At 44.7% G+C, this 140,150-nt stretch overlaps 7 protein-coding genes across 19 annotated transcripts; 2 read left to right on the forward strand and 5 right to left on the reverse strand.

Moving 5' to 3' along the window:
• Positions 1-3,921: 3,921 nt before the first annotated feature.
• MANEAL (mannosidase endo-alpha like) lies at positions 3,922-10,785 on the forward strand. Of its 2 annotated transcripts, none has more exons than XM_033115484.1 (4): positions 3,922-4,555; positions 5,736-5,845; positions 6,738-6,814; positions 7,890-8,099. In XM_033115484.1, the coding sequence occupies exons 1-4, from the start codon at positions 4,009-4,011 to the stop codon at positions 7,957-7,959; spliced, it is 804 nt and encodes a 267-aa protein (XP_032971375.1). In that variant the 5' UTR covers positions 3,922-4,008; the 3' UTR covers positions 7,960-8,099. The 2 variants fall into 2 exon arrangements, with proteins under 2 accessions (XP_032971375.1, XP_032971374.1); XM_033115483.1 differs by having other exon boundaries at positions 3,925-4,555; positions 7,927-10,785.
• On the reverse strand, positions 10,221-14,325 carry YRDC (yrdC N6-threonylcarbamoyltransferase domain containing). 4 transcript variants are annotated; one of them, XM_033115486.1, is made up of 5 exons: positions 13,914-14,325; positions 13,227-13,341; positions 12,983-13,102; positions 11,430-11,572; positions 10,221-11,135 (listed from the first exon to the last, which is right to left on the reverse strand). In XM_033115486.1, the coding sequence occupies exons 1-5, from the start codon at positions 14,303-14,305 to the stop codon at positions 11,063-11,065; spliced, it is 843 nt and encodes a 280-aa protein (XP_032971377.1). In that variant the 5' UTR covers positions 14,306-14,325; the 3' UTR covers positions 10,221-11,062. The 4 variants fall into 4 exon arrangements, with proteins under 4 accessions (XP_032971377.1, XP_032971376.1, XP_032971379.1 ...); XM_033115485.1 differs by having other exon boundaries at positions 13,227-13,365; XM_033115488.1 differs by lacking the exon at positions 12,983-13,102.
• C9H1orf122 (chromosome 9 C1orf122 homolog) lies at positions 13,912-15,604 on the forward strand. Of its 3 annotated transcripts, none has more exons than XM_033115490.1 (3): positions 13,912-14,565; positions 14,664-14,865; positions 15,125-15,604. In XM_033115490.1, exons 1-3 carry the CDS (start codon positions 14,531-14,533, stop codon positions 15,218-15,220), a joined length of 333 nt encoding a protein of 110 aa, XP_032971381.1. In that variant the 5' UTR covers positions 13,912-14,530; the 3' UTR covers positions 15,221-15,604. The 3 variants fall into 3 exon arrangements, with proteins under 3 accessions (XP_032971381.1, XP_032971382.1, XP_032971380.1); XM_033115491.1 differs by having other exon boundaries at positions 13,928-14,431; XM_033115489.1 differs by having other exon boundaries at positions 14,440-14,565; positions 14,664-14,896.
• Positions 15,605-15,712: 108 nt separating this feature from the next.
• MTF1 (metal regulatory transcription factor 1) lies at positions 15,713-55,351 on the reverse strand. 2 transcript variants are annotated; one of them, XM_033115482.1, is made up of 11 exons: positions 55,270-55,351; positions 53,162-53,623; positions 39,518-39,756; positions 38,021-38,152; positions 35,707-35,780; positions 35,116-35,252; positions 31,961-32,038; positions 26,628-26,730; positions 25,315-25,910; positions 22,633-22,693; positions 15,713-21,432 (listed from the first exon to the last, which is right to left on the reverse strand). In XM_033115482.1, the coding sequence occupies exons 2-11, from the start codon at positions 53,567-53,569 to the stop codon at positions 21,002-21,004; spliced, it is 2,259 nt and encodes a 752-aa protein (XP_032971373.1). In that variant the 5' UTR covers positions 53,570-53,623; positions 55,270-55,351; the 3' UTR covers positions 15,713-21,001. The 2 variants fall into 2 exon arrangements, with proteins under 2 accessions (XP_032971373.1, XP_032971372.1); XM_033115481.1 differs by having other exon boundaries at positions 20,674-21,432; positions 22,633-22,696.
• Positions 55,352-56,494: 1,143 nt separating this feature from the next.
• INPP5B (inositol polyphosphate-5-phosphatase B) lies at positions 56,495-102,708 on the reverse strand. 5 transcript variants are annotated; one of them, XM_033114610.1, is made up of 24 exons: positions 102,651-102,708; positions 101,899-101,980; positions 101,415-101,509; positions 100,350-100,447; positions 100,171-100,200; positions 98,789-98,899; positions 94,893-95,009; positions 74,951-75,047; positions 73,473-73,640; positions 72,543-72,644; positions 71,640-71,754; positions 71,166-71,282; positions 70,353-70,540; positions 68,721-68,832; positions 66,686-66,795; positions 65,734-65,869; positions 64,110-64,220; positions 63,017-63,179; positions 61,937-62,172; positions 60,830-60,943; positions 59,431-59,524; positions 58,720-58,847; positions 57,565-57,676; positions 56,495-57,346 (listed from the first exon to the last, which is right to left on the reverse strand). In XM_033114610.1, the coding sequence occupies exons 2-24, from the start codon at positions 101,953-101,955 to the stop codon at positions 57,231-57,233; spliced, it is 2,727 nt and encodes a 908-aa protein (XP_032970501.1). In that variant the 5' UTR covers positions 101,956-101,980; positions 102,651-102,708; the 3' UTR covers positions 56,495-57,230. The 5 variants fall into 5 exon arrangements, with proteins under 5 accessions (XP_032970501.1, XP_032970502.1, XP_032970503.1 ...); XM_033114611.1 differs by lacking the exon at positions 101,899-101,980 and having other exon boundaries at positions 101,415-101,512; positions 102,651-102,694; XM_033114612.1 differs by lacking the exons at positions 94,893-95,009; positions 98,789-98,899; positions 100,171-100,200; ... (2 more) ...; positions 101,899-101,980; positions 102,651-102,708 and adding exons at positions 93,423-93,668; positions 94,633-94,704.
• A 1,209-nt stretch (positions 102,709-103,917) lies between these two features.
• LOC117027557 (uncharacterized) lies at positions 103,918-108,252 on the reverse strand. Its single transcript, XM_033115453.1, has 8 exons — positions 108,176-108,252; positions 106,822-106,930; positions 106,544-106,611; positions 106,361-106,459; positions 105,961-106,141; positions 105,314-105,378; positions 105,039-105,134; positions 103,918-104,659 (listed from the first exon to the last, which is right to left on the reverse strand). The coding sequence occupies exons 2-8, from the start codon at positions 106,862-106,864 to the stop codon at positions 104,414-104,416; spliced, it is 798 nt and encodes a 265-aa protein (XP_032971344.1). The 5' UTR covers positions 106,865-106,930; positions 108,176-108,252; the 3' UTR covers positions 103,918-104,413.
• A 2,802-nt stretch (positions 108,253-111,054) lies between these two features.
• Positions 111,055-132,130, reverse strand: SF3A3 (splicing factor 3a subunit 3). 2 transcript variants are annotated; one of them, XM_033115891.1, is made up of 17 exons: positions 131,938-132,130; positions 131,603-131,650; positions 130,263-130,315; positions 130,052-130,157; positions 127,553-127,625; positions 127,087-127,178; positions 126,063-126,145; positions 125,226-125,364; positions 124,621-124,689; positions 124,118-124,185; positions 123,847-123,954; positions 122,983-123,052; positions 120,835-120,999; positions 120,631-120,741; positions 119,392-119,482; positions 112,546-112,601; positions 111,055-111,345 (listed from the first exon to the last, which is right to left on the reverse strand). In XM_033115891.1, the coding sequence occupies exons 1-17, from the start codon at positions 132,031-132,033 to the stop codon at positions 111,268-111,270; spliced, it is 1,506 nt and encodes a 501-aa protein (XP_032971782.1). In that variant the 5' UTR covers positions 132,034-132,130; the 3' UTR covers positions 111,055-111,267. The 2 variants fall into 2 exon arrangements, with proteins under 2 accessions (XP_032971782.1, XP_032971783.1); XM_033115892.1 differs by having other exon boundaries at positions 111,246-111,345; positions 112,546-112,595; positions 119,444-119,482; positions 131,938-132,125.
• Positions 132,131-140,150: the final 8,020 nt, after the last annotated feature.

The raw sequence follows: 140,150 nt of genomic DNA on the forward strand, positions 1-140,150 counted from the left end.
TCTCTGAATGACCTCGGCAAAGGATTGGCTTAAGCTTGAGCACATAACAGAATTCTGGCCAATGAGAAGTGATGAGAAGTCAACAGAGCTCTGGAAGAGTTTATCTTATTTTTTAAATAAGCCATTTCCTCTTCTGCATCTGGATATTGTCATGTGGGAATATGCTGCTTGGAACTGCTTCTATCCTTTGAGGGGAAGGCCAAAGAAACCATAGACAACATGATCTGATGCCCCAGGGTCTTTGAACTACTGGATTAACCATCCCTAAAACCAGCCTACCTGAAGACTCCTCAAAATCTGGAGTAATAAGCCCCGCATACTTGAAGTCCTAAAATGTGGTCTGACACCACCAGAATCAGCACCACCTGCGATCTTACTTGAAATGCAGAATCTCAGGCCTCACCCCTGACCTACAAGCAGAATCTGCATTTTAACAAAATCTCCATGCGATTGATATGCTCATTACAGTTTGAGAAGCACTGCTTTAAGCCATATTTAGCTATTTCCCTTATACGCAGCTGGACCCATTCTAACTGATAGAGTGGGTGTAGCAGACACTTTTGAAGCCACGTGTCACACCCCCTTGGCCCACTTTGATTTCAACAACAGCTTCTGTGGTAAGCAGAATTCTAAAGATGTCCCTATTCCCAAGATTCATCCTCTTACTCATTCAAACACTAATCTAGTCGCTGCTGTGAAGGGACTTTGCAGACGGAATTAAGGTTATAAATCAAATGATTTTAAAATAGGGAAATTCTCCTCAAGTATCTAAGTAGGCCTAATATATCACAGGAGCTCTTAAAAGTAGTAGAGGAAGGTAGGAGAGATGAGGGAGAAGAGGAAGTCAGAGAGATTCAAAATGTGAGAAAGACTGGACCTGATATTGCTGGCTTTGAAGATGGAAGAAAGGGGCCATAAGCCAAGAAATGCAAGCAGCCTCTAGTAGGTGAGAAAGACCCCCAACTGAAAGCTAGCAAAGGAATGGGACCTCAGTCCTCTACTGGCAAAGAACTGAATTCTGCCAATGATCTGGGACATGAATTCATTCCTAAAGTCTCCACAAAGGAGCACAGTCCTGCCAACACTTTGATTTTGGTCTGGTGAGAGACTCTAGGCAGAGAACCAGCTCAGCCACACTGTGCCTGGACTTTTGACTTAGAGAAACTGTGAGATAACACATTTTTGTGCTGTTTCAAGCTGCCAAGTTTGTAGTAACTTGTTATGACAGCATAGTTAAGGTGGACAGTTAGTTCTGTGCAAGCCTAGACTTACCTCTCACTGACAGCATCCCACTTCAAACATACCACATGTCAGTCTTTATGCCGGCCTCCAGACCGTCCTGGTATCATGGGAGCCTAACTGGCACAAAGGAAACCAGAAGTGAGAGGAAGTTAACAGCCCTATGGAAACCGCTCAACCAGTGGAGGAGAGGAGCCAGTAGATAACTGCTTTAGCCTCACACATCTTAATTCTGGAAGGCATTTGTACACTTCTCAAGACATCCTAGTGGAAACAAAGCCCTATTATCTATAGCAGCAACCTCCATAATGCACCATTAGTTTGGCTTTCCTTCCTTTCTTGTCTCATTCTCCTTAATTCCTCACTCTTGCTTCCTAGGATTACTTCCTAAATGACCTCCCTGCTCCCAAGTTCCTTTCTCAATCTCTGCTTGAGACTGACAGGCAACCAATAAAGTCTGCTTCATGAGCTCATCTTGCTTAAAATAAAAGGGTAACTTACTAGAAGATCATTTCAGTGTTTCACACTTAAACCAGGCCTCACAAGGAAAATTGAAATCAGGGACTCTAGTACCACTAAGTTCTTCTCTGTCCCTTGTTCTTTTTCCTCTAATGGTGTTACATTTATAGAAAAAGACTGAATCTATCAGCATCAGAGAGGAAAATCCCACAGAAGGACTTTAATTGACAATGCTTGGGTCACTGTCCATGATTGGTACAATGGGAAACCAGGCACTATCATTGGTTTCTCTTGGGTCAGAGTTTAGCCCTGGATTGAGCCATTATGGCTGGGTGGTAGTGTCAAGGACTCCGGGTATGGCCAGTGGGGACCATCATTATGTTGCATGGCATTTCCAGAAATAGTGAAATGACTGAGAGCTGGGGACCCCTTCCCACTGGTTACCTAAAACCATCACCCCCCACTCCCAATTCTCTTACTTCCTCTTTAATGATCCTGTCTCAGTTTGCTCCACATACTCTCCTTCCTCTGCCCAACCCATTATTGCTGGGGTTCCTGAGAGTTCCATCCTTACCCTTTTCCTCTTCTCATTGGGATTAATAGGCCTAAACTAGATTAGATCAATGAGAGTCAAAGAGATGCTTGCATAGGATTTTCGGGAAGGAGGAATCAGTCTCCCTGTTGCCTGTTAGATGGGGAAAAGAAGCATGCAGCCTCAACTGCCCGGGGCAGTCATTTTGTGATGTAAGGGGAGGGAGTTTTGGTATAAAGTCCATCAGGGGACAGCAGAGAGATGGAAGCATCTCAACTTCCTAATGCCGTTGTTGAACCAGGGAATCTATTCATTCTGTCCTACCATTGGACTTCCTGCATTATGAGATGATATTATACATTTCCATATTGCATAAGCCAGTTTGAATCAGGTGTCTGCTAGTTGGAGCTGAAAGCATTCTACTTAATTCACACTTATTACCATGAATTTTCGCATACTCACTTTCCTGGGCTCCAGACCTACCCACATTTCCCAATGGCTCCTCCTCTTCTTGGGTTGCCTACAATTCATTTACTTAAGAAATCAGAATCTAGTGCCTACTATTATGCCAAGCTCTGTTTTAGACACTGCAGGCAGAGCAGCTGATGAAACAAAGTTGCTGTCATCAGGGACCAGTGAAGGAGGCAGACAATGAACAGTATTATTTTCTGAATGAATGAAATAATGAATAATGCAGAGTAGGAACCAATCCATGTCGAGCAAAAACCTTATCCTCGTCTATAGAATATCACATCTGAGTCTGGTTTAACAAACAGCCCTGGGAACTGAGAGGTAGACCCTGTTCTCGCAGCCCTCAGAATCTAAAAAGGTAAATATGACCCGGTGCCTGACCTCTGGAGCTCAGAGTCCAGAAGGAACAGCAAATGTGTATTGAGTGCTTATTTTGTCAGGCCCTGTAAAAAGTGCTTTAAGGGAACCCTCTCCTTTAGTCCCCACCGACTCTAGGAGCTTGTCCCAGGACAGACTTAGGGCTCAGGACGACAGGCCTGAGACCAGGCAGTCTGGTGAGGTAGTCCTGCCCCTGGGGTTAGCCCAGATCCACGTAACCTTGCGCCCGGTCTCTCTCGTCCTTCGGTGTTCTAGCCAGTGTGTAGGGTCTGACACCTGGGTTTTCCCCCATGCCCCTTTCCCCAGGCTTCAGAGGCTGCCTGGGGTGCGTGAGAGGGGGTCGGAGAGATGGGGGATCTGGGGCAATCAAGGGAGGTCATTGAGCTCAGTAGGGAGGGGGTCGATGAAGTCCGTAAAGAGGGATCAGTGGGGAAGAAGGTCGTTGGACAGAGGGACAACCATAGATACTCGCTTTCTCCCCCACACTGCCGTCTGCTCCCACGCCCTCCAGCGCCGCCGCCAGGATGGACCTTCTCCTGGGCTCCAGGAGGGCATTCCTTTCCCATACCCGGCGCCTCCACTACGCTGCCCCAGCCTGAAAGGCAACAAATCCTCCGCGGACCAAGCGGCTTGACTCAGGCTCTGGTCTCCGACTCGGGAACTCGCGTTTCGGCCCCTCTCAGCATCTCCTCTGCGTCCACTCCCCCTCGGCTCGCGACCACTTGGTCTGCGCCGCCTGCATCCTCTGTGTGCCGGGCCCGCCCGCACTGCGGGGGAGGCGGGGAGCCGCCCACGCCGCGCCCGGCGCTCCGCGTCGCCGTCTCCCTGGGACGCGCGCGGGCTACGCGGCGTGCTGGAGCGGAGCCGGCGGCCATGGCGCGGCGCTCCGGGAGGTAGCCGGGCGGGACGCGGGGAGCGCAGGGGCCGCCATGGCCCGGCGGCGGCGCCGCGCTTGCATCGCGCTGTTCCTGGTGCTGCTCTTCGCCTTCGGCACTCTCATGGGCCTGCGCACGCTCAAAGCTCCCGACGGACTCCCCGCTCTGGGTCCAGGCCTGGAGCTGGCGCCCTTTGAGCGACGCCCGGAGGGGGCCCCCGCGCCCGCCGCCGGGGCCCCGGCAGTCCCCGCCGCGCCGCCGCCGCCGCCTCGGCCCCGCACCGCGGGCCCGGGCAGCCCCCCGGGGCCGGCCCCGGCGGAGGCCGAGCCCGTCCCCGGGCAGAGTTTGCGTGTCTACTCGGACCTGCACGCCTTCTACTACTCATGGTATGGGAGCCCGCAGCGCGAGGGTCACTACATTCACTGGGACCACGTCATGGTGCCACACTGGGACCCCAAGATCTCGGCCAGCTACCCCCGCGGCCGCCATAACCCCCCCGACGACGTAGGCTCCAGTTTCTACCCGAAGCTGGGGCCCTACAGCTCCCGGGACCCTGACGTGCTGCGGGAGCACATGACCCAGCTCAAGGAAGCCGCCATCGGTGAGTTCCCTCGACCCCTGAGCAGCCCTATCCCCCAGCCTAACCCTTCTGCGTTCCCACACCCTAAGTCATGCTGGTTCAGTCCGTCACTGGGCCTTTTGGCCCCCCTCACCTTTCAGCCTGGCTTTTTACGCCTTCCCTTCTACTCTCATTCTGCGCTCACCACGAGGCACCCCCCACCACCACCTTCTAGTATTCAGACTCACCCACCTTTGCCTTCTGGTGCTCCACAATTCCGGGGCCCTTTCAAAGGGCGGAGCAGCTAGGTCAGTGGAAGGAGTCTGCGCCAGAACTGACCCAGGTAGGGACAGTGAGGAGAGGGAGGCAGAGTCTTCATGTCTGTTGGGCTTCTAGGTTTGGGTAAGTGGAGCATGTATATCCTGGCCCCGCAGGAGTCTGGGATTCAGAGTAGTTAGTGCCTGGGATGGCCTCTGCTTTCACACCAGGTACAGGGTAGAGCAGCAGCCCTTCCTGCTTTGGCTGGCTGCAGGAAGGAAAGTTTGCCCACATTGCATGATGGACCCTGCTCTGTTTGCAGTAGGGGGTCCAGGAGCTTTCCATCAAGTACTTTGCTTGAAAAGAGGGCCCTGGGAGCCTCCTTTGTAGGCATGGTAGGGTAGCAGGCTCACTTGTTTCAGCTTTTGTCACTGAATTCTGCTGCATTTTACGGTACATTTCAATTTATCTGGAAACGATTAGCAAGTGAGAGAAAAAAACTGAATGCCAGAAACGATGATAGGAAGTATTCACAGATAAATAACACAGGATTTTACAGCCTAGAGGGACAGTCTAGACAAATGTATTGCCCATGGGAAGATGACTTCTGTTCAGGGCTTTTCTCCTTGCAGGACCTCAGAGGTACTCTTCTCCTCCAGAGAGAGGGCTGTGGTTTCCGGGTGGGGGTGGCACTGTCCACCCATTTCCCTTTGTTCTACTACTTGTTAATGTCAGTGAAAGCCCAGCTCATACCCGGGCTTTGCTTTTCGGGCCTGGTGCGTTGTTCCCCGAGCTGCTGTGCTTCAGCACCGCGGGCGTGGACAGCTCCGGTGCACCAGGCTTTGGAATATGATCTGCAGGAAGTGAACCTGGCAGGAGCAGTTGGAGATGGTTTGTGGAGGAAACAAATCTCTGTTGTGGGGATACTGTGAGACTCTGAAGTAGCTTCTGTGTTGTGTCTCAGGCGTCCTGGTCCTGTCCTGGTATCCACCTGGCATGGCTGATGATAATGGGGAACCCTCAGATGACCTGGTGCCTGCCATTCTGGACACCGCCCATCAGTACAACATCCAGGTGAGTCTTCAAAAAGAGATCAAGTGTTCTTTGGCCCATTCTGGAGCTTTCCCCTCCTCTGCCCACAGGGATAGTGCCTCTACCGAAGTTCTTGGCATTAGCCTAGGCATGGCAAATAGGTGGCAAGTGTGGCGTCGGAGGGGTTCTAATAAATAATGCCTATGTCACTCATATTTTCTTCAATTCTGGAAAAAAAAAGTTGGGAAAACTAAATATAGGGGAACTGGGAGACTAAATATCACAATAATAGAGGTTAGGTTCAAGACCCTGACCCCAGATAGAGGGCAAGCAAGGGCCAAATGGGCCCCAAAACTGAGTGAACTCCAGCCTCAGCTCCCTAGTGGGAGGCAGTGCTGGGCCTTAAGGAGCAGGGCACGTGTTTCAACAGACAGGCTCACTTTCAAGAGTGATGGGGTATGAGCTAAGCATGTCTAGTTATTTCCCCACATGTACCAAGCAAGTGCTGTGGCAAAACAAAAGAAGAAACACGACAGAGCGGAGCCTCACTCCCGTCCCTGAGCCCATCACCAACACATTTAACAGGTCATAGCATATTTTCCCATTGACACAGCCTCACTATGCTTTTTCCCATAGATTCAGGCAGCTAGTGCCAATCACTTGGAGCTGGCACATAAGTTGAAACCTATTATCCATCCTGCAACAGCCTGTAAGAATGATTCCCAGATGCCCAGCTGTGGGAAGTGGGCAAACTTCTTGCCCCTCCATTTTTTGCCCTGAGGGCAGTGGCTGCTTTTATCTCTATTGTGCCCACCACTGCTAGGCTCTTTCCTGAACTCAGCCTTTCCCCCGGCCATGGTTGGAGCATGAGCCTTATGGGTTGCGACCCTTGGACAGATCCTCACCTAACTAGTATCTCCTCTGTTTGTGGCAGGTGGCCTTCCACATCCAACCCTACAAGGGACGGGATGACATCACTCTGCACGACAACATCAAGTACATCATTGATATGTAAGGCTGCTCTGGGGCCTGGATATTGGTGGGGATCAAAATAGGAGTAGGGACAGGTTTGAAGGGGCAGGTCAGGAGACACGAGGGCAGAATACCTATGTCCCCAGCAGTTATTGTACAGTAAGAGTACTGGGCTTGGAGTCAGCAGCCTTGGTTTGAATTCTGGTTCTGCAGCCTCCAATCTGTGATCAGAGGCAGGGCTTTTGATCTTTGAGTCTTACTCGTATGAGTTACATGAGTTAACATATGTGAAAATGGCTTGTACAGTGCTTGCACGTGTCATTCATTCATTAAAACAGTATTTATTGAATGCCTTTAGGTGTCTAGGCACTGTCCTACGCCCCAGTTGTACAGTAATGAGGACTAGCAAAGTTTATATTCTAATGTGTGTTGGGGGAGGGGAGGGTGGCAGTGGAGCAGACAGTAGTTACACATGAAAATTCAAATAGTGATCCATACTATAAAAAATAGTAAAGCAGGGTGTTGAGTTAGTGTCTGAAAAAGTACTTTAGAATGTGGTCAAGTGACTTCTCTGAGATGACATGTGAGCAAACACCTAACTGAAGAGTTGGCTCTGCAAAGATCTGGGGCAGGCAGAAAATTCCAGGCAGAGGGCTGTCAGATGCAAAGGCCATATGATGGGACAAGCCTGCCAGCAGGTTAGGAAGGCCAGTGTAGCTGGAGTGTAGAGATAGCTAATAGCAGGAATGGAGGTGGGCAGGTCCAGATCAAGTAAATGAGGCCGTGCAGGTCCTGGCAAGATGCAGTCAGATCTGACTTACACTTTACAAAGAGAGTGGCTTATTGGGAGGTGGAAAGTGGGAGCCTGGAGACCAATAGGTAGCTGTTGCTGAAATCCAGATAAAAGATGGTGGTGACTTGGCCTAGGGCAGGGAAGTGAGTCTTGAATAAAGGAGTGGCAAGTCTAGGGAGAGGAGGGCGGGAACTAGGTTCTTGCTTGGAGGCACGATGAGTCCAATTGTGGAGACTGGCTGGATCCAAAATTGTGCTCAGGCATCAGGAAAGCTCTCATCCATGGCTGGTCCCACAGCTGTGCTGGCTTCTCCCATCCTAGGTTGCCAGCTCAGGTTCTTCTTCCTCCTGCTCCTCAGGTATGGCTCCCATGGCGCATTTTACCGCTATAAGAACAGCATGGGTAAGAGCCTCCCACTCTTTTATATCTACGACTCATACCTGACATCCCCTGAGGCCTGGGCCCACCTCCTGACACCAAACGGGCCCCACTCAATCCGCAACACCCCCTATGATGGGGTCTTCATAGCGCTGCTGGTGGAGGAGGGCCACACCCATGACATCCTGGCTGCTGGATTTGATGGCATGTACACCTACTTTGCCTCCAATGGTTTCTCCTTCGGCTCCTCCCATCAGAACTGGAAAGCTGTGAAAAACTTTTGCGATGCCAACAACCTCATGTTCATTCCCAGTGTAGGGCCTGGCTACATTGACACCAGCATTCGGCCCTGGAACAACCACAATACACGGAACAGGGTCAATGGCAAGTACTATGAGACAGCCCTGCAGGCAGCCCTGACAGTGAGGCCTGAGATTGTCTCCATCACCTCTTTCAATGAATGGCACGAGGGCACCCAGATTGAGAAGGCGATTCCCAAGAAGACGCCAACTCGTCTGTACTTGGACTACCTGCCTCATCAGCCCAGCCTGTACCTGGAGCTGACTCGCCGCTGGGCGGAGCACTTCATCAAAGAGAAGGAGCAGTGGCTGATGTGAGGGGCCTGCAAACGGGCATGAGGTGCTGATGTCCGAGCCTCACTGGACAATGTCACCACGACGTAGGGCTCAGCTGAGATTGTAGGCATTCGCTCGTCTCCAAGTCCGTAGCTGGGTGCTTCTGGGTGGGCCCAGGCCTGGGCCTGTGTAGGAACAGCCTGTTCCACAGGCGGGTGGTGCAGGGCTGTTCTGCAGTGACAGGACAGGGAACTGTAGAGGCTGCCAGGTGTCTGGAATTAGCCCAGGGCAGCTCCATATCCTGTCAGAACACTTGGAAAAGAATCCCTTCTAGCTTTGAAATCAGCAGGTTGGTGTGGTGTAGTGGAGTCACCAAATCACTGCTCTTAGAAGGGTGTCAGGGTTCTCGGCTATAGCATGCACCCTGCTCCCTTCGGCCGGCCTGTATCCACTCTTCAGGCCTCCTTCCCTACATAGTCTGTCTTCTCCAAGTTAGGGAATCATATTTGAGACTTTCTAAAAGGGAAATTTTATGTTTAAGCTCTTTCCAGTATATTCCTGAACCCAATTTTCAGGAAGTAATCCTGAGCATTCACACATTTATTCAATGCAGACTAACAGAGCACCTTACCATGTGCGGGGTGCAAATGACCAGGAATGGTTCCTGTCTTCCTGCCATTACCCATTACAGGACCCAGCTTCCCTTATTTGGTGTAGCCTTGTGGCTAGTGCCTGAGCACAGCTCTAGGTTTTGCCTTCCTCCATTTTTACCCAGTACTGGGAGTTCAGTTGTTTCCTCTGAGAAAATACCTCTGTGGTCCAGGGCCTCCATTTTTCCAGATGAACATTAAGCTCCGGGGAGACGACTAGGACATCCCTCCCCCTGTAGCTGCCTAACCTGAATGAGGCCCATTCACGAGAGCCATTTTCAATGCTGCTGTGATTTGTATTAAATATGACATGGTATTCTCAAGTAAGCATTCCTTTTGCTCTTCAAAACCACAAATTCTGTCCCTGACCCCTCAGACTCTGACAAATTGACATGTGGGATGGCTACAGTGTTAGCACAATGAAGAGTGAGTTTGCTTAAGAAACTAGTCGTTTAAACAAGATTTCGAGGGAATGATTTAACAAACCACTGCTTCTTTACAAAAAAAAAACTAATATGCTAATCGCAGAGCCCTTCAAAGCAGGCCCGGGGACAACTTCTTGCAAGATTCTTAGGATCTACTTGACAATGTGTGTTGGAAACCACTGAGTTTATGGTCTCAAGACTAAATCCTAATTCTGGGAACTGGAGTGCAAGGATGGAGGGGAAGTAGTGGGCCCTATCGGTACCACAAGGACTCTCCGCTGCAGTCAGGTAATTGATACTAAACCCCACTGATGGACGGGGTAGGCCTGGTCACCTTGCCTGTGACTTAGTGGGGAAACCAAGGCAGGCAGGGACAGGTGAAAAGGGCTAGATGGTAACCTGTAATAATTTGCAGAAGGGAGTAACACTGAGGCCTCATTTCACACATAAACAATTTGAAAAATACTAAAAGTACAGCAATGCCCTAGAGGACAAGGGCAGCAATTCTCACACATGGCTGATGTCAGTTCTTTAAAGGCTAATCTGTATCAAGAGTGATAAAAATGTTCACACACTTTGATCTAGTAATCCTACCCTAAGGAAATAATTCAAAGAAGAAAAATAAACCATTTAACAAAGATGTTTAATAGCAGCATTATTTTCTATTAAAGAAAAACAAAGTTCAAATGCCCAACAATAATTTTTAACACTTAGTATACATATGAATACAGATCAAGGCTGCTGAGTAGACACTGGATTTAAACAAAGGTATTTTTTACTTTACGAAAGTATAATTTACTTTATGAATAAGAAAAAAGTCACTGGTTGAAAGGGATAGTAGAGATTTATTTTCCAATATTCTTTAATTTGGACCCTCCCACCTCTACCCCTTGCCAAGTGAGTTGACTTCCTACCCTTAGATCAAACAACGATTCTCTGCCAGGCAATTACACCACGTCACACCCCCAGCCCCTCGTTCAGAGGAAATAGTGTTTGGCCTGTGGCTCTGCAATCTTTTATCCTAACCTGGTTCACAAAGTCATGCCTTTGGTCACTTGAGACTTTTAAACAGCACCAGTGGCTACTCTAGCTCATTTGGACTTTAAATGTCACCACCCACCAGAGAGGAGGCTCTCACTGGATTCTAAATCTATTTAAATTATTTTTAAAATGTTAAAAAAAAAAAAAAGAGAGAGAGAAGGAACTTAGCAGAATAAGAACATCCTAGGAATGTTCTTAGTCTCTGTTCAGCTTTTGGCTGATACATGACATTACAGACTACCACCTCGCCCCCAGGGATGAGGCCAACCCAGCAGCTCCTGGGGCCTGGTCTAGTGGGCAGACACTGCCTTCAAGGGTCAGACTAGTGAGGAGCCGCAGTGGCCTCTGCAAATGAGGCCTTGCCAGCCACCAGTCGACAGACACACAGCATCCAACACCAGTCCCTGGGCCCTCCCTCCTGAGTGTCACAAGCAGGATCCGTGTGAGGGGAGCAGCCCATACTTCTGTTGGAGGACAGCTGTAGAACTTTCCAGGGCACTGAGGAGGAAATGGAGGGTAATTAAGAGCCTGACTTCTCAAAGCCCTGAGCCCTGCAGAGTCTAGTGATCAGGGACCTCTAAACTCTCTACTCTCTGTTCATTGAACCCTTGATGAATCCTTTTGAATCCTGAAAAAGCCAGCAAACTTAGTCCCACTCCATCCACCACTTCTCTAAACCTGCTCATCCCCATCAGGGCAAGAGAATGTGACAACCTTTATTTTGTCAAGGCCTTTTTTGCATCTCCCATCCTCCCTCAAATTCTATCCCAATGCCAAAGGAAAGAGACTCACCAGCCTGGACGAATGATGTCAAACTTTCCAGGCACAGACAAGTCAATCACAGTTGAACCTAGGCGACACTCAGGGCTCTGGCCATTCCCAATTGGTCCCCCATCAATGACCAGGGACAACTCAGGCCAGAGGTCCTGGAACTCCTAAGAGGAGGAAGAGGAAGAGCATGGACACTACCCCTCACACATGCAATGATGTCATGCTACAGGCAGGGTTCATAAGTAAAACAAAGGCTGCACAGTTTGAAAACAGTAGGTATCTCCGCCTAAACAGAGGAAGGAAGCTCATTTAGTTAAGGTTAGCTGTGCAGGGGACACTGCATTAGGACCTAGGGCACTACATCCTTTGAGGTTTGGAGGCCCCCACCCCCCACACACCTATCTAGAGCTTAAAGACTATCTTGCTGTGCAAAGAGGAATTTCCACACATCGTTTCTGTCGGGGAGGTGTAAGTACAATAGTGGAGGCCTAGGTAGGAGTCCAAAGATGGCTCTACCCTGGACTTGCCACCAAATCTGTGTGACCACATTCAAGTTACTTTATCTAGAGCTGTAAAATAAGGGAGCTGGAATAGATGGTCTCTAAGGGTCCTTCTAACTCTGATCCTGGATTTCAGTGGAACTCTGGATCAGGGTAGGGAGAAGAAAACAGGGTGGACTCTGCAAGTGCCACTAACACTCAATCCTTGGCCTACAGGAAGGGTTCTCCATTCTGAGCTAGGGCATTGCCCACTCTCCCACCCGACCCCTTATGAAGACACTGCAGTGGCAGTTAGGCCTGAAAATTAGGGATGGGGAAATCATGAATACCAGTTACTGTGTTGGATAGGTCAACTGCTTGCCGAAAGGTAAGAATACCTCCTCCCGCCCCCTTCCCACTGCTTCGAGTATCGCCACCAGGAGTATCGCCACCAGGACCGAGTAAAAGCCTGCAGTCTGAGAATAGGGCATGCTGAGCTCTCACTTTCCAAGACTCCTGAACTCACTTTCTAGGTGTGGGCACGGAAAACCTCATCACTTCATTATGTTCTATTCTACATTTAAGTTCGGTAAGAAAAAACAGTGTGATTAAGTTAAAATTTCTTTGTGTCCTCATTTGTTCTAAGCTACGAAGCTAAACCAGGATTAGCATGATCCTTTCTTTGACCTGGCTTATAGCAGAGGTAATAAAATAGGATCCGGAGTCTCTAGGACAAGTGATTTAAGTTTTTGGAGCTTTAACTTTTTTTATAGCACTGTTGTAGACTTACTGCCTACCTGTATTCTCCAACAACTGTTACCCCCACAAAAAGGAAGAAAACATTGTATTTATCATAATGTTTCTTTATTATTAAAAAGATAGAAAGAGAACACCAATTCTCCCCTCGCCCTCAAACTCTGTAATAAAACCCAAGATTTCTTTAACTTGGATTCCCCCACCCCACCCCTTGCCAACTGGGCAGACTTCCTACACTTAGATTCTCCTGCCAGGCAATTCCAGCGAACCATCAATCCTAGTGGTTCAGAGGAAACTGGCCTGCTGACGTTTCTGGGAGAAGGACTGGGTAACTCCTACCTCAACATTCAAAGAACTGGCCTGGGAGCTGAGATTGGCGCTGGTGAGAGCAAGTGGTCCCCCAAACATCTGGGCCAAGTCCTGCATGAAGGTGTGGTCAGGTATGCGGATGCCTACAAGCTAGGAGGAAAGGGAAAGGGGGATCATCAGAAAGATTAGAGGGGTGGGGGGACTGGGTCAGGACTGGATCCTACTGAAAGCCAAATGGCAGGAGTCTGGAGACACAAGAGAAAATCTGACTCACAGGGGTGAAGGGGTTCAGGTCCTTATTGAGCTCCTCTGAGCGTTCCATCACCAGGGTCACTGGTCCTGGTAACAGGTCTTTCAGGAGTCCCTCAGGTACTCTCACGTGGCAGTACCTGGGGAAAAAAGGGAGCACAAATCTATCCAAGAATGAAGGACCACTGTTGGTCCTAGTCCAGACTCCAGGCAGATCAATACAAGGGGGGAGGGGGAGGACCTAGGAACTATAATGGGATCCCTCTGTCTTCCCTCTTCATCTTCCTAAGAACTCGGGCAGAGGCTTGGGCTCCGGAGAAGCACCCCAGGTTTGGAGCCCACGTGCCTCTGGTCTCCAGAGGCTACAACAGCTGCACTGCTATCACACTCCGTGTTTCATTTTCTTCAAAGCAGTCCCTACTCAATTAAGCTACCGTGTTTTTCTCCTTTTTATTTTTTAAACCGTGGGAGTCCCTCCATTATCACAGAAGCGCCAGAATAGGGGCCCTGCCTGTCTCGTTCACCGCTGCGTCCCAGCATCTCGTTCAGGGCCTGGCAGACGGTAAGTGCTCCATACACATTTCCAGTTCCGGATTCCTGGGTGAGCTTGGACAAGCCCCTCCCGCTCTCAGCGCCTCAGTCTCCCAAGCCTGTCACCGGAAGCCCCTCCCGCGGTGCCGCCCCCAGCGGGGCCGGGTCGGGGCGGCCTTACCTGTAGACGTCGGCCACGCGGCCCAGGCACACAGCCAGCGGCTTGGCCTCGCTGCGGCCCTTGAGGCGGTACACAGCGTCCAGTGCCGCCGAGCAACTCGCCGAGCAGGCCAGGCCGTACAGCGTATCGGTGGGGACGGCCACCACGGCGCCGGCGCGCAGCTCGGCCACCGCAGCCCGCAGCGCCTCGGTCCAACCGACGCGCTCCGGGCTCGCGGCCCGCACAGCTCCGCTCCCCGGGAGCCGCAACAGCCGCGCCCCCGGCGCCGCCGGAGCGGGGCTCGGAGGGCGGAGGAGGCGGCCGCTTCGGGCGGAGCCCGTAGGCCCCTCGCTCAACCCCACGCTGGCAGCCACCGCGGCCCTCAGCCCCTTGCACGGACGCGCAGGAGACATCCGCTCAGGCCCGCTTCCGGGAGGAAGTGACGCGCCGAGTCAGCTTCCGGTCCGGGAGGCTCGGCCCCACCTCCGCGCCCGGCAACTTAAAGGGACCACGACCCCCAGGAGGATTGAAGGAGACCGGTGGGGACCGGGCGGGGCGCAGCTTTGCGGAGCCTTAGCGCAGCGCTGGGGAGGGGGGGCGGCCGAAAGGGGGGCGGTGGTCGGGGCGCGCAGGCAGAGATGGAATGGGGCCCGGGCTCAGACTGGTCACGGGGGTGAGAGGGGGCCCGTCGGGGCGGGGGGAATGGGCTCAGAACCCGCGCCAGCGCCAGCGCTAGCGCTGACCGTCTGTCTCTCGCTCTCTCCGGGGCAGGGAGGCTGCCGGCGTGGACCGTGGGAAGGCGGGGCTGGGGCTCGGCGGGAGGCCACCCCCGCAGCCGCCCCGGGATGAGCGCGCCCAGCAGCTGCTGGACGCGGTGGAGCAGCGGCAGCGGCAACTATTGGACACCATCGCCGCCTGCGAGGAGATGCTGCGGCAGCTGGGCCGTCGGCGCCCGGAGCCGGCTGGTGGCGGGGTCAGTGCCCACCCCGGGCTGGGCCTGGGAGGTGGGAACTGCTCACTGGCTAGATTTGCTAAACCCTAGCTTCCCCTGGAGGGTGAAAGAGTGCCCCCACCGCTTTACCCGCCCCCCCCCACACCCCGCCTCCTTTCATCTGGGCAAGAGGCTCTGAAAAAGTTCAGTGCTATCCAAATGCCAAGTGGCCATATCCTTGCAGGGCCTAATCCAAGGCCTTTCCTCCCAGCCTCACTTTTTTCCTTTCTGTTTCAACCAGAACATCTCAGCAAAACCTGGGGCGCCCCCACAGCCAGCTATCTCCGCCAGAGGAGGCTTTCCAAAGGACGCTGGTGATGGAGCTGCGGAGCCTTGACCATCCCGAGCCGGTTGCCCTGAGTTCTCTCCCTCCCTGGGGCTGGTGGCTGGACTCTTTGAACAACTCCCTTCAGTAAAGGGGCCAGTCTTCACTGGCAGCGGCTGGATCTTGGCTCTCAGCCTGGGGTGGCAGCTCTGCTAGCAGCTGGGTTCACTCCCACTTCATCCTGGCTGAAGGCAGTGCTGAGCTTTGAAATGTAGCCAAGGAATACCCAGTCTGATTACCCGGATTTGGGCAGACCAGACTCAAGTGCTTGCCAGAGGGGTCTGGCCTGCTCTGGGGGATCCAGGTGGTATTACATGTCCATTTCATGCTTTGGGGGCTCCTGGTCCCACAAAACACTTAGCAGAGCCTTGATTAAAAGGAAACCTGCAGACTCTCCTGGTGACCGACCTTTCCTTTCTGTCCCCTAAGACTGATGGCTCGGGAGGGGGAAGTGGTTGAAAGCTGTCAGCCTTGGGCAGGGTTGGGAAGAAATGCCACAGATACTACCAGATTTAAATAAGCATTTAATTAGGATTTCATTAGTATTTAATATTGCTTTTTCAATTCCAAAAAGTTAAATTTTCACTTCTTAGCAGATATTTTAAAGTACAATATTAAGTTTATACAAAATGAGCAATTAAGCAAACACCATTATTTCACATTCTTCAAAAATACAAATTCATATTTACTCTTTTTTGGGTTTGGAGGTTTCTTCCTTTGGAAGTACTGAACCTGTAACGTTTTCATATCGCTCAGTGGAAGTTCATTGTTCCCATGTTTCACACTTAAATGAATTTGATAGGCTTTTACATAATCCAAATAAAACTATTTGGGATTTAAAGAACTGTTACCAAGACCTCCGGCCAATGACTAGTATATATCAAAAAAGAAGGCTCTCGTGGGTCTTGCCTTTCTTTCCTGGCCGGGAGATCTGAGCCAGATATTCAGCAAAACCCTGTTTCCAGCCACCTTCTCCAGAGACTGGGAGTTCACAGGGAAAAGAAACAGCCACCTTGAACTCTGACCCCCACCTCCACATTCTCAAAAAAAACCAAGAAAGGATGTAGACTGTTGAGTCAAACAGTGCCCTAGGCGAGGCCTGAGGACACAGGGGAGAAGGGCAAGAGAAGCCTCTGACTTGGCACCACTACGAAGATAACAAGGATATTGCAAAAAACACCCCTGGGTTTTGGTGAAAAAAGGTTTTCATGAAAAAGTTTCCCATAAGAAAAAGTAGAAACTGCATTGAGCTGAGAAAGTGACACGACATTATCACCCAATTTTTGGCCCAGCAGGCACACCACCAAAAGGGCAGTGTGTAGTTTTAAACTTTGCATCCAGTAAAAAATCCTTGTACTATGTACACATTGACATAAAGATCCAGTTTAATTTGCATTTTTCAGTGCAGACTGAGAAGCCCTCTCTTAAACAGGAGTAACAGAAATGCCCAGTGATCATCAGCTTCCCCAAAGAACATGAGAAAAAAAAAAGGGACACTTTCCCTTACCTCCAAAGATATCCAAGAGGAAACAGGCTAAACTGATTACCAATCAGAAATATGCATAATTCAGTTTTGTTGCCTCCTCCCTCCCGAATATTAAGAAATGGACAATTCCGATGTCACAGAACCATTTGCATATTGGATCTATGGAACTCTTTCTGCTTTGGCTGAAGTATATTTTAAAACTGTATAGCAGCCTGAGAATGAAGACAAAATGGGGTGGGAGGGGGAACAAGAGGGGAGTGAAGGGGAAGGAAAATTTTGATAAAGCAAATTATTAACAGCTTTGTTCACTGAATTTAATGAAGGCTGGAGGCCTTCCCAATGGGCAGTATGGGAGCAATATGGAAATGGCTCACGTTGTACCCCCTCCCCAAACATATTTCTGATTGGTGATGTAGGCAAATTGTAAACTTTAGCAATACTGTTGCAGTTCCACAAATCAATGGTTTCAGTGACTGGAGAAGTCTTTAAGATTAAGGACAATGGACGTGATTACAAATATAGAAGTCTAGAAGGTGCCAGGTTTCTACCTAGGAACCACCTGTTCCTCTCAGGCATCACTTTGTAATGGTGAAGGGGGGAAAAATGGCAAGGGTGCAAGAAATGATGAAAAAAGGGCCTCAACAGTCAGCAGAAAACAGGACCCGCAGCAGTTCTTCAGAGCGCCTGAGGGGGCGCCCCCGGGCACACAGGGAAGGCTTGCATAGATTGAGCAGTTGCTGAGAATGCATATAATAGTGTTTCCCTCAAGACAGCCTCCTGGTACAGGGCTGATGGAGCAGAAAAAGGTGGCCAGGCCAGGGCCACATGGGACAACGACCGTCAAGCTACACATATTGCACTAAGGTAAGTGCTTTTTTTTTTCACACCTCAATTTAACTTTTTATTCTGAGCAAAAATAAAACTTTGTGGAAAGTATATATATATGTGTGTGTGTGTGTATGTGTGTACATGTACACACACACACATACACAAAAGAAATTGCAGCAATTGGGTTAAAGATAAAATAACCTAAAGTGCTTTTTTATTTTATTATTTCTTTAATATACCAATATGAGGTTCTGCAAACTCGTCCTTCTGGACACATTCAGCATTATACAAAGTCTCTCAGGAAAACCCACCCACCCTCCATTCTCCCCATCAGTCCACTGCCTTGACCCTGAAGGTAAAGCTCTCCAGTTTACTGACTCTCCCAGAGGTGGTGAAGAGAAGTCCCTTGCTTCTACCCAGAGGGGTCTTCACACCTTAAGGCCCCTCCTAGGCTTTGTACCATGATCTCCTTCTAAAAGGGTGGCGAGGGATGGAATTTAATAAATGACACCAACTACTGTCACCAAACTAGTGATGCCCCATGAGTTTGGCCAGACCCTGCCAGGAAAGGCAGGGCCACTTTTTCCCTCAATCCCCACCCATGTGCCCGGGAAGGGCCATCTTCACTAAGGCAGTTTGGCGGTGCCAGCCAGAGTCCTACCACCGCCAAAGCCTATGAATTCCAATTCCTGATGCTAGCTAGCACACTGTAAAGGGGCAGTATAACTAGAGATGCTAGTGGGAGCTGGACGTATAAATCTATCGGGTGAAAATGGTTATGGTTACCATGCAAAGAACAAAAGGCTTGACTTCACCTGCTAAGAAGTCTGCAGACCTTCCCTAACCTTACCCTAGGTTCATTCCCAGGTTTGGGAAACCTCACTCTCCATGAAGGCTCTTTTTGGCTCCACTTTAGTCAGCAGCCCTCTCTTCTCCAAGGTCCCTGCACTAGATGCCAGGCTTAAGGAAAGGGGTGGGGCGGGAGAGTGCTGGAAGAGGAAGGAAAGAATGCCTACCCTGTGGAACAAACCTGCTCTTCACAACCACTCATAGCATTTGAAGCACACTCTTGGTTTTTAAAAAGCTGATTGGATTTGATGGTCCCCCTTATAAGAAGTCACCCTCGAAAGGCAGATACTTCAACTAGAAAAATCTGTCAGCCTAAACACTGTTTTAAAATGCTTCTTCATCACACCCAGTCTTTGGAGAGTGGAAAAGCCAACGACCTAGGAAGGCCCAACACAAGCACAGCTAACCAGAAAGAAGCAATATTTAAACCATGGATGCTGCTAGTGGCCGTCCCTGGGCTCCTGTGTCCAGCTCAGGCCCCAGGGAACCGAATCCCAGGTGGGCCTAGGTATGTGGGAGGTCATTCTGCCCTTCGATGTGAACTACCTTTAAGATCCCATTGCGCTGCTCTCAGAAGTTGCAGAGAAAACAGCCAAGGGTCCCACCTCAAAGCTTCCTACGGGTGCAAGGTCCAGAGATAGCTAAGGCCAACTCATGGGGAGCAGCTGGTGTTCCAGAAAGACTAACCTAAGCCACTGTGATAACAGAAGATTCCTCCTGCTTTATCAGCTTCTGCTGAGGTCAATGGCCACCAGACCCACCAGCCTTCTGGGGAGGGGAGTGCAGGTCAGAAAGAGACCGATTCTCCTGCGTAGGCTCCTGGAATGAGAAGTCGCCAGCTGCTTGTGGCTGAGCCCGTTTTGCCTCATGGCCGTGACCACATTTCCCACCACTGCCCTCTTGTCCAAGTCTGTCGCTGAACATCCTGTTTCAGGTAGGGCCTCTGGTTCCCGAAATGCTCTGCTCTGGATACTGTCTTGGCTGGCTCTGAGTAACGGCTCAGAACAGGAGACGACAAATACAGATCTCTTTACATTAGCGAGTGGAAAAGGAAGGCAAAATTATGGCCGCTTCCTGCCCGACACCATCGACTTAGAAGAGCAGCCCTGTTTGTGGAAGGCGGCTCCTCACTCAAGGCAAGGAAGGGGCTCGTGGGAGGCAGAGGCCTAGTCCAGACCCTGGACCATGCCCCGTTTCGGAGCTCAGTGAGCACTCATGACTACATTAATAAAGCCAGTTGAGAGGAACTTTTCATTTTAGTGCGGACTGTATTTTATGCTTAGAGGCAATGACTTGGAGCCAAAGGCAGACAGATAGATAGAATTCTATACACAAATCAAAAAACAATTCTTTTTTTCCTATAACACAACTTAATGAAGCATTCCAAATGAGATAACTTATTGCAACATTTCAGGCTTTTTGGTGGAAGGGGAATTTGTTTTGTTTTGTTTTACCCTGAGTAGAAGATCATCGTTTCGTGATTTTTGTTTTTGTTTAGAAATCATATAACTAAGCTGAACAAGTCACATCCTTCTTTGCACTGTACTAGGCTGTATGCAAGATCCGGAGGGGTAAGAGGTGGCGATGGGAGGAGGCAACCAAAAACCTGGCTAGAACCTGGAACCTGGACACCTGGCCTGCCAATTAGAGGCCACCTTTAAAAACCTCCCTTAAAGCCACACCACCTCCTGATAAGCAAAATGCAGCTCTTCTGTTCTGAGGAAGAAAATACCATTAAAGGAAGGCAGAGCACCAACCAGCAACTGGCCATAAGTCACGTGTCCACTCTAGGACAAAACAGGGATGTTCCCCAAGAAAAATTCACTGCGATCTGCCATCCCTGGCAACCAACTGAGAGACAGAAAGAACCAGGAAAGCAAAAACTGTGATCACGTTGCTAGAGCCTGCTCTGCACATGCGTCACTGATAGGCAGCAGGCAACAGCTCACCTCGGCCCCTGCAGGACCAGACCCTCCCCACAGCCTCGGGCCAGGCTGTCAGCTGCCCGTTTGTACTGCAGCTGGCTGCATGAGGACATCTGCCAGTCACTCCGAGCTCCACCAACACCAAGCGCAAGCAACTAAACCATCGCATCTAATTCCTGTGCAGTTCACAGCTATCTGACCTGTCTTCGCCACTTCCCTCCCTGATGGAGTGAGGGTCTGGCCTTCCAAGCAAGTTTCAGCCTCAGACTCAAGACACACGGGGAAGGAGCAACACTCGACCACTGAACTCCACTGCCCAAACCACAAAGGCCCCAGTGCAAGTGATGGGCAGCATCAGATTGATGGAAACCACACCCTTTCATTCAGAATTTTTATGCATACGAGTAACCTTAATTTCCAAGTTCACATGACAATAAGCAAAAGTGACATACAGTGCAGCCAAACAGTTCATTTATAACTTAGCTTTTTTTTGTTTTGTTTTTTTGTTGTTTTTTTTTTTTTTTCCAAAGATCAGTTCCTTAAAATGGATGCTCCTGGGATATGAATAAAGAAAATACATCTCAAAGGTGAGGATTTCAAACAGTAGATTTCTTCATCCTTCAAACTGTTGACTCCATGATGAGAGGCATCACACCTTATGCTTCCTGCTCGCCCTCTTCCCGGAGGTGAGCACCTCTGGGCCTTTCACTTGGAGAAGCAGCTGGTCAGGCCCAGCTCCTCCTCCCCCTGCAGTAGTGCTTCAATAGGAATCAGATTGGATGGCGTGTCCAGGCTCTGGAGGGACAGAAACTCTGACATATCCATGGCACTTAACGTTTCTGTCTGAGGGTCTGAAGGAGTCTCTGCTTGCCTGCTTTGCTCACAGGAAGAGGGTACGGCGGAAGAGGATGACAGGGGGACAGTGGGTGAGGGGAAAGTCTGTGGCGGTAGCTTCAGGCTGGGCCCATCAGGTGGCTGGGGGCTCGGCTCTGCAGGGAGTGGGGAAGAACAGCCCTTTCTCTTGCCAGCAGCCCGCTCCTTGGCAGAGTCCCGGCATGCGCACTGACACTGACATGCCTCCTCTTGCTTGATGATGATCACGGGGACACTGAGGCCAATCTGCTGTACAGAGCTCCCTGCGAGAGAGGCGAGAGACACTGCTCTTCAAGTGGCTGCAGGGCACAGAGGTAGCTAGACTAGGCGAGAGCTGAGTGCCATGGAGGCAGGAATGACGGAGAGGGTGGATGCCATACTCCAACACAAAGCATCTCTTCCTTAGAAAGACACACACACACACCATCTAGATGCACCCTCTATTTCCAGCCTCGTTTCCAGCCATCCTTCCCCCTGCACCCTCCATGCCAGGCACAGCGGATACCTCCCTTTTCCTGACACGTTCTTCTTACCGCTGAGCGTATGGTCGCTTTCTTCTGCCTAAACTCCCCAGACTCAGCTGTTCTTCTGCAGAACTTACTCTTCTCATCTCTGTAGTTCCAGCTCACTCCCCTCCTCTCCTGACGCCTCCAGGCAGTGTTTCCAGCAGGCTTAGAGCTAGGGCTGGCTCGAGGGCAGCGGCCTGGTACTGTACCCACAGCTACTGTGTTCCTCCCGCCCCTTCTCCACACTGTACAGGATTTGTTCAGTTCTGCCTGCCCGAAAGGCTCTGAGCTCCGTTAGGACATCTCACTTTTTGTAGCTGGCCTCTGACACACAGTAGGTGTCGGTAAATCTCCTGTGACACAACCAGCATTGTGCGCACACACACTCTCTGAATTCAGACAGGCTTTGTGTGTCTCAAGAGAGGTTGAGACCAGGCGGCAATAGAACAGAGTGGGAGTTAGGAGACCTGAGAGCCAGCGCTTTCGCTCTGCCACAAACTCACTTGTGACGTTGGGGGAGTCACTTAATCTTTCAGGACCCCGGTTTCTTAATCAATAAAGAGTTTTGTTTTTTTAAAAAAGGAACTTTTAGTTCTATATAGCTTCTGACCCAGATGCTATTTCTTCATTACTGTAATTACAAAAGAGTCCAGTGAATTAACAACTGCCCTCTTTAGCATTAACTGTGATTCAAACTTTTTTTCTGGCTACATTTAAAAGCTGTATCTGAAAGGGAAAGAACTTTTACTAGTTCAAGAATGTTAAACGTGGTGTGGTGTTTATCCCGTAAGTGCACTAACTTCCAATAGCTGTGAGAACATGAAATACTCTCATAAACAATACAATGTGACAAATTTGATTTCCAAGTTTTAAAAGCTGGGGCAAAGCAACAATGAACTGTGCCTCAAAGGGCCCAGAGAGTTGACTTTCTTTCAAAGCCGACACAGAATTACATACCTGTGCTACTGGCTACTGGTACTGCAGTGGTAAAAAACACCTTCTCAACTTTAGATGCTTGCTGCTGAAAAAAAAAACACCACATTTATAGCCACTCCAATATGGCACATTTCCAAGGACCTGAAGCCTCCCCAGTTGTAATGGTCTTCCAAAAGGACAGAAAACTCTCAGTGTTGAGGGATTCTTGTACTGAGTGATGTTTTGTGCTCTGACATGAGGTCACCCCACTGTTTGACATTCAGTGTAGACAATGTAGCCTGCTTTGTCCCCACTACTTGGCTGTCTCCCAGCTGCCTAATCCACGGCTCTGTGTGTCCAAAGGCTCCTCCAAGGTTGCTTTTTTCAAGCAACCCTCTAAGCTTTCCAATCTCCACCATCCCCCAATACTTCTGTGGGGCCGGGAAGTGCTTTTTCCCCTCAAGAATTAAGCTGCCAGCTAAGGACAGGCTAAAACTTCCTTTCACAGGCAGGACAGCCCCAGGGAAGGCCCTGGATTCAAATCCAACCTCTGCCAATTATTAGCTGTTGCAGTCAGTCAGGTGATTTAACCTCTTAGAGCTTCGGTTTCCTCATCTGTAAAAATGGGGATGATTACCAAAGAACGTCCCAAAGGACTCCTGAGAAGCCGACATGAGACTATGCACGCAGAGCCCATGGCACATGGCGAGCATTCAGTGAGCATTAGCTACTTACATTATTGCTAAGTAGGACTATAAAGCCGTGCCCAGAAATCACCCTAATCACTTTAGTACACTTCCTATGACATTGGCTACAGGGTTTCTACTTTCTTCAAGTCTTCTCTTACAAGTGCTTTGTCTTTTATCCCTTTAAGGAAAAAAAGAAAAGTGCCTCTACGATGAGTCTAGGAGGAATGTGAAAGCTTCTGGCTAAGTTACAGGAGATGACACTATAAAATAATGATGGAAAAATGAGACCCATATTTAAATACATGAAAATGAATTGTATGGAAAAGGAATGACACTTGTTCCATGCAGCTCCCCAGGGCAGATCCAGAAACACATAATAAAAAAGACATGAAGGCGGACAGGGTCATGACATTGAAAACACATTCCCAGTGACTCTGGCCATCTGAAAATGGAACGAGGTTGCCTCCAGAGTTGGCTGGAACCCCATTTCTAGAATCCGAGTGCCCTCGCTAGTTAGCCCTTCTCTAGTTTGTCTGAGAACATCATATAGCCACCCAGGCACTCTCCGACGTGGTACATCCTTTTCTCCATCTAATTCCTACTTGTACCTGAAGGCTCACCTGACTGTACGGTGACCCAACAAGCCCTTAGTCTCTGAATCCCTCATCAAGCAGCACGACACAGTAGTCAAGAACACAGGCTCTGGGATCGGTCTATCCTCAGATTCCAGCTTTGCCACTTGTGTGTGATTTTGGGTTAGTCACTGAACTTCTCTGGGCTTCAGCTCTCCATCGGTAAAAATCATACCTACCTCCCAGGATTGTTGTAATTAAGTGAGTAATGCATCAACAAATGCTTGGTTAGCACAGTGAGTGACATTTAGAGATACAGAAATATAGAGACAGTAAAAAGATCAGTGGTTGCTAAGGAAAGGGAGAAGGAATGAGCAAGTGAAACATGGGATTTTTAGGGGAATGAAACTATTCTGGATACTGTAATGGTAGGTACATGACATTATGCATTTGTCAAAACTCAGAACCGTACCACAAAGAGTGAGCCCTAATGTTAAGTATGGACTTCAGTTAACAATAATGTATCAGCGTAGATTACAATCATAACAAACGTTATCACTCGAATGCCGGAGGTTAATAATAGGGAACTGGAGGGGCGGGGACAGGGTGGATGGCAATTCTCTGTACTATCTGTTCAATAAAATTGAAAAAATGTAATTTAAAAAATAATATACATAAGGTAATGATTTACATGTTAGAGCCTCATTTTTAAAAAGTGCTTGGTTAGCACACTAAGCTCTTACACAAAGTAAGGGCTCAATAAATCATAGCTGTTATTTTTTACTATTACCATTTTTACTATCATTTGGCATTTTACCTACTGATAATGTTAACTTTCTTTTAAGCATTTTAGCCTCTTTAACCAGAATGTGAGCTTTTATGAAAAAGAGATCATGGTTTTCACTTTTCGGGATCCCCCAGATTATCCTGAGTGGCATCTGGTAAATACCAGGCTCTCAAAATACATTTAATTGAATGACGAAGTCATTTCCTTAGTCATCAAGACCAAACACTCTTGTAGAAAATGGCTCTACACGGACTCTGGGAACGTGGACTACTTCTCTGATTTGGCCACTGCCGTCTGCTTCCATCTGAGGGGGTCCTGTCAGTCCCTCACATCAGCGTGGCTCTGTCCCAGAGACAGAACCCGCTTTCCTGAAATGTTCTTCGGTCTCTGGAATTTGAGGGCTGCTCTCCTGTCCTAGATGATGGGATTGGATTGCAGATGGAATATTTGTTCAAGTGCCCACTGCTAGCGAAACCTGAAGGTTGTTTCTCTGCCTCCCTATTTAAGTATCAACATGGATTTATACCACTTGATTCTGGGGGAAATACCTAAGAGGTAGAGTTACATGTTTCAGGGCAGGTATGATAGCCATTTTCCTTTCTGAAGTAAAAGCCTCCGAATACGTCACCTATGTAAATACACTTCACCCCATGGGATCTGTTCACACGATACTTACAATTTGTTCTTGGTTTTGCGATGAACTGGTGGCACCGTTCAATATCCACTGTAAGTTCTGTTCTCCCATGACTAGGCTGGACTGCAGGATAGCCGTGTTGGGAGTCGGGGTGATGGTGATAGTGGGATTATTAGTCAGGACAGAGTTGGCACCCAGGGGCAGAGTCTGGACCATGGCTGGCAGGGGCTCAGTAGTACTTTGTGGTTGGGGTGGTGCTGCCACGGCTGATGCCACAGCCGCTGCTGATGCAGAAGCCCCAGCAACAACAGAAAGTCCTGGTACGATGGGCTGCGGTGCCTGGGGGTGCGGAAGAAACTCTTGATGATTAGCAGCAAACTGTGTGCTGTGGGGAACAGGCACTTCTGGAGGTTGTAAGAGAGCGGGGGGGTTGCCAAATGCAGCTTGCTGGGAACCAGTTCCTAGGGAGGGAGCAGGCGGAGGAGCAGACGGTGCTGAGGCTGGTAGTAGAGGCTGGGGTGGCTCGGAGATGCCAGGCTGCAGTACAAGCGGAAGAGATAAAGATGCTGAATTTCCTGTGGATGGCGGAACATCACTGACTGACTCTGCATCACCATTAAAACTTTCAATCAAGGCAGCTGGCAAGAAAAAGAAATAGAAATATATATACATATCCCAAGCCTTATATGAACCACAAAAACAGTCACTACAGGCTAAACCAAAGACAGCCGAAGTCTGTCAGAGCCAATTCCTCCATTGCTAGTGGGCTGACTTTCAGCTTCTCATTTAATGACACCTCTGGTCGAAGTACCAGGCTTTACAATCAACCTCACTTTATAAATGTAAACACCTAGTATAGGTCTTTGCATAAAAAAATGTGTCCTAAGGCTTTTCTAGAAAATGGGCTTGACATCCTTTTTAGGCATGACCAGTGAACACACTTTCTGACTACTCTGAAGCTTCAGAGACAGATTTTCACTCAGATACAGTTTGATCCATGCATCCGATGCTAAGTCTGGGGATCCTATCCACTCATGAACAGGGTGTCACGTCAGAAGCAGAAAGAGCTCGTAGCTCCTCTCATTTTTTAAGGCCCACAAGAGCTTTTGGAAAAGGAGACCCCCTCCCTTGAGGGTCTAGGAAAAACAGACCCTCAAGTAGACCCTTGCTGAGGAAAACAGGGGAAAAGATGGACTTGAACTGAAAGGCCCATATTTTTCCAATCCCTCAATGAAAGTCACTTCATTCAAAGGAACTGAAATAATATTTCACAGTGACTGTCATTCAGTGTGTCAACAGTGTGAACTCTCTTTCCCAGTGCTGAGATCTAGGCAGGAAGAGTCTGTCTAACAAACCTGTCTGTTGAGGGTCTTCCTGAATCGCCGAATCATCTGCATTCTGGAACATTGATTTAAAGATGCTTGCTGGTGAAAGAGTGCTGAGATCCTGGCCCTGTGTCTGACGGACAAGACAAAGATGTGAGACCGCAAACGGATGGAATTCCTCACCATGACAGAACATACTCGTAGAGCAGCAGAACTGCAATGATCTTTTGATATGCTTATTTCTAACTTCCCTTTTCAGATGACATATGTGTCCGTAAACTTCAGACACTCCAGATTTGGATCCTCAAATACTCTAAAACAGAATTCGACAAGCTGACTTGCAGGCTGAATGCCTGTTTTTGTAAATAAAGTTTTATTGGAACACAGGCACACTCGTTCACTTATTCTCCATGCTGCTTTCAGCTACAATAGTGGAGGTGAGGAGTTGTGACAGAGAATATATGGTCTACGAAGTCAAAAATATTCACTATCTGGCCCTTTACAAAAAAGCGTGCTGCCCCTGCTTCAAAAGACTGAATCCTACATGAAAATGGGATTGAATAATATCCATTACCTGCAACTTGTTTTTCTCATGTAATAATAATATATTGTTAATATCTTTCAAGGTATTATAGAACATCTAAAATATTCCAATATGTACATATGGTAATGAATCAAACAATATAAAGAAACACAATGGTAGACAGTAGTGATAACCTTATGGTCCGTATTGTCATTACATTGATTCTTTGTAACTTACAATTAAGAAAAGGTCAGAGGCATTTATAAAGATAAAATGTGAAAAACAAACAAACAAACACATAATGTCTTGAGGACCCGACTTCTGACAGGCACCAAATAAAATGACCACCTCCAAGCTTCCCTTTAGTCAAGGAGAGGGGAAAAACAGCAATTCTTTTACCTGCAATGCACCTCCAGGCTACCTGCCCGTGCATTTTGCAGGGCAAGAGTGACAAAGGCAATCTCCAAGAGTCTGGACAAGTAACAAAAGTGACGCCAGGAGTGGGGAGGACAGCGGCTGGGAGGCCATGGCAAACTCGACAGCATGCGCCCAGACATCTGAGGGGCGTCAGTGGAATGCTGCCATGTGGCTATGCAGGCTGGAGATTGCCAGAGCTCAAGAACGGTCCCAAATTTGGACTTTTTGGTGAAATCTACTGATTTGTAATTAAAAGCAAGTAATCCGAGAACAATTTAAAAGCAATGTACAAGCCAAATAAAACCTTTCTTCAGGCCAGATTTGGCCCTAGTGCCAACTTGTGCTTTAAGGTCATTTTGCAACAACTCCGCTTCTGGGAGGGAGACAGATCACTCTGGGACTGGGCAGAGTGTGGTGAGCAGAACTCTCCACCCCTACAGGGTTCCTCCGAGAGGAAAATGCCCCTCTGAGCCAAGAGGGGCCAATTAGTCTAGCATGATTCCATCGTCAGGGAGAACAAGAGGGGGCACTGAATGAATCTGATTGCCAGTATGATAGAAGCTGACAGCAGAAATCTACGGGAGGCTTCCAGTTTCCAGTCCCCAGTGAGTTAAGAACCACAGGCAAGACAGTGGCCTTCAAGCTTTTCACCATGACACAAAGTAAGAAATACATTTTACATTATACAGTATGTACGTACATATATACTTTATTATATACATATCCATATGTATATATGGATATACGTCTACGAGACAGAGCTTATCCTTACTTTGTGCAGTGTCTTCTGACACTTTCAATTCTGCTGATGTCCTTAAAACACTGATGATAAACTACTATTTTATAAACCAATAAAGAGGTACGACTCAGTTTGAAAAAAAGTGGGCTAACAACTGCCACTAAGTGTAAACTTTGCAACTTTCTCATAGTTGTTATTTTTGTTCTACCTGTTTACAAATCATCAGCAATAACATTGTTAAAAAGGAGTGAGCCTGTGTGACTCTGAAAGATTATGTGCAAGAATGTTCACAGCCGCACTATTCATATTTGCCCCAAACTAGAAACTATCCAAATACCCAAGGGAAGTAGAAAGAACAAACTGTGGTATATTCATTTAGTGTAGTACTGTTCAACAAAGAGAAAATTCTCTATTACTATATGCAACAATATGGATGAATTTCTTAAACATAATGTTACAAGAAAGAAGCCAGCACAAATGAGTCTATACCACATGATTAATATACTGCATGACTACAATTATACAAAGCACAAAAACAGGCAAAATTCATCATAGGTTGTTAGAAGTCAGGATAGTGTTATCCTTAGGGAGAGGTAAGAGCTGTTAGGGGGCTTGAAGGGGGCTTCTGGGGCGCTGGGAACGTTCTGTTTCTTGATTTGGGTGCTGGTTACGTGGATGTGATCAACTGATTCATTAAGCTGCACATTTACAACAGGTTTACTTTTCTATATGTATGTTAATATGAATAAAGTTTTTTAATGTAAAAAAAAAAGGAAAAAGGACAGGGCTGAGTGAGGGGACTGTGACTCAGCCACTGCCAGGCTTCAGGATAAAAACCCTGGGAGCAGCTCCCAAAAGTACAACAGACAAGAACAGGGTGAGCCTCTGGGGCCTGGACCAAACGGATGAAAGAACACTGGGAGCTGTCGGGGACCAGGATGGACCCTGAAGCTCAACAGCTGAGAGGCCCAGGGGGCCATTCTCTACCTGCTTCAACCCTCCTTTAACAATAGATCTGAGCAAACCAGAGTTCACTTCTAGGACACATATACACATGTGGCTCCCCAGAAACCCACAAAATGATGATCACATAAAAATTTATCATTGGATGGGGCAGCCCGGTGGGCTCAGTTGATTGGAGCGCGAGCTCTGAACAAGGTTCCCAGTTCAATTCCCGCATGAGATGGTGGGCTGCGCCCCCTGCAACTGAAGATTGAAAACGACGACTGGACTTGGAGCTGAGGGGCCCTGGAGAAACACACTGGTCCCTAATATTCCCCAATTAAAAAAAAAAAATTATCATTGGATTTTAACAATTTATAATTTTTTTTAAAGCAAAGCAAAACAAAGCAAAATTAATCTTATGACTTCAAGGAATTGTGGCCTTAGTTTGAAAGGCTAAAAATGAGACTATTTCCAATTCTGGGATAAATGCTGGATGACAAGGGCACAGTATGTAATTTGACTCCAAGGGATGGAGCAGCTCCTCTCTTGCTGACATAAGTTGTGGTAGAAAAGGATTCCCTTTTTGTTAACGAGTATTAACGTTCCCGCACACCAGGATTCCTCACCTAGTGACCCTAGGGCGCCAGAAAGCTCCTCAGTCAGTACACTCTTAAACCATTTAATAAAATCTCTGAGACGAAAGAGATATTATACCCAGAAATCTCAAGCTACATAGCTCAGAGGACATGTAGGTCACACAGTATAGACATTTCTTTTAGAAAATTAGCTCTGAAATGTGAATATGCATAAAAATCATCTGAAGTGTTTATTTAATGTTTTTCTTTGCTCAGATTGGTTAATTTCTATTGACCTATCTTCAGTTTAACTGATTCATTCTTCTGTCATTTCCAATTTGCAGTTAAGCTTATCTAGTGAATTTTTTATTTCAGATAAATTTTTCAGTTTCAGAATTTCCATTTGGTACATTTATTATAGTTCCCATTTCTCTGCTGAGATTTCCTATATATTAAATCATTACAAGCATATTTCTTTATGTCCTTGAGCATCTAAGAGCCACTTAAAAATCCTTGTCCGCTAAGTCTAAAATCGGGCTCATCTTCAGGCCGGTCTCCATAGATTACCTTTGCTGTTGAGTAGGGGTAATGTTTTCCTGTTTCTTCTCATGTTTACTAATTTTGGGTTACCCCGTACATTGCAAATGGTATGTTGTAGAGATCTGGATTCTGTTACACTTCTTGGAAGAGTGTTTGCTTTAACATTCCATTGACTAGCCTGTGTGCCAGTTCCAAACTCTGTCCTCCCCGCAGAGGACAGCAGCTGCAATCTTTGTCCACTTCTTCAGCCTTTGCTGGGCTGCTTAGGGTCTGCCCCCCACATCCACAATTCAGGGGTCCACTAGAGATTTAGACAGAGTTTATACATGGAACTTGGGGTTCCCCCTTTGTGGCTCTTTCCTTTCCAGGCTATGCTCCCTCACTTTCCAGGTGCTTTGGTAGCCCTGACCACTGTCCTCTGGTTTATTAAGCCAGTAAGACTGAGTGTTTATTACTGTATTCTGGACATCTTGTTTGGTGTTAACCAGGGCTTGCCCTGAGTGGCTAAGCAAAACCCGAAAACCCATCCAAGTGCCTTTGCTATCTTCCAAGTGGCCCCTTCTTCCAAGCGTTACCTCTGCCTGTTTGGGTTGCTCTCTGGTGCCGTCAAGGCATCGTTTATTTGTATTTTGCCCAGCATATACGGTTGTTTTCTATGGGAGGGTTGGTCTGATGTGAGCAACTCTGCCATTAGCCGAACCCCGGCCTCGGGGTGCCTATATAAAAATGTAATGTCAAATGACACTCCCAGAGGACACTGACTCAGTGGCCCAAGGACTTACGTTGTCAGAAGAGCTGCAGATAACTCTACTTTGAGAAACACTTTTTCACAGCATTCTTGAGTCATTTAGTCTCTGTTCAAATACTTCCTTTCGCACTGATTCCTTCTTATTTATTATGCATACATTCAGAAAAATCTAACCTAAGCTATATTTATTTAGCAGAGAAAAAGAACAAAAAATGCACCCTTAACAACCACTAAAGCACATAGCTCCTCACGAAGCAGCATGAGCTCAGGCTTAATGCATGGTCTCCAAGGCACATCATGGAGCCACGGCAATGGCAGGGAAACTCCAAACAGAGTGAACTGAAGCAATCAGACTTAGAGATAGCAGGGTTGTTCTTCAGCAGAGGGCCTATATAGGAGGTTTGCTTCAAAACCCTAATGTGCTGAGCTCAAAGCAAGGCAAAGACTGATTTAGGTCAGACTGGCAGGGCTTGAGAAAGTCTGGAAACTGGTATTCTGGCTCCTCCTTACAGGGGACTAATTTTAAGCTTCTCGAGGACAGACCACACCTACATTTTTACCACTACAAGCTCAGCACCAATGCACTGACTAATGGAGTAGGCACTCAATAAATATTTGCTAAGTGAATAAAGAAAAATTTTCTGCAGCCAGAAAGTTGTCAAGTGAGTGACCTGGTCAAAAAGCATTAGGCATCAAAGAGAACAACCTCTCCTGTGAGAGCTCTTATCAGGAAAAGAACAGACACAAAAACAAAAAACCCTAAACAGTCAGTAACTGAACACAAGTAAATCTGGAAGACTTCAAAAACTGGTGTCCCTCCCTTTTCCCACCAAAGGGTGTGCTCCATTCTTGAACCCACATCACAGGTATACTTACTGTATTGGAATTTTCTCGCAAGTCAGAATCTGTGGACAGAAGGCTCAAGTTACTCAGACAAAGTGAGTGATTTGCATCCTGTAAAAGAGAAACAATTCTAATTAACAACAACAAAAAAATTAGGATTTATAGTAGCATATCATGTAATAAAACACTTGATTACAACATCCCAAATGTCTAGATGTGTTACCTGGAGAGCTATAAAACCATCCAAAGCAAGGGCTATGCTAATTATTTCAATTTTTAAATCCTGGTATTAGAATAATCTCTTACAGTTCTTAAAGATGGTTAATAAAGAGTTTTAAGAATTATCTCACAACTCAGGCTCTAGAATAACAAAAGCTATGATAATATGAACGAATAATATTTGTATAATTGGTCTTATTATTTACAAAGCGGTTTTACATGACCTCACTTGCTATTCATATAAAACTCTGAAGTACTATTTTACATTCCCATTTTAAATATGAGAAAATTAATGCAAAGACTGGCCGTGAACTGTCCAAACTTACATAGCTAATGAGCAGAACACAAACCCAGTGTTTCTAACTGCAAGTCCATCTTCCTTCCATTTACCACTGTGTCTCCAATATGGGCATTGCAGGGACCATTACGCAGCGCGGTACTAAGGGTTTACTATTCACATACAGTTGCCTAGGCGAACTCTGAACTCTGGATTACTAGAATGCTGGTTGCAATTCACATATTTTATGTGGTAACCCTGTTTACCTCACGGATCAAATGTTCCCATTCATGCATGCATTCAACAAATATTCACTAAGCATCTACTATGTATCAGGCACTGCTCTAGGACCAGGAATACTAATGAACAAAATAAACTCGGGGGAAGGGGCAATAAGACAAATAAATACACAGGGGAATAGGGAATGTTGGGGTAGGAGCTGCCCTTTTATTAGATTAGAGAAGACCTCTTAGATAAGGCGGTATTTGAGCAGATACTGAAGGAAAGATGGCATGGACCATGCATATATCCAGGGAAAAGTGTTTCAAGCAGTAGGTACAGCAAGAACAAAGGCTCGAAGACAGGAGTGGGTTTCCCTTGTTCAAGGAACTACAAGGGCTGAAGTAAGAGGAAGGGAAGTAAATTAGGTCAGAGAAGTGACCAAGCCAGAGAGTAGGGCCTGTAGATCACTATAAAGATGCTGACTTTAAGTGATACAAGGAGCTGCTGGAGGATTATGAGCAGAGGACAGACATTATCTGCCTTATGATTCAGAAAGATCCCTCTGGATGATATATGCAGAGCAGTCTGTGTCAGGGTGGAGTGGGAGTGGGGAGAAGGGGGAAAAGGTGCCAAGAAGACCACTCAGCAGGTTACAGCAATGATCCGGATACAGATGTCAGCGACTTGAATGAAGTCATCCAAAGAAGTAATCAGTCTAGATATATTCTAGGGTAGATAGAGCCCATAGACTTTGCTGGTAGATGTGGGGTATGAGGGAAAAAAAGAGGTATTTAGAAAACCTCCAAGACTTTTGGCCTATGCCACTAGAAAAACAGGTGCCAATTACTAAGATGGGAAAAATTGCAGGAGGAACGGGTTCAGACATGTCAAGTTGGAAAGAGCAGATGATGATATCTGGGTGGAGATGTCAAGTGGGAGGTTGAATACACAAGGCTAGAGTTCAAGAAGAGATCTAGCTGGATAAAAAGTTAGGACTCAAGGGCAATGTAGATGGCATTTAGAGCCTAGAGGAGATTCCCTCCACTGGAGGGTGACTTGTGATCCAGAGAAGATGAGGTCTGAACACTGTGCACTGGGGCCCCCCAATGCTTAGAGGTGGTCGGCACTTAAACGGTCCTTAGATTGTTATAAAAATGAGAAAACTGACCATGACTTAATAAATGCAGCTTAGTAGACAAAGACTCTCAAATCTTAGTATTTTTAATCTGGTTTTACAGATGAAGAAACTGAGACACAAAGAAGCCATCTGCCTAAGGTCACCCGATTAGTGGCTGAGCTTAGATGTGAAGTCAGGCAGCCGAGCTCCAGAGGCTGCAATCTTCACAACGAGTGTCATTTTGCCTCTTATCACACAGGGGTCACGAACCAGGCTCTGGAGTCAGATTGCCTGCCTCTATTAGACTCATTACAAGCTCTGGATACTTAGACAAGTTATTTAATTTTTCTTGCCTCAAGTTTTCTTTTTTTTATGTAATATGGGGATAATAGCAGTACTGACTTCAGAGAGCTCTTGTGAGATAATCCATATAAAAGCACTTAACACAATACTTGGCACACAGTAAACATTCAGTAAATGGTAGTTAATGTTACTAACAAAACAGAGGGGGAGAGTCCTTTTAAAGGGATCTTTTGCTGTTTAAAAATTGCAACCCACAGAATTAAAGTATGCTGTCTCTCCCCAAATCGAAATCATATTAAATACTTTTAAGAACTTCATTATTAAAAATGGGGTCAGTGTGTTTCAGTTTCTTTAGCTATGAAGTACCAAGATAATAACACTACTCATTCCTAGGTTTAAACGACATATGCTAAGTACCCAATACCACATAAGAAGTAGTAACAGTAAATTTCTCCCAGATCTCTCTGGAGTGAGCTGTAGGGGAGGGAAATATGGTGGAGGAGCGAGGCCAAGAACAGACAAAGCTGCTTCAATCGCCTAAAACTTTGCAGAGGCCTGTTCTGTGGCTCAGTGCCTTAACCCAGTGGCTCTCAAATCTGGTCTACAGACAATTCAAAAGGGCAAGGGACCACCCCGACTCTGCCTGGTTCTCCAGTGAGAGATTAACAGATGTGTGAAACAAAGCACTAATTCGTGTTGCAAACTCAAGTACAGATATGTCATTTTATAGGCACGAATGGGAAAGTAATACCCATTTAGAGCACCTGGCTGGCCCTTTGGAAACCATTCTGAGACTTCTGGTTTCAAGACACTCTTCCACATGCCTGACAGAAGGAAGTGGAGCTGAATCAGAGGCTGAAGCACAGGGAGCCTAGTGATGTCTCTGGCTTCTACCACCCCTTCACAAAGACACAGATCTTGGCCCTGATTTCTTCCCTCTCACTGACAGATACATAGTGAAGATGTTTTGACCTTTTACTTTGATATAGAAACAACTGCTGCTGTTCTGTAGCATCCAGATCAAAACCAGAGACAAAACACTGCACACACCTCTGATCCATTGTGATTTGGAAGTGCATTGTATAAGTGTCCTTTGTTATCATGACCTTTCATGTGACTTTTGAGACTGTATTGAGTGCTGAATGTTTTCTCACAGCCGTTACTGGGGCAGAAAAAGGGTCGTTCACCTGCGAGAATGACAAGCAGTATTAAATTTACCATAAAGTCATTTCACCGGATTAAAACATCTACTATTTCCGAAAAGAGGACAGTATAACAAATATTCTTATGAGAGTTCAGGTAACAGTTGTTATATAAATTAACTACATGTTAATTATCTCAGTCCTAAAACTTAACGTAGAGGAAAGCACTGAGAATTGCCTGCTCCTGGGAAGTTTAAAGAGACTGGTTTTTACCCCAGGTTTTTTTTTTTTTGTCTTTGTATTGGTTTCATTTCTTAAGGTTGGATTCCTGAGTCCAACATTTAGATCCTTCTACCTCTGAAAGTCAAACATTACAGGTAAAGGCTAAGCTAATTAGGCTCAGTCCCTCTACAAAGCTCTCTATAGGTCTCAACGGAAACAGATTATTTATTGGCTTGATGAAGGTTAAAATAAAAAATAAAAATTAACCTAAACTCACCAGTATGTGTACGGACGTGAGTTTTAAGGTGGTGGCTTGCTGCAAATGCTTTTCCACAGCCATCATGATCACACCTAATTAAGTGGTTTAAGCAAAAGGAAACAGCAGTCATTAGTTAATAGACTTTCATCTTCATCATCTCTTATAAATACAAACTCAAACCAAAACAAATGTTTAGAACACCAAGATCATATCCATGAAATTGGTTTCGGAGATGGGAATGATGACAGGTCCAGTCCCTGGAAAAGTTAGGTGACAAATGTGAGATCAGAGGAAGCTGACGGCCCAGGGTAAGTATTTCTTGTCCTATAGGTAAGGTACATGTTGAGAGACCTGACAATAAAAGCCTTTTGATGAATTACTTAACAGAATTCTATTGACAATAAGATCACATTGGAAAACCTAGGGCCAGTGCAGTATTAGAAATACCAACAGTGGGTACAGAGGCTCTCATATAGGCATGGAGCCTGAAATATAGCACTAGAACAAAATCAGGACATACTGGCTATAACTTATTTGTAATCTTCAGTGTCTACTTCAAATCTACTTCTTCCTCTTTTTACTTTCTTGATAACCAAAGCCAGAAGTAATTTTTCTCTCCCCAGAACACCTAAGGCATTTATCTACACACTTCTTTTATGGCACCTGTTATTGCCAATCTTGTTTTATCTCCATTGTATACATTTGCTATCCGTTCTCCTAGATTGTAAACTCTTTGAGGGCAGGATCCATGTAGTTCTTTATGTTTGCTGTAGTTGTTGCACAAAGCAGACATTCAGTTACTACTTATATGAATGAATGCATTTTTTTTAAGTCAAAATATTTTATTTCTTTAAATAGAAAGCTTCTTTAAAGCATTTCACTTTTTAATTATATATAGTAATCATGTCTGAATCCCCATCTAATAGCCAAGAAAAATTAGTAGTATTAATTATCACAAAAAATACACACAATTGAATAGAAATCAGAGTCCCCTCAACAGCCCTAAAGGGACATAGGCGTGATAGCATCTGGAGACTAACCAACTATAATCTAAATACTTTTGCTTTTAGCGGGGCCATGACTCAGAAATACATCTGTAATTTTAAAACACAATTACATTTAATTGGTGTTTAAGAGTTGACTATCCCTGAAGACTTTTCAATTTCTTGGTATCCTAATGAGGAAAGGAGTGATTTGAGAAGGTAGCATATTTAATTCCACGTATATAATAGCAATTTTTCTTGTCAGAATTCAAAGACATCGTTTATGAACAATTTTCAGTAATACATCTTTATTATATTTAGGGGGAGTCTTTACAAACTGATGATCTCATTAAAAACATCACATAATCATCCCTAAGTTGTTTTTCAATCCCTACTGAATACCTAGAACTATGTTACATGCTATGACCACAGAAGAAAGTATATGATTTAAGCTTAAGCATTTATGGTTGTATCTATTAAGTATACATGTATAGGGGCGGCCGGATGGCTCAGTTGGTTAGACCGCATGGGATGGTGGGCTGCGCCCCCTGCAACTAAAGATTGAAAATGGCAACTGGACCTGGAGCTGAGCTGCGCCCTCCATAACTAGATTGAAGGACAACTACTTGGAGCTGATGGGCCCTGGAGAAACACACTGTTCCCCAATATTCCCCAATAAATCTTTAAAAAAAAAAATCAGAAAGACTCTAATTCTGATTTTTAGGGGTTCATTATTTAAAAAAAAGTATAGATGTATATACATATGCATAAATTGAAACACAGATAAAAATGGATACTCCTATATGTTTGTGTTTACACAAGAGATATTACAAAGGAACAACTAAACAGTAATAAAATACTTGTACCACTAGACTAAGTTTCTTACCCTTCATTTCCCCTTTGTCTCCTATTCTTCTCACCTTGACTCTCAGGTAGGTATCCTTTCCCCTGTGCTCAAAGCACTCTGGGCATCTCAGTCGCAGATACTGTCTGATTACTTGTGGTTTTTTCCCACCAGACTAAGTTTCTCAAGAGGAGAACCTGTGTCTTAGCATTCCTCTAGCACAGATAAAAATATATACCACATAAGTGATTTTCAATAAATGTTTCTTCAAAATAAAGGGGGAAAACGAGTCAAAAAGCCATTGTCCACAGAGTGAGGACGCTCTTGGAATCCATACCTTCCCTCCAATCTGCAATAGTTGGTGCAAGCTGTCCTGGGGAGAGCTAACACTGCCAAAGAACTGGGGAAGAGAATTTTCTTTCCATTTTGAAAAATTTTAGAGTACATCAAGATACCCAGCTGAAAGCTGGTCAGTGACAAATAGAAAACAGTAAGTAAGACCTACCGAAATGGCTTTTCTCCTGTATGGGTTCGAATGTGCTTCCTCAGATCACTGAGTGTGGTGAAGTACTTGCTGCAGCCTTCAGATTCACAGTTAAACGTTTTCCCTGTGTGAAGCCTCTGATGTGCTTTCAGCCTGTAAGACATCCCAGAGAAATTCCCTTTGTTATAACGTACTACAGAGCCTCCCCGCGTCGCTTAATAGGTTTCAGGATCAAGTGAGTAAGCGTAGGGCAAATAAAATCTTTTATGAGGAAGAAAGTGATTTTATTTATGGCTAAATAAATACTGAAAACAGATTTAACAAAAAATAATATATATCAGAAATAAATTAATTCCATTGGAAGAATGGGCTTTGGAGAAGGGTGCCATGTATGAAGGAGATGGGGGAGCAGGAAATAGAGCTAAATCTCTAACTTACATAGTGGGAAGTCAATATCCTAAAATGGAAAAATCAAGAAGGAGCAAAGTAAGCCTAATACTTAAAAGCATGGAAGTAAATACAAAAACATTAATATGAAGCTAAAAAAGTAGAAATTGGTTGCAAGTGAATGGGGAGAAATGAGGTACAACAAACCTTGTAAAACTACTCTGTAACATTGAGCATTTATAACTTTGTTAAAAATGATTTTAAAAGATAAACAAAGATCAAGTGCATAAAAATTCTACATCCATAATATATTAGTATCCAAAATTTCTTACTCCAAGAGAAGTATATAGCAGAGTGGAAGTATGAGCGCGACTCGAGCCAGACCGCCAGGGACTCAAACCCTCGTCCCCTTTTACTAGATGGGGGCCCAGAGCCAGTCACAGAACCTCTTTTGCTCCCACTTACTTGTCAGCTGCTGTGAGGATGAGCACGCAGAACAGTGCCCAGGAGGCAGTGCCTTTTAAGCCCTAGCTATTGTTACATTTGTTATTTTATACCCAATGTTGAAGATGAATATGTCTCATACAAATGGTGGAAAAATGGCTACTGAGCGGACCACTCCCCATTTCTCAGGGTGAAAAGAAGTTCAAAGTGAGATAGGGAAGAAAATGACAGAAGCCTTAGTACCAAGATTCTGAGCCAAGAGGAGACAGTACTCTCTCTATGCCAAATACTAAAATCCCCAAGGCAACATGGAGATACAAATCCAAACACAAATTACTATCATTTTTCAACCAATCCAATAGAGGTCAAAATTTTTTTATAGTTATGTTTATTCAGATCATTACCCCCCCCTTTTTTTTTAAGGAGGGCACAGCTCACAGTAGCCCATGCGGGGATCGAACCGGCAACCTTGGTGTTATTAGCACCACGCTCTAACCAACAGAGCTAACCGGCCACACCCATGTGTCAATCTTTAAGTAACAAGTTCCTCTAATGAATTTGAAACAGTTGAGCCTAGCTGTGCTCTTGGAAGCCCTGAAAGGGGACATGTGCATCGTGCAGGGAGAGAACACTCTGCAGTGGTGAGAGTCAGGGCCAGAGGCGGCAGCGTGGCGGGAGGAGGCTGACCTGTACAGCGTGTTGAACGCCTTCTCACAGCCCTGCACGTCACACTCAAATGGCTTCTCCTTCGTGTGCACTCGCACATGGATCCTGAGGCTGTAGGAGGTGAGGAAGGCCTTGCCACAGCCCTCCTGATTACACACAAAGGTGTACTCTCCTCGGTGAGTCTTCTGGTGGGTGCGCAGGTTGCCTGCTGTGCTGTAGGTGCGGGGACAGCCCTCGAAGGTGCACTGGTACCGCTTGACCTGGCAGACAGAGGACACCTCATCAATAGGAGAGAAGAGCCGCACAGGGCCTAACTGCCCCCAGAGCCGGCTCCCAGGAGATGTGGATGTAACATAGACACAGAAAACTACCTCTAACAACAAGTGGGGATATCTTCCCATTGATCAAATCACACCTGGACAGCAAATGAGTAACAAGGAACAGATAAACGTACAGGTGAATATTCTTTTTTTTTTTTAAAGTTCAAAGTTTTAATTCGAATTTGAACAAGTGCTGGGAAAAGCAAACTTTGGCCATAGTAAGCCCTGCCGTTGTAGGCCACGAGGGGACCAGCTCGTGCCCCCGGGTGCCCAGGTGGCTCCACACTTCCGGGCGGCACCTTCAGTTCACGCCCGCGCACTCCGATTGCTCGGTAGATGAATATTCTAAGTGAACATAAGAAGGGTGTTTTTAGACTCTAGTATACATGTGTCCTCTAAAGGTGGGCATATACTGTTACAGTTACCTATATTCAAATAAAATTTTGACTTTGTTTTAAGGCTTGATTAAACATCCTGCCCTACGGCGCTATATCTTGACTGAAATGGACCAATGTTAACTCGTGTCTAAAACATACTGAAATTTATATACTCAGCCAATAGGTATATACATATATACTAGCTCAGTTATATACTACATAGTTTCCACTGAATATTTCCAAGTCTACACAATGAAAATAATGTAATCATGAATTTCTTGGAATATCTGGCAAAATGACATTTCTGAAACTGCCCGCCTCCTGGTTTCCTTCACTGCCAAACTTCCTGAAGGGGTAGTTTTCACTTGTGCCTCCATTTCTCTCAACGCCAGGTATTCCTTAACCACTTGGCAAGCTGCTTCCCTGTATGAAATTATTCTCTTGAACTTTCTGGTGGTCGCACTCTTTCATCCTTCCCCACTTTCTTTCTTTTTTACAAATTTTTATTGGGGAATATAGTGTTTTTTTCCAGGGCCCATCAGCTCCAAGTCGTTGTTCTTCAAACTAGTCGTAGAGGGCGCAGCTCAGCCCCAGGTCCAGTGGCCGTTTTCAATCTTTAGTTGCAGGGGGCGCAGCCCACCATCCCATGCGGGAATTAAACTGGCAGCCCTGTTGTTCAGAGCCCGTGCTCTAACCAACTGAGCCACCCGGCTGACCTCCTTCCCCACTTTCTCTCACTATTTGCAAAAATATCTCAGGGAGGATGTCTTCTCCTTCTGAAAGCTTGTCCTTCACCACACAGTAATTCCCTGGGGCTCTCTTTACCTTCCTTTAACCTCTAAATGGGGGTCTGTTCCAAAACTTAACTCTCACCTCCCAAACCTTCCCCATCTCTCCACTGGCGCAGGGGAAGCAGCATTAGACTTGGCTGGAGAAGACTGAATTCTGGCACTTAACGTTCAAGACTTGGAGCAAGTCACTTGGCTTCTCTGAGTTTCAGGTTCTTTATTTCTAAAATGCGGATATTAATGCCTGCCCTGACTGTCTCCCAGTGCTTTTGAGTAAAACAAGATGAGCTAAGACATTTGTGAAGATACTTTGTAAATTCTCTGATGCTCTAGGTATCAGGGTGCTAGTATTGTCTACTCTTCAGCTTTAGCAAACATCCTTACCCTTTAAACCTAACCTTTCTCCAAAGCCTCAGTTCCTATACCCAACCACACTAGTGTTACTCATTCAATAGTTAGTTCCTGAACTACTGTGTCCCAGGCAACACGCTCGATTCCACAGATAAAAAAAGTAATTAGACAAGACTAAAACCTCTGCTTCTGAGAAGTGCCAATTTGAAGGAGGCAGACATGCACAAATGGTTACCTACTGTGCTGAGCCTGACAACAGATATATGCTCAAGGTACTTGGGGAGCATAAAAAAGGGGAAACGTCATCCCTCTCAGAAAGACTAAATGAAAATCAGTGAAGGCTCAGTGGCTGAGGTACTCTCTGAACTGAGGGTGTTGTTTTGCTTGCCTATTTGTCTGTTTTTTAGGGATAAACTTAAAAGGTGTTCTGCAGACAAACTAGGAAGGACATTATACACTAGCATAGTTTCCACGGAATATTTTCAAGTCTACAAAATGAAAATAATGTATCATGAATTTCGTGGAGTATCTGGCAAAATGACATTTCTGAAACTGCCAGCCTCTTGGTTTCCTTTCACTGACAAACTACATGGAGAGATGAATAAGTGTGCTGGTTCAGTGAACCACAAACACACTTACAGTATGTAAAAGACTGGAAGGAGAGCAATCTAGAAAAATAACCCCTTCCTTAGTTAAGCTGTAGAGTAGAGAAATAGGACAATGGGGAGCCATCAACAGGTTTTAACGAGATAGCAACACAATCAGATCTGTAGGGGTGATCTTTCTGGTAGCCTTGAGGAGGACGTACTGGAAAGATAAGAGAGTAGAAGACGGGATAGGATTAAGAGAAGTGGGACAACAATCCAGAGAGAGATGAAAAGAATGTGAACTAGGGGTAGCGATACTGGACAACGTGAGAGATGAATTCCAGAGAAATGAAAGGGGGAGAAATGACTGACTATAGTGAGAACTGAATGCTAAGCTCCGAGTAGGAGGGGTCAGGGAGAGGAGGGGTCAGGGAGAGGCCAAGGCGAGAGCAACCCTCAAGATTATGGCCTGGATAACTGAACAGATGGTCACACCACCAATCGGGCTGGACGGAGGTGGGGGAGAGATGATGAGTTGGGTTTGAGGTGCTGCCTGGAAATGTCTAGTAGCCAGTCAGAAATATAGGCTGGAAGCTAACAAGAAAGTCTACAGCTGGCTTTCCCTGTATATTAGAGCAGGCTCAGGTTCCAGCCCCATCTGCCACTTACTGTGTAACCTTGGGAAAACCACAAAAGTTCACTAAGCCTCACTTTCCTTATTTATAACATGGAGGAAATAAAAATCTATCTTTTTAGAATTGTTGTAAGAATTAGGAATAATTTGTGTAAAGCATTTCAATACAGTGATTGGCATAGAGCAGGTACTCAATAAATAGCTCTTATAATAGCACAAAGATAGAGCCCTGAAAATCACCAATGTTTAAGGCACTGATAAAGGAAGAGAAGCCACTGATAGGTGAGTGGAGAAAGGGTTGGGGAAATAGAGAAGCAAAGGAGAGTAATGTCACAAAAGCCAACAGGAAAAGGATCTCTGGGAAACAGAGAACGATCAAAATGTTAAATGTCAGACAAAACAAGGAAGATAAGGGCTGGGGAAACTACTGGATCCAGCAACTGGAATTCACAGAAGACTTAGCAAGACTAGTTTTAATGGACTGCTGGGGTCAGAAGTCTGGGTGAAGGTGACTCAATGAAAGGTGAAGTGGAGGTAGAGACTGGAGGTAGGGAGCAGGAACAAAAGTGGACTTTTGAGTTGGGAAGTGTGTTGACTTGGTTTTTGTTTTTTAAGTAGGATAGGCCTTGAACCTATTTGGGAGGAGACAGGTTCTGGAAGAAAGAGAAGCTGAGGATCAAGGGAGGATAAATAAAAAAGAGAGGGATATTTAAAAGCCTGCATAGAGGGAAAAGCTTCAGGTAGGAAGAGAGACACTGCATTTCGGAGAACAGAGTTATGAGGTAAGTATGGGAGTGGAGGATGTTTCTGTAATGAGCCCAAACAGTACATATTTTAGGCTTTGTGGGCCATGCAGTCTCTGTTACAACTATTCAACTCTGCTGCTGTATGTGAAAGTAGCCATAGGCAATAAATAAAGGGACAAGCAAGGCTGTGCTCCAAAAAACTATTTATGAACAATGAAATTTGAATTTCCTATCATTTTCATATATCATGAAATAGTGTTCTTCTTTTGGTATTTTAAAAAAATCATTAAAAAATGTAAAACCCATTCTACAAGAACAGGCATCTGGATGGGTCTGGCCCGTGGGCCAGTTTGCCAACCCCTAAAACCAGTGGGGCTGGGGAAGGGAGGGGCCCTGACTCTTCCCTCTCCTCTCCCACTCCTCTCATCTGTGCAACCCTCAATATGATTTTGCACAAGTCTTTAGGCTCCTCAGGCAAGTGCTCTCTCACCTACACATTCCTGACCCTTCCCTCTGCCACACAGGAGGTGCTGCATAAACATCTGTTGAATTGAATTACTGACCCACTAGGCCAGGCATCCTCATGTTTCAGTGCGTAGTTTTGAAGCCACTCATTGCCAGATTTATTCTAAAACAGTGTTCTACGCATGCCTTCATTCTGCTTGAATGAGAAAGTCCCAATTCCTTCGCCTGATATTCCACGTCCTTCCCAGGTCCTCTTCCCGTGACAGCAGGCTCCGTCTAGGCCTACAGGCAACAGTACACCCACCCCCTTCCCTAACTGCAACACTGAATTTCTACTTTGTGTCTTTGCTCTCTTCCTTCTCTCTAGTGGGAATGCCTGGTTCCTTTCTTCTCTGCTTTTCCGAGCCTCTCTCTGTCTTCAGTTCAAGCTACGCTACCTCTAAGGCCCTCCACAATCACTCGGTGTCTAAGGGACAGTGTCCTTCTCGGAATTCCAATAACACTTACCTATACCACTCACTGGACACCTAGCTTACATTGATAATTATCCTTCCATGATACATCTGGATTTCTGCCAGATGGAGATTTCAAAATAATCACTGACCAGGAAGGAGAACCAGGACTGTGAATGCTGCAATACAGAAATCCGCCTGTCTCAACCACACAGCTTACAACAACGGCAAATGGTAAGAGCAGAATTTCATTCTTAAGATGCTACAGCAGTTGATAACTTTATAGGTAAGAGTGCAATCAATAATTAACTACCCTCCACCTCCCTGCCCTGCCAACCCCTACTCCCATCCAGGGTTTTTACTTGGCCAATTCAAGCTTCCAACAAATGTTCTCAGAAACTCTTTCCTGACTGACTCCTACCCTCACCCCAAACTAGAATAGATATTCTTATTATAGGTTCTCATTGCTTCCTCTATTTCTTTATAAAGCACATAATACCATTAATATTAAAAAATTAAACAATTTACATCATTATCTATTTAGTCGCTAGGCACAGCAGTGGCTGAAACGCAGGAGGCACTAAATAAAGGTGTGTTGAGTTAAATAAATGATGAGTGCTCTCCATTTGGACTACAGGTTCCATGAAATCAGAGACCACATCTGTCTGTCCACTGCCACCACCTCAGGGACCAGCCTTGTGGAGAAGTGGCACTCGATTCATATTTGTTGAATGACTAAACAAATGAACACAATAAAAGCAGCAGGACTTAATGCTGAGGAAAGTACCCAAGGCCTACAGGAACAGACTTTCAAGGGCGAGGATGAACTAGGTCAAATGCAGCAGAGATGACAGATAAAGCATTGCTTAGATTCAGCCGACTCACAAGGTCAGAACTGCCCCAGCAAGACGAGCTTCACTGAGGAGTAGGATCAGAAGCCAGAACGGAATGGGCTGAGAAGTCAGGGAAAAGCGGAGGAGGCTCCAAGGAGATGGAGACAATGAATATAACTACTCTTTCAAAAAATTTGGCTGAGAAGAAAGAGACACAAGAGAGCAAGTTGGGCGGGGACACAGACTAGGAAGGTATTTGTATTTAAAAGAGGCAGAGACCGCTGACTGTCAAAGCAAATGCCTGCTCCCTGTAATATGCTGAAAAAACGAGTAATCTCTGACCGTATCTGGAGGGAGCAGTAAATAGAAGTCAATCATTTTTAAACAGCACCAAATTTCACAAAAAGGGAAAAACTAAGCCTCCTCAAACTGGATTAGAACAGGAAGTTACCAAAAACATGTACGTTTTCCTGGTTACATAGAAGAGGTATTGCCACATGCGGTACATTTAAATACAATTAAGGTTTTTCATGCATGCATGCATTCAAAAAAATATATTTCAGGGATTACACTGTCCCAAGTGCTAAGAATACAGAGAAAATAGCCCCTGCACTCAAGGAACTCAAAGTCAAGAGCAGAATCAAACAAATAAACTGACAAGAACAATATGGTATGAGAATATGGATGTCAGAATAGAGAGAAATACAGAGAACAAGCATCTGACTTACACTTGGGGATGACTAAGGAAAGCTTCTCGAAGGAGATGATGTCCAAGCTGAATTTAAACAACTTAAGGGAGGGGTGACACATAATTAATTTGCCTAGTAGAGCACCTATAACACAACCATAATGTCACTGAAGATTCCATTGGATAATAAAACATGTTTCTCCAAAAGAGTGTTAAGAACTGCATCATTTTAATTTTCCTATGTGGTCTCAAAACAGCTGTCAGTCACTAAGCTAAGGACCTGAGAGAGCACAGGTTAGGCTCGCTGAGGACGGGGGCAAGGATAGGAGTAATGGGCAGGAAGCACGCGCTTTCAGAGAACTGATGTTGATTTGCAAAGTGTTCTAAGAATAGAGAAATATTTAACAAAGATGATTGCCCTGTTAAGTCAACAGAATCAGAAAAGGAAAGGTGAACGAGATAAGCAAAAATGAGAAAATGAAACCCTGGAACTCCAGGAGATACAAGCTTAAAAAAATTCAGAAAAGAAAAAAAGGCTGGGTTTCTGCTGGAGAAAAAAGAAATGTGTCTGTGAGAGAACTGGACTCGACACACACCAACAGCCCCACACTGAGGAATGGGAGTCTCTGATTCTGAGCACCTAGCGTATGAACATTCGTACAAATAAATGACTGGCGTGGACAACGAGGCTGTAGGGGCTGCCCTTGCCCCCCCATTACTAGAGACTTCCCTTCCCTCTCCCCAGGACTGACTCTGTTCCTCTGCTGACACTGATCTTATTTCTTCTACTCCATAATGTGCAACCACAGAGCTTGAAGTAGAAGAGCTCTGAACTGCCTTCCTCTCTTCACCAAGCCTGCCCCTGCTCACCACTAGAGCTGAATTCACACAGCTGTTCCCACCCTTCAACCCCTGACCCTTACAGAACTACAGCCACCTGCTGCCCCTCCTTTCTTAGCCTTTTCCACAGCTAACAGGTCTCAGTGTCTGATTCTCCCCTGCCTTTGCGTTGTGATAGGAAAGCATAGGCTTTCGCATTCAGAAAGTCCTCAGTTCAAATCTGAGGTCTGTTACTTTTAACTGCATGTTTCTACAGCCTCAGTGTTTTCATCTGTACAATGAGGGTTAACAGTACCTACACTATAAGATTGCTATGAAAATTAATACAAAACGATATTAAAGACCCTGACACAATGACTAGTACATAGCAGACACTCAATAGACGCTAACTATCTCCCCCTTTCATCACTGCCACTGCCTGCATAAAAGAAGTCCTCATTCTTTAGCTGTAAGAGCCTCAGCTTGGTGTCCCAAATGCCCTCAATGGAAGTAACTTTTAGTGGCTTGGTGCCAAGGAAGTCAAAATGAGCCAAGTATGAGAGCAGAAGATTACCTGTGGCAAGGGCTGGTGTTCACAGAACCCCTGCAGTAGGACTACAAACCTGTTCTTATTTTAAAACATAGTTATAAATGGTGGTTCACATTCCATAGTGGTATGAACACGACAGTTCAGCTAGTTAAGAATATCGGGACTTCTGCAGGCTGTCCTAGAACACACCGCAATTTACAACCTTGTTTAACGGAGAAATGTTTTCCTGAGAGTTGCTAACAAAGACCACTGTAAACTCTTCTTAAACTAGAGATTCTCTCCATACCTCCTTCGAGAACCATGTGGGCCTACGAGAAAGTCAATGAGCATTCACTGAACCGCCACGCCACGATGCACCAGACACTATGCTAAATGCTTCAGGCATATACCGCTGTATATTTATATATGAATAAATCTCATCTAATCTTCACAAAATGCAATGGGATATTTTTACTTCAATTCTACAAAAGTGGAAACAGAGCAGCTTGCCCAAAGGCACATAACATATACCAAAACAAAGATGGAAGCTAGGTCTAAATTACCCCTTTGCAAATCACAGGAGAAACAAGTTTTAGAACAAGTTTGGTTTAAATAAGAGAAAGACGTAAAAATATGGGTTCTAACTCCAATGCTCTTCAACAGCAAAATTTTAGCCCTACCCAATAGGTACAGCAAAGACGAAATGTAAATCTGAGACCTGCTATCCCTGTAGCACCACACTGGAAAACCAACGTACACACACCAGCACCCGTGTCCCTCTTGCCGGCCAGCAGCCTCGGTGATGGAAATGCTGATGACTGTGGACAGGTTGGCAGCACGCATGCAGGGACAGTGCTAGAAGAGCTTCCTCTGTGGGGAAGCGGAAAAGCCTCCTGCCCCGGATTCCTACAGAACTTCTCACATACAGCCTCCAGTAGTCTCCCACTGGATTCCAAGCCCTGAGGGCAGAATTTCTTTCCTTTCCTGATATTTGACAAAAGTAGATATTCAGTAAGTAAGAGCTTGTGGAAAGAATGAATGGATCCATAACACTAGAATTTCCAGCAAAAACAATCTCAGCCCTAGTTCTGAATGGCAATTCTGTGGGTGTTCAGAAGGGAACCAGTAAAGAAATGGCATAGATGCAAGAAAGTCTGGGAAACCATGGAAGGCATGAACCAACAACAGGAAACACAGCTTCTTAGAAACCTGGAGCAGAAAGACATTAAAGGAGCAACTCTTACGAATGCTGATCTTGAGCAGAATGACAGTATTTTTGATTGGAAATGTTTCAAAGCTACCAAATCAACAGGTAGGCAGTAGTAAAACAGCAAGTTTGAGAATAAGATGCGTGAAATCAGAGTCAGAATGACCAGTGGCCCCGTGGAAGGAAAAGATAGTATCTGTAGCAAGGTTCTGGTTGGTTGATTTTTGTACAAGGCAAGCATGAAGGAAAAAACTGAAGTACCGTCGTCATGCCCCACTTAACCATGGGATCCGTTCTGAGAAATGCATCGTTAGGCGATTTCTTCACTGGCGAACATCGTAGAGTGCACTTACACAGACCTAGATGCTACAGCCCACTACCACCTAGGTAGATGGTCTAACCTAGGTGTGTCCTAGGCTACAAGCCGGACACGAGATTACACCAGCACAAGAGAAAATGATGCAATCAAGAGACGTGGTAAACATGAGAGATGAGGCTGCCCTGTAACGCAGCGGCATTGTGTTTTACAGCAAACATTTTCTTTTAGTAGAAATAGTACTCTCTAAAAAGTATACTATAATAAATACTTAAACCAGTAACGTGGTCATTTATTATCATTAACAAGTACGTACTGTACATAATGACATGTGCTGTACTTTTCTACGACTGGCAGCGCAGGTTTGTTTACACCAGCGTCACCACACACACGTGAGTGGTGCACTGCCATTACCATGGCTACGACATCACTAGGCAATAGGAGATTTTCAGCTCCATTATCATCTTATGGAACCGCTGTCAGTGATAGGTCCGTCCTGCGGGAAACGTCGTTATGCGGTGCATGACTGTAATAGGTAAGCCAACTACACACTATAGAAAACAATGGAACAATCAGGGTAAACAGGAAAATCAGACTAAAATATGACTCAGAAAATAAGCTGCTTAGGAAGCCAAGAAGACTAACTCGTTTTCAAATGATTTGATTTCTTAACAGTAAGACCTAGGCATGGAGATGGAGAAAAAGACCAAGTTTAAAAAAATTCCGGGGGCGGGGGGACAAAGAAATCATGCAGTATTACCATTCATAAACACTGGACTCTTTAGGCCAATTAAATGGATTTAAATGCCAAAAAAATAAAAGCAAAAGCAAAAGCTAAGTAAAATGGTGCTGTAGGAAGGCAAGTCTCCTGAATGCCTAGTCATTTGGCAAGATTTTCAAAGACTAAAAGCCACTGCTGCTTCTCTCCCAATCCCCAACCAACCCCACACCTATTGATTTCAAAAATAGTTACTAGAATCTTCCATGTCAGTCTCATGGATAGAATGGGAAAATGTGGCGGGAGGAAAAGCACAGTGAGCTAAATCCACAGTAGACTAAACAAAGTGCTCACAGCACCCTTGAGCTTGTCCTACTCAACACGATTACCAGTGACGTGCAGACGTATGTGAATGGCAAACCAGGCTTGCAAGTAGTACGACGTGGGAAAGTGACAGCTAGTATCACTGATTGCATAATCATTCCCTCCCTACTATCTCTTCTGCCTAGATCAGCATTCCCCAAAATGAGTTCCACAAAACACTGACCCTGGAAATGAGACTGAAAAATGGTTTCCCAAGTTCAAAACATTTAGAGGATTCTGCATTTTCTTCCTGCTCAGTTATTAGCACAGCAGTGCTCTAATAAATCCTGCAATAAACCAACCTCTGTCTTGACTTGGTATTTCCCAAACATTTGCTCTTGAAACACTTTCAATAGTAATCATTAACTGAAGATGGCCTAAAGTTTAGGCCATAAGCTATATTCAAATTTTCTGCGCTAAAAAGTGCTTCAATCCCCTTGAGTTACTAACGCCTTATCACTCTTCTTCCTCTAACTACCATATTAAAAAAAAAACAAAAAACCCAACTTGACATTTCCTGCCTCCTGTTTCCTCACCACCCACTCACTTCATCACTCGAAATCTGGCTTCAGCCCCCAGTGCGCTACGGAAAGTCTTCTCCTGATGTGATCAACTGCACAGACAGCAGAACTAATGGCTTCTCTTGAGCCCTCAACCCCTCCACAGGGTCACAAAGGAAAGTTCACACCTCTTGAAACACTCTTCCCTCAGCTTCCACAACACTGCCTTCCACACATCTCCTTAACTATGTGATCTTCGCTTCCTCTTTCCCTTTCGAACCCTTTAGTTCTCAGCGCAACCCTTACTTCTCCTTTGAGTAAACTGCCCACAGTTTGAACTACTGCCCTTTCGTGGATCCACAATTCTACCGTGTTTCCCGGAAAATAAGACTTAGCTGGACTATCAGCTCTAATGCATCTTTTGGAGCAAAAATTCATATAAGACCCGGTATTATATTATATAAGACCCGATCTTACATTATAGTAAATTAAGACCGGGTCTTACATGAATTTTTGCTCCAAAAGACGCATTAGAGCTGATGGTCTGGCTAGGACTTATTTTCGGGGAAATACGGTAATCCCAAGCCATTTCCTCAACTTCAGATTCTCATTTCCAATGGGCTTCTCAATTTGTTCACTTTACTTTTCTTCAAAGACTATCATTCAATGTATTCCAACCTAACTCATCAATTTCCCCACCAAACTCTCTGTCTTATCTGCTTGATTCCTCTTATGGAATCGCCATTCCCAGAGGGTGTAGGGGGCAGCAGAATCAGCAGCTTTCTCCTCAGCATGCGCACAGCACCATGAATATGCCTCTGTTAAAGTACCTATCCCAGTTGACTCTAACCACTTAAGTCACTACCTAGACCTGAAACTCCGTCAATCGTCTGTCGGCCCCTACAGAGACTACAGAAGAAACTCAACACACTTGGAAAACTGAATGAACCCTTTGAATCATACCCAACTCACGGCTCATTCTTCACTCTCTAATAACATACCAAGTTCTCTCATACTTCAGCAAAAGCTCTGGAATATAAGCTCTGGAGGCCACCATCCTTCGTCAGACTCAAATGGAACCCCAAACCTAAACTCCAACTATCTCCTACCTTGGGCGATCAAGCTACCATTTGCTACCAGAGCCTCTTTCTAAAATGCTACTCGAACCACATAACTCCCTGGCTCAGGCACCTTCAGTGGTTTACCACTATTTCCAGAATACAGTCCAAACCCCTTAGCATCCTATCACTACTTTCCCTGTCTGGATCTCTGCTTACTCCCGATGTTCTAGTCCAGGGGTAGAAAACCCCACAGGCAGGGGGCCAAATTTAGCCCACTGCCTGTTTTGTAAATGAAGTTTTATTGGAACATAGCCAGTTGATATTTTGGGCCACATAATTCTTTTGCTGTAGGGCGCTGTCCTGTGCACTGTAGAATGTTTAACAGGATTTTTAGCCTCTGCCTACTAGATTCCAGTAGAGCTTCCCCCGTGTGACAACCAAAAGTGTCTCCAGACATTGTCAAATGTCTCCTGAGGGATAAATTGCTGCAGTTAAGAACCACCATTCTGCAGGTTTTTAAGTACAACAGCTAACAGTATGATGTCGCTGCTAATAAAATAGACTGTGTAGTAATAGTAGTACAGTGTCCAAGAGAGAAGACTCACATAGTATTCAGTGCTAGTTGACTTAACACTTGTGAGATTGTGCTCAATTACAAATTTTAAGAGGAATTTGGAAAACCGGAATTCATACAATCAAGGGTGACCAAGCTGGTAAGAAACTAGGGGAAAATGTCATAAGAGGGATGTTTAAGTTAATGGAGATGTTTAGCCTGTACAGGTGAAGATGAGGAGAAACCCATGATCTTTTAAATATCTGATGGGTTGTCCTGCCAGAGGAAAGTTTACCTTGCTGTTCACCAAAAAGGCAGAACTACAAAGAGTGGGCAGCAGCTGCAAAAAAGCAGATTTTGGTTCTATACAAGTAAAAGCTTTCTAACAATCAGAGCTGGCCAACAGATCAACTAAATTGAGCTATGAAACACTGTGCTCTCGTCATTCTAGAAGTGTTCAAGCAGAGACCAGATGGATTGATGTCAGAGATGCTATCAAAATTCCTGCATGGGGTGGGAGGTAGGACAAGACGATCTCCCCAGAGTTCCCTCCAGCTCTGAGATCCTGAGGCTAGCAAAGGAAAAGTCACATGCCATGAATAAAATGCCCCCGTTTCAAGACCTTAATTATAGCAAAAGCGAAAAATATTTTGCCAATTTACCCTGTTTGCTAACACCTTGTATTTATTTAGTCCTTGACATTGCAACTACCAGTGATCTATTTTCCCTAATTGACTTGTAATCAGTTCCTGAATAACGTATACCACTACCTTTAAATCACATCTATTGTTTTGTTAATAATCACCACTAGTATAATTTGTACAAAGTTTTATAGTTTTCAAAGCACTGTGACATGCATTACCTTACTTACATTAGCTAAATATAAGCATGAAAACTTATTTTAGATAACCTGCTCAGTTAGTGTCTCTTGCCCCAATTTTTTATGAAAGAAAGCTAGCCTTTATTATTCATTAAACATTCATTAATAAACCATATTCCAACAAACACTAATCTCCAAAACATTTATACACAATCTAGAGGTAAGCCAAATCTAGTTGCTTCAGCATCAGAAATATGGACTTACCTCAGTGAAATTTCTATTTTATTTATGATTTGGGGAGGAAATTGTGAAAAATTATTATTTAGTTGTCCCCAATTTCAATGTAGTCTTACAAACCAAAAGTTCCAGAAAGCAGTCACAACAAAACGTGAAGCAAATGTATTATTGACAAGCAAAGCCCCTGTAGTTCCTAATTCCAGCAACTTCTTTATTCCCCAGCTAAAATTGCCAACAAGAGTTGTTTCTTTAAGGACTGTCCCCAAAGCCAAGCTGAGCCCTCACCCACTGCTTTACTTACTTCTTTACGTTTTGTTTCTGGACATTCCGACTGCAGAGTGAGGGTTGCACCTTCAATATTTCTTGGCATAGGCGTGGAACCAGGGTTTATTGTTAAATGAATCTGATCTGGTGAAATAATGTGTTGCACATAACCCTGGGACATTGCTTCATGATCTATTAGATGAAAGCCCTCTTCACCCCCTACTAGAAAAGGCAAGTGTTCTCCGCACTGTCCATCGTCATCTTCATCCTCCAAAGTGCCAGGGTCCTGCTCAATAAGAACAGTTGTCCTATCATAAACAGTTCCAGATGAGGAAGGCACCAGTCCGTTTTTATCCACAAACCTGAGCATCTTGTCATCGGGGGTCAGCTCATCTTCCTCTGCCTCAAAGTAGATGATGTTGTTGTCTGGACTGTGTTCCCCCATGGTTCAATTGTGCTCAGCTCAATTGTGAGAAATGGAAAGGTAATGATGACCTGTCTGCAAGAGAACAAAGCCAGAGTTAGAGCCATACCACAGGACCTGGGAGCCTCTCCTCAGCTACCACAGGGATCTTTTTCCCTCTCATTTCAAGAGTAAGTCAAGGTACATGAAAAATCATCTTCCATGGGAATACTTTTTTTTAAAAGTTTTACCTTGAAACCATCAAGTCATTTAAAAAGCAATGCCTTTTTAAAAAACTTGAAGTAACAAGTAGCAGTTCACAAGACCTTCCAAATGTGCCTTACTGCCAAACAATTTGAAGGTTGGTCAAAATACCTCAAGAGGATAAAGGGGCAAACTGCTTCAAGTCTGAGTGGCTACAAATCTTAAAAGTAAGGACACCCCACTCAAATATCCCCCAAATCAGAACATGAGGCAGTGCAATGTAGGGGAGCAAAGCTTTGGAGGCAGGATCACCTACCTACAAATTCCAGCTTTGCCACTTACTACTTGGGGAACTTTTCTGTGCCTCATTTTTCTTATGAGTAAGGTGGGACTGGTAATTCCTGTTCTCTCAAAGTTGTTATGTGGAGTAAGAGATAATGTATACCGAAGCATAATGTCTGACAACAGTGATTTCATTCCCTCCTTCAAAGAACAGATGTGTCAGCCCCTGGGTAGAAAGTGTGATCCCTAATCAGGCATAGCTAATGAAAATCACTTTATCTATTTATCTCCTAAGACGTTCCACTAGAAGCCACATTTATATAGTGTGCTCTGGGCATTGAGGAAATGATGCGTCTTATTTTTGTTTCTAATGCCCCAAGCACAGTACACTGACACTAGGAGTTTAGGAGATGTCAGCTAAATTAATGAAAGGCCTGCAGATATACTTTCTTGGGAAGATATACTCTCTTGGGAAGATATGCTCACTTGGGAAAAATACCAAATTTGAAGCTTTCCTGCTGTGGAATAGTGATTCTACCTTTATCTGCAAACACACAGGTTCTACAAATATGAGTTTGGCAGGCAGAACACAGAATTTAAAAATAACCACCTCATCACCTTTAGTTTTCAGTCTGGCTTTGCACTTTATCTTTCTCTTCTGCTCTGGATTAGAAAGTGAACCTTTACGTAGTGGGGCGGCTCGACAGAAAGATAGTTACCAGAGACAGGCCAAGGGATCAGATCCGGGAGGAACCGGCCCGACCCCTTGCTCTGGCTTACGCAACCCGGTAGATGCACATTTCTCTGCATCTGAGAGGAGAGAGAACTGAGAGGAGAGAGAAGAGCAACGCTGGCCCCACTGGGCTGCCCAGGCACCACTGGCGGCAACGCGGAGACCAACTGTCCGGAACAAACAAGACCAGGAGGTTTGAGCATGGCAAACGAGGAGTACACACAGAGCACCCTGAGACGAGACTGGGAAAAGGAACCTGTGTGGGATAGCTCCCAGCTCCGGCGACAAGGAAAAATCCGGACAGGTTTGGGGGCTCCCAGCCAGGCGAAGAGGGGCAGGGTCCGGGTCTCCATGGAAACAGGGGAGGGGGGCTAGATACCCATCCCCATGGAAACGGAGGAGGGGTGGGGTCCCTATGGTGACCGGACTAGGGTCTCTACTGGGAAATGCTTCAGGAGGGAGCCTAAGTCCCGCGCTCCCCGGAAAGTCCCCGGCCCCGGCCGCGTCTAGTTTCGCCTTTTACCTCCGCGGCTCCCGGCAACGGCGGCAGCGGCAGCTTCTCCCCTCCCCAGCGGCACCATGATTGCCCCCACCTTCCACTAACGTCACTTCCGCTTCCGCTTTCCGGAGGAAGGAGGAGATACCGGTTCCGCCTCTCCCTGGCGCTTCTGGTTGGTTAAGGCGGTGTGGGGGCTGAGCTCGAGCCTCCAATTGACGAGTGGGAGGGGCGGGGCACCGCGAACGTCACCCGGCCGTGAGTTCGTCTAGCGCGGGGAAGTGCACGCCGCGTTCTTCCCCTGCGGGGGTACTGGGCGTCACTCCCAAGACTCTATACGAACCGAAGGGAGCTCGAATCCGTGCTGCTCCACAGTAGCCTCAGTCCGGCTTGCGCTGGCTGTCCTCGCCATGGCAACCACAACCGCAACGGGAAGGACCACAGTTAGGTATCCGAATTCCGGCTGGGACCCGCATGGGGAGCCTAGAAGGTTGTGACGTTCCTGCATTTCTCCCTCTGTGGTCTCAGCTTCCCCTCATCACCCATCAAAGTTAATTAACACGGCCAAGAGGGTCTAAGAAAGGAAGATTGGACCCGACTGGCAGAACGAGGGAGTATTTCGGTCCCAGCCAGAGCATACCAACGTCTCTTTTTACCCACCCCCCCGGGGCCCCATAAGCTCTTGTAAGACGCCCAACTCCCCCCTTACTCTACCCTTGCTGTCAGTCCCAACTTTTTGCCCCCGCGCAGAGAATTGGCGGCTCCCACCGGCATCTGCCCGGGGTAGTCAACGCCACCTACTGGCCATTCCCTTTAACCGTTCACCTCGTTATTCTACTGGCCCATATCTAAATCACCTTCTACTGGCCCATAATCTAAATCACATTCTTTCAAGTAGTGGTGTTCCAGAGCCCAAGAAACTATTTTGCTTGTGTCTTCGTTATGCTCCTGTCTTTTCTAAATCCTTGGAAGATCTAGCTGTTAGAACTTCCCAGTAGCCACTGCCTGTTTTTACCCTAAGCTACTTCTCTGGAATATTCACTGCAACAGCTCCCAGAGATTAGATCGGGGGTCAAGGGGTTCAGGCCATGCCTGTACCATCTCTTGCTTGAAAAATGTAAATAGTGACTGTACCCACCAAAAGCCAAGCAAATATCTCTTTGGCCCCTGACTAGCTGCCCCAATGCTTAAGCCACAAAGGTCCAGCTGCAGAGAGCTGCCATCACTTAAGAGATAAAAACATACAAATAACCACTGTTAAAAATACATTTATCATTAAAATATATTACACATATAAGAGAGGGGATGCATCATATACAGTTTGCCCAGAAAAATCCCACTTGTTTCACCAGAACACCAAATTTCTTCAGTATTTTCATTTTCAAGCCACTGAATTGCCGGCAGAGGCTGAGTGGCCAGCCCCAGAGTTTTTGAGCCACATCTGAGTAGGAAAGGGGGTAAGGCTTGCATATACATATACATATATCCTCAGACAGAGTGCTGGAAGCATCTGGGCTGGCTGTGGCCTGTGTATCCAAGCAGCTTCCACTTGCGTTCTTGCTGTCCAACTCATTCTCCCTTCAAAACTCCAGTTTGTTCAAATATCTGATCATGGGGAGCTCTGCCCAGGCTACAGGGAAGGCACCGACTATGCCCTGGAGGTAGGCAAAGTGAGCACAAGTGCAGTTACTTAGACATTTTTAAAATTAAAAAAAAATAGAGCTCTATGTGTGTTAAATAACTAAAGTTGAACATCCGAATGTCAGTTTTATTGTGGTAGATTCCCCCCCCCACCCTGTGTCCTCACAACTCACAGCACTGAGCACTGAGTGTGAGCCATGGTGGGGGAGGACGACCTGGGCTCAGGAAATAGGCAGTTGCCATTCTTGCTCCCAAGTGGCCTCACATCCTCTTAAGGCCACTCTTGAACTGAAACAGGTGGGACTGGTAATTGGCTGCCTCAGGTAAAATAGAAGAGACAGACAGGCTCAGGGTGAGTTGCAGAGGAACTGGTGAATAAATTCTTGAGCCTTCTTCTTCTCTACCATTTCAAGCTTTTGGTGACCAGCTGGGTTTCGAAGCAGTAAGCTGCCAAATATGCTAGCTGCATGAAAAACACAGAAAACAAATAATTCAGCAAAAGAAGGTACTACTTATTCTTGTGTTGTTAGGAGTGGGGGAGGGACCCAGAAACAAATTTTCTGCTTTAAAAAAACTATTTGAGGGCTTGAGATTTAAGTTTTACTACAGTGGACTTGGGACCTTCCTCAACGATATTTTTCTCATAATGAGTCTCTCAGCAACAGACATTTGGTTGCTTACCTAGAATATTCTCATCCAAATGATTTTTTGCTGAATTTTTCAGCAGTTCTTGCAAAAATTCCATCAAGTAGTGGAAAACATTTTTGTGGAATGTGGGGAGAGTGGAAATGACCTGAAAGAGAGAAAACTGGGATTTATCTTTTCATTCATTCATTTGTCAAGTGACTGCTATATTCCATCAACTGAGTACGTGATCCAAGTACATGAATAAGATCATGCACAGAAGACCTTGATTATTTACCACTTGGCACAAGTGCCAGGAGAGAAGCACAGATCAAGTGCTACATGAATTTAGAGGTCAAACTTCTATGTGCTCTCCAAAGATTTAAGGGAATAGAGGACATTTTAGTTGGGTCTTGAATATAAGATAAAATTGGACTTATAGAGGTAAGGACTAGGCATTTAGGGCAAAAGAAAGTGTGAAGGAAAACAGTGAGGTAAGGAGAAAGAACACATTTAAGAAGTCATTTTTGGCAGAAGCACAACTGTTTAAACAGGCACTAGGCCTGGAAGGGACCAGGCTAGAATTCAATGAGTACTCCAGCTATCTGCATATCAAAATCAGTTGGGAAGCTTGTACAAAATATATTCCAAAAGAGATTTCAATTCAGTGGATGTGGGCTGAGGCTCTAGAACCTGTATTATTAGCAGGCTTTCTAGATTATTCTGCTAAGGTCTGTTATATACGTGAGCAACTAGAGTAGATCATAAAAAGTCTTGAATATTTAAGAAAATCAATGGCAATAGAGAGCCAATTATGGTTTTTGACCAACAGTACCACGAGAGCTTTACAATACAATCTAATGGCAGTATGCAAAACAAATCAGCAGAGGGAGAGCCCGAATGCACAGTTTTGAACCAAGGTAAGTGGAATAAGAATGAAGGAAAAAAGATGGGTGATAGATCAAGGGGACTGGGTATGTGGGAGGTAAAGACTGGAGGAGTCAGAAATGACTCAGGTTTCTGGGTTGAGTCACTGCAATTAAGGGTGATGCCATTAAAAGAAAAAAAGGACATGAGAAGAACAGGTTTGGGAAGAGACGGAACTACATTTCTAAGACACTTCATTTGAGGGGCTGCGACCACTGTCCCCTTTGGCCCCATGAAGCCTGGGGCTGCAACATGTGTCCGCTGACGCTCAATGCTCCCCCTCACCTGTTTACTTGCTGTGTAGTTGCCAGAACACTCCAAGCAGTTATGGTAGGCGCTGTAACAGATGACGGGCTCTGGCAGGCTTTCCAGGAAAAGCAGCAAGGCTTCGGCTACGGAGTGATTGCTAGTGGCTTTTGGCCTTTCATTAAGGAACAGGTAGGTGATGCTGCTGCCCATGGTTAGGAAAAGGCCCAGGAGCGAGCACATGCCAGAAGTGCTGCCTGCCCAGTCAGGCTTTCTGCTCAGAGCTAGGACACCAGCCTGACACCTTGAAGGGGCCAAGCTGTTTGTCAGCTTAGCTGGGCCCTCCTGAGTTCCTGCTATATTGGTTGCTTAAAGTTGTAAAGTCTTCTCTAGGTAAACTTTAAGAAGAACATGATAGCTGAGGACACAATATCTGATTTAAGCCTTAAAATACTGGGGGTTCCAAAAATATGTAAACACGACATGTATTCATCTTTTGTTATTGGTATGTATTGAGTATTGCAATTTTAATACAGCCTTTTCCTTTCTTAAAATGTGTATACATTTTTTAGGCACCCTCTATATTCTTTCCTTTCTCTCACCTCTCATATTCTCTCTCTCCCTCTCTCTCTTTCTCTCTCTCATTTTCTCTCTCTCTTTCTCTCTCTCTCTCTCTCTCTCTCTCTCTCTCTCTCTCTCTCTCTCACACACACACACACACACACACACACACACACATCTGAAGGATACGGGAATTACTGAGGGTATCGATCATTCCAGTATCCAAACAGTCCCTGATATGCTCAAATTCCAACCTTAGGCCTGGCTGTTGAAACAGATCTTCCTGCAAAAGATAAAGTCATAAAATAATTATATTCTTAGAAAATCAGCAATGCAGAAAACAAAAAGCAGCAGTGTAGTGAGGCCTTTGCATACCCTGCTAGACAATCTGATTTTGGCTAATGAGTAATAATTCATTCGCAGGCCTTCCCAGGCACGCTCCCACAACAGGTCTTCAGAGTGATAAGACATCTATTATGAAATTATGGGTAGGGCGTACCACACACAACAAGATTCAATATAAGGCAAAACTCAAAAGCAGCTATGTTTCCTGCAGTATTATAGAGAGATTAACCAGAAAAAGGAAAACCTGAAGAAATTATATCATTTATAAGATGGAGAAAACTGAAAGGCACCTCAGTGCTTTGTGAAAACAAGATTATGACGATAAAGGTATTTCCGGAAGTCCCAGAGTACTTTATATTCACTTAGTAAAATGACTTAATGCCATATGACCGTGTTAGTAATAACAGTATTATGTGTATTGCTCAAAAACTGTACTTAGAGGAAACTCTACAGAGAAGGCAGAAGAGCACAGTACTTAAGAATGTGACTTCTATAGCCAGACCCCCTGAGTTCAAACCTCAGTCCTGCCCACTACATCAGCTTTGGGATCTTGATCAAGTTATTTAACCTTTCTGGGCATCTGTTTCCTCATCTGAGAGCTACAGCGGGAACTAAATGAGGCAATGCTATAAAACACTTGGAATGGTGTGTGGTGAATTTGAACACTCAATAAACGTAAGGGGGGAAGAAGTGAAAAGAGCGTATCACCAGAATGCACGCTGCTTCATCTCCCTGGAACGTATGTATGTAAATGAGTCAGTGGAACTGGCCAATCTGATCCCATGAAGCCCAAGTCACTACAGAAATCAGGTATCTCCTGACTCGCGGCCTGGGAATTCCATCTGGTCCCCTGCCTCTGGCTGGCTTGTCAAGTTAGCTCCTCCCATTCTCAGAAGCTGAGGAAAGTTCCTCAAAAGGATAGCTGGCTGACATCCTGAGAAGTCTCCAGATGGCTTTCAACCTGAGGAACCCCGGAGGCCAAGGAAGGGAACGTGCTGTGCTGGGAAGGCCTTCCTGGGCAAGGCTGCTTCCCTTGGGGGTAATCAAGTGCTGTATGTAAAATCAGGGTCCCATAGGGACCTATTTATGAACCTATTTATCCCTCATTCACTCCCTGGGGGAAGAACAGTGTTCCACAGGTGCCCTTGGGTAAAAGCCTCTTACGTCAAATGTTCCTGAGGCTGATGCTCTTTCTCAAGGCAGCCTGGCCTCAATCACGTCTGACTGCTTTACCACCACCCACCTGTTGGACAGCATTTCGGTACAGATAATCAACCATAATCCAGAGCTCTTTAGGGATTTTCATGGGTTTCTCCAAATGGCTCCCATCATCTTCAATCCCTAGTGGCATCAGAGTCTGAAAAGAAATAAAAAGCATGATAAGAAGCCCCACCAATGCAACTTGTGCCAGGCTGGCTTCAGGAAAACATGTGATATGGTGACAGCAAGGGAAGGGAAGCGTTTCAATGCCCCTAAGCAAAACATTCCACAGTCAAATAAAATTGGGTGGCACAAAGTAAAAAGATGATTTTTGAGAACTGGGAGTGGGTTATGGGAAGAAGTTCTAATGAACCAGGTGAAATAGAAAAAACTCCTGCCTATAGCATTTCACTGTCAGAACCAGAGAGACAGTGTGGTCGGGCGAAAAAAGAGTCCAAAAACCAGAGTGCAAGGTCCAGGTCCAATGTCAACTTGCCATGTGACCAAGCCACTCTCCTTATGGGGCCCCTGTTTTCATCCATATAATGGAGAGGATGGAGTTCAAGAGCACCTACATTTAAAAATGCACTGACGGGGAAACATGCATATTACCGTGAATCTGCTTCCAACTAGCTTCCTTGTGTTAGAATTGTCTCCCCAGGAGCCTTTTAGATCTCAGAAAATTTAGTTTGGAATAATAAACTACCAAGTGATGATTAAAACAACAACAAAAAGGAATAATATCATGGACCAGGGAACCTTCATTATCTTAGTACCCATGGCTGAGTTTCTCTAATGTACTACGTATGAAAGACTGAAAAACGGCCACAACATTTTGCAGCTTTTCCATCAAGTGGAATCTGGGCCGGCTTCACATTTGCCACCATCTGATTGCAATGGCACAAATAGGCAAGACAGCAGAAGAGCCACACTGGAAATTCACAGTCACAAGAGGCAGTAACTCATTGTTTTAAACCACTACAATTTTGGGGTGGTTTGTCACACAGCAGTCTAGCTGATACAGTAAGCCAGCTCTAGGGAGGCTGAAGAATTCTCAGGTCCCGGGGAAGGTCGGCATAGGAATATCTTGTTTGACAGGCTTGGCTGCTGCTATACACTTCTACATACTTCCTTGTGGCATGTAACTCACCAGCTCTCTAACAGTTTCAAGCGACAGGTCCGAGACTGGATCCCTCATGTAGCACAATGTATGAATGGGAGTTCCGAAACAGCTGGGCAGGTAGTTCCCAGACACTGACAAAAAGTAATCCTTTCCCCTGTCCAAGTGCAAAACCAGAATGTCCTCAATTTTGTCTTCACCTGAGCTGAGCTTTGTAGCCGTGGTCTTGTTTACAAATACCTGCAATTCAATATCCATGGCAGCATCTGAGGAAAAATTTTAAAAACAGTGTTGGCTGGTGGGAGGCCCAGAGGAAAAGGGGAAAGAAGGTAGGAGGGAAGAGGGTCAGGCATAAAGGGTTAGGGAAAGAAAAGAAGAGGTATCAGCCCACCAAAAATTATTTAAGTGCTCAGCATTCAGGAGACACCGTGAACAAGGAGTTTACCGTCCAAGTGGGAACATGAAAACAACAAACAAAAATGGGAATAGGCAACTGCTATAAAATCCAAGTTCTGAGTAGCACAGCTCACGCTAGAAATTATTAATACAATAAAAAGGCATGGATCAAAGAGCTTGCCCTGAGCCAGGTCAGATGAAGACACTTGATCCCGTAGAAAATATAATGCAAGTATCAGCCTGTAAATTGTCCGCAAATCAGGCATAATCTCTCTGCCATGTAGCACGATGCAGAGCACAAAGGAGAAGTTAAGGGAAAGACATGGATGGCGCATTCCAGGGCCAGGTGTAACTTCTGGATTACCACGCCATTATCTTTCCCCACAAGAGCAGATACTTGGGGAGTTGGTTATGGTGAAGCAGACAGTGAAAATGATTCTTTTAGCAGCATCACTTGCTTCACGGCAAGCTTATGTTTTCTTTTTCTGTGAAATTAGGGAACAAATACACGACTGAGAATGCTTCTGAAACCGAATTCACGCTTCTCATTCTTTTATATTTTAGTTATGGATGGTTCATCCACAAGGCTTTTAAAAAGTTCCAAACAGACAATAAAACACTCAGAAACAAAAAGCTTGTTTTAGGAAAATGAGCAAAGGCAGGGTAGAGTATTCCCCAAACCAATAACCAGGAACCTGGGAACAGAAGCCTCACCTGGCAGGAGGAACCCTTTGCTGGGGTTGGCATTCAGCCACTGCTTACAGTAAGACTCTTCATCAGGCTTGTTGATGAATTCAAACTGACAGGGTACTTGTCCATTATGAATTGTAAAGGATTCTACTCGCAACTGCATGTATTTCACATTCTGAAAATGAAACTGGGAACAAGCCCGGGACCAGTCAGACCAGTGCCCTCTTCCCAGCAACCTGCCCAGACATCCCAACTGGGCCATCATTTCCCCTTCTGGAAAGAAGATGAAGGACCACCACTTTCAAATCACGTTTCTGCTCTAGGTATTTACCCGGGAGGCCACAGCTACCACTGTCAAGACCAGCTGTCTGTGTTTAACTCAGAAACGCCACCAAGAACTCATGCTGTTTTATAAATAAATTTCCTGAAGGAATTGAAGTTTACATCTTCTATACCTAAAGACGATTTCCTAAATGCACTTCACAAATTCCACCCCAAACATGAAAACCAAGCTTATCCTACCAAGTAGCTGGTCATCTAAGGCATTAAAAATATCCTCACCATAAATCCCCATTTGACTGACTTGTTGGTATGGTCAACTCTGAATGATCTATGCTGTGGCTCTTCCATGAAAAATCGGTAGCTCTAACTTGACTTCTCCCAATACCCACTGCTTTTCTGTACTGCCTTCTCTCCCATCAACTCATGCATACCCAAAAAATTGACTCAATTTAATCTCAAAGCAAAGCAATCAATAGGAAGACAAACCCAATGCAAGAATGTACACCAGTTATACTAAAATCAAACAAAACACATTTGGATCACCTATGCCATTAGGTAACTCATAACTAGCCTGTGTGTGGGTGAAATATATGAGCCACAAAAGGTTAAAGGCTTCCAGCTTAGAAGATCAGGAGATGAACATAATCTAGACCAACAGCCCCTTTCTTCTCAGCTAGCACCATCAGCTTCACTTTATCGAGGAGCAGCCTGTCAAGAAAGACTAGAGTCCGGCAGTCTGACAGGTGCCTCCTGGAATTCTGAGCCCTAGGAGATGAGATTTAAGTTCTACAAATAGAAGAGCTTGATGCCAATATTCTTAACATGTCCTTCCTACCTCTCGCTTGGAGAGGGACACAGAAGGAATGTTGGCATTTTCCATCTTATCCAGGGAACGAACAATCTCCTCCAGAGTCTTCCGGTAAAGCTCTTCTTTTACAACCCTCACCTGGAAGGGAAACAGCAGAGACTGAGTGCCATGGCTTCTGCTCATTTCTTCTTTTTCAGTATGGAGGACATTCCTGGCATTGGGAAATAGCAGTTGACAGCAACACATAAAGACTAAATAGATGTAATTAATTAACAAAGTATCCAATTAACAATAATGGTAGAAGGGTCCCCCAGAGGCAAAGCTTGTGGTAACATCAACTGCTTCCTGATTAGCAGAAAGAAGATGAGGGAGTGAAAGCGTGGCTGGCAGTTCTGCCAGGTCTCAGGCCCAAGGCAGAAAGATGCTCACTACCTAGCTCTACTTTGCTTGCTGCTGCCAATAGACCTACAGTGAGAAACTTCTCTAGGGCTTTGACTTAAAGCTGCATTTCTTAAAGGAAAAAAAAAAAAAAAAAGGCAAGCAAGCAAACAAGCAAGCAGCATTTCTCAAGCTTTTGTAACCTCTGCTCCATCAGCCAAGAAGATGTTGTCTGGTTTTCCCGTCTGTATTTTGAATTATAAACACAGTTTGTCATTTTCCAATAATAAAACTTTAATTATAACATTCATTAGGCATTTTTTTCAAACCATCCACACCCTCATAGATTCTGATAAGTCTCTACCTGCACCCTTGAAAATAGATAATATAAAGAAACACAAATCACTGGAGAAGTGATATAAATAGAGAATAAATAAATGAAAAGATGTTCAACTTCACTAGTAATCGGGGAAATGTAATCTAAAATAATGAAATATCTTTTTCTTTTGGCTCATTGTGTTGGTAGAAATTTAAAAGATTGATAAAACCTAAGTATTAGCCAGGGTATGAGAAAATAAGCTCATACATGGTTGGTAGATGTGTAAGATGGTAAGGACAGTTGGGAGGATAATTTAGCAGGATCTAATAAATTTAAAATACATGCTTACTTGAACCTCTAATTTCACCTCTAGGAATTTCATTCTATAGAAATACACTAAACAAAGATATATGTGAAGGGTGGTCACTACAGCACTGTATATAATAGCAAAACTTTGTAAATAACTTATGATCATCAATATATACTTTATGGTTTATCCGTACTATGGAATATTTTGCAGCCTTTAAAAATAATGAGGAGGGAGCCCTACCTATACTGACATGGAAAGATCTCCTGAGACATAGTCAGTGGGGGGGTGGGGGGGGCAGGGGAATGTTCACAGAAACAAATGCATAATATCACCTCTTTTACAAAAAAGGAAAAGCACCCTCTATGTTATACGTACAAGCAGAATACTGACACAGATTTGTAAATGCATAGAAGGAGGTCTGGAAAAATTCAGTCCAAAAAGCCAAGGGAAACTTCCATGTATGTAGAAACAAACAGTAGTAATATGACAAAACAATTATGAGTTAAATTGAAATTAAAACAATTTGTAAAGGCGCTTCCTTACAGTGAAGCGGGGAGGAGGAGACCAGAAAGACAAAAATGGTCTTGGTTGGGAGAACCTATTCCCTCCAGAACGATTGCAACAGGCATCAGCTGCCCACTTACCCCAATGTCAAACACTGAGCTGACCGGCTTGTGGTCACTGGTCTTCAGGGCCATGTGGCTCTGGTAACTCAGCTGAGTGATGTTCTTGCCTTTCCAGAGGATCCGGTCACACCAGGCAGGAGCGCGACACTTCTCACTGAAATGCAAAGTCCACACTGGGGGCCCTCCCAGGCACAGTAGCACCCACTGCCTGGCTAGCACCCTGGCTCAACTGGGGAATGACGGGGCAGAGCCTTCCAGTCCATGCAACCCAGTGATCTGAGAGGGCAGGAGTGATTCGGGCCCAAGAGATCTCATGCATCCTGTGTATCAGCCAAAGTAACGGAGAAAGCTCAAAGCCAAAACACCATTCAGAATGATTCTCTGCTCTTTATCCTCCTATGGGGAGGAGGTAAGAGTCATGAGGCAATCTGAGAGTAAGCACGCTATGGTCCTTAAAAGACGGTGGTTAAAACAGCCTCTGAATTCCTACTGCCTGGGTTCAAATCCTGGCTCTACACTTGCCTGCTTGGGAGGCTCTTTAATTTTTCAATGCCTCAGTTCCCCAATCTATAAAATGAGAATAATCATACCTATTTTAACAGGTTGTTGAGAAGATTAAATGAGATAATATAAGTAAAATGTATGGAATAGGGCATGGCACAGCACAAGCACTAATAAAAAAATATGTAATGACCAAGTACAAGCTAAGTTAGTTGGAATCATCTTATCATATTAAGCATAGCTGAAAAGCAAGTCGGTCTCAAGAATTATCATGGGACAACGGCCAAGGCAGTCACAAAGAAAACATCGAGGAAGGCAGGCTGCTTCATCAGCAGATACGGAGAGAAAATGTTTGACCAGGATGCAAAACGTGGGGAAAAAGTCACAGGAAACCCATTTTCTTTAGGGCCAGTAGGGCAAGGGCTTCCCTAAATTTCTGGGTTTCCATTTGCTCAACCTCCTGACCTACCTGGTATCCCACTCGTCAGAGCCAGTATCATACTTATAGGTAGGTTGGAACGTGAGCTCGCCTTCTGTGAAGCCTTCAAAGACAGCCTTTGCTGCCACTTGAGTTTTCAGCTATACAAAAACGTGGAAGAAAAAATAATGTCAGAATAAAAAGGTCAAAACTTAGCAAAGGAAAGGAAATCAATCTGAAATTTGAACACTAAGCTAAAAGGAAAGGCCCATGAGAAAGCTATTCTATAAGATCTGGAGTTAACAAACTTCCAGGAAGAAGGGCAAGCTGATCATTCTGTCACCTATTACACAGTTTTGAAGGCTCTTTTATAAGAGTCACCTGCATCCAAGGCGCCTGAGTACCATCTTCTAAGACGTCCCTAAGAGGACTAGGTACCAACAGACATAGAATTTTTTCCTTCTAGGTATGAAACACTTTATCTGTATGAAGTTGTTCCAATTATGCAGAGGGATAAAACTGCATAGAAAAAGGTCTGGAAAGACACAGTCTACAAGCAAAGGGGAACTTCCATGTATGCAAAGATATATAGTAGAAGTACACCAAAACAGTTATGAATTAAATTTAAATGAAAACCATTTTTAAAAGGAACTTGTCCAATTAGTTATATGAACTGAAGGAAGCTGTGTGCCTCGGTTTCCCCATCTGTAAATTTTGGATTTATAATCGAATCTGTCTCACAGGATCGTTGGGAAAATGAACTGTCAACTTAGAACAGTGCCTGACACATTATGACAATAGCTAACATCCTTCCTAGCCCACTAATTCTAGGAGTGCCTTCCAAATCACTCACTCAGCAAGAGATAAAAACCACATGAGGTCAGCTTCCCCCTGGAGCACCCAGCTTGGCACTAAGTGGGCTGGTAAAGAACTGTCAGCTCTAATGTTGGACACAACAGTTGCAAATTCCTCAAAATGTGAATTCCTAATATAAATTGGTAAAGCAAAAGCAACAGAAAATAATAAAAACTTAAGTATTAATGTAAGCTGTTGCTTCTTGAATGGGTATATATAGGCCTTAAAACCATCTGAAATGCAGTGAACACACAAAACAGGTACTATTACTTGAAGAAAGACCAGAAAAGCAAGCAAGGGAGATGAGTATTAACTTCCCAGGGAAATGAGAATGCCTAAGTTCAGAATATAGAGGCAATAATAATAAATAGTTATAGAACAAACTGGGTTAATGCTGAAATGGGCATTAAGGAGACTAAAAGTAATTTACCAAGGCAAAGAGCTAGAGAGGAAAATAAATGGGTTAATAAAGAGATTATACCATAAAGAAAGATATCACAAAATTGAGGGGTTTTTTTCTCCAATTGGTCTGCACTGGGTGGTGGTTGGGGAGAATGATTTAGACTAATAAATACTAAGGTTATTAAAAGGGGGGCTTAGACTAAAAAGAAAACGGACTTGCACATTCTGAACAATTCTGAATACTCAAGCAGTTTTTAAATCTACTGAGGAACAGCCTGAACAAAGTCCAAGAGAAACAGATTTCTCTTGTCCTATGAAATGGCTGACGCTCTGAGACAGAAATGCTAACCCAGACAATGGTGGGAGAAAAACAGGTGACAGAGCTGATTCCCACTGGAAGTAAAAAAAGCCACTCAGGAAAAAGAGTTGTCATTCACACTGGACAAGTCTGGGGAGAGGAAGGAGAGGAGAGCAGGAGGTACATCCAAAAAAATTAATAAATTATTTTAAATGTACCGAGTGTCTTCTTTATGAGAAGCTTTGTGCACTTTTAGTCCTAGCTTGAATGAATGAATGAGCACATGCGAGACAGAGAGAGAGAACACGCCCCTGCTCCCAAGGGAGATTAGGAGCCTCAAGGGACGAGCCAATGGGGTGACAGCTATGGAAGAGAGAAATGCAGATGAAGGAAAGACATTACTGGACATTAGCTCCTCCGGGAAACCTCCCAAGCCAAGAAAGAAGAGGCTGAGGGTGGGGAAGCCAGGCTTTTCTGTTCCCTCACAGTGTGGGGGCAACTGCCTGAGAGGGCACCGGTGGCCATCTATACCTGGTCATACGCATACAGGGTTTGAAAGTCCTTCTCTTCGATGAGCTTTTTCACTTTTTCCACATCCAGCTCTTCTATCCTGTAGTTGAGGTCGCCCAGCCACAAGATCACGCTGTGAGGACAGAGCACAAAGGCCACAGGGTTTAGGAGGAACTTTCCCGGTCTCCTCCAGTGAGCTTCTGCCAGAAGGACCCTGAGGCTCAGATTCTTGGGAGCTGGGTGGAGAAGTGACTCCGCTGCTCAAGAAATCTTTTTCTCTTGTCATCCCACTGAATACCATGTCTAACATGCTGCTTACTCAGTTATCTGGGTCCAAGTTCATTATAAACCACCTTGAGTTCTCCTTGACTATTTTATTGTTAGATAGTTGGAAAGATAGTCTAATGAGATCTAAAAAGCAAGACAATCATTTACTTCACTCCTGGGAAGAGGCAAAATGATCAAGTACTGGGAGTCATGTCAATCACCCAGGGACCCCAAACTAGATGAGACCATGACATCGCCTCTGCCTCCATGCACACTCCAGTCCACAAAACACACTCTCAGCCTTTGTTTCTAGAGGTGAGTTCTTCTGAAACAAAGCTCAACCTTTACAGGGGAATCTGGGTTTAACCACCACCATAGCATGGGTTGGCTCTTTCTGCAGAGCGTGACAGGTGTTTTATTACACCCGATGCTTTGGGGGAAAGATAACTGAATACTCCTAGATGACATCGTATATCCCATAAAGTCCAATACTGCTCTATCAGACTTCGACAACCAAGTCATTTAGCGAATCTGCACAGCAGTCTACACACATCAAAATAAATGCCTCCACAAGCTAAAAGCAGACAAATTGACATGCAAGCTGCAACCTCACGAACTAGAATGCGGCAGGTTCAGCAGAACGGAAGACACATTCTCTGCTAGGTTCCCTGGAGAAGGAAAGCCATCCTGTCAGCTTCCCGAACACCAGTGAGCTCAAGACAGTTCCACTACGGCAGCAGGCGGAATGAGAGGCTTGATTCTGTATGTGGCAGACACCATGGCCCCAGCGGCTTCTTCCTCTTTATAAAATAAGTGGCAAAAGCTTCAAGTGTTACTGTCAAGTCTGACATTCTAATATACCTTGAATTTAGACATGTAGAAGTTTTAGAGATAAACAAAATAAAGAGAATAGACAAAAATTAGCACAAGATGCTCCAAGCAGCTGCAACTATAGCTTTATAAAGTTGAATCAAGAGGTATAAAAGACTAAGTAAAAGCAGACAGATGCAGTCATTTTCAATTACATATGCTTTTGGAAAGAACAGACGTATAAAATCCTAAAACACACTCTACAACCTGGGTGTGAGATGCTCTCTCTTTAGTTGTTTTCCTTATGATTGTGTATCAAGGCAGATGCATATTAAAATAAATCGTATATATTTTCCAAGGACAAATGATTTGAGAATGATCCTAGCGGTCTGCCAGGTGGTAAGTTAGGAAACTAAACATTTCCAAGGGACGTAATCCAAGGGTAAGCCAGAGTTGGCTAGAGTTCCCAGTCCAGCAGTGGCAAGCCTCCCCCAGTTAAGTCCCTAACAAAATAGAGGGCCCACAGTTCTGCACAGCAGGCGTAGTGAGCCATTTAGGGAAGAAGCCCAGACTCACTCGTGCTTGCTGATGGTGAGAGGGGGAAGGCTTGGATCAACCTGACAGAACTGCATTCGAGAACAAATGTCTTTATAGTCCTGGTTCCTCCTCTCATACTCTTCTGTGTGGGCTGCCAGGTGAGAATTCACAACGCAGATGCTCGTGTTGTGGAACTGGAACCTGATTGCCACTCCTCCTTTGTTCCCCTAGGATAAGAAGCCCAAAACATCCAATTCACACCTTAATTGTGGCACAGTCATTTAAACCCGCGAACTTTCAAAATGTTTTCTGTTCATTAGTCTTCATAACAATCCTGTGAGGTAAGTAAAGCATTATTGTATTGTATAAGTAAGAAAAACCCAAGAAGGCAGAACGACTAGCCAGGCCATGGCAAAGCGGAGTCCACTTTTCACTATGTCACACGCAAACCACATGCCCTCCCTTCTCCACAGGAAGCTGAGCTGTTGCCGGAGAACCTAAAAGCAGCGCTTCACAGCATCAAGAAGAAGAGGAAACGACAAACCTCTTCTCAGCATTCTTTCCTTTCCTTGGTGACACAACATAGTTTCTGCAGCCGATCTCATGGATTAGATGGGAGGCTCAACCGGAGGCTCTGGTGAGGCGTGAACATGAGGACATACGCGAGCCGGCAAATCAGCCGGCCACTCACTAAAACACGATTTCTAAATGGTCTGCTTTATCTAGCCCTGCTTGAGGGCACAGCTCATCTAGTGACACCGGCACCCCAAACCCGGGACCCCTGCAGTCACGGTATCCTGAGAAGCAGAGCCAAAACCTTAGGGATTTCGTGCGCCAAACACCCCAACTCACCATCCTGCCCATGATTCCCGTCCCCACAGTCTCCGCTCCCACTTCCGAGATGTGCGCTGCGTGTTCCTCTTTCACATACAACAGCAGCATAATCCCAACCAGTCGGATGAGCTTCACCTGGAAAACAGAGCCAAACATGCAAGTCATGGCATGGAATAGAAGTCAAAACTGGGAGTAAATATCCCAAAGGAAAAGTGGCCTCAAAGCTGACTGGAAGTATTACTGCAGCTCCTTCTGCACACTGGGACCCTGGGTAATGACCTGTTCGCCTCACTGATTATGCTACACGAAAACCTAAACAGCCTCCAAGAGCTAGGACCTGCATCTTTCCCACCCAGAGGCGCCTCTTCTTGGAGGACCTGGAACTGCAAACAGCACGATCATGAGGACTGGCTTATGGAAACAGTGAAATATTGTCTGAGAATTTCCCTTTGTGGCGACCTATAATTCAAAGGTCCCTGACTCCTCTCTTACCTTTGCGTACTTGGCGTCTGGATGAAGACTCTCTGATACAGCTTTAAACCACTCCTCCTCCTTTGGGGTATCATGGAAGAAAAAGGCCTCCTTACTCAGATCGAGCTCCTGGAATCTATCAGGAGAAGCAATCAGTCAGATAGTAGAGAAAGGCAATGTGCAGGATGACACGTTCTCAGATTGGTTTAGGTGTGTAAGTCCTAGCTTTCTAGCTAAACTGCAGGACCCTCAAGAGGAAAGAAAAACAAACACTTAGAGTCTAAATGTTAAGGAACTTACCAGTGTTTTCTCAAGCAGCAGCCCATTTCTTTTTCATAACCAGCCTGTGATGTAGTTGGAAGTGTCTGCATTTTACATCTGAGGTCACTAGTTCATACAAGTACCAGGTGGCAAATGGGTTCAAACCTAGGTCTACATAAATTCCAATTCTAGGCTCTTTGCCCTTTATCATACAGGCTTCTTTGCTGTCCCCTCCCCATGAATAATGCCCAGGAGAGTGGTAGGAGGATAGTAACAGTGAAACAAAAAGGACTGATGGATGGGGCTTGTTTTTTTTTAAAGCTAACCTTCTTTCTCTAGCAAAAGATATTTTTGCTTTGTCACCAACAGAGGGCTAAATGTCTAAGTAATGAAAGTCAGTTCAAGATGCAGTGATCTTCCCAGAGGATTGTACTAAAAATGAAATATTAGCATTTAAATGCCAAGCACATTGCTTTACCAGTGCTAGGAATTTATTTATTATGAGGAAGAGCATCAAACAGAGAAGCAGCAGATGAAGCCAGTGTTCGTTTCTCAATTCCTTCACCTGCCGGGAAGACTCAGGTATACATTCATGTCCTCGTCCCTTCACCCACAGCCATAACATTCCTCAGGATGCAGAGATGACAGAAGAGAAGCACTCACCCTACGCAGTATACATCTGGGGCCTGGATACCGTGGCTTAGCCAAGGCTGGAGGCACTCTTTGGGGGACTGTCCATTCACATTGTATGTGCCCACAAAAAACCTGTCACCAAAGAGAATCAATCAGTCACTCAGGAGAACCAGGGAGATGAAAGGAGAAAGCATTTTATGCTGGTTTCTGTCTCTCTGGAGTGGAATTTTAAGACACAAGAAATGTCACATCTAACCTAGACCAATGACTGGGGCACCAAGGATTGGCTTTCAGTCTGTCGTGATATTTGTTGCTTTTGTGGTAACTTCAGATAGTACAGGCCTCCTCCTCTAAACATTCCTATTTAGCCTTAACAGCCATTAGAGAGCTGTAATCCACAAAGTGATTCTTTACCATGTGTATGCTACGGAAATGGAAAAAATGGCAAGTGCCATGGTAATTACTTCCAGAAGGAAAGCAACAGCAGTGTTCACCATAATTGACTATTTCTATCCCTAGAAGCAATGTTACTTTGTCTTATAGGCACAATGCAATGACTTAAAAAGATCTAGCAAAATCCTGCAACCTTCATTCATTTAACTTTCAGTAATCCTGTCTAAAAAGATTACCAAACATTAACTTCATTCTACTAACTTCAATTTAAATGACTTTCTTCAAAGGCCCAGAATGACCAAGGGATACACAAAAATCAGCGTATCGTTCCTTCTTCTGTACTCATTTAGCTCTTCAACTATTTCTGTAATTACTTCTGTCCCTCCCATTATACCACAGTGCCTGGCCAGAAAAAGCACACAATAAATGTCTGCTAATGAAGAGTGAAAGGAATCACTCATTTAGAAAATTTTGCTTCCAAATCCAGAGTATGGGAGGAAGTGCTAGAATTTCAAAGAGATGAATGGTCATTTTGCTTTGAAAACAGTCTAAGACCCAGTCGGTTACCTGAAGTTCTGGATATAGGTATAATCCTCTTCTTTCTGCACTAGACGTGATTTCACTATTGTATCTCGTAGCCCAAACTTCTGCATTGTTAAAATATGAGCCTTGTCTGACACTGTGATAGTGGAGGAGCGAACCATGTCAGTTATTTCAGATTTAGATTTAGTCTGTCTAGAAAAACAAACAAAATGTATTTTGATGAGACCGCCATGACAAAACATAAATAAAGCTAGAAGTTTCCACATAAAAGCATCGGAGTCACAGAAGACTCGAGGCTAAAGCAAAACTAATTTGTTAAAGCAACAGTACTTCTATGTGGAATTCATTAAATGTTTATGTTGTTGATGGGATAGGACATTGGTTCAGAGATTTTCTGATAATAAATTCATAGCATCTCACACCAGAAGAGGACCTCGAAGATAATCTAATATGATCCCTTGATTTTTCAAATGAGAAAAATGAGGTCCAGCATCATCGCTGATTCACCTGGCTGGACAGTGGGATCCTGAGTATGGATTAGAACCCAGATTTGACAGTGTTCTTTCTGGACCCTAGTGTCTCACGTAACAAAACTATAAAACTATCCAGATCCTTTGACTTAATAATTCAACTGTATCGCAATTCCACTGGAATAATCCAAAATCAACAGACAAGATGAAAATTTGTTATTTCATTATTATTTGTGTATTTTTAATAGTCATACTAAAAGTTATTCAAATGCTAACATTTAAAGTCAAGCAAAATTTGACATATTTAATGAACAGAATCCTAATGATAGCTCAAGAAACTTTCACTGAAGATTATTTAATGAAATAAGATATATAAAACACTTGAAGTAATTTCTGACACTGAATAAATGCCACAAAAGTGTCTGGTGTTACTACTGTCATGTACATACTAATTTAGGCTGCGTAAAAATGTATCTATGTATACCAAGAAGGCTCAAAGGTGAATTGCTTGAGTGAATTCTTAAAATGTTGACACAAATAAGAAAGTAAAGTTTTATCTTGACCAGATGATTCTGGCTATGATCGGTAGGGGGCACTAGAGTACAGCCTAAATATAACAGCATGACAAAAAAAAAAAAAAAAGTAAAAATGGAAAAAAAGTATCTTCAGAGTCAGAAAACTCCTAAAAGAATGGGAGTGAGAAATCGAAATGTTTCTAATCCACATTTCTAAGTAGGGTTAGACTACCAGTTTCAAATTCTACATCTGCTACTTGCTAATTCCGGATCTTGGGTGAGTTATATAACCTCTCTTCTTGTTTCCTTAGCTGTAAGACAAAAAAAAACAATGGTACCTACCTCTCAGGTTAAAATAAGATAATCCATGTAAGTGTATGGTGCCTGGAATTCACAGTAAGTGCTCAATAAATATCCAACATTTCTTAGGCCAGCTACCCTGGGACAATTTACATCATGCACAGTAATGTTTTCAGTTCTCTAATGAGTGGTACAAATGAAGGGAAAGCTGCATTACCTTGTGAGCAAGTTTTCTGGTTTATCCTGACCCCGGGAGCTTTGGTCCACAAGCAGGCCTTTCCCATTTGGCCTCAAATCATCAAAGTGAGAACCACCTAAGGGAAGGGGGAAGGAATTAAAATATACTTACTTACACTTTAATATAGAGACGACAGTTCCCCAAATCATACTAGGAATTATTGGTAGCCCACATATTGCTCAAAAGCATAAAGAAAGGTCTAGTATCTGGATGAAGCTTCCACAAAGCATACAAAGAGAAAATAAAAGAATTGCCATCTGGATGTCATTACTGCTGAAAACGTAATTCTCGCAGTGAGTCTGACTCCCTTTTCATGGAGACAGAGTGCATTACAGCAAGACTCAGCTGTGAAATCTGCAGCCGCGCGTTCTGCCACCAGCTCTACTATTTGTTGACCTTTGACTTTGGGCAAGTCATCTCACCTCTCCTAATCTCAGTAACTTTATCTGTCTTGCCTTCCTCACAGGTTTATTGTAGGGATCAAATAGCTGGCATGCTGAGTAAGCAGTCTGAAAGCCACACAACATATTATAAAATATATAATAGTGAACTGGTTACCATTTACTGCAAGCGAGACTTCATTTCCAAGGAAGAAAAGGGCAAGGGTCAGGGATCTAAAACTGGAAAGGGTCTAGAGCCCTTGAGAATGAGAAACGCTTGTCACTGTCAACCAATTGCCTTGAAAACCAGAGCCCAAGGACTTGCAACAAAGCAATATTTTGGGAAAGTTGTTAAACCAAGGTCATCTGAAAAGGAAAATTAATCTGCTAATAGCTGCTCTGCTCCTTAACAGCCAGATCTCTTGTCAACAGGGAACAGCATGAACAGGCCACAGAGAGATGCTGCTTCGATACACCAGTTACAAGGGGCACCAGAGGCATGAAACATCACTGAAGAATTTTGCTCTGAAGACTATTACTAAACATGGACTTTTCAACCATGCATTCATATGATCCAGAAAAAGCAAACAAACTTTGCAGTTGAAAAGAAAACACAATCAGTTGAAACATTACATTTGAAACACAATCATTTGAAAAATTATTTTTCAATCCCTCCAACGAATTACTAAAGTCTTCCCATTTTGCTTCCTAAATGCCTCTCAAATCAATATGTCCCTACCCCACCCCCGTCACGATACTAGTCCAGGTTACCAACAACTCCTCGGAATGACTTCAAAAACCTCAACGGGTCTCCTTGCCTCTGTTCTCACCCCACTCTCTCTAACCCAATCTCTCCACTATAGCCAGAGGATTTTCTGAGAAAGGAAATCTGATGATACCACTTAAAACCTTTCCAAAGCTCCCCATCAGATAAACCCAAACCCCTTAACACGGCTGCCAAGTCTCTTCCCAGTCAGGACCCGGCCCATCTCTGGCCCCCTACCTCCTTGAAGGCCACACTCAAAGTATATTAACGTTCCTGCAGTTATACAACGATCCGATTAGAAACTTACTTCCTTACTCTGCTTTACACGGCTAACTCCTACCCAATCCTGTGGCCAAGGGTCAGCAAACTCTGTCTGTGCAGGATCAGAGAGTGAATGTCCTGGACTTTGCAGGCCATGCAGTCTCAGTCACAACTATCCAACTCTGCGATTACAGTACGAAAGCAGCCGTGGGCGTGGCTGTATCCCGATAACACTTCATTTATGGTCACTGAAAATGGAATATTATATAATTTTCACATATCACAAAATGTTCATCTCTTTTGATTCTTTTCAAACACTTTAAAATGCAAAAACTATTCTTAGTTCACAGGCTGTACAAAAGCCAGCAGCAGACCGAATTTGGCCCACAGACTGTAGTTAGCCAAGCCCTGCCATAGGCCACGTCGTAGAGGTCACTTCCTCCGAGAAGCCTCTGTGACCCTCCTAGACTAGTCAGATGCCCTGACAGTGGTGTTCCCGTAACGCCCTGCACTTCTCCCATCACAGTCTTGATTGCTGTGCACTGTAACTGTTCGTCTCCGCAGTGACACTGCCAGCTTACTGAGAACAAGACTACATCGGATTTGTTCTAACAGCGCCACGTTCCCAACCCCAGCTCACTAGCCAGCATGTCAGAAGTAGTTCAATCACTCAACATTTCAGCAGAAAACACTGTGGATCCCTGATGTGCCTTATGTAAATATATATGAGGCGTAATCAAACAATATGGTGAATGTCTAAATAAAAAAATGATTACAGTAAAAGACACATTGTCATTAACCCCCTCAAAAGACTCCCCCTTGCTTCACACACACTTATCCCATCATTCTTGCCACTTTCTGAAGCAGATCTGGAAGTCTCTTTCCTGAGTGTCTTCAGTGGCGCTGTTGTGGCTGCCTCGGTGTCCTGAATCATTTTGACTTTGGGGAAGAGCCAGAAGCTGCACGGTGCCTGATCCGATGAATAAGGTGGATGAGGACACACTGTAATGTTTTTATTTGACAGAAATTGCCGTATACCAGAGCGATGTGTGACATGGAGTGTTGTTATGATGAGGGTGATTGACGGCACACTTTAAAAACACACCTTTTCTCAACCATAGTTCACATCCGACTGCATCAAACAAGTTGAAACCTGTTACAAGTTGAAACACTTTAAGGTTTGACACTTCACTTCCGGTATTGAAGATTCCCTGCCTTTCCTTTGGATGGCACTAGGCAACAGCATTCACCATATTTTGTGATCACAATGAAAAGGCTCCATGTCAGACATTGCTTCTGGTACGGCAATTTCTGTCAAATAAAAACATTATGGTGTGTCCTCATTCACCTTATTCACTGAATCTGGCAGGATCTGGCACGATGCGACTTCTGGCTCTTCCCCAAAGTCAAATGACCATGACAGATAAACGTTTTGAATCGATTCAGGACATCAAGGCAGCCACATCAGCGCAACTAAAGACACTCAGGAAAGAGGACTTCCAGAACTGCTTCAGGCAGTGGCAAGAATGATGGGATAAGTGTGTGTGAAGCAAGGGGGAGTCTTTTGAGGGTATTAATGACAATGTGTCTTTTACTATAATAATTTTTTTTAAAACATTCACTGTATTTTTTTTATCACACCTCGTACCTTCTAAGTTCAAGTTTGCAGTATGCTTTTTTAAATAAATTTTACTGGGGAATATTGGGGAACAGTGTGTTTCTCCAGGGACCATCAGCTCCAAGTCGTTGTCCTTTAATCTAGTTGTGGAAGGTGCAGCCAAGCTCCAAGTCCAGTTGCTGTTTTCAATCTTAGTTGCAGGGGGTGCAGCCCATCATCCCATGCGGGAATTGAACCAGCAACCCTGTTGTTGAGAGCTCGCGCTCTAACCAACTGAGCCATCTGGCTGCCCCTCCGGAAGCTCAGTGGCAGCTCGTTGTCTTCAACTAGTTGTGGAGGGTGCAGCTCACTGGCCCATGTGGGAATCGAACCAACAACCCTGTTGTTCAGAGCTCGCGCTTTAACCAACTGAGCCATCGGCCGCCCCCATGCAGGTTTTTATATGGACATAAATTTTCAAATAAATACGTACGAGTGTGATTGCTGGGTCATATGGTAAGACCATGTTTAGCTTTGTAAGAAACTGCCAAACTGCTTCCAAATGGGCTGCACCATTTCCTATTCCCACAGTTACTGAATGAGAGCTACTGTTGCTCCACATCCATATCTGCAATTGGCATTGTCAGTGGTTTGGATTTCAGCCATTCTAATAGATGTCCCTGTATGCCATTCACTAACTCAAATACCTTGGTTCTCTAAGCTTTAGAGCTCAGTGAGACTAAAGCAAGAAAGGTAGAATCCAGTGGGGAATTTGGTTTCTAGAAATAATTAACTAACCATCATGTCATAAAATTCTAGGAACAATCTATTCTAGTGTTTTACTCTTATTTTTGTTGAATACTGAAGACAATGGGAAGATGACCTGAAACATTCCAAAAGAACACTGCAGGGGCGGCCGGATGGCTCAGTTGGTTGGAGCGTGAGCTCTCAACAACAAGGTTGCTGGTTCAAATTCCCGCATGGGATGGTGGGCTGTGCCCCCTGCAACTAAGACAAAACAGCAACTGGACTTGGCGCTGAGCTGCGCCCTCCACAACTAGATTGAAAGACAACGACTTGGAGCTGATGGGCCCTGGAGAAACCACTGCTCCCCAATATTCCCCAATAAAACTAAAAACAAAAACATAATTTAAAAAAAAACCCTGCATGCAAATATTTATAGCAGCTTTATTCATAATCAAAAACTTCAAGCAACCAAGATGTCCTTCAACAGGTGACTGGTAACAAACTGTGGTACATCCATATAATGAAATGTTATTTAGCAGTAAAAAAGAATGAGTTACTAAGCCACAGAAAGACATGAATGAATATTAAATGCATACTGCTAAGTGAAAGAAGCCAGTCTGAGAAGACTACATACTATATATGACTCCAATTACGGTAAATAGATCAGTGGTTGCCAGAGGCTCAGCGGGCAGGGTAATAATTAAATAAGGGAAACACGGGACTTTTTAGGGCAGTGAAACTATTCTGTAAAGACACTGTAATGGTGCATGCATGACATTCTCTGTGGGTTTCTAAACCCATATAAATTTACAGCACAAAGAGTAAACCTTCATGTATGCAGATTTTAAAAAATCATTTCCGAAGGCAGGGGATCCTGGAGTGAAATGTAGAAAATGACAATAGAATCTAACTATATTGTAAATGTATGAAACAGCCTCACTGAAGGGCATAGAAGAAAAAGTGCTTACCTAAGTAACTTTCGAAATGAGTGGAGTGTAAGATTAAAGGCAAAAGGAAGTGTACATGAATACTGTCCTCTAGTTTATAAAGCTGTGAGTTAACAATTCTGACCCCACTATACATGTATACTGGAATTGAACAATTAAGCAAATGGATGGTGGATTGTGGGAGCCAGGTTTCTCACTGTTGAAGAAGGAGGTTCCCGATAAGCAAGGGAAAGAAGTTAAAATGATTCGTGTGGTAATGGACTAGATAGAATTGGAGATATCAATATACACTCATGTTTACCTTAATATAAACATAGATGGTCACATAGAGAAACACACACACAGAGGTGAGTATACACACATGTATTTCCTTGCTCTGTCAACTAAGACGGCCTACAAGCAAGAACACACCAGTAGCAACGACTGCACTTAATGCCCAGGTCTTGGTTTCTAATACCCTTCTCCAATATAAGGAACCAGGGCTCCTTGAGATATGGTTATTCTAGGAATTGGGCAATAAATAAAAAAGATGGGCCTGGAGCATTTTGCAGTGCCAGAAAACAAGAAAGTGCTCAAAACACAAAAAACAAAAAATGGTACCCCCACCACGATAGGAGTATGTCCAAGGGATGCAGGAGCCAACTGAAAGAGCCCCAATGGCCACGGTTAAAACAATGTGAGCAACAAATTAAAGTAGTATTGGATTATAATTCAAAGTATAAAATAAACAGCCACCAGTCCACACCGATAGAAATTATTGAATAAAAAAATAGAGAAGAGACAAATCTCCTGTGACGAATCCCAAGTAATTTAGGTAAATACTCTGCCTTCAAGGGGGTGAGGCACAACCCCCCTCTCTTTAACTGTGGGTTGTACATAGTGACTTCCTTCCAAAGAGGACAGTATGGAAAGGAGGGAAAGGCTAACTACTGGGAGAAACCTGACCAGCATGACCTTAACCAGGTGAAGAAGCTTCACATCAGCAGTAATAAATCACGTTGTTAGTACACCCTTGATATGATGTGATGAGAATGATACTTTACTTCTGTTGTCTTCCTCCCAACGCCTATAACCCTAGTCTAATGGTGAGAAAAACACCAGACAAATCCAAACGGAGGGTGATTCTACAAAATACCTGACCAGCACTCCTCAAAACTGTCAAGGTCATCCAAAACAAGGAAAGTCTGAGAAATAGTCACAGCCTAGAGAAGCCTAAAGTGACATGATGACTGAATGTAATGTGGGATCCTAGGTGGGTCCCCAGAACAGAAAAAGGACATAAGGTAAACACAAAGGAAATCTGAATAAAATAGGAACTTCAGTGAATAATGTTGTATCAATAATAGTTCATTAATTGTGAAATGTGTGCCATAACTAACGTAAGATAATGATACAGGAAACGGAACGTGGGACATATGGGATCGATCTGTACTATTCTCACACGTTTTACGAAAACCCAACATTGTTCTAAAATAACCTTAAAAAAAAAAAAGGCATACTGGGGACTGAAATCAAAATTCTTTGAAAGGCTTATCTAGTCGCCGTCTCACTTCCCATTCTCTTCTCAAGCCTCAGCAATGGGGTTCTCTGCTCTTCACTACAGTAAGTCCTCACTTAATGTCACTAGGTTCTTGGAAACTGTGCCTTTAAGCTAAAAGACATATACAAAACCCAATTTTACCTGAGGCTAGTTGATATAAACGAGAGTTAAGTTCCTACAGCATATTCTGGCCACAAAAACATCACCCGGCAGCTCAGGGTGCAAGGCGGGGACCCATCCTGGACAGGACGCCCTTCCATCGCAGGGCCCCCCACTCCCTCTCCCACTCGCTCAGACTGGGACAATTCAGACACATCAGTTCACCTGACACGCACGTCACTGGGACGTGGAGGGAAACCGGAGTCCCCGGAGAAAACCCATGCAGACATGGGGAGAGTGTGCCAACTGCACACAGACAGTGGCCCGGTCCGGAATCAAATCTTTTGTTACAATGAAATGATGTTGAACAAAACATTATTCGCAGACTTGCTGTATGTTCTCCAGTGCTACGGCTGGTTAAGGTTAATAACTTCCACGCTGCCGAGTCCAGTGGTCAATTCCCAGTTTTCAGCAAAGTCCACTTCAACCTTCTTGGCAACACTGAATAGATGACCACTCCCTCCTCTGGTAAACATTTTCTTTAGTCCTTGAAGGCTCCTCTTTTTCTCCACCCACCCTCCCCCCCACCCCCAGGAATGACTCCAGGCAAGGTCCTGGGATGACCTCTTCATCAGCTACACTCTTTCTCATCTAGGTGATCTCACGGTTTTAAAAACCACTTCCACTGGGCGGCTGGTTGGCTCAGTTGGTTAGAGCACAATGCTCATAACACCAAGGTCGCCGGTTCGATTCCCACATGGGCCAGTGAGCTGCACCCTCCAGAACTAGATTGAAAACGACGACTTGACCTGGAGCTGATCGGTCCTGGAAAAACACACTGTTCCCCAATAAAATTAAAAAAAAAAAAAAAAAAAAAACACCTCCATGGTAAATCTATTCACTGTCAAATTTATATTTCCAGCCTGGACCTTTCACCTGAGCTCCAGATTCTTAGATTCTGCTTCCCCCTCCCTTAATTTTCTTCATCTCAGTAAATGACATCATCATTCAACCAGCTGCTCTGAATTGAAAAAAACTACGATTCACTTGTAACTCCTCTTTTTTCCCCTTACACTCACATCCAATTCATCAGCAATTTAGGCAAGTTCTACCTTCAAAAACATATCTGGAAGTTCTCATCAAGATTACCACAGCAGATAACTGTTGAGCTTCCACACTTACACTCTTAGTTTTCCAACTAGCAGCCAGAGTGAACGTAGAAGAAAGAAAGTACACCACTATGTCAGATGAAGTAACTTGCCTGCGTAAGACTAAATAGTTCTCTAGGCACTCAGCATAGGCTCTGAGCCCCTGAACAGGGCTGACACGGCCCTCCCTAACCTGGCCGCCGCGCCTCTGCCCTTATGTACCTTGCTCTATGCTCTACATCACTCAGTCTGATCTTGGCACACTGCTCTGCTCCTGCTGGTCCCTCTGCCTGAATGCTTTTCCTCCAGGTCTCTGTTTCATTCAAGACCCTGCTCAACGGTCAGAAGCTCTCTCTGACACCCCACCGAAGCAGGCCTCTCCGCCCTACCTCACTCTATCCCCTTACTCTGGAGGTTCCTGAACTTTCTTGGTTCACAGCACCCTTATTGTCTCGATAAGTTTTTCAAAGTGCCTCTAGGCCAAACGACAGACTGAACAGTTCTGTTTAAGTAGTTAGGGCCAAACACATAACTAAGTATTTAAGCCCTAAAAGCCCTGTAGCAGTTTGAAAAAAAGACACGTAAGTAGAAAGAAAAAAATATTTCTATTTCATTTTAAATGACCACAATTACTTACTAATGAAATGTGTGCGCCTGTGGGTACCATACAACTTGAATCACACTGGACGCCACACACAACGTTCCACATTGACTTTTGCGTGGTCCTCGATTTTGACCACAGCAGCCACCAAAAAAACCCAGCTTCACAAAGATAGAACATCATCAAAAGGAATGCAGCACCATCTAATGTTGAAACTGTAAATGACCTCGAGCTAGAAGTCTGGTGTTCCAAAAGGTGTCAAGCATCTCTGTATCTTCACATTTTTAAATGCCCCCCCAGTGTCCCTGTGAGTTCACTGCAGAGCCCCCAGAGTGCCTCGGCACACAGTTTGAGAACCATAGCCTTGCGATTTACATTTTCCCTTTTAGTATTAACACCACGTGATGTTATATCTTATATGTATTCACTGGCTTATTAATGGCATTTCCATTAAAATGTAAGCTCTAGGAGGCAGGACTTCTTTACGCTATTCCCCAAGGACGTGGCACAGCACCTGCTGCATAGTACATACTGAGCGTGTTCAATGCATGAAAGCCGCAGGAAACTTAAGCTGAAGTCTAGCGCTACCATTACTTTCTTGTGTGACAAGTTACTTCCTCTCTCTGGGTCTTAGTTTCTTCATCTATAAAGTAGGGACTTTAATAGAAATACCGCATGGGCCTTTATAATATACAAAGGCAAACTGAGGTATAAGAGCTCGGTTTCTGCATGTCAGTGCTTTCTAAAGGCTCAGAGTTTTGGTTTTTTGAGTAGTTCCTATGAGCAGCCAGACTGAAAGCACAGGTGGTTTGTCCCTGTGGACTCAGCGTAGGTCCGTTAAGTGGGCAGCGTACTGACTGGAAAATCGCCCTGCAGACCTGTATCTCGTCATCTGTTTCAGGACTCAGCCCAGCAATGATTGCAACTTCATTCCACACTCTATGTATGGAAATTTTAAGGCATGATTTGGGGATTTCCAGCCACAGGCAGTCTTCTCGGAATCTTTTCTCTCCTGAATCTGGCACGGAAGGTGGCTGTCAGCAGCTCTTCACCAAATTTACCATCATGCAGCCCCACGGTTCCCTGTCTGGCCACAACTTCCTGTCCTTCCTCCTCTCCTGCTTCCCCACTCCCTCTCTGCCCTTTTTCCAACCTCAGACCTCCAATCCTTTGTCCCTCAGCCGAAGAGGTGGCATCTGGGGTTTTCCCTTCCTCCCAGGATCAGTCACCAAGTCCTATAAATCCTCTCTCCTAAACGTGTTTGTATGTGGCCCTCTTCCTTACCCCATTGCCATGCCTTAGGGCAGGCCCTGAATATTTCTGGAAACCACCGTCAGTGATTTCCCTCCCTCCATTCTCACCCCCTCCAATCCATTCTGCCAACGCCTCGAAGAAAACACACATCTGAGCAGGCCATTCCTGTGCATAAAATCCCTCAATGACTTCCCTCACCTTTGAACTAAAACCCAAACTTCTGAGAATTACATAAAAGGATCTTTGTCACTAGCCCCATCTGCCACCATCGGCTCCCACCTCCCTTCGCCCACCCCAGCCCCGAATTCAGTCACACCAAGAGGATTTTAGATGTTGCCTCCTCATCCCACCCCTGATCCTGGGTATATCCTAACAACCCCTCAATCCACCTTCGTGTGGTCAACTTCAAACTCATCCTTCAAGACTCTGTGCAGGAGTCTCTGGCTCTCTCCTTCTTTCCTCTCACACACAGTGTTGCCCTCTTTCAAGGCATTTATCGTGGTGGACTGTAACTGTCGAACTCTGATTTGTCTCACCCCTTTAGCTAGACCACAGGCTCCTGGGAGCAGGGGCCGATGTTTTTTCTTGTGGCCCCAGCTTACCGCAACATATTATTGCACAAACCGGGCAGTCAGTACACATACTGAACAAAGAGTCACAGGGCAGAAGCTCGTTGCCATTTCTGGGTGCTTTCTTGATGATCACCTTTCATACCTACAATTTAAACCACTTCCCAGGAAGAGCCTGCCTACTGGGTCAACCAAAGTAGCAACTGCAGCTTGACCTGGATGTGTAAAAGCGCAGAAGTGTTCTAGTTTTCTTGCAAATTCTGTTCACTGCCCTGCACATCTTACAGAATCAAAACCCTTCTCGTGGGTCTCACTAAACAGACACCAGTGAGCCTTGGGCTCCTTTCTGAGCCCGAGCAGCAGTAATGCCCGATACAGACTCACCACCCCAGAGCTGAAACCTTTGGGGCCAAATGTATTTTGGAATTCAGAATTGGGGGGATTTTAGAAAAATAACACGCTACCTACACCATATACTATAATGCTCCCAGCAGAGTCTGAGCCAACACTCAGTAATCAAAACTTTCATATTTCCACACAGCCATTTATGAGTAGTAACACTTAGTGGGATAAAGCCTATAAATAGTCTCATGTCAGTTCAAACAAGTCTTACTGCCAGACTGAGCTTGAGCCAAACTTACAAAAAATTTTTTTTCAGTCTTCAGAGCTTTTAGGATTTTAAAACTGCTGGTAAAGGATGGTCGTGATGGTCGTGAGGATGGTCGTGAAGAGCATGGCCTGACATATCTATATGCATCAGAAAGGACTGAAGTATGTGTCTATGCACATATATAACACGTTTACAAACATACATATAGTATACAGACAATTACATATACACATGGGAAAGTCTCGAAGGGTATACACCAAATGTTAATAGTAGTCATTTCTCAGTGGTGGGATTTCTTTTTGCTTATAGGTACTTTCTAAGTTAGTTAAAATAAGATATAAGATCATTTATAGTAGATATATGAAATAAGATATATATATATATGTACACAAACACACATGTACAGAGGGTGCCAAACAAATGCATACACATTTTAAGAAAGGAAAACTATTAAAATTGTTATACTCAATATATACCGATAACAAGAGATGAATACAAGTCACGTTTGACTTCTGCAATGACAAGAGGGGCTCAAAGTGGTTACCATCAGTGTCCAGACACTTCTGATTATAGCAAAGTATTGCTTGAGCAACGCTGACCAAAGTGTCCACTTGTATACATTTTTTTGGCGGCCACCTGTTGTAAATGCAGAAGTTAAATATGACTTGTATTCACCTTTTGTTATCAGTATATATTGAGTATTACAATTTTAATACAGTTTTCCTTTCTTAAAATGTGTATACATTTTTGTGGCACCTTCTGTATATATCTCACAGGCTTTGGAGTCAGACTTACGTTCCATTTCTGGCCCTGCCACTTACTAGATGTATGACCCTGAGTAAGTTCACTAACTTCTCTCAGCTTCTACTTCCTCAAGTGAAGGTAACAGTATCTGCCTCATACGGTTGATAAAGTGGCCATACGGTTGATAAAGTGGCCGTCTTTCTTTCCTATGGTTAACTCAGGGCTATCCCAAGCTGCATGGCCAAAAGGTGCCCTAGAAGCTAAACCAGACCTGTTGAAGGCCCAGATCTACAAAACAAAGACAGGAGGCAAGGCCTCAATGTCAGTGTCTTGTAGCCAGCCGTACCACTGGCTTGGGGTCTGGGCTTCTTCCAAAACATGGCATCACATAAGGAAACAAAGTAAATTCAAACCAAAATCCAAATACCCCATTTCTTCTGATAATCGTCCAAGAAGCAACAACATTATTTCTTAATTCAATTGCTCCTTCTGTCTCCTCCTCCTGCTCTGTTTCCCACTGCAGGTCCCATAGTTATTTGTAGGTACTCCCCAAGATCTAGAGCAACAGCACTTTCAGTGATGATGGAAACGTCTTATAACTGCACTGCCCCAAATAGTAGCCACTAGCCACACTTGAACACTTAAAAATGTGACCACAGCGAATGAGAAACTGAGCTTTTCATTTTATTTACCCAGCCACATGTGGCTACATATTGGACAGTACAGCTCTACACCTTGTTCTTTATCTTCTATAAGAATCATCAGGAAAGGGGGTCGAATATATGGTGATCGGAGGAGACTTGACTTTGGGTGATGAATCCACATGCAATATACAGATGCTGTATTATAGAACTGTACATTTGAGACCTATATAATTGTATTCATCATTGTCGCCCCAATAAATTTAAAACAAAAAAGGAATCATCAGACACAGTCAATTCTAAATGGAGCTGTCCAACTCTGCCTGAATTCAGTCCCTCCACTTTTCACTGGGCATTTCTCCAGGATGTTCTCCGCACAGATGGGTCCCAGGTGAAACCATGCTTTGACTTCTGGGCTCTAGCCCTGAGCTCTCCCTTCTATCACCAGCACCATCATTCTGCCGGGCAGCCAGGCTGGCAATCCTGCCATTCGCGCACCCTTCTCCTTCGGCCCCCAGAGCCAGTCAGTCATCGTCTCTTCCTTCTCACAGCTGCCTTCCTCTCCTCACTTATTACCTCAAGAGTCTCCCAACTAAGAGAACTCCCCACTTCTCCCTACCCAATTCAGTCTCTGGACTTGGCCAGATTAAACTCTGATTTCAACTCTCCCCGCTCTAAACCTTTCCGTATTACACCAATGCCTGCAGGTGAAGATCCAAACAGGCTGAACTGGCATATGAGGCCCTTTGCAAACTAGCCCTCCTCTCTCTCACCAATCCACCACCCAAAGACAATAGCCCAATCTCAACAGACCGGTTCCTCACGCACGCCACCCTTCCTTACTCCTGCCTCCTTACGAAGTCCTTCCTACTTTGTGGCCACCTCTCCTTCAAAGCCCAGCCTCAACTCCTACCCTGCGTCCTCCTTCACAAGGCACTCCCAACCACACTCGTCCTCAGGTAGTCGTTCCTCTGAATTCTGTAGGCCTTCTTGTCCATATAACTTGTTTGGCACTTTAAGAGAAATTAGTGTGTTTGGGAAAAAGCTTTGGGCTTTGGAATACAATAGACCTGGCGATTTTACTGGCCCCATCCACTGCCGCTAGTGAAACCTCAAGCAAATTACTTAATTTGTTTCCTCATTTGCACAATGACGGTAATACCACCCAACTTATAGAGAGGACAAAAGAATAAACAAATGAAATGTAAATGACTCAAGAGTCTAGCAGCACAATGCCTGGTACACAACAGATATCCAGGACCGGTTAGTTCTTTTCCCTCTGCTCCAGCACTCCTCACCTCCCACTGCTTTGATTACAGTAACTATCATGTATGGAGTATATGCTAATACTGGCTTTTGTGCTTCAGGTGTTATCTCCGATCATGGGCCTCCTTTGACAAATGTGGTTCTTGAGGCCCAGAGCAGATAGCAGACGTGCCCAAGGACAATTCAAACCCAGATCCGCTCCACTCCACAGCCTCCCCTTTTGCAAACAGGAGTACATCTTCAATGAAACTACAAATTCTTAGGGGTAAGTACTAGCTGAATAGCAGGATTGAGTCTGTTTGGATAACAAAGCAAAAGCACCACCATGGTCTCCACAGGATACGTGGGTGTGTGGCTGTCATTGCTGGGTGGAGATCACATCCTACCCTTCTTGAGCTGCTACTAGACAGGTCTAGGAGGAGGTAGGGATCCCTTCCTATCCTCTCAGTCACTGGCCTTTGCATTCCACTTCCAGCACGCTAGAAAAACCTGCAAAACTATGTGAGCAAAATGCCAACAATTCAAACTGGCAGGAGTAAGTGGGTTAGTTCAATGACACCATGCTGTGTACACACCACCAGGGAGCCATCCTGTAGGCTCCCTCAGTCTCAGACAGGACAACACATACCAGAAAGAGATACGTTCAGTTCACGGGGAGAGAAACAGATCCAGATCCAACTACCCAAAACCCAAGTCAGGCCGTGTTCATTTTGACAATGACAGTAATATTATCAAGAATAATAGTAATAGAAAATACTTAAGGCTTACTTCATGACAGGCATGGCTTTAATAATCACTTTCCGTATATTAATCTTCACAACTACTCCATGAGGTAGGTAGTACTATTATCTGAACTTTATAGACCAGGAGATAAACACAGAGAGGTTAAGTCACTTGCCAAGAACACACAGCGAATAAATGGCACAGCCAGGATTCAAACCCAAGGAGTCTGGGTCAAGAGTCTGTGCTCTTAACCAATAAGCTATATTAACTATCAGAAAAGCATGGGGTTCAGGAAGTGTTTCTGGCAGAGGAACTAATTTCAGCACAAACATGTGGCATTGTGGTATGTTCAGAAATAAGTAGTAATAAGTAGTAGAAATACGTAGAAATGAAAAGTTTTGTTTGAGAAGCATCGGGGGATACACAAGAAGAGTGTAAGGGTTAGGGCTGAAGCATTAGATTAAAAAAGACGACATGAGTTCTAGTCTCAACTCTGTTGTCACTGACTAGTAGGTGATCACCGGTCTGTTACATACCCTCTCTAAGCCTCGATCTCTGCCTCTGAAACACAGACATCCTCTTACAGAGCTATGGTGGCACACGGAGGCCCACAGACCCACAGCGAGTGCTTAATAAATGGTACCTACCACTAACAATAATGATAATAACAGTCATAACAGTAACAGACTTTCTATAAATAAATTTTTTTTAATTAGTAATAGAGTTTTATTATATATATCAGGGCCAAACTGTAAGACTTTGAATGCCATGTAGAGTTTGGATTTTACTCTCATGTCAAAGCTCATGGTACATACGGCAGGGAACTCTTGAAAGACGCCCCTAACACAGGGCACCCAGCATTAAAAAGAATGCAAAGAATCAAGTTTTCCTATTTTAGCCTGGCCGCCACCCCAAATAGTTCTGTTACTTTCTTAAGAGTCAAATAACCATGATTCTTAAGTATTTTTCTCTCTTTTCTTCCTTTTTAACATTTCTCATTATCTTATGGTTATAAAAAGTACCATAGACTTTGGCATTTAAAATGAGCAGAGGTATCTCTAAACACGCATCGTGTGCCATGCAAACCTTTGAGTCCTCAACTCAAAATCCAATGTGCACCCTCTGTGAATACCTTAAGTTAGCAAGGACTAAATATGACCAGTTTAGCTTCAAGGAGGAAGACAGCGCAATTACTTCATGGCCACAGGCTGTAGTGGTGCTAGGCTACTGGAGAGATGACTTGACTTTTTCCCCAGGCTCTCCCTTCACTGGGTCTTCTGTGAACTGCCTGTGGTCTGGCGATAAAGCTGAAAGAGAAGTGGGCAGGAAGAGGGGGAAGAAGGGCAGAGCATACTCAAAGAGGAAGGGGACAGGAGTCGAGCAGGCCAAAAGCACTTCAGGCTGTGAACTGTAAGGGTCTCTATAGTTCCCTCAAAGAAGGCAGACATTGTTTTGAGCACCTACTGAGGTACAAGGCTTTAGGGTGCCATTTGGGGGGCAGAGAGGATGCAAAATGCAGCTAGCAGCAAGTTCAAGTTTGTAAAAAATGTAGCTGAATGAGCAGTCAACAAAGAGACGAAAAAGCACAGGGCTTTATCCAGAAATACTGATAGTCGAGTGTGAAATCATAGGAAATGAAAGTGAATTGAGGCAGATAAGACGAGAGATGGGGGCCACGCAAGGTTTGAACTTCAGGCTAAAGAATCCGAACTAAATTTATTCTATAGACAACAGGGAATGATGCAACATTCAAGTTTCCCACACAAAAGAGTAAGGCCTGATAGAAGTTACGTTCTAAAGAGATCCCTAAGGGGGAAGGAGACTTAAGGTTAGGAAGTCTCATCACTATACTCGTTCTGGTAAGAAGATACCAACATGAACTATGGGGGATTTAAAACAATTGTTTTTAATTTTCAAATTGCAGAAAAACAATGGACAGAATTTGGTTCTTAGACATGAGAAGGGAAGGAAGAGTCCAGGATGACCGAGGATTTTAGTGATTGCATTAGCAGAAAAGAAACTGGAGGGGAAGGAGTAAAGAAGATAATGAACATAGTTATTTGGAAGAAACCAGCCTGAGATAAGCCCTGAGGTGGGCAGCCAGTTTCTAAAATCTTGGACGTAGGAATTTGCAATTCTTAAATGTTTCCTAAATGAAAGCACCCTTAAATAATTTAGCATGCCTAAGTCCTGTGTGACGTTCTAGGAGGCAAACATTCACTTCCATTTTACAGATGGAAGAAAGCAAAGTCAAGAGACATGTTTAATATTCAACTAAGGTTCAATAATGAAAATAAAAATGAAAATATCCAGGCCACTTAGACATACATTTTGTTCAAATCTTCATCATTCAGACTTGCCAGCTTCACTTCACATATGAATCACTAGCAAAGCCTACAAATTTGTTGCAATATATTTTAAGCAGCAAAGAAAACATACAAGTCAGCTAGCTTCTATGTTCCAACACTGTCTTTCCTCTAATAAATATTGATGCCCTCTCTCTTCCTGAACTTTCCCTCCCTGAGGATTTCTCTGTGCAAAGCTCCACTTCTAATTGAACATTTGTAGGTCAACTCTCTTGCTCTAGACTCCTAATGTAGAATTCCAAAACAAACTGTTTTCTGAAGGAAAGAAGTCTTCAGGGGTTTCTCCTGTTCTAGAAACAAACACAAGGTTAAATGGGACAAAGAGGGAAAATAGAGAAGGGAACAACAAAAGGAAGAAGAAAAGTGAACACACTTCTCTTTTGTTTAAAGAAACAAAGTGATTCAAATTAATTTGCTTAGCAGCCTGCAGAGCTTGCCACAAAGGTGCAGATGATGGGTGGTATTTTACCTGTGGGATAAACATCTAGCAAAATGCATTTTCTCCACACTAAAAGGATGTTGGTCACACAGACTACTTATTGAGACAGACAGACAGACCGACCGACCCGGGCCTATTTTTCCAACATTCTTTCTGGCTTCTACTTTGATAATCTAGGTTACCCTTTAAGCTACACTGAGATATAAATAGCATCCATTTCCTTTCTCAGGCCAGACTTTAATGCTTTATTTCCTGGGTCCAGAGGAAAAAATACTCATACCACATCTCATTCTAAATTTGAGTTACTACAAAGCTGTCTCACTTTGAATCAACCATGGAATTAAAAAACCTCTTCAAAAGACCAAAATTTGTTTGTTACTACTACTTGGTTAAATTGACCCAGAATGGCCCCAGTTCTGAGTAGCTATTTCCTTTATAGTGCATAGCTCAGAATCCTCCAGAACACAGCTCCAGGTCTTTGCATGTGCCCAGGACAAAATGCAGGTGAATATTTTACACAATGACCTGGATGAGGACTGCGCCCTATGCAGGACCCCCAAAACGGTTTTCTGGATAAGCACACCTTCAGTTGCTAGATAGAAATAAGGAGTCTTTTCTCTTTATTTCCTTTTAAGGAAAGAAAAAGCTACACCAAGAACAGTTAAATAAATGAAGAAGCGGAAAAGCCCCTACCTACAACATCTACTTGTCTGAGACCAGTGAAAGATCTTAGCAGCTGAAGAAGCCAAGAGAATCAGATGAATCTAGGCTGCCACTCAACCAGAAGCATTACATCGCACTTCAACATCACAACTCAGCACAAAGACACCGTGGGAAACTGAAGACATGGACTCCAATCTAAAACTAGCTGCATTTCCCTTTTCTACCATAATCCCTATCAAGCTTGCCCTGACACTCTGAATTCAGCAAAGACCAAAAGAAAGGAATAGACATTTTAGAGAGCAGCATCAAAGTGACATCTTTCCTTTCTCCACCAAGGCAAAAGTGAGGGATAAAGACCAGATTCACCTTGTCCCTAAAATAGCTAGGCCTTGAGGGTGCTTTTACCCTTGGCTCACCCTACAAGGACCACTTCCTGCTGGGCCAACAGGACACTCTCTTCCTCTACTTATAGACTGTCAGATCCCTCTCTGTCAGACTGTCAGCTCCTTCAGGAAGCCCTGTTTTTCCTGATGTGCACCACAGATACAATTTTTAAGCAACTTTTTGCTGCAGGTTGGTTCTCCAGGCTATCGGGAAGTGGATATTTTGATCATATGCATACAGGAAGAACCAAATCCACACCCGTTTCCCTTGGGGCCTAGACTATCCAGAACAACCAGAGGAGGCCCCAAAGGAGTACAAGATGTGACTCTCCTCTGAGGCCAGATCAACTCTTGAAACAGAGCTGACCCAAACAGAACGGGAGGCTTGGTGCCATTTCTTCCCAATTTTAACATAAGCAACTTAGCAATTAATAGGGTCACCCCACTTACTGTAGGTATTACGATGGGGACAAATCATTTCAAACCAAAACCTTGACAAAAACTCCTCACCAGCATGTGGCTGGTTTGGGGAGAGTTTTTGAAAGATAAGGAAAAGATTCTGAGATCCCTGGGCCATGTACCATCTAGGGCAGATAAATGGCTTCAGAGCTGGGCTGATTTCTCCCAGAAGACCTCGCTCTACTTAGGGAAGGAAACGCTCCAACAGCCTGTTTCTCGTGTGCTGGTGGAGAAGAGACAGAACCCACCTTTTTCTGTTGCCATTGGGCCTGTCCTCCGCCGACTGTCTGAATTCTGGCAGCCTCTTTCGAGGAGCTAGGAGAGGATATGTTCTTAATCTTAAACTCTCACGGGTCCCAGCACCATAGCCCAGAATGTCATGGAAACTGAAGCAATAGCTGTCTCAAGATCAGCACTTCAAGTGAGCTCAGATAAGCACATGAAAGGTGCAAACTATCAGCACCATCAGGCGCTTCGACCCCGTCTTGCGGTGGCTGCAATGAAGGAAAAGCATAAGCACTGAGGAAGTCCTTCGCTCGCCTAGTTTCCTCTCATTTTACAAACTTGTGCAACATGCTATTGCCCCCGCCCCTCATAGTTTCCAAGCCTTGTAAGAGCACATAGAGTGCTACTTGACAGACTCTTCACCTCTAGTAAAGGGGCACAAATGGGTACTAGTGGTCATGCCAACGCGCCCACGTAACTGGAGCCACATGGGCACACCCAGGAGAAAAGAAAATACCTGGGAGCCCTAGCAGAAAACCTAAGAGCGGGACAGAAAATACAGGCCTGTAGATCCTCCCAAAGCACCAGACTGACCCAAATTTAGGTCCTGGGCCTCCTGCTCTCCAAAAAACAACCTCCTGCTCAACAATTGGCCTTTTGTGCTGCACAACATTATCCACCAAGGGTTGGGTGGAAAAAAAACCTAGTCCCTTTCACCTGTAACCTCATCCTGCTCTCTAGTCCCAGGGTGGACAGCCCCGTCCATCACAGGGTCTGAGGACCAACAAAAAAGCCAGGCAACGCCAACACACACAGTATGCCTCACCCAAAGTAAGACTCTGTAGGGGCAACTGCATCTCCACAGAAGCCAAACTCGGAAAGTCAGGGCTGAAGAAACTGACGTAAGATTAGAATAGAGAAACCGAAGCTCAGAGAGGTGCAGCGACTGGCCACAGGTCACACAGCGAATCAGAAATGTAACTTTACTACAACCCCAGCCTTGGGATTCCAGAGTACCCCACCGCCACCCCCCTGGCCTCGACACGCCCGGCTAAGAATAACTAATATCCCCACAGAACTTCAGCCCCAATGTTCCCGCCTCCGCAGGGCCAGGACCTTGGTCTTTGCCCCGTGCGTCCACCCGCCAAACCGCAGGCCCTGCCCACTCGAGGGCCGGTCCCGCCGCCGTGCCGGGCCCAGAGCCCCAACCCAGCTTCCCACCGCCCGCCAGACCTGCAGAGTCGCGCTCCGGACAGTCAGCGGTGGCGGACATTTCCGTGCCTGCTCCCTCAAGTTCTACATCACGCCGCCCGCATAGCCCCGCCCGCACTGCCCCCACAGGGGTCCGCCCCCACAGGGGTCCGCCCCCGCTTGCCACCTCCTCCAATCCACGGCTGTTCTGACCCATAGCCCCACCCCTAAACAGAACTGAGCCCGCCCCTGCAGCCGAACCTTCTCCAATCCTCACCGCCCGTCCCAAGACGGATACCTGCCTCCGCCAATTCTGATGCCTGAGGCCGAGTTCCAACAGGGCAGCGGAGGCTCTTGCTGGGTGCACCTGTATCGAGACAGCCACTGGAACTCTGGATCAGGGGTCGCAGGGTCGAAGCCTGTGGCCAGAACAAGGAGAGAAGACTGAACCACGGGCTTGAAGAGCGGGCTCCACCTCTGCATGATTGTATGACCGTGAGCAAATCACTCAGCCTCTCCGGAGAGTCTTCCCTGTTTCCCTCGCGCACAGGATGGGTCTGAGATTCACGTGCAGAATAAATGTGCACCCAAAAGTGCTGTTCCAAGCTACCACAACACCAACCTCGTGGAAACTGTGTGCCAAGGTCTATTCCATGCTTGATAGGCATATTACCTCCTTAATCCTCACAACAAAGCTTAGGAGGTAAGGAGCTGAGCTCAGCGTGGTCAAGCACAGAGTGCGTGGCAGAGTGCGAACTCAAACAGATGTCATACTAGGGACTGGATTGGGTGCTTTAACTACCCGTAATCTCCATGAGCAACTCACAAGCTACTCCAAATAAACACACACTCTAAGTAAAAGCAGTGTGCTTGCTATGAAATCCACCTTCAAGACAAGCCCTCTGGTTCCCCCCTTAACCAGATTGCCATCCCTCCTTCCTAGAAATTATTGTGTTTCCTCTGCCTCTCACTGAAACCCAGCTCTGTCTCGCTCCCAAACACTTGCTGCTACCTCCTACTTTATCCTGCCTGCTCCCCTTGTAGAACTGCATGAACCTGACTGAACTGAAATGGATTTGCAAATGATGAGAGTTGGGTCCCAGTCCTGATGAGGGCACTGCCAGACACAGCTTTTAAATTATTTTCAGCATTTACATACTATTAACCTATACTGGGCCTCATCTGAGCCTCACAAAACTCTTGTAGTAGTGGGTAAGGCAAGTTCATATTTCCATTGTACAAATAATAAAGCCAAGCCCTTAAGAAATAAAATATATTGTTCACATTCACAACTAGGAAATGGCAGAGCTGGGATATGAACCGAAATCTCTGGACCCCATGGGCTTTGGAGTTAGAATCTGGGATTTTAAACCTAGTCCTATTACTTCAATTGATGAATGACCTTGGGTAAGTTACTTACCTTCTCTATGTCAGTTAACTCATCTAAAAACAGGATATCTACTCTTTAGTATTGCTCAAAGACTGAACGGGAGAACATATTTGTTGTGCATTGTCTAAATGTCTAGAAAAATGCCTGACATATAGTAGGTGCACCATTATTGTTAGCTAATGCTTTTCTCTAACTATGGTCTCATGACCGAAACACTCTCGCTCCCTGACCTTTTGTGCTGCCAAAGACTACCCTGTTTCCCCGAAAATAAGACCTAGCCGGACAATCAGCTTTAATGCATCTTTTGGAGAAAAAACTAATATAAGACCCGGTGTTATGTTATATTATATTATATTATATTATATTATATTATATTATATTATATTAGACCCAGTCTTATAGTGAAATAAGAGCGGATCTTATATTAATTTTTGCTCCAAATGACTCATTAAAGCTGATTGTCCGGCTAGGTCTTATCTTCCGGGGAAACACGGTAGGTGGAAAAAAACTAATTACTTTTATATGTAACCTCATTCTGGACTTCAGTCCTTTTATCTAACAAATGCAAGGGTTGGGCTGGTGGATATCCAAGAGCCTGTCAGCTCTGAGAGTCTCCTCTCACTCAGCTTCCCCCCTCCCCACAACTGCTCAGAGAAGTTGAGTTAGTGCAGTTTCCCTGCTGGTTACCCCAGGTGTGGACTCCAGAAGGAAGAGCACATGAGGGACTGACAGATATCAAAGCCTAAAAGAGGAAAGTCATCCTCGACTCCTCTCCTTCGATCTCACAGCCATGTACCAAGCTCTGTTCATCCATTGAACACATATTTAAGTGCCTACCACATGCCAGGCACTGTTCTAACCACTGGGGCTAAAGTTGTGAACACCCAACTTCAGTACCCCCATGGCACCTTCATCCTCATCTGTTTGCTCTCTCCAGTCCATTCTCTCTTCTCTGTCCCCATTACCAGGCCCTAGTCCAAGCCTCATTTTTTATGCCTGATTATTGCAACACATTGCCATTGATCTCCCTGCTTTAGGATCATCCCTTCCACACCAGCTGCCAGAGGAACTTTTCTGACATGCAAATCTTGCCTTGTCATCCCTTCTTTAAAACTCCTACCGCCCCCCACAAGATACAGGGCAAAGTCCAAGCTCTTCATTAATTATTTAAGACCCTTCATGAGCTGCCTCTGCTGGCCTCTCCTGATTCAGCTCTTTCTACACCCTCCTCCAACCGCAAGTTCAATCCTACTAAATGACCTGCTGTTGCCTCTGACTGCCCTTCTTTCCTTGTTGCCTGCCTGGGAAAAATCTCACTCATCTTTCAAGTCTCAGCTCACACAGAACCTCGGACAGGAATCCTTCCCCGAGTCGTGTATATGGCACCGAGTGAGAATGAGTTTAGGAAGCATTAGACCAAAATTCAAGAGTTCAGTTTCTGGAGTAGCATATCTAATCTTGTCTAGTCCTAGCTGTATAGTTTACCAACTATGCACTTGGGCAAGGCACTTAACCTCTCTGAGCCTCAGTTTTCTTACCTGTAAAATGGAGACATTGATAATACCTACCTTGTAAGTTTGTGGTAAAGAAAATGAGATAATGTGTGAAAAGTTCTTAGCACAATGTCTAACACACAAGTTAACAATGAATGTTAGTTAGTTATGAGCCCTCTTGTATGCAAGGAGGAAACATTTTCTGAGCTCCTACTATGTGTTGAGCACCTTCACATATATTATCTCATTAATTTTCATAGCTCTGTGAGGAAGATATTCTTTACATATAGATGTCTACAAAGCTAAGTTTCAGAGAGGTGAGGTAGTTTGCCCAAAGTCACACAGCTAGGGACCAGCAAACATAGGTTTCAAATGCAAGGGATGGGAAGCTTCAAAGTCCATGCTCTTTGTTGTTATTACTATTATTACCCCTCCTACAACTACTACTAATAATCGTAAAATAACTTATCCTTACTAGTTGAAGGTTTGGAGATAAAATTTCTCCTGCATATAGAATATACGGTAAACCCCTTAACCAGGCATTCAGAGCTCTATAGTCTTTGTTTCTCTTCCTTTCCCCCATACCCCAGTTTGCATCCAAAGCTAGTCCCTTCCTGGCACAACCCCCAGACGTTCATGCTCCGTGGTGAGACCATGATAGAAGGAAAGCCCTCCCCCCATTCCTGTGGAGACAAAATGTCAGCCTGAAAGGAAACAACTAATAGTGTCTGGTGAACACCTAAGCTCCATCACCTGGTAGCTCAAATTTGCATGTTCTGCAGTTGATCCTCTGATCTGTCCAAACTCTCCTTTACAAATATGCCTGGCTGACTTCCTGGCCTAAACAAATTCTGCCCCAGAGGCCACTAACCTCTCACTGCTAAGCCAAAGCTAGACCTTTTTCTCAGCTGCAGTGGGGGGTACAGAGCAAGGTTCAAGGGCAGGAGGGCCCATATGACAGACTTCCCTTGGTTCTAGCTGTGGCTGACAGAGAGACGGAAGATGGGCCTCTAGAAGCAGTTGACCCTGCCAACTTGTTAGAAATTCTGCATCAGAATCAGAACCTACCCTCTGCAGCCCTGCCCAGAGCCAGGAGGACAAAGGGGCCCTGCTGGAGTTAAAACTCAGGTCCAGAAATATGAAAATTGAAAAGCAAACACCATGATTGGCTGGTGGCTTGGGGGCACTGTAGCCACATGACAGCAGCTTTGAGAGGGCACAGAAATTGGAGTGTGTCCAGAGTGTGGAAAGTCAGCTGATTGTGGGTAGGTCAGTGCCCATTCAACCCTCCCAGGGAGCCTGGGTTTTTACCTACCTGGACAGGCCCTGGCAACTTCCTGGAGGAACATCCTGGTGTGTGACCCAAAGGGTAGGTGAAATATGAGGTTGAGCTCTGCTGTGTCCAGCTGGACGGTCACATCTGAGCCTGCACAGAAGAGACCAGAAATGAGCCCTTGACCTCTAAGAGCTAAGTATGGGTGCATCTTAAGGCTGGAGTCCCCAGAATGGAGAATGAGCAGCCGAATCTCCCAAAGTCCCTTTGGCCCTTACGCAATTCACTAAAGGCTGCTGCTGGAGCAATAAGGGAACCCTGTGTACCGTCAGCCCCAAATGGACATCATCCTCACTCTACAGAGGGCATGCACCAAGGCTCTAAAAAGTCAGTAAGCCTTGCCACAGCAATACTAGAAGGAGCTGGAAGAGACGAGTTCTTTGACCTGTAGTCCATCCGTCTGCAAGTGTAATGAAAAGTACATACCTAGGGACAGACAAGAGGGGCTGTCCGTCAGTCTACCCGACTGTGCCAGGCATGTGCTAGGCACTGGGAATACCATGGTGAAGAGAACAGATGTGGCCTGTCTTCAGGGAGCTATACTGTGGACGGTGTCTTGTTCATAGTGGAACCCCAACTCCTGGCAGTCACATGGGGAGCATCCCAAAACATGTGCTGAACTAATGAGTGAGTAGGCGCAATCTAGCAGAATGATCAAGAGTGTGGGCTCTAGAGTCTGGATTCTGAGTTTGAATCCTGGTTCCACCACTTCCTAAATTATGTAATTTCTCTGGTCCTCAGATACCCAGTCCATAAAATGGGGATGAAAAAAGTGATAACCTCACAGAGTTGTTGTGAGGAAAGCACCGTATACTGTGTGTAAAGCTCGTAGCATAGAGCCTGCCACAAGATAACCATTGATTAAATATTCATTTCTATTATTATTACCATTACGATTACAGTCTGGCAAAGAGAACAGACATTAAGTAGGTCACTACAAATAATTAAATCACGGTGAGTGACAGAGAACTGGCAAGAATGCAAAAAAAGGAATGTGTATCAGTGAGATACATTTTTAGGAGTTCAACAAAGGCTTCCTGGAAAAAGTAACGTGTGAACTGAGGCCCTAAGATGTGTGGCTAAGAGAAAAGAGGTGTGAGAGCTTTCAGGCAGAGGGAATAGTATGTACAGGAGCTCCATGCTGAAACCCTGTCATATTTGAGGTGCTGGAGCAATCCAGAGGACTCCAAGCCCAGCAAGCAAGGAAGCATGTGACGAACTGAGCCGGAGAGGTGGGCAGCCGGGATTCTGCAGGGTCTTCCTTGCTACAGTAAGGCTATCAGGGGGTGCTCTTCGCACCATTCCTCTCTGTAGATCCTGCACCCCCTACTCTAACCGGGACCCCTAATGAAAGGACCACTCACCAAGAACGTAGAGTTCACCACCTGGGGACACTGTGGGGAGGAAAATGAAAAGGACCTTAGCAATTGAGCACCCCAGTCCCAGCACCATCCTTGCTCCCAGTGCCCCACCCCCAACAAGGGCAAAAATGACCTGGGGGCCCAGAGAAGGGCGACTTGTACCACCCAGCCCCACGTGGCACCTTCTTCCAGTGTGAAATCCCGCGAGACAGGCACTATCTGGTCCAAAGAGACATCATCCCCGGTAATGGCCATCCTCCGGTGCGTATACAGGAAGAGACTAAGGGCAGGAAGCAGAGGTGAGGACAGGGCCCGCTGGCTGTCCCTCAGGCCCATCCATCATGGAGGCTTTGGGCTGCACACACTCCCTCCTTAGTCCCTAGGGCTGTGCTGGGTTGTGTCCAGGTATGCACAATCCCCAAGCCCTCTCTGTCCATGGTACCTATTTGAGACTGCAATTTACGGATAGGTCACCAAAGCTGAACTTGTCTCGTTTGGGGAGCCCCTGCTTCGTTAGTAAAACCTATGCTTGATCTATCCATTGCACATTCTAGCACTGCCTGTGATGGGAACAGTGCAACTTTAGCCACCCCCTTTCCCTCCCTGAACCTCAGTGTCTCCATCTGTAAAGTGAGGGCGGTGGTTTAGAAAATGTCTAAGGCCCCTCCCTCTCAGCTCTGAGACCCTGAGCTTCGATTGCTGGTGACGAGAACTTTGACAAGTATTATTCTCTCTCTGCTTCTGTGTGTTATGTGGGTGTTGTTGAGCACTTTCTATGTGCTTCAGAGTGTTTTAAACACTTTGCATGTAATAACTCACTTTAATCTTCAATCTGGGCAAATTGAAGTACAGAGGAGGAAAATACCTTCCTCAAGACTGTGTGGCTTAGAAATAACGAAGCCTAGATATGAATCCAGGCAGTCAGGCCACGAGGCTCAAGATCTGGGCCAGAATGTTAAATGGCCTCTTCTCCGGAAGCCTTCTCATCAAATGTTAAGGATTATATGAGCTAATGTATATGAAGGGCTTAGAATATAGTGTTCACCGTAAATTTACAATTAAATAAATTATATTGAAAACAAAGGTTAAAAGAAGAATGTAGTATTCAAAAAATATTAACAATCATTATTACAATTACTCTAGAAGACTCAGATTCTGTCCCAGAGGGATGGTTGAAGTCTAGCTGGAGGGTACAGTGAAGAATAACCCCATGGCCCAGACAGGCAAGGACCGAACCCCACACTTACGCATGTTCCTGGCCTCCATGTTCCAGGCGGTAGCGGATGAGCCCCAGAAGGCGGCTCTGTCTGCTGTCTCCCTCGCACAGCACACCTTGGACCGCCTGCTGCTCAGGGTCAAGGGAAACTGAACAAAACGAGTGGCCAGGGCTCTCCCCACCTTCCCTCTCCCCACCAACCCAGCTCTTCCCACCTTCTCTACTCTTCCCTTGCCCACACAGATTCACTGTGTGACCTTGGGCAAGTAGCTTTACGTCTCTGAGCCTTCTTCATCTGTGAAATGGGGATCATAAACCCGAACTTCACAGAGAGTTGGGAGGATAACTGAGTATTTAAAGCACCTAGCAGAGTTCAGTACTAAGTGCTTAGTAAATACTGGTTTCCTTCTCCCCTGATGGCACAGAGAGGGAGGAGAGCAGACACATAGACACCTTCCGTTCTACTTTCCCCAGTGCAGGCCCTGGGACTGGAAAGCTCAGCACGGGAAAGATATGATGATGCAGTATTCCCCCTCAGCCAGGGTCTCCTGGATAGCCACAGACTGGTCCATGCTGGCTCCTGCTGAGCAGACACACCTGCAGGGTGCAGATGGGAGCCCCCTTTGGTCAACAAGTTACTCAGGAGGTGATGGAACTGCCTTAAAGGGCTGGGGGGCAGGGAAGAGGGGCCTTTGTGCAGGGAGAAAGTAGAGGCCTGACCGTCCTCCTCCCTAGGATGGGCCTTGGAAAGTTTCCAGGGAGAGGGATTGACTCTTTGCCCCTAGATCGCCTCTTTGTTGTACGGCCCTTTGTCTGGGAGGGCGTCCAATTGTTCCTGAGTAGGGTCCAGTCTATGTGTGGGAAGGGGGGTGCCTGGTGCCATTAATGGAGAAGGGGGCCCACTCCCAGGGCTCTGGGGGTGGGGCTCTGCCTCCCTTTTGGGGAGCAGTGTTAGTCCTGCTGGCACCTCTCTGTGGGAGGTGTCAGTGGTGTGTCTGCATGGGCTTGGGGGAAGCACCCTGATACTCTCAGGGAAGGTCTCATCCTGGACAAGTCCCGTTCTGCTTTCCTTGGAGACAGGAAGAGTGTCCCATTGCTTGTTGGCCCTCACCCATGCCCGGCAGGCCTCATTGCATCAGCTGCAGGCCATGGTGGGTGTCTGGTTCTGGCAGCCGCAGGACAGGGGTCCCAGCCCTCAGCTTGCCCGCTCCCTCCTGCCCAGCCCTGTGCTGGCTTCCCTGCTCCCAGCCCCGTCATTGCCGCCTACCTCCTGAGCTGTCACTTTTGGGTGCGCTGGACACCGGGCCGGGGCGCTCCAGTGACTACATTTCCCAGCAGCCCCTGCGCACGATGGTCACCTAGCCTGCAAGTCCCAGCATGCCCGCTCAAATCAAGAGGGTCTCCCCGCCCCCATTAACTCCTTAGGTTCTGGGGTGTGCCGGGCACCCGGAAAGGTTTCTCCTAAAGAATGCCCTAACCTCCACCCCTGACCCTCTAAGTCTTGGGGCCAGATTTCCTGGCCCAGGGCCCAGAAGGAATATGGTCATGTCTGCCTTAAGAGAAAAAATTACGCATTTTTATTTTTTTCAATTCCATTCTCAACTCTCATCCAGGGGGTCCAACTCTGGCCTCCAATGGAACTCTTCCCAAATAACTACCCTGTCCTCGCTTAAAGGGGAGAATACTACTCTGAAGAACCATTATCCCCAGTTTCCAGCTGAAGAAACTGAGGCTCAAGGAGGTTACCCAATTTGACCAAGGCCCTGCAGCTAGCAAGTGGCAAAATTGTGCCTCTGCTGAAAAAGTCTGACTCCCACTTCTGTGCCATGGACACTGCCACACACTGCCATATTTCCTCCCTTCGCTTCACAAGGTGTGGATGATGTGTATGACATATGACGGAGAGCACCCAGTTCTGTCTGCCTCATGAAGCTGTATGAGGATAACGGATGTGAACGTGCTTTGTAAAGGGTGTTCCTAGGCTGGACCTTGCTCCTCCCCCTCCAGAAACAGTGCCCTATGTTGTTCCCAAGCCCCGTCCCCTGATTCATCTGGTCACGTGCATTTGGGCATGGCTTTTCTCCTTTGGGGCCTCAATTTCCTCATCTAAGATGAGGAGGTTACTCCAGGTGGACAAAAAAGGGCGAGCTCAGATCCGGGAGTCCAGGACTGGTCTCTCAGCCTATGGGCCATGTCACTAAGCTGTAACCTCTCTGAGGACAGGGCTATGTGTTTTCCTCGCCACCCAGCACAGTTGGTCCTCAGAATGTGTTTATTAAATTAGTGAATTAATGAATGAATTATCTTAATGAATACACCTGCTCTCAAGCTTGGACACAAACCGAAGGGTCAGTGCCAGACAAGTGACCACTGTGACTTCTAACCAGTGCCCCCTCTTCTGTCCCTAATCTGGGAGTTGCCAGTCCAACTTTTTATATGTAAACCTCTTTTTATATGTAAACCACACATATCACCTTCTTCCCAATCTTCTCCTTTTCCCAGAAATATTCACAGCACAAATGGAGCTCGTTTATTTGAATTTGGTTTCAAAGTCATGTCGGGGATGAAGGGAAAGGGGATTGATACAGACCTTTAGAGATAAAGGGGTTGGGTGTCACTGCAGGAAAGCAAGGGAACCCCAATTCTAGCCCACTCTTACCATCAAAGGCTGGGGAGGAGGGTCTGGGAAAAATGAATGGGGCTGGGCCCATTTTATAATCTGTCCTCTGCAGGACTTTTGGGCCCTCCCCCTCGATGGGGGTCAGGCGGAAAAAAACAATGGTGGTTTTTCCAGATAAACGCCAGCCCCTCTTTGGGGTTGGGGCTAAGTCCTTGACCCCTTAGAGGACACCATGGTCAGGCCTCGGCCCTGGGAGGTAGAAGGCAGGAGCCTCGAACCCAGAGATGTGGGCTTGATAAATCCCTTTCCCTAAAGATACAGCTACAAGAATCAGAGCTGGGGGTGGGCCTGGGAGCCTGCAAGGCCTGCAGGTTCTTCCTGCTGGCGCTCCATGATTCAGCCGGGCTCAGCTAGGGGAGCAGGAGGAGCAGCAGCAGCATGGTCCCAGACAGCGACCAGTGCAGGGGGCTCTTGGTGGCCCCTGGGGCTGCCTGGCTGAAGTGGAGGTTCCCATCCAGCCGGAGGCAGCTGCCTGAGGCCGAGGCTAGGCAGCACTCCTGGGAGCAGGCCTGAGCCACAGCCTCAGAACACCTGTGGATCTCTGCCACACAGGCCTGGCTGCAACCCGCAGTGTAACCTGATCTGGACCGTTTCAGCTGCAGGAAGAGAGAGGACCAGTCATCCTCCCATTGCCCCTTTTCTCCACTCACGGAAGCAGAGTGTTAGGTGGGCCATGGCTGAGCTGAACTTCTCTGGACCCCTACCTTCCTTCCCACAAGGTCAGCCAGCCAGTTTCCAGAGAACACACAGGGTGAACAGAAGCAAGGGGGCATGTCAGGAAGACTTTGGAAAATTCCAGCTGCTGCCCTGGATTAGGCCTAAGGCAGAGCTGAGAGGGTCACTCACGCTAGACCCCAGGCAGCCTGGCTCCCAAAAGGTCTAGCTCGAGCCAGATTCAGCTGCTGACCTACTCTCTATCCAGGCAGTTCTGAGGAAGGCCAGCATCCCAATCCTTGGAGCACTCCACGGACCCACCTCACAGAAGTCCAAGCCCTCAGGGCACGTGGTCACAGCTTTCTGCCCTTTGAAGCAGTCACTGCCTTGGCAGGAGAACGAGGCACAGCTTTTCTCCTGGAACAGAAAGTGGAGGGAAGGTTGACAGGTGGCGAGCTGTGTTCAGACCGAATAGGAAGTGAAAGCCGAACCGAGGCACAGCTGGAGCCCCGTCTGCCTATCCCACCAGCCCCAGCCATGACATGCTGCCCATCCCTCCACCTCCCAGAGCAGGCACGTGTGAAGCAGACACTCACATTTCTCTTAAGGGCTGGTGGAGCGGGAACCAGCTTGACCTCTGGGATGGTCAGGTGGCCTAGACCTGGGGGCAGAGCAAGGTTGCCTGGGGAAGGGCTGTGACACCTCTGCTGGGGGACATTTCCTCTGCAAAGTCCCAGCCCCCACCGCAAGGGAGGGCATCTTGTGCATGTGTGACAGTCACAACTTGAAATTTCCCTCTCTGCTGCCACCCTAGACAAGCACAGGAGATTGTTCCGCCTGCCTTGGAGCTTGGGGGGAGGGGCGTACCGGCGAAGATGGGCTGGGGAAGGTAAGAGTTGAGAAGGGGAATCTGGAAGCGGTTGGGGCACTGAAGGTAGAAAGCTCAGACTTGGGGAGTCAATGAGGAGAACAGACCTCAAAGATAAGGGTCAGCCTGACAAGGTGTAGAGGTTAGGGTGTTGACAGAGGTTGGGGAATTGGTGAAAGCTGAGCTCAGATTTGAGGACCTGTCAAAAGGTGCAGTTCAGAGTTGGGAGTTAGTGGATGGACAAAGCTATGGGCTGGGAAGGCGGGGTGGGGCTCAGAACTTAGGGGTAGTGGCAGCAGGAGTCAGAGTAGGGGCTTGGAATTGGAAGGCGACGGAGGAGGGGCTAGGAGCTGCAGGCTGGTGGGACTTTCTCACCCGAGGCCACCTCACTGAGCACCAGGCAGAGTGGTCGGCCACTGCAGCACTGCAGAGAGCAGGGTCCTGGGCCGGGGGCCGAGTCGTTGGCCAGCAGACAAGGGCTGGGATCGGTTTCATTTCCCCCCTCACAACTGTGGCTGCACCGGGCCATGTGGTGGGAAGCGTTAAGTTGAATCAACTGGATAAAGAGAGTGGCGAAGAGTCCAGGAGGATGGGGTGGGGGCTGTATCTCAACTTCTCCCAGCATCTCAAACACTGACTCCTCTCCCTCCCACTTCAGTGTCTCTCTCCCAGCACCTTCCTGTATGTACGTGAATCAGCCCCCCTTCCAATGGCACCACTCCCAACCCCTGTGATAGCCTCCCACCCAGGGCCCTGCAGCAGCCCCACCCCTCACCTCACAGTGGTGCTCCCCAGGTTTACACTCTGCCATTTGGTTGGAGAACTTTGCCTCCTGGTAGCACATCTCTCCGAAGCAGTGGAAGCTGTGGCATATCTGTGGAAGGGTTTGAACACTGTGGCCTCATTCCCATGGGTGAAGGGACCCGGGAGGCTTTCTCCTCCTTCATATGCTGCTTACCTGGACAGGTGCAGGGGTCACCTGACTTCTGAGCAGGTTCTGGGCTATCAGTAAGATCAGCAGGAGGACTGGTAAAAGGAAAAGGAGAGCGGGGACCACTGCAGGGAATAACCAGCTCGAGGGTCATAGGTCAAGGAAAGGTCATGCAGTGGTTAAGAGGAAAAGGTCTGGAGATCAACCAAGGCGAAGGGGCAGTCCCAGGGTCTAGCAATAGTCATGGGTTAGGGTTAGTAACAGAGTCTAGGAAAGCCTGGGGTCCCTGGGCTGAGGACAGCTACCTCTGAGCAGAGCAGGCCTATGGCTACAATTTGCCACAGACATCTTCCGTCAAGGTGCTTCAGGAGCCAGAGAAAGTGGTGGGCCAGTCCTGGGCAGCCCAGGTGGGGGCTGCAAACAGAGAGTCCCATTATTACATTGTATAGATGAGTAAACTGAGGCTGGGAAGTAGGGGTCCATCTGTAGGGAAAAAGGGGCTCCAGGGGTAGAGTTTTTGCTTCCCGGAAGTCATACTGTCAGTGACATTAGGCAGGCACAATGGGGTCTGCAGCCTAACAGCCCCTCTGAGAGTGAATGTTGTTGGCATGGCAACAGCAGCATCCCAGGGAGGCAGAGCTGGACAAGTTCAGTCACAGGAAATAGACATCCGGTGCCACTGATCTTGCCTCATTTGCCTCCAACATCAGGTGCCAGGGGTTGATGGGCGGCCTCAGAACCCAGGGCAGGGAAACCTGGCTCACAGCGAGGGTCAGAAATCAGGGCTCACCTCATCCAGGTTCTTCAGGGTTCAGACCCCACCCTGTTCCTAAATCAGAGCTGAGCCAAGGGCAGGAGGTAGCTCTTAGACCCTGGTATCCTGGCTCTGCCTCCCACAGGACTGAAGGGTCAGACCGGTACAGGTCTGCTAAGCCCATTCAGGTTTTCCCATGTAAGGCAGCAAACTGCTGAAGATGAGGCGTACATTATTTCCCGTCTTCCCACCCACCCCGGGAGGCTGAGCACAACCCAGTCCCCAGCGCTCTCAGGGCTAACAGGGCATGTTCCCGTCCTCATGGCTCTAGTCTTGGATCTGTCTCTCAGGTGACAGCTGGAGCTAAGACCCCCTCAGGGCTGGGCCCCTTCTGGCGGTGGTCTTTAATGCAAAAATGGGGCGGTGCTCAGGATCCAGAGTGCTGAGGTGAAGCAGGATAGGACCCGTTGGCAATAGGGGCCACTTCTCTCTCCACCCTCACCCCTCCTTACCACCAGGAGCCTCAGCCCCTCCACTCTTCCCTCCAACACTACACTCAAGAAGCAGCTCTCATCCAGTCGGCACCTCTCCAAGGGGATTCCATCTCTAACGATGAACAGGCTAAGGGAAGGGCCCAGAGGTTCTACCCGGGTCCCTGGGTCCTTGTGAAAGGGCCCAGGCCTCCCACACAAGGCCCTCTTCCTCCTCCCTGTTTTGGGTAGATGAGGCTGCAGGGACAGTTCAGGAGTGTGAAGGGGCCAGACACCCAACAAAATCAGAAAGCCAGGCAAAGCCTGGATGGTTACCTCCTAGTCTGTATTAGTTCTGGCTACTTACCCATCTCCTTGAGTGTGTGCCCCTCTCCATGGCTCTGTGCCCCACCCCCTGCCCATCTGTAGACCTACCTGTACAGCTACCTGCAGGTACCGAGGGCAGCTAGCCTGTGTGCATGAGTCAGGGAGGCTGCAGGTGCAGCCCCCGGAAGCTGGTGGCTGCCCCTCCTCCCCTCCAATCATTTGTCAGCTCTGGGAATTCCCTCTGATGTTGCTGCCATTGGAGATACACAGGGCCACAGGCACAAAAAAAAAAAAAAGAAAGAAAGAAAGAAAGAAAACACAGCTAATGTCCAGACTGTAACTGGGAGAAAATAAAGCCAACTGGCAGCTAGGGGCAGATCAAAGGACCCCATCCCAACATCCCACTGGGACTTGCCTTATTTGTGTAGATCAGAAATCTGGCAGGTAAAGAGGGCTCTCAGAAGAGATCAGAAGGAGGGGAGAGCAGTGTCTTCCCAGAGTCCACCTGGAAGGGGAGAACTGTGTGGCTGATGGTGGAAAGGGTCATGTGTGGGGAGAGGCCACAGGCCCATTCCCACAAGAACTTTGAGGGAAGGATGCTGGCAGGACTCGATGGACGAGGGGAGAGGTAGTTATCATCCCAAGGATAAAATAATAAAATAATAATAATAATAATAATGCAGAGGGAGGAGAAAAACCTCAGAATTTTGTCTGCCCCTCGCTTTCCCAACACATTGGTTACCTTTAGGAGGCTCTCTTTGTAGAGCATTCTAGCACATGCTGACCCCAGGCAGCGAAACAGAAGGAAAGTGGAAGAAGGGATGACTGATTCAGGCTGGACACAGATTTATTCACTTTCCTCTCAGAGGTGGGGAGCGAGGGGACTCCTGCTCTTGGAAGTTTCATCCCAGGATCAGCCTCTCGGTTCAGCAGCACCAATCCGGGGTTTAGTCCCAGGAACAACTCCCCAGATGCTTCCTGCCTGGGCTGGGAGCAGCCGAGTCCTGCAGTTTCTCTGATGGGGCAGCTTTCCTCCTTGAAGAGTGAGCTGAATCACCTGTTTTCCGCAGGAAGTGCCCTGGCAGAGGTCAGACTCCATGTCTCTTATAAGACTCAGGAAGCAAGGAAGGACTCCTGGCGATCCATGAACCCCTAAAATTGTATGCAGAAATGTCTATGCATGTATGTTTTCCTAGGGAGAAAATCCCTAGGAAAATCCCTAGTTGTCTTTGTATTTCCAAAGGAATCTATGATCCTAAAAAGATAAAGAACTACTGATCTGAACCAAGAAAAAGCAACCCTCCACTCCTCCAGCCTGGTCAGGGGGCTCAGGTGGAATCCTGTTCTACCCATAGCAGACCCCCTGAATCCAGGCTTTGAGGAGTCACTCTGTGGAGAACCACTTCTGATGCCGGGTTTGCCTGAACCTAATAGCTCTGTGCCCCTTGGGGCTGGGTGTTGGCCACGTGGCTGTTCCTGCCTGCCCGGGAGGTTGTTACTGAGCCTCCTTACCTCTGGTTCTGCTCCCACCATCTCACCTCCACCTGATTCCCAAGGTTTGCCAACCTAGTAGCTATGCCTGGCATATGGAAAACACTAAAAAGGTATTTGGACGACGGTAATGAGTGAAGCAGCCTTGTTATGACAGGGAAGCCCCAGGTTTCCTCCAAGGCCGCTCGGGGGCATGGTTCACAGGCTGACCGGTCATCTGGGCAAGCGTGACGGAACCTGGTCCCATCTCCCCTCCACACTGTGAAGGAGAAAAACAGGTTCTTGGGATACTACCTTAACCCTGGAGTCCCGGCCACCCACTCCTAAAGAAGGGGCGCTGAGGAATGTGACAGCGGCTTTCCTTGGGGGCCCTGATGCTGCTACTGCTCCAACAGGAAGGCTGGAGGGACGTCCCCTCCCCATATTTCCCATTTCCAACACTTTAATTCTCTTCCCAAATGGCAATGTCTCTTTCCACTTCGGGCCAGTTTTTGGTAATCAGTGTTTCTAGTTGGCTCAATTAGGTTTAATTATCCACTTACTCTGCTTCAGAAGCTCAGGCCCCGGAGAGTTTGTACAACTGAGATTTTAAGCAACTGGAGGAGCCAAAGCACAAATGAGCATGAGAGGAGTTGCCCAAGGGATGGCTCGAACGAAAGAGGAAAATACCAACCAAACATGACGTGACTGGGGCCGGGCTGGTGGAACCCTCCTGCCATGCACATGACTGAGGAAACAGGAGAACGTGAGGCAGAGGGCCAGTCCGAGACAGGGTTTTTACAGTAGATGTATTACAAACCAACAAAGTCTGAGGGCTTGCGGGGCAGGGGGGCCTCTGGAAACCCTGTTCTGGAGCAGGCCCTGGCTTTCAGACGCTGTGCCTGTGGGCACCGCAGTGTCTCTTCGGCTCCCCTAGTTCTTTCCATTTGGGAAACCAGACTCACTCCTGGGGCAGCTGCTCAACTCCACCCAAATCCTGGCTACCTGGGCTTGGAGGACACTAGAATATTAGCCACTTCTCAGTCAAGAAGGATCCTTTAGAAGAGACAGACAGACAGACAGGATGGATCCTAAAGACTCGCTTGGTAAAGTCAATGCTGGTCCTAGTCCTACGGTGGGCAAGGTTGCTGGGGCTGGAGGAGAGGCGGGGCTGCGGATCCCTTCCCAATGGGCCCAACTCCTGTCTTTATGCAAATATAAAGGCAAACCTTAGTGCCGACAATTTTGTTGTTAGCAGAGGCCCTGGCTCACCTTTCCCATCTTTCCCTAGTCTGTGCACGAATGGCTGACTCAACCAAGGAAGGGGAGGGCTTCTCCTGGGGTAAGGCTCCTTTGGGGAAGTGGGGAGAGTGGTTAGGTCAGATTTACCTAACATGTGTAACCTAACAGGAGCTCATTAAACCTTAGTTGCTACTGAAGTTGATGAGAAAGTAGGGATGTGTTAAGAACTAAAGGACTGAGTTAGTCCACAGCCTAGGGCTTCAGAACAAGACACATTCAGAACAAGGGCTGGTTTTATTTTCTGAATCGTTTTTAATATAAAACAAAGATAAAACACACCTCAACCCTGCAATCTGCCAGCATACCTTGTCTCTACAAGATGCATGCTAGACCATAAGACTAAGTAGCAAAGAGTCTTTAGGAGCATTTGGTTGGGAGAAATAGAAAAAGCAGATCTTAGGGAAGCCTGGGCAAGCCATTCCTGCACACTAGAGCAGGCCTTGTCTTTTCAGGTCCTCGTACGTCTTCTTATTCACAACATTCCCGCTGGAGTCTTCATACTCTTCCTAAAAGAGAAGGGGTACACTGTTAGCTATGCCTCCTGGGAGAAATGTTCGGAATTAGTGTCTGGGTTCCTGGGCCCACTCTGGCCTGATTCCATGGCATTCATCTAAGACAACCCTTCTTAACTGGGATACTGGAAGAGAATTAAATTAAGCCCCACGGCCCTAATGCACCCATTATGTGGAATAAACTAACTTCTCTCTTAGGGACCTAGAATGGTACACTTAGGACTCATCCTTGGGATAGATGAGAAAATAGTTCATTCAAATCACTTTTTTTTTTTTTTGCGTTTAAGATGAGGAACCCTGGTTGAGAAAGGCTGACCTAAGAACAGTTTTCAAACAGATCCCAAGAACTGTAGGTGTCTTCCCAAGAGGCCACTGCAGAAAAGGAAGGTTGAAGGGAGGCCAAGTAGGCTAAGCTTCCTCCCTTCCAGAACAGTTTGCTTTATTCTATTTTATATATCAGAATTCTACATTACCGTGTGGAAAGAGCATTGCTGCTAAAAAAGGATTATTGAAAACCACTCACTAAAAGAAAAAGAGTTACTACCACACTTCATATGCATATCGTCATCTCTGAAATCTGCTATTTGGGATGACTATCTCAAGACCAACAAGGATGCTTTCCTATCCCAGGAGAGGACCATCTCTCATTAGACGCTACTGTGTTTCCCCGAAAAGAAGACCTAGCCAGACAATCAGCTCTAATGTGTCTTTTGGAGCAAAAATTAATATAAGATGGTTGATTGTTATGTGTTATGTTATGTTATACCAGGTCTTATATTATAGCAAAATAAGACCGGGACTTACATTAATTTTTGCTCCAAAAGACGCATTAGAGCTGATTGTCTGACTAGGTCTTATTTTCGGGGAAACACGGTATCCTCAAAGAAGATCTCATCTATGATACGGTTTCTCAACTTCTTAGCTTATGAATCCCCGGAGCAGAAGACATTGGGTATTCCTGCTTGCCACTGTAAAATTTCAGTGGGAGAATACAACTTGTCTTAAGACACAGATTTAAGTCTGACATATTTAATATCACAAATAAATTAAGCTTACATGTCAAGAGCCAATTTATAGATATTGTCACATTATAGTCGCAACTGCAGTGAAGCAGGGGCCATTTTTCACCTCCCTTTTATGTGGCGAGGGATCTCCGTCACTTGTTGCTATCCCTGACGTTACAGTAACACCCACCTCAGTGTCAGGCTGCCATCGTTCGGATGCCTTCTGCAGTTTCAGCTTGGCCCACACTGCAGGATGAGAAATGAGCAGACTGAGTACCCACTGAGTACACAGGGTCACACACATCCGCCATTAGGATCCCCCTGGATGAGCCCGCCTTTGAAGCTTTTGCTTCCCCCAAACTGGAATTTGGGTTCTGGACCACCTGCCTACACTTCCATTGCAAAATATACTGTAATTATTGCTTTGCTGTAAAAGAAAAGTTGTATCAAATATATCCAAAGACCTCTTAGAACAGAGAACTGATACTCTCGAAGGGAGAAGTAAATGTGGTACAACCTATGAGAATTGCTGGAGAAAGTGACCTTACTGTCTTAAAGTTCATTATAGAAGAGAAAGGGAACACCAGACATTATCAAATATGTTTATTTAAAGTCTGTTGGGCATATTTCGAAGACTTCAGAGTGGGGGGAAAAAGGTGAAAGATCATGGCCAGAGAGTCTGAAAAATAAGATGGCTCAACAAACAGTGGAGACATTTAAAACAAGAATGACAATGGTTTGATGACATCTATAGACACCACCATTAGCGTCAGAGGGAGGAATCAGACATGTACACAAGACAGGACAGACACAAAACCAGAGAAAGAACGACATAAATCTCAGAATAGTGTCAGGAAGGTGCACTCTCAGAACAAAGGACAGGGGTACCGCCAGAGAGGGAAGATGATAAAATATGAATAGATGAAAGTGGGAAGACACAACTATTTGCTTCTTACATGCTTCTACATTTCCCGTCGAGCAGAGCAATTTCTAAACTTGACAAGATTAGAAGAAATACCTCAGAAAGGTGAAGCCTAAGATGGGTAAAAAATAGTAAATGAGAATACATACACGGAAGTACTTAGCTCTGTGCCTGGCGTATAGGTGCTCAAGTAATCGATCATCTTTTCCTGCCTTGCTAGTTGCTTTAAATTAGCCTCAGGCCCAGTTAATATGCACATCACCGAGGAACGGAGAGTTTATCATGTGCTACCATGTGCCAGGGCAGAGCCCTGACAGTCCTTGACCAGAATGTTTAAGAATCCAACCCAGAGTGGTACTAAAATACAGGAGATTGGAAATAATGTCATAAATTTCCTAAGACAAAAATGCATGTAGGAAACTGGGGACTAGTTAAGAGAAATGTTACTCGTCAGAGGGACCTGAAACCATTAGATAAGAACGGGATCACCTCTGGGAAACAGCGTGGGTTCACTAAAAGTAAGTGCAGCAAACTAATTGAATTCCCCCTTTTTTGAGTTAGCTGACCCAATAAAAAGCCACAGACACATGATATCATGATTTTAGCAAAGCAATTGCTCTCATAAACAATGTCTCCAGAGTTAATTAAAATGTTTAAACCTCTTACACTATTATTATAAACAAGATGGTGCTGTCTGAACTTGATGCTTTTAGTTTATTAATTACGTGGATTTATACCCAGTAAATAATGGTCAGTCATGACCAATCACTCAAATGGGAATTTCTGGTGTCAAGTCCACAGAGCTCCTTTTTACCTGTCATTTGTTCAATTTTAAAAAAAAAAAAAATTGTAAGTCTGGAACACTAGAATAACTAACATAAATTTCTAAGTGAAATCCTTCATTTAAGTAACAAACAAACAAAAAAGACTGTAATTTAAACGAAAGTACTGAGCCCTCCCATCTGGCTAAAACCTCCACAAGAAAAACGTCAACGGAATGATCTAAAACAAAGACAAACAAGTAAATCCAGCAAACAAGTAAATCCAGCTGTGCCAACGGTTTCGTCCCTGCACATTCTATTCTAAGAAAACATGTCTTCCCAACATGTTCTGGAAGGACAGTCCTATCTAACAAGAAACTGCTTTTGCCCCCAGCTCCTGGAGACACAGCTGAGTGGACTACAGATAGTACCTGACCCAGTTGTGCCTACACCATCTTTCCCAGGTATGTATTGGAAATTGAGAGAATGAATGGGCTAGATGACGGCAGGCTCTGAACACTGAAAAAGGTCATACAGAGCAAGGACTAGAGCCGCCTTCATTGTCAACTGAGGTTAAAAGAGAAGACAGAAAATAGTGGAGAAGGTATATGCATAGGGAGAAGCAGCTGAATAAGCATATTCTGGCAAATAGGACGGAGGGCATGGAGTTAGTTTTAATAGGCTCACTTCCTTACCAACAAAAATCCCTAAGGTATCTAGTTAGATGCTTTAAAAAAAAAAAAAAAAAAAGCTCAATCCAAGTTTAATAAGAAGAAATTATTCCACTGATAGGAAATGAAGAAAAATGGAAGAAACTCCACAGAAGAATACAACTCACTTAAACTCAGTAATTGATCAATGCTCACTATTAGTGAGACGCCTGAGATAAAGTCTGCGATCATCTTGTGGGAGTCAATATGTATACAACCATCTATCTGTTACTGCAAGTTTGAAAGGAAGCCAGAGAGTTAATCTAAGATACTTACAAGAAGGAATAACGCCTGGGGGGAACAGAGAAAGTCGGAGGTGATAATAAATTTGTAGTAAATCTGTCAATGATCTATTGAGAGTGGGGGAGAAAAAAACAAAAAGAGAAAGTGATATTGAGATAGAAGCAAAACTCTAAACGCTATGTGGAGAACCTACAAATATGAAGGGAATCGTAATGGGTGGAAATGATACAAAAAAAATCAAAGAAGTGGCAATAATAAAAAGATGCATATGAGAGAAACTGATTAACCTACACATCTGAATAAGGAGATAAATTCTGCAAATAATATGGATAATGGAATTATGAATCTGCCAATATTCTGGAAAAATATAAAATTTTTCCAAAAATCTCTGTATGGCTAATGAGAAAATGCACGAAGTTTCCTTCTGGAATAACCCTTCATGATCAATTCTTTTACAGACTACATGACCTTAAAAACATTACCTAACTTTTCTTTTCTGAAAATGTGGGTGACATATTACCACACTGGTTGTTTTAAAGATTTAATGAGTATAAAACATCTCCCATTTACCTGGACCACAGCAGGCACTTGATAAATGGTAGCCAGTAACATTAATATTGAACACTGAATGAAGAGATATATGGACTTTGGATCTCACTTCTCAGACTGCAGAGAAGGCCCCAAGCGAAGATGGTGATGATAGCAGCTTATGCTTACTCACTGAGTACATTCTACATTGTGTGTCAGGCATGGTTGTACCACTTTACCTGCATTATCTCATTTAAACTCCAAGACAATTCTAGGAAGTAGGTCTATTATTACCACCCACATCTGATGGATAAGGAAACGAAGCCAGTAAGAGAAGGACTTTGCTCAGCTAGTAAGTGGTGCAGCCATGACTTGAAACCAAAGCGTTGTCCTTCAGAGTCTGCTCTCTTAACCACCACATGAAACTCTATTAGGAAGGTGGTACTGACCCAACTTTACTCTTGAAGCAGAACATATCAAAACATAAAGACTTTGACAGAATCCATCAACTAGTCCTAAGGTAAAGATCATGACAAGAGATGAGGGGAATCTGAAAGGAGAAAAACCACTTTTTATAAACAGAGTGACAGAAATATTAAGCATAGTAAGATTAAAGACACAGAATCTACTGAATTATTATGAGAGTCAGAAATAAGTTATCAAATTTACAGTGCTTGACCATCAAGATATAATCACCTCCTGTAAATAATTCAACCAAACAATATTTATTAATAATGGATAATAGAAATTGATAGCAGAAATAAACTTAGTTGAAACATTAAAGTTAGAAATATTAGAAAAATACCTGCCTAAAAGGAATAGATTCAAGTTTACTATATAATGCATGTAAATGAGAAGTCTAACAAAAAACAAAATAACTTCCAGCAAAGGAGTTAAATAGAAATAGATCAATTAATACATCAAGTGTAAAAGGCTTAGTACCCTACAGAATGATAAATATTGATGACTAAAGTGAAAAATAGCCCATATTTACTGCCGAAATTTTGATAATCGGAGCAACGGTCTAAGTTTATCACAATAGAACAAAAACGCTATCAAAGAAATTTCAGGAAGAAAATGGGGCTGTTCAATATGGGTACAGTACAACATTGAGTTTATGTGGTTCAAACACTGCACAACAAAATACATAGAAAACTGGCAGAAATGCAAGAGACAAAATTTAATTATAATCGAAAATGTCAACATGTCCTTATCAAAATTCAAAATGAATAGAAATAACTATGAAATTAAGGACCTGAACACTGTAAGATTAAACAGCTTACATGTTGAGAAGTGCTTTCTTCCAGCTGTACACAAATCTTTAACAAGTCACTGATTACATACTTAGACACAAAGATACAATATATTCTAAATGCACAGAGTATCTTACTACATGGGCCAAGAAAAATAGAAATAAATAAAACAGTTAAAAGGTGCTCAATCAACCAGAATTATAACTACTTTTAAATAACTTCTGAATTATTTTTTAAAAATCAGAGATAGCATCTTGAACAAAGTTCTAAATATAACGTCAGCAATGGATACTCCCAATGGATTCCTAAGAGGACATCTAGTTCTAAAAGCCTGTATAGAAAGAATCAAGAAAAAGGAGAAGAAAGTTTTTGACTAAAGAAATAAAGAAACAAAATCACAGCAAATATTAAGAGAAAAAAGGAAATAAAACTCAGAGTGGAAATAAAGCACTTAGTTTCCTACTTTGCCATAATAAATCATGCAATATGGGTTATTAACTAAAGAATCTTCTCAGAGTAATCCCTTTGTATGAAGATGTAATCTCTATGTAAAGATAAACTGTTTCAAATGACAGAAGAGAATGTAGCATGTAATCCCATCCATTTTTATGTCATAAAGATGGTTTTGATCCCTAACCTGACAAGTGTCTCAAAGGAAAACAAGAAGCTCATCTTTTATTTATGAACATAACTACAAAACTTGTAAACAGAATCCTAACAGGATAAATAACTGCATTAAAAGAATATTACAGGGGCGGCCGGATGGCTCAGTTGGTTAGAGCGCAAACTCTGAACAACAGGCTTGCAGGTTCGATTCCCCCATGGGCCAGTGAGCTGCACCCTCCACAACTAGACAGAAGACAACGGGCTGCTGCTGAGCTTCCGGAGGGGCAGCCGGATGGCTTAGCTGGTAAGAGCGCGAGCTCTTAACAAACAACAAGGTTGCCTGTTCAATTCCCCCATGGGATGGTGGGCTGTGCCCCCTGCAACTAAAGATTGAAAACAGCAGCTGGACTTGGAGCTGAGCTGCACCCTCCACAACTAGATTAAAGGACAATGACTTGACTTGGAGCTGATACGCCCTGGAGAAACACACTGTCCCCCCAATATTTCCCAATAAAATTTTTCAAAAACCAAAGAATATTACAGAATATTAGCCAGTATGAGGTAATACAGGAATACTTTTACCCACTGCCTAAAAAAAGTACTAAAAACGTAATGTTTCTTTTTTAGAATATAGTAAAATCACAAGCCAATCTTAAAACTACTGTAGGTTCACAAGCATCGTTCCTTTTAAAAACAACATCCAAGCAAGAATGACCTATCTATCACCTGCTTCTATTAAACATAAAACTTCGGGTAATGCTTGGGATAACTATACATGAACAAAAATAAATACATGTAATAAAATAAATAAAAACATCCCTTTGTTTTTGCAGTTGGCATGACTATAAGCCTAAAATGATAATAAAATCAATAAATCAATCTCGAGGTATCAGAATAAATTAACTCAGGCAAATTGTAGGACCTAAGAAAACACACAAAAAATGAACTGTGACCTACTTACTAGTGGTAGGTATATAGCTAGAAAATATATCTAAAAATGAGATTGCAAACAAAATGCAGCATTATGGTTCTAAGAAATTTCATTACCATTTTAATTTCTTCCCAGAAAGGGAAGGGCAAAAAAATGAAAAGTAAAGAGGCCAACTGGTAACCTGGCAATAAAGGCAGATTATAATTCTGACTGGAAGAACTGTATGATCATGACTCGTAAATTAATAAGGGAAGACAAGAAAGCAAGGAGTACTCAAAGGTGATTGCACACAAAAAACTTAGAATCCATGGGCTAATCTGGGATCAGGGAGCTCCTTAGAAGGTCATTTCTATTTGGCTCTGCCACAGGGGATTTGAACAGCCCCAGAGATAGGAGCTACGGGAGTTAGCTGACCGAGCAGCTGCGGAGCGCGGTATGTACACTTGAGAGTGAGTGCGTGAAATTTACCAAAGTGGAGTGGTAAAATTCTTTCTTCTCAGTCTAACCAGTTGCAAGTGAAAACACGACAGAAGAGATAAACTGGAAAGAAAATAGAAAGCCTACAAGGAAGATGCTAATGGCAGAAAAAGCTACCACAATCGGAAGGCTGACTGAGGTCTCCGGGTGCTTTAACAACACATTCCCTGACATGCACTCAACGTCGTTCTTTCTCCAAGTTATTTTGCTGCTGAGTTTCTGTGTATCTGCCCTGTCACCTCAGAAATAAGCTTACTGAGACCTGTTATATTATTTCCTTGGTATCAGTGGTGCTTAACATATTAAAATCAATTCAGAAAAATATACACTGATGTCCATTCACTCAAAACCTTGCACACACAGGAGTTCACAGACACTGGTTAAAAGCCCTATTTTATACTCAGCCTAGGGCTCTTCTCAAGGGGGAAACAATCAGTATAGCGAGCTCATGCTCCTCAGAAATCCAGTAACTGTATGACTGTTGTAGCTTTTACATATCCGCAACCCGCTGCCCTTAGGCCTGGATACACCAGGGAATTGGGACAGTGACTTGTAGGAGTGGCCACCCGGTCTGGCCCAGGGAACAACAAACACAGCTCACTTACAGGAGACAGCATCTTCAATCTGCGTCACGTTAGCAAAGTGGGCCGTGTTTGGGATGCCCAAACATCTCATGCCGTGAGCATGACGCCATTCCTAGAAGAAAGCAGCAAAGGGACAATGTCAAATTGCAATAGCTGAACACAGAGCACTAACTCCATTCTCCTCATAAACCCAAACCTGACCCTTTGCAAAAGACTCCACCTAAAAGCAACATTTCTTTTGTGGCTGTGACTGACAAGGCAGATATTTCAATGCAGCATTGCACTGTTTGCCTCACTGGGCTGGTTTATAAAACCTGGAGCCTAGATCTAGTCCTCTTTCAGACAAAACCTGTGTCAAGACCACAGAAAAACAACACAACTTGAACTAACCAGTTACCACCCACGCAACTCCCACCATCAGCAGGAGTAAGGATTACTGGTGACAGGTCAGTGCCATCTCTGTAAATAAAGGAGAGACTGTTTATCAGCTATAAGCAAGGATGTGAAAGAGAGCAGGGAGAGACTGATGTAATGACGGTTTGGGCTCAGGGATGGCCAATGGCGTGGGCTTTATCTTGGATGCCAGTTCTAATTCATTCTGAGTGATACTGAGATACATTCAGAGACTACTTAGGAGCTTAGCAGAAAAGACCCAGGATCAATTAGTAATAACTATATCTGAGGGAAGGAGGGACTTCATACAAATTCGCGATCCTTGGTCTAGCAAGTCTTTCCTATTGCGTAAAATTTCCCTCCAAGTACTAAGAACTGAAGGGTGAATCCACTTCCTGGAGTACCAGCTATATAATTCCTGTCTCAAGAATAACTTGATAAATGCCATCCCTTTAGTTTCTTTTTTCAAAGAGGCAAAGACCAATTTAAAACCCAAAGAGGGAGGCAGTCGGCCCCTTCCTTGGCCCTGAGTACTGGTAATGGGATAAATGACCAAGGAGTCAAAGGCTGGTCTAAGATGTTGGCAGAAAGACAAAAATAGAAAAGGACGAGAACAAGCAAGATAAAACCAAAATGAGGTTCAAACAGAGAGTGGAAGAATGCCTTCAGAAAGTGTCTCGGGTGTTAACCCAGGCTGGCCCCGGTACGAGAGGCCAAATACTGTGTGCTTCATGTTAGACTCACTCCTTCTCTGATTCCCTTAAGCTCTGGACACTAGCAATCCTCTCAGGCTGCTCCTAGCCTCTTCCCTCAAAGACTCATGTTTTATACTTCAATTTTCAGGAGAAATGGCTCTGAATTCCTTACAGCAAAGTGCCGCTGGAAGGCCTTGGGACCTCGGTAGGTGTAGTTTCCACAAATCTCACAGTTGTAGTTGATATTTAGGCCATGAAGCTTATATAACCAGTAGGGAATGGGCTAAAAGAAATCAGAAAAGAAACAGTATTAGGAGCGTCGGCATCTGCTTCCAAAATGGGAAATGGGGAGAAAGATGGTAGTGCTGGCACTTACTTTGCCATCCCAGCCAAGCGGCAGGTTTTTGGGGTTGTAAATGATCTCGTTCTCTTCATCTTCACTTTCACTCTCACTGATCTGCTCTTCCTCCTCCTCCTCTCGCTCTTCTCCTGTCCTTGCCTGTTTGCGTTGTACATTTTCATGAGTGAGATGTCGCTGTTCCTAAGTCAGATCCATAAATGCAAAGTCAGAGAAAAGTAGTGCAAAAAATGAAGGGACAATTCCTGTTTTCCTACAACCCTGGCTGACCTTTCACTTCTGAGGACAAGGTTTTCTTTCTTGTAGAATAAAGGGAAAGTCTGACTTTATGTCAGAGCTATCAGCAGGTCTTCCCTGATCCCAAAGGATCAAAGGTTTTATGTCACTTGTCTAAATTACTCCTCTGAGGCCAGACTATCACAGAACACCAGAGAAGAAAGTCTCTAAAATATTTCCTCAATGTTCTTTCTTCTCCTTCCCACTGTTACTGCCGTCATCAAGATGAGAACCTTCTAGCTTGCCCTGAATCTCTTCTCACTCCACTCCAGCTGCCACTTTGTTCCGAGATTTACCGGCTTTAAAAAACCAATCTAAATGGTGTACTCTGCATAAAGAACTTCTATTAGATTTCTGCTGTTCAAAGGATGAAGTCCAGATTTCCAATGTAACTCACCAAAACGTTCTCTGACCACTCCCTTACAAGGCATACTCCATACCCACTGAACTTCTCCTTATTTCTGGGATATCTAATTTCCTCTCATATTTTACCTTCATGCTTGCCATTTTCTCTACCTGGAACATTTTTCTCCCTCTTTCTACTTAGAAACTCAATCTCAGTGTCTTACAGCATGTATCACATTCCACACATTTGTCTCTCCCAACCACAAAGTGGGTTTTTCAAGGGCAGAAGACTGTGTCACATTCATTACTGTATCCAAAGACTCAGCACGATGTCTGGAAACCAACAATATCAGTAAAGGGTGAAATGATAAAAACCGTATCAGTACATAATGAGAACAACTTCTGGAAACCATTCTGGCTGAAATGCCAAAGAGAATGGTGCCACCTCCTGGCAGGGAAAGCAAAATACTCTCAAAGGAGGGAGAAAGTGGATACACCTTATTGTCAAGGGCACAGATTAGCTTCCCAGTCATCTTTAGAGGGCTGGCCTCTCAGACTGTTGCCCACATTAGCAAAGCCCAAGTTCACTGTGGAGAACTACAAGTGTCCCCAATGTCCAATGTCTGGCTAGCCTCCTTTTATTGAAAGCAGCTGTAGAGGAAACCAACAGGCAACCAGATTTATAGCTCTATGTGTGGTCCTCAAACTAGGGCAGAATAAAAACATCCATAGCAATTGACGAAGACACATAAATAAGCTATCTGAGCCAGAGCCACCCACTCAGAACACCGTCGGAGAACCTGTAAAGGGAATGGCTCGGAGAGCAGCTGACAATTGCATAAAGAAGACACTATCAGAAAGGCTGGTCTCCTGCAAGACGCCCAGAGGCACTGGCCATCTTCTCTGGACGAGTGCTGCCCCTTCCTCCACCTTCTCTTCCCTGAAAGAGAGCTATTTTCCTCCTACTCCTCTCCCTACTTTCTCTCTGAGATAAGCATCCTGGTCAGGTTAGGCCTTTTTCAACCCCCAACCAACTTTCCAGCTCCTTCTTGAAAGACTATTCAAGGAGCAGCTCACAGCCAGCTTTGATCCACTAACACTTTAGCCCTAAAATGTTAGGGCTAAGATAGTTTCTCACAATCCTGTGACTACATAAGTAATGTCTTTTCATAGTAAGTCATACCTGAAAAGCTGCTGTGCATAGCCCTTCTCTTACTTGTCTTTTGAGTGTCTGCTTCTTGGGTTACCCCCTGAGCTCAAAGAACCTGTACTGTTCTGGCTACTATATTGAGAGGAGAGTATTCTCTCCGCTAGCCTCATGGGAACTGGGCAACCTTGGGAATATAACCTAAGAACAGACACCAAACAACAGAACAGGACCTCACTGAAGGGCCAAGGACCCTGAGAGAACTTTATTTTCTGCTGAACTAGTTTAATACCTACCCTTCCTCTTTCAATCTGAAAAAAATATTTCATGAGTTCATATTTCTTTTACTCCTATATATACTCTGTAGCATTTATAGCGCTCAGCAGTCAGTTACTCACCCCAAGAATCTCTACATATTCGTAGATCTGGGCTTCCAGGAAAGCAATGTCTTTGTTCCTCTCAGTGTCTCTGAGAACAAGAAACAAACTGTATCATTCAAGGGTTCTTTTACTCAGTGCCTGGGTATCTGAGAACATTGATTCCATGAGTGTGTTAAAAATTACAAGCACACGAGAAACATCATGCTGTGAAAGCAACTGCCCTGCTCAGCTCAGGACTCACTCATACAAGTACCAAGGTTATTTCCTGGAATACATGGAAGCTTCCTCTTAGACCTCATTCTAGAAGGTAAAAGACATATCGAGATATTCAAGTGTCCATCATTTTATCTATAAAGACAATGTGGTACAGAAGAGCAAGCTCCGGAACAGGCAGACTTGGGCCTGAATCCTGACCCTGCTACGTAGTAACTGGGAAAAGTAGACACATTCCGTCACTTTTCTGAGTCCTTATCTGTTAAAAGTGAGGGTAACAACTACTTTTCAGGGTTGTTGAGAAAATTGGGAAAAATACCTGGTACAAGCACGTGGCTGAAGAATAGATCCAACTGTCATTAGGAAAAATAAACTTCGGAAAATATTTCTTGAACCTATTCAGCCTCCATAAGCTATTAAGGTAACAAAGGGTACCTAGAGCAGTTGCAGTATTACGCACTTCATCCATTCTCAGTCACTTGCGTATAAAGTGTCCTTGGTTTATAATAACAATGACAGCACTCTCTGCTATGAGCAGAGAAAAAGAGCAGACTGGATCTCTATGAATCAATTATGGTGAAAACAGCCTTTAAAATCTGTTGTGATAAAAATTCTCCATGGGACTAACATTTAAAAACTGTAAGAGGTGGTGCAACCTGAGCCACTCACCGCTTGGTGCCCTTTGACTTGGGATTTTTGGCAAACAAGGAGGTGTCAAGTGATTCCAAAGACTTTCCTTTAGTGCTGAATAGCCTCTGGGCTCGCTCTTCCAGGGTCCTAAGGAGACAGGAGGGGCAAAAGATTTCAGGATCACTGTACCATACAGACCTGCTTATTTTTGCAGTCGGGGATGACAGAAAGAGTAGCATCAGAGCCATGAAGAAGATTGTGCCAACACACAGTAAACGAGACAGTTATGATAGAAAAATCAGTCTCTTACCCACCACACTTCAGGCCTAAAGCTAAGAGTGCAGATTTTAATCTGTCCAGACCCAGGGAGGCCAACTCCTGTATAAAAAAGAGAAGTTAGAATTTTATATACATAGATTTTGAGAAACAAATGCTCCAACTTAGGTCTTTGCAGGCTGGTGTGTGGGTGTTCCTGAAGTTGTGGCAACACCACACACATTCCATAGTCAGTGTTCTAGCAGTAAGCTCAAACTCTCCAACAGCCTGACTCTGTGGTCAAGTTTATTCGTAACCCTACCAGTCGTGTTCCATAACTCCACTACAGCTTGATGTAGTTAGAATCATTATTTTACAATTTTTAAAATGATTGGATACGTTTTTTATTTTCCTTTTTATCTTTCCACATTCTTTGTAGATGCCTGGTCCCGGGAACTGGTGTTATATCATAAGTCCAAGGCACTGAAAATAGGAAATCGAGTGGTCCCTCTGAGGAGTGAACAGGCAAGACCAGTAGAGTGGCTAAATAAAACATACCTCCCACGAGGAGAAAGCAGAGAGGTCAAGGTGGGCTCCAGCATGGGTGAGGGCACTGCTTGTCTCTTTCTGGCAAGAAGAACAATACGTATTTATTAAGATCCAGGTTTAGAATGAAGACAAGGGAGCCATCTAAATTACCACGTGCTAGTTGGCCCCTTCTTATATACAAGTATGAATAAGAATCAAATTCCTGTAAGGGCAGAGCAAAAAAAACAAAACAAAAAAACAAAAACAAAAAACAACAGATGGTCCATTCTCTCCCTGAAAGTTCAGGAAAACTCAAGTTCATCCTCAGGAGTGAAAATATATAGAAGAGATTTGTAGCACATAATTTCATCAGTTTTTGCTCAGTAGGAACTGCATAGCAGTAATGACATGGTTGGTGAAAATCCTGGGCCCAGCCAATGGCAAATAGGCCCTGACAAATCTTATTCCAAAGAGAAAACCTAGTATACTGAGCAGGGAACTCCTAACTCCTCACAGCGACAACTGATCCTGGGGGATCAGCATCTAATGCCCTAAAGCAGAGGCTCAAGATTCAAGTAAAACAGTTACTTCAGTTCCCTGGCTTGCCTTCCACCTACACCCCCACTGCAGCTCACCGGCCATCCAGGAAAGGTACCATTCTCCCATTTCTTCTCAAATTCATTTTGAATCTTCCCAAAAAGTTCATTCTGATCTTGGAGGGGCTTCACTCTATCTGTGTAATCCTGAAGGTACTCAAGCAGCATCTCTAGGTATCTACAGAGGAACAAGCAATACAGAGAAAGCAAAGGCGGTTTCTATTCTTGATATATTGCTATGTGCTATAAACCATACTTATAATTCTAGTGATATTAGTTTTTAAAAGTATTACCACTACTTTTTAAAAATGAGCTTCCAATTGACTTTTTTCCTAACATGCCATCTTGATTTCGACCTTTCCCATCTCCTTTCATCCTTATAACATTACAAATACTAAAGTCTTAACTCATACATAAAAAGATTTCAGGTAAAAAGAAAAGGTAATTATTTATTTAAGGTAAAAACAAAATTTTATTTTATCACTAACCAGCGATGTAGTAACAGACTCAAAACTTAATATCTATACATCAGACCCAGGCACCTCACTTCAGTCATAATCTGAGAAAGTTCAATTTTTTCCTGTTAAACTCCAAAGACACAGAGGTCCTTGGATAGGAGACTTCCTTCTACAATGAGACAAAATGAAGAACAGTATGGCTATAAGATCGCAGATGCACTTATAGACACACATTCTTCCAGAGCTAGAGTATTATAAATGTTTTCAAACCATGTCACTCAAAATTCCTAACTTCCAATAAAGCCGACAGTCATTCATGAATGCTTCTCGGGCAAGAAAATTCAGGACTCTGCCCTCAAACCTTCACGTGATATAATCTTCTAATCAAATCCAGTAGAGGCTTAGAAGTAATGCTCACCTCTTGTACTCTGCATTCTTCCTTTCTTTTGGAATGTCAAATAACTGGTCAAAGATGGACAGGTATGTGATATAATCCAGCTTCTAGAGAGAGAAAAGACATGAGAAGAGCTTCAGTTGGGTGTTCCCACCAAGTTATAACATAATCTCCCGTACGTGTGATCAAAATTGAGGGTTGCCTAACAAAATAACAAGGCCCAGCTCATTTCAGTCTTTCTTTTCCATCACGTAATTCCTACGCTAACTGGGTAGAGGGATGTGGGACAGGAGATAATCAGACCCACAATTAGCTCTGCGAAACAAAGATCAAGTTAATAAACAGTAAACTAAAAGAAATATTTGTCAAACACTTACCTGCCAGGCACTTGGTTAAAGACTCGGACACCCACTATACCCTAAAATAAGGTCCTGGAAGGTGCCATCTATTCACTCATTCAATCACTTACTGAGCATCTCTGGACCAGGTATAGAGATACAGACGAGAACAAGACAGACATGGAACCTGCCCTCATGAAGCTTAAAGTTTAGTCACTAAATTATTGGGACATTTCCTCACAACCCCAAGAGGAACTTAATCATGTACTTCCTTGCGACCTTTCTGAGATTGTCACATTAAATCTCATCCCTTGTGGGAATTTATTTTTTAATTTATTTTAAGAAAGACTTTAAGTAGCCCTTGCTGGTGAGATTGTTTCTGTGTCCATGTACCTAGTACTACGTGTGCCTAACTCAGAAGCTTGATATGTATTTGTTTTTAAAATTTATTTTTACAAAAGCAAAATATGCTGAATAATAAAATGTATTAATAAAATGTTTATAGTATTCACTGTAGAAACCAGACTTTCACTTTGAATACTGTTTCCTTCTAAGTAAGTATCTAAGTATCTAAGTATCACCTCTTTAATATTTACACAAGTTACAAAACACAAGGAAGACGCTCTAATTGCTTTATGTCTAGTAGCCTCAGCCCGGTGTCCTGACTCGCCCCTAGAATCAGAACCACTCTAACCTCTTCTGGGTCTTACCTCGGAGGCCTTCAGGTTAATGTATTTGAGGTAACAGTCATGGAGATCGAGGTAACGACCATATCCCTCTTCATCCGTGAACTCCACCAAATCTGAAGGAATCCAAGATACCAATGATTCAGATATTAAAGACCACTTTCTTGGACTTGGCTTTTCGAATGGCCTGCTAGTTCTTTGTTTCATGAAGCAGCCCTTCACCCATGTGTCCTCCCCATGCTCACAGAGGGACTAGGTCTCAGCATTCCAGGCTAGTGAATTTGAGCTAGGCTAGCACAAAACTGAAAATTTTGTCCAAGGCCAATTTAGCAGGTCAGTCCAGCCCAGAAACCAGCAAAAAGAAAATCAGTAAGAAATCCTGGCTATAAATTTCTCTGGAGCCATTTTCTAGGACTCTGAGGGCAAAATGAGCTCTGTCATGAACTTCTACTTCCGCTAGTGCTGGATCGAAATGTTAAACTCTACTTACTTTGTGCCTCTTCACTTGGATTCTCTCGAGCCTTCAGAAGTTCTTCAAATTCCACTGACATTGGCACACAGATCTGATGGGAAAAAAAGCTCAGGTGGATTTTTTCAACATAAAAGTTGCAATATCACAGAAATGGGCTGTACAGAAAGTTAGATGCTTTCTTTAGCCTTGATTTTTCTTTAGGAGTCTCCTACTGGTCTCCAATTACCTTGCTTATTTTTCTTTTCCTTTTTTTGTATTTCTTGACTGAAAATTGCTAAAGTAAAACATGCTCACAAAAACTCAACACAAAAAGACAAAATGAAAAATGAAAGTCCCTTTATTAATTCTCCTGCAAATAGATAACCACTGTTAACAGACTTTTTTTTTTTTATGTCAGCCATTCCTACACTTTTGCTGTACATTCGAATCACCTAAAAGAGTGTTAAAAAATCCTGATACTAATTAAATCGGAAGGGGTTCAGGTATCAGTACTTTTTAAAGATCCCCAGGTGATTCAAACATGCAGCAATACCTGGAAACCACTGCTCTATGTATTTAAATATATGTATTTCATACAAGCACACACTAGCGGAAACAAAGTTATTTTGTTTTTCACATAACCAAACATGTTTTTCCACTTAGTGTGTCTTTCCAATTACTTATATAACCATTTACTCCTCATCACCTTTCTACGAGGGCTGGAATGTAGTTAAGACACTGGAATGGTACTCATGGCTTCTCCCTTGGTTAGCAAAAGACTACACATGCTACCGTCCAAGGGGCTGGAGGTGGCAGACATATGTAGGTGTGTGACAGTACTTTCATCTACCTTCACTAACTTCAATAAATAGCCTCTCCTTTTGGGTATTTTAAGTCTCTTGCTTTTTCCATCTACTCCTTTAAATATGTACATTTTCCCTACCTTCCTCTGATCCTCCTGTTCCTCCTATTTCCTGCCAGTCTTTCAAATGCATGTTCCACACTCCATACTACTATTTCCCCATTACCCACTTTTACCCATGACCAGATTTTCATTCCCAATACCTCAATGGAGCAGCCATCCTAGCAGTTATCAGTCAACAACAGCTGATACTAGGGACTTCCTTTCTGAAACTCTTTTGCTTTGCATCAGTAAGATAACACTACCCGGAGCTGTCACTTGACCTCTGTGATGGAAGTCTTCCCAGGCTCCTTTTCATTCAAGTACATTACTGTGCGTGTGCCCCAAGACACAAGAGAAGCTCTAACAATCTCCCTTCACACTGCATCTCTCCCACAATTCCATGATTCATGGCTTCAACCATTGAGTCCATGTGATAATTCTCAAATCTAAATCGTGAGCTTTTCCCTCTTGCCTGAGCCCTAGTCACCTAATTTCAACCGCTCAGGGGACACTTCTACCTAGATACAACAGCACCTGAAAGTCTACACATATAAAAATTCAATTTCTACTGCGGATGGGTTATCTCTTTCTTCCTTATTTCTATCAAGGGAATAAACAATTTTCCAGTTACGCAGTCATGAAAACTCAGAGTAATTGCTGACCCATCCCTGTCCACTTCTCCTATAGCCACGACTTGTACCCTCCCACCCCCCGGCTGCAAATTCCTTTGGTTAGCTGTGCAAGATGCTTAATGGATTCTAGATAATTGAGACACAATCCCTGCTCCTTATAATCTTATAACATTGTGGGGCACTTGTTCATTGTCATAAGATATGATAGGATCATAAAGAAAGGAAAGATTAATTGCGGGCAGTAAGACTAGGAAACATATTTCATGGGAGTTGGCCTCTGGGCTGAATCTTGAAGATGCAACGATCACTGGAAGTGAGTAAAGCCTCTTTGTGTTAGTTGGATCCTCTAGGTATCAGATTTCAAGACAGTCAGGAGCACAAGCAGTTATTTTTTTTGGGGGGGGGGCTGTGTGTGTGTGCATAACCCCCATGAAAGATAAAACGGTGAGGAGGATTAGGCAGGGAGAGCCTAGGCCACAATACAGATAGGACAACACCTTGACCATCCCAATGGGGAGCTCTGGAGCAAAGAATATTCTTAAGAAGAGTCTCACATTGGGTAGAAATAGCCAGGCTATAGTATGCTCATGGTGCTTCATCACTGGTTTGGGGCTGCCCAGAAAGAGAATGGGCTTAAATCTGAGAGGGAGCTTCAAAGAACTGGAGTTGCAAGATGTTGACTAACTACGCTCCTTGCAGCTTAATAGCAAGTTCTTTTTTGAAGGGACATGTGAGTGGCACATCTCCATTTTTTTCTTTTTTATAATTTTATTATTATTATTTTTTTAAATGAGTCTCTTGGGGTGAGCGGTTAGCTCAGTTGGTTAGAGCGTGGTGCTAATAACACCAAGGTTGCCAGTTCGATTCCCACATGGGCCACTGTGAGCTGTACCCTCCTTTAAAAAAACCAAATGAGTCACTTAATTTAGTTCCCTTTTCCTTAAACCTTTCCTTTAGTAGGCTCTTAGGCAGGTTTGGAGAAAATTTTTTTTGAGGTCATACCTCATTTGGGTGCTTCCGGTGGAATTCCTTTATTTGCTTGAGTCTATTATAGAATTCAGCAAACTCATTGGGTCCTGAAATGGCATTGAGCTCCTCTTTTCGTAACCTGCAATTTCAGGAAAAATCCAAAGAACATAAAGCATAAAATCAGTCTTTTAACTATGGCTCCTCAGAAGCGTTAACTCTTGGTCTGGCCATGACTGTCACTTACCCATCCTTATCGTCATATAAATCCCTCAGGTTCCCACTGACTTCCATATACCTCTGAAAGGCAAACACAAACCCATGAGAACGAAGCAATCTGTACAACTACAGAGCTAAGCAACCAACGAGGGCTCTCTAATCAAAGAACAGGAAAACCATGAGCAATGTGGTATTAAGTAATTTTAATACATAGCACTGCATCCTGGTTAGTTTTTAAAGATTTGAAGACTACCTAAGTGATGTAATTTGAGGGGTGGCAGAGTCCCTGTATTTACATGCTGATATTTAACTGATACTTAATTTTCCCTAGAAGAGTCATAAAAGCGAGCCATAGGTTAAGCAGCAGTTGCCATCTAAGACCTTCAAAGATAAAAGGGTAGCCCAAGATGATTTTTCACTACTTCAAAGAGCTTGACTGAGGAGTGTACAGGCTAAATAAAACATCACACAGCCTCCTTTGAATTCTAATTCAGGACGGAACAGATACATAGTGCCTTCTCCAAAACTTCTGGGACAGATTTGTTTCAGAATTTGGAATTTTCAGGTTCAGAAAGATACTATATATTATGTAAAATCCCTAGTGGAATCTGGAACAAATAGTAATAGTTCTGCAGTGAAACCCACGCATTATTTACCAAGAGGGATAAAGGCCATAAAAAGCCTCTCTCATCTGTTCAGGTCAGGTTTTGCTGCCAAATGAGATCAAGTTAGATATTGCCAAGTAATACCAAAACAAACAAACCAACAAACAATGAACTGTTTTCAGAGTATTTCGGAATTTGGATATGGAACTACAGGCTTGTCATACTAATTATCTCCTACAAATCAGGAACTCTGATTAGGTGTTTTATTACTTTCTAAACAAATTTCCAACATATGCAAGAGTAGAGAGCTGGGTATAACGAACCTCCATCTACCTATCACTCAGCTGTCATGAAAACCAACACTTTGATTTTGATTAGTTTTCTAAAAGGAATCAAACTATTACTAAGCAAATCACACAACGTAGGCAAAAATACTTCACCACGATGCATCCTCTTGTGGAGAGAAGACCGGACCTTCAGCGCCAGTCACTGACTCCTTATAACTATTTTTTGCACATTCATGGGATAGGATGCTGCAAGGGGCGCCTTTCTGAGTTATTAAGAATCAGTAAGAATTCCCCATTAAGATGAGTGAGAAAGGGCAGTTCAGCATCTTCAGGCTTAGCAGCCGCCTGGACAGATAACCCGGGGCTGGCCAATCTTGTTCTTTTTGACCAGGGCTCGTGAGACCCCCCACACCTCGCCTTCCTTCTCTTTCTCAGCTCATCCCGACCCAAAGAGAAGAGGACAGCGAGGCACTCACATCTTGCATGGCCCGTGTGCGGTGGTCAGAATTGATCTGGTCCCGGAGCTAAAGAAAGGCAAACGGTGACACAGACGCCGTTAGTCGGAGTTTTGGAGTTGGATAGGCCGCCCGAAGGCGGAGCTTACCCGCTCAGGTCTTAGCGGCTAAAGCAGAGAGGCCTAGGGGCGCTGGACATCGGAGGAGGTTACCAAGACCGGAGAGGGAGACCCAGGAGGCGGCGGGGGTGAGGGGGGTGGCGCGGGGCGGGTCTGCGGCTCACAGAAAGCTCTCAGACAGTACACACGGGGATGGGGCCCAGCCGCAGATGGAGCCCCTGCCCAGGCCCCACTCACCGTGGACTTCTTAGTGAGCATCTCTTTGGCCATGACGTCCATGAGCCGTTCCTTCTCCTCGTGATATCGCCGTTGCTGCTCCAGAATCGTCTCCATCTTCCCGGCGCCGCCACAGCTCAATTCAGACCACCGACAAGGCCGGAAGCGACTCCTGCCGCCTTGCGCGCCTGCGTCCCCACGCAGCGCGTCCGCCGGCACCAAAGTTCCGCGGTGCCGGAAGTGCCTCCGTGAGCGGAGGGACGGTGAGCACCGCAAGGCGATCCAGTCTGTGCTAATGGAGATGGCAGCAGTGCCCCCTGCTGGCCCAGAGTGCGGTGGCGTGATGCCGGTTGGTTTGCAGGTACCTACCTCTAGGGAGCACCCAGAAATCCAGGAACCCGACTCTGCCGCTTCCTGGGCTTCCTGAGGAGTTGATGAAGAGCGCGGAGGGGAGTTAGCGGACCGGAACTTGAGTCCCTAGCTCTCATTGTGACTTCTGATAATGTTTTCCCTTTCTCTAGACCTCAGTGCCCTTGTCAGTAAAATGGGGATGATGGTGGTTTTGAGTTGTTTCTTTTGTGGACGAAAGGGGATTCTGTACTAAAACTGACAAGTCCAGTGATAGAAGGTAACCTCAGAGAGTGATCTTATCATAAATTCCTAACTGGATAGGTAATGCCCCAGGCAATATAACTTTTTTAGTATCAGTAAAAGGTTTAAACAAATCCTGTCCATTCTTCTTGTGCATCTAGGTTAACATACCTTTGAAATACCAGCGGAATCCTCTTTTTCGGACCCGTCTTGGTCAGCAAGTAATCAAGGGCTATGCAATTGTCAAGGACCACATGAGCAAGGGAATCTAGGAACTTTTGCTGGGCAGCAATACTCAACCTTTTCTTTGGCTGAATATTCCCATGGTGGCAGACAAATTCCTAATCATATTCCTATTGAATATATTCTGGCACTCGGGCTTAGTATGCCAAGTTTACCTTGTCCTATATTGTCATCATAACTGGCCAGCACTTCCCCTTTGGGTCCCATGATATGCCTTTGGTCCTATTGAAATAGTTCATTGTTAAAATAATTTGTCTTATGGAAGGGGGGGTGGTGCTTATGAATGGGTAAAGAAGTGACAAATTGCTCCAACAGGCAGAGTCCTTCCATTTGCCAACTGTTTAAACATTGATGTGCCCATCCTTTAGTCGGGAATCTTCTCCTATACCGAAAATAAAATGAACTGTCCTCCCTGAACTCTCCTTTGTGGATTCATTCATAGGCACAATTGAGAGAATTTTTCCAACAAAGGATAAGACTGTTTACGTGCTTTACAAAATTCATTGGGGTCGTATCCAATGGAAGGAACAAGTTTACATAATTTGTTTATATCTTTCTTTTCAATTTTGTCACGTAGACATTTAGAGAAATTCAGTGGAGATGACAGGGGCAATGCATAATGATAAGCAGGGGATAGATGTCTCTGGTTTTTGAATAATGTCTACCTGAAAGGTGAAGTTGGATATGGGTTGGTCTGGGAAGACAGTGACATTGGGAACAGTATTAAAATTGGTAACTGGAGCAACTAATGACAAGTATTGTTCTTTTATTGATTTAGGGATTTGATGACATATCCAATAACCAGTTAAATTTCCTCCCTTAGCAGCACTGTGAGAGAATTTTACTAAAATATTATCTTTCCAAGCATTAGAGAAATGAGGGAGTAAAAAAAAGGAGAACAACTGGATTTGTTATCATGTTGATAATCTTCCCTAAAATACAGGGTAGCCTTATAAACAAAGATCAGCAAAAGATAAAGACAAGAAACTCAAGTTAAGAATCTCTGTAAGGACTGATGTGTTACAGGCCGGGTCCAGTTTCTTGGGAATGGTTATCTGCTTCTTCTCATCCTGTTGCCTGGCTTTTGGTTAATTGGAGTTTGGTTTCATTGATGGGCTGGGAAGCCCATTCAGCAACAGGGTCTGGGACCTTTTTTAAATGAGAAATGTGAATCTATGAGTCAACTTCTTGTAAGTTAACAGCACATGGATTTGTCATAAGTACCTGATAAAGCACTTTCCAGTGGGGCTGAAGAGTCTTTGAGTTGGTGTCTTTTCCAATACACAAATTCCCCCTGCTTGAGGCTATCAGAGCACTCCTCTGTCTTCCAGAAGCACACTGTTGAAAGACTCTTTAACAAGGTTAGTGTTATTTTGTAGGGTGTTGATAAACTCCTTGCAGTAATGTAGGTGATCACCTTTGATAAGTACCAGCCAGTGCAGTCCTTCATCTAGGTTCATAGGACAACCTGTGATAATCTCAAAAGGGGAAAGTTTATGTTTTCCAGTGGGGGTAGAATGAAGGTTAAGGAGGACCAAAGGGAGGGCCTTGGGCCAGGCAGACTAAATGCTGTGTAAATTTTTGCCAGTTGGGTCTTTATTATTCTGTTGGTTTGTTCTACAATCCAGAGGGTTGAGGATGATAAGCACAATGGAAATGCCAATAGATAGATCAAATTTTACAAATGTTTTGAATAATTTATTCAAAATGAATTTGTATTATTCATTTTACAAATGTTTTGAATAATAGGATGAGTCCTTCGGTCAGTGTGAAGGTCTTGAGGGATTCCCCAAATTGAATATTAGAATAATTTTTTCTAATAGGGCCTTAGCTACTGCCAGGGCCATGTCTTGATGGTAAGGGAAAGCCTCAACCCAATGTAAAAATAAACAGATCATGACCAGCACATATTTATAACCGTATGAGAGAGAGAGTTGGATAAAGTCTAACTGCCATACCTCAAAAGTCCCTATTGGTAATGGAGGGCATGCAATAGTTTCCCAGGGTTATATTGTGGACAAATTTTGTATATCTGATATATCTGGTGGGCAATAGTGGGTGAAGGGCCCAATAATGTTGTTTTTCCCACTGGACCATTTTCTTAGTGTTCCAAGGAGTTAATGAATGAAGGTTAAACTCTCCTTTCGGAGACCGTTGGGGAAGACAGTACTGTTATTAGGGCCTACCCATAAGTGTCAAAAAGAAGGAAAGGAACAACCTTGTTTACTATGTTTCCCCCTTTCATCCTCCACAGAAATGGTCTGAGATTTAGCTAGTCTTTGGTATAGGTGAGAAACTGGAAGTAAAGCAAGAGCAGATGAAGTTTTTATACCGTAGGTTATCTCCTGTAAAGTGGCCGATTCGGTGGTGGTATCGGCCATTTCATTTTCTTGTGCCTCCATATTTTGGGCAAAAGAATGTCCCTGCATGTTAATAATAGCTAAGGCTCGGGGAGTCAGTGTGGCACCTAGGAATGACAGGACATAGCTTTACTTTTAGTTTTCTGTCCAGATAAAGTCAGGAAACCTCATTGTTTCCGGAGCATTGCAAAGTCATGGGTTATTCCAAAGACATATCTGCTGTCAGTATAGATATTGCAGTTTTATCTTTGGCTAATAAACATGCCTTAGTAAGAGCATATAGTTCTGCCTGTTGGACATTGGCATCAGGTAGAATGCCAGGTTCTATGATTTCATTAAGGGACACAATGGTATATCCAGTTTGGTAATTGCCATTGGGTCCCTTAAATAGGATCCGTCAGTCAACCATTCATCGTCTATGCTTGGAAGTGGGGTTCCTTGTAGATCCAGTCATGGGGTAAGGAGTTGGTCTGTCAATGTAATACAGTCGTGAGGGGTGTTATCATCTGGAAGAGGAAGTAAGGCAGCAGGAGTAAGTAAGTTGCATCAGGGAAAGTAAGGTAGGGTGAAGACAGAAGGAAGACTTCATATTTGGCCAGACAACTAGCAGGAAGATTTTGAGTATGATGGGAACTAAGGATAATTTCAACAGAGTGTGGAACACAGACAGTAAAAGGAGATCCCATAGTTATCTTCTCAGTAGCCTTACAAAGCACATAAACAGCGGGTAAACAGTGGCAACTGCCTTAAGGTAAGGGGAAAGTTCTCGTGTGACTGGATCTAATTGCTGACTAGCATATCTTATAGGCCTGTTCTGCCCTCCAGGAGGCGGAGTAAGAACCCCTTAGAGCATTCCCCTGACTTTCATGAGAGAAGAGGTGAAAAGGGAAGTTATAATTTGGATGCCCTAAGGTCCCAGCTAAGATAACCTGGATTTTTATTCTTTCAAAAGATTATTGGGCATCAGAGGTCCATTGTAGGGGATCACGAGAGAAATTCTTGAGTAGTTCATAAAGCAATTGGGACATGAAGCAAAATTTAAGAAGCCAGTTCCAATAATAACCTGCAAGTCCTAAGAACCCTTGAAGTTGTATTTTTGTTTGAAGGAGGGGGGAGTTTAAAATGCCATGGTGGCATGATGGATCAAGATTTAATCCTTCTGGAGTTAGGAGGTGTCCTAAGAATTTAATGGAGATTTGACAAAATTGGAGTTCCCTTTAAAAATCTTGTGTCCTTTGGAAGCTAGGTTATAAAGTAAATGGAAGCTGTCAGTGAGGCAAGCCTCTTCAGAAGGAGAACATAAAAGTAAATCATCAATGTATTAGAGTAAAGTGGACCCACATCTGAAGGAAATGGTGGCTAGAATCAGCCTTAAGGACTGAGGAGAAATAAGTCAGGCTTTCTGTGTATCCTTGAGGAAGAACAGTCCAAGTAAATTGTTGGCCTTTCCACATAAAGGTAGAAAAATAAATATTGGCTGTCTGAGTTTATTGAAAAATGCACTGTAGAGATCAGTAGCTGAAAAGTATCTGCTTTCAGAGGGAACACTGGAGAGCAAGGTGTGGGGGTCAGGAACCACGGGCTGTCAGAAAACGACTGTATGATTTACGGCTCTGAGGTCTTGAACAAATCACCCCCCTCTTCCATTGGGTTTACAGATAAGTAAGATGGGGGTTGTACAAGGGCTGGTTCTAGGGATAATTAGGTGATTTTTTAAAAGTCGTCTACTATAGTTTGTATTCTGGCCAAGGCCTCAGAGTTTAGGGGGTATTGTTTAATATTGGGGAGGGGATTACTGGGATCTATCTGTATTTTAATTGGGTGTTAGACTGTGCTGAAAGGCTTCTGGGCAGCCCTTGGAGAGCAGGATGTATATTGTTGATGAGGCCAGTTGAATAAATGGGGATTTAGGCGAGAGCCATCTCAGAGATAGGATCCCCTGGTGAAGATAATTCAAGTATCATTCCCTTTTGAGAAAAAGGAAATATGGGCTTGGTAGGTTTCTTTAAAAATCTCTTCCCAGGTGGTGTATGTGAGCTGATGGAACAAGTAAGAAATGATGGTTACCAGTAAGAGTTCTCAACTGAAAAGGGGTAGGTAAGAATGTAGGGTCTGTCACAGGTTGGTTGGCTACCCCAACCATCTGGATAAATTCAGAACTCCAGGGAGAGGACCCTGAAAGCTCGTTGGAGTTGAGAAGAGACAGGGTAGCTCCAGTATCAATTACCACTCTAATCAGTTCGTCCTCAATTTTTACATCTAATTCACCTAATTTGTTTTAAATAGCAGAAATGTCCCTTTAATATCCCCAGAGCATCCCTAGTCTTGCTTAGAGAAAGAGGGTTGGGAAACTTTAGCAGGATTAAGTTGTTGCTATCATTTGTATTTGAGACAGCCCATTTAAAAATGTCCAGGGCATTTACAGCAAAAGCACATTTTCTGATTTTGATTTTGAGGGGCCAGCAATTCTGGGGCATCTCTTTTTAATTATTGTGGTTAGAATGCCATAAGCTTAGAGGTCTTTTCCTGTTCATCTAGGGCTCATGTAGCCCTAGGTTCCCCTTCTTTCTCTAAAGTCTTAGATAGCTGGTTAGCTAAAGAGGCTATCTCATGGGGTGGTCTTGCAGCCCAGTTAAGGTCATGTTGTTTTACTAAGGTATTGAGGACTTCAGAAGGACCAGCCACAAATATGAAGCTGAACAAATTGAGTTTCATCATTTAAAATTTTTATCCCTGAATTTTGTTGGAAAGTGTGTTCAAACCTATCAAAATAGTCAAGAGCAGGTTCATCCTTTTTCTGTATACAGTGGGGGTCTGGCTTTCCAATGGACTTGGTGAGGAAAGATTTGAGGAATAACTCTTAATAATTTAGCAGCCTCTTCTTATGACTTCTCAAAATCCTGGGCATCGGTTAATTTGAAATCCTCCAGAGGTTTATTCCAATCAGTGGCCAACATCCATTCCTGGCCTAAATATTTCCTATAAGCATGTGAATAAATTGATAAAGATCAGAAAAATCAGGCTGATAGGCATTGATAATTAGATTGAAATGCCATTCTAATTCAAGGGAATTAATCTTCGGGTCAGGGAAGTCCTTTACTAGGGCCAAAAGTTCGGATTTCGTCCAAGCAGCATGAGAAATTTGGTAGTCTCCATCACCCAATTCAACCTTAAAAGGAACTATTAAGAAAGGGTCAGGAAAGTCTGGTGCATTAAGAGAAGTGGGCTATCAGGAGAGGGGGAAAAAGGAAGTTTGGAAAGAGCAGAAAAAGGAGAAAGTAGCGTGTTAGGTGGGAATGGTGGAAGAGGTGCAGAGGTGGTTTTTCTGGAAGCTTGTCAGTAGGTCTAGTTTCAGAATCACATGTGCAAAATTTAGAGGAAGAATTTACCAATGGTTCCTCTTTAACTTCAATTTCATGGGCGCAAATTCCTTTTTCTAATTTATCAAGGTGTTTATTCAATTTAGAATTATTCTCCTTAAGAGAGGCTATCAATAAGAGCCTCTTGATTTTGTTTAGAGCTCTCAAAGTACCAGTTAAAGAAAGCCTCCCATTGTCTTTGGGAGGTTCAGTATTTTCTTTGTTCCAATTGTGTGTGCAAATGAGCAAGTTTTGAAATAATTTCAAAAGAGACCCCATTTAAGCCAGCAAAGCTTAAAATCATCCTGGGTGATATTTGTCCGAAAAACCAGCCAGTTACAACTTTCTGAGCCATAGGTCTTGTGCATAAAGTTACCAGAGGGTGGCTGGTCATTGGAAGAGAGCGTAGAACACGGGCTGCCCATTTGCACTCACCTCATGACGGTGTCCCTTCATCCCTTGGATGCCCCTTCAGCATAACCATCCCCACAAAACCTTATGGACAGGATCTGAAGAACTGTATGGATTAAGTCTGAGCCCTACGGATGAGGTCCAAAGAGCTGTATGACCAAGTCCAAATCAAACCTTACGAGTGATCTCTTCCCTGAAGTGAATAGAGTCTCTGAGACCTCAACAAAATATGGGAGGTCTGGATCTGACAGGCTACTTACACTGCGCTGCCAGAAAAACAACTGAGTGCCAAAGGCTCTTGGTGGTGCTGGGGCGTTGATTTTGAGATGGTGTTAGGAGAGTCAGGGTGCTGCTTCAGATCCCACCACTGCCACCAAAATCCAAAGGGCATTGGAGCAAAAAAAGGAGACTTTATTCAGGCAAGTAGTTAGCAAACTGCAGAGACAGCCTCTGGTAAGCCACCAAAAGTGTGCTCCCCCAAGACTAAGGGGAGGCCATTCTTTATAGTGACAATCCCCCCCCCAAACAGGTTCCTAATTAGGTCCATTTTATGTAAATGAGGAACCCAAATGTGCATGGTTCTGATTGGTCCTAATCATGCAGTTCTGATTGGTTGGGGAAATCTCAGCTGAAATGCAAAACTAGGAACTCCTTTATAACAGTTAACTCCGACAGCATAAATGAGGAGGGCATTCAGTCAGAAATTCTTCCTGGTATACAGAGTATGCAAGAAGCCGCTGCCGGCAGATGGCCCATAGGCTCTCACCATTTGCAAAATTTGGGCCCTCAGTTGACCATGGGGTGTCCATCTCAGCAGGTAAATTCTTTCTCGAGGTTCACATCAAATGAATCTCTCTTCCTGGGGTCCACTTATACCTCAATAAAGCTGTTTTAGAAATCTGTATAAACTCGTATAGAAAAAGGTCACACAAAGTGAAAAAAAGCTAGATGTACAACAGTGTGTATGAAAATTGATGGCTACACAGGTTATTTCTCTATGGATATCAAGTAACAGTACACAGTAGTTGTTTATGAGGAGGTAGCCTGGTAGATGTCGTATGGGAGGGAATTTTTCTTTGTGCCCAGAGTACAGCATAATATTTTTTTCTTAATTTGTACATATATTACTTCTTTAGTTTAAAAATAAACTTAAAACTAAAAATGAAAATACATATATGCACATGCATGCTTAGCAAAAAAGAACTAAGAGGCTATAATATACCAAGGAATTATTAGTGATTTACCTTTTTGTTATCATTTTCGGAATTCA

The sequence above is a fragment of the Rhinolophus ferrumequinum genome, chromosome 9 (assembly GCF_004115265.2).
Source record: "Rhinolophus ferrumequinum isolate MPI-CBG mRhiFer1 chromosome 9, mRhiFer1_v1.p, whole genome shotgun sequence".
NCBI lineage: Eukaryota > Metazoa > Chordata > Mammalia > Chiroptera > Rhinolophidae > Rhinolophus > Rhinolophus ferrumequinum.

What these genes read in the sequence shown, in the direction of transcription:
- MANEAL (XM_033115483.1), top strand. Translation starts at nt 4,009, where the DNA reads ATGGCCCGGCGGCGGCGCCGCGCTTGCATCGCGCTGTTCCTGGTGCTG. An exon ending in GCTCAAGGAAGCCGCCATCG is followed by an intron (nt 4,556 to 5,735) that starts GTGAGTTCCCTC and finishes GTTGTGTCTCAG; the next exon opens with GCGTCCTGGTCCTGTCCTGG. An exon ending in CCCATCAGTACAACATCCAG is followed by an intron (nt 5,846 to 6,737) that starts GTGAGTCTTCAA and finishes TGTTTGTGGCAG; the next exon opens with GTGGCCTTCCACATCCAACC.
- YRDC (XM_033115485.1), bottom strand. Translation starts at nt 14,305, where the DNA reads ATGTCTCCTGCGCGTCCGTGCAAGGGGCTGAGGGCCGCGGTGGCTGCC. An exon ending in CGCGTGGCCGACGTCTACAG is followed by an intron (nt 13,366 to 13,913) that starts GTAAGGCCGCCC and finishes ATTCTTGGATAG; the next exon opens with ATTTGTGCTCCCTTTTTTCC. An exon ending in ACCTGAACCCCTTCACCCCT is followed by an intron (nt 13,103 to 13,226) that starts GTGAGTCAGATT and finishes CTTTCCTCCTAG; the next exon opens with CTTGTAGGCATCCGCATACC.
- C9H1orf122 (XM_033115489.1), top strand. Translation starts at nt 14,531, where the DNA reads ATGGAATGGGGCCCGGGCTCAGACTGGTCACGGGG. An exon ending in GGCTCAGACTGGTCACGGGG is followed by an intron (nt 14,566 to 14,663) that starts GTGAGAGGGGGC and finishes TCTCCGGGGCAG; the next exon opens with GGAGGCTGCCGGCGTGGACC. An exon ending in CCCCGGGCTGGGCCTGGGAG is followed by an intron (nt 14,897 to 15,124) that starts GTGGGAACTGCT and finishes TGTTTCAACCAG; the next exon opens with AACATCTCAGCAAAACCTGG.
- MTF1 (XM_033115481.1), bottom strand. Translation starts at nt 53,569, where the DNA reads ATGGGGGAACACAGTCCAGACAACAACATCATCTACTTTGAGGCAGAG. An exon ending in CAAATCACAATGGATCAGAG is followed by an intron (nt 32,039 to 35,115) that starts GTGTGTGCAGTG and finishes TCTCTTTTACAG; the next exon opens with GATGCAAATCACTCACTTTG. An exon ending in TGCGAGAAAATTCCAATACA is followed by an intron (nt 26,731 to 31,960) that starts GTAAGTATACCT and finishes CTTGTCCGTCAG; the next exon opens with ACACAGGGCCAGGATCTCAG.
- INPP5B (XM_033114610.1), bottom strand. Translation starts at nt 101,955, where the DNA reads ATGGACCAGTCTGTGGCTATCCAGGAGACCCTGGCTGAGGGGGAATAC. An exon ending in GCTCAGTGTTTGACATTGGG is followed by an intron (nt 64,221 to 65,733) that starts GTAAGTGGGCAG and finishes TTTCCCTTCCAG; the next exon opens with GTGAGGGTTGTAAAAGAAGA. An exon ending in ACTACACAGCAAGTAAACAG is followed by an intron (nt 57,677 to 58,719) that starts GTGAGGGGGAGC and finishes TCTCTCTTTCAG; the next exon opens with GTCATTTCCACTCTCCCCAC.
- LOC117027557 (XM_033115453.1), bottom strand. Translation starts at nt 106,864, where the DNA reads ATGTCTGTGGCAAATTGTAGCCATAGGCCTGCTCTGCTCAGAG. An exon ending in TAGGCCTGCTCTGCTCAGAG is followed by an intron (nt 106,612 to 106,821) that starts GTAGCTGTCCTC and finishes TCCTTTTACCAG; the next exon opens with TCCTCCTGCTGATCTTACTG. An exon ending in GCTCAGTGAGGTGGCCTCGG is followed by an intron (nt 105,379 to 105,960) that starts GTGAGAAAGTCC and finishes CTCTGCCCCCAG; the next exon opens with GTCTAGGCCACCTGACCATC.
- SF3A3 (XM_033115891.1), bottom strand. Translation starts at nt 132,033, where the DNA reads ATGGAGACGATTCTGGAGCAGCAACGGCGATATCACGAGGAGAAGGAA. An exon ending in GCACACGGGCCATGCAAGAT is followed by an intron (nt 130,316 to 131,602) that starts GTGAGTGCCTCG and finishes TTTGCCTTTCAG; the next exon opens with AGGTATATGGAAGTCAGTGG. An exon ending in GATTGAAGATGCTGTCTCCT is followed by an intron (nt 112,602 to 119,391) that starts GTAAGTGAGCTG and finishes CTCATCCTGCAG; the next exon opens with TGTGGGCCAAGCTGAAACTG.